Source organism: Pan troglodytes, chromosome 9, assembly GCF_028858775.2.
Source record: "Pan troglodytes isolate AG18354 chromosome 9, NHGRI_mPanTro3-v2.0_pri, whole genome shotgun sequence".
In the NCBI taxonomy this organism is placed as follows: domain Eukaryota; kingdom Metazoa; phylum Chordata; class Mammalia; order Primates; family Hominidae; genus Pan; species Pan troglodytes.
Genome location: NC_072407.2, coordinates 124,817,338 through 124,918,399, shown reverse-complemented (window position 1 = coordinate 124,918,399; position 101,062 = coordinate 124,817,338). Strand labels below are relative to the sequence as shown.

The window sequence follows — 101,062 nt, the reverse complement described above, 5'->3', positions numbered from 1 at the left end:
GCCCTTTCTCCTCACTTCCTCCCTTCTTTTTTTGCCACCAAAATTATGGAAACTCTTAAAACCCAGGCCTAAATGCCTGAATAAGTGCTTTATCCATATTGCTTTGGGGCCCTTTTAGTGCCTTCTCCTCTGTAAAGAGGAGTTTGCCGGACAACAGAGACTTTTTCCTTTTAGCTTTCTTTTAAAAACGACTGGGAACAAAGCAGCCCCTGCAGTGACGGGGCAGAAATTGAGGTCGAGAAACCTGGTAGGAACAAGAACCCTGCGGGCTCTGTTGTTCCCAGGCTCGGCCGGTGGTGTTCAGCACCGCGGACAGCTCCCCGCCCCGCCCCGAGCCTCCCGCACCCTCCCCTCTGCCTCTGGCAGCCTCGTCATTGGCTCTCCCGGCCCCCCTCTCCAAGCTGCCAATTCTCCAACACAGAGACCCAACCTACCCAGGAGCTTGTCTTCTTGCCTCTCCAGCGCCCGGGGTAGCCCAGGCCCGGGAGAGAGCAGCGGAGATTCGAGCCTCGGAGGGTGGTTGCCGGCTTTCGAGCAGGCTTGGAGACTCTGCCTGCGTCCTCCACTTCGTCCCGGCCCTTGTCCTGTGGCAGGTGCTCCGCTCAAGATGAATCTCAACTTCACCTCTCCTCTACACCCGGCGTCTTCTCAGAGGCCCACATCCTTCTTCATCGAGGACATCCTGCTGCACAAGCCCAAGCCGCTGAGAGAGGTGGCCCCAGACCATTTCGCCAGCTCTCTGGCCTCTCGGGTGCCTCTGCTAGACTATGGCTACCCCCTCATGCCCACACCCACCCTCTTGGCTCCTCACGCCCATCACCCTCTGCATAAGGGAGACCACCACCATCCTTATTTCCTCACCACCTCGGGTAAGTAACAGGAACCTCAAGGTATGGGCAGTGAGAGAGCAGGGCTTCTAGCACAGACCCTAAGCCTGTGATGGAGTCAAGGAAAGGCCAGACTGGCTCGGCCTGGCTTGGTGGCCTCTTTCCCTAAGTGACAGTGGAAGGCTGAGGATATTGCTGAGGCCATGCAGAGCTCCCTAGAGGCATGCCAACCCACGGGGATAATTCGTGATCCCTCCGCACTCTTCATAGCGGAGGATAGGTGCCTGGTCAAGAGGCAGCGTATAGGGTTTGACGATACTCTTGGTAGGCAGTGCTCAGTGTCCCTGCTCGTGATCTTCCTGGCCACTTTGGTCCATCTCTCAATCCTGATTCTCCGCCTCTGCCCACTCAGAGGGAGACCCTTGACCATCCCACCCCATGGACACAACTTTTTCTGCACAGAAACTCAAAACACTCTGTCCAGGCCAGATCTCTTTTTTCCAGGCACTGAGCATTTGCAGATACCGCTGGGGGCATAGAAGTGAATGAAGGTTTGGGCTAGCCTGAATAAGACAGAAAGGGTGAGAAAAAAGGGGGGTAGGGGGAGATGCAGCTCTTTAACCCTCCGCATCCTCAACAGCTAACATTTAACTCACAATCTTAGTCTGGGCTACCCTCCTCTGCCCCAGCTGCCAGCATTGCTGGAGCCGGGTGCTAAAGTATTTTGATTTCTCTGGTCTGACAAAAAGCAAGGGCTAGCAAAGTCTGTTTGGGACAGGAGGATGTGGGGAAATACTCAGATTTTTTTCTGTCTCCCTCTGAAAGGCCACATCCATGGTTTTTTCTCTGGCGTTTTCAATCTAGCCAGAATAGAATAATTCGTTGAGTCCAGACTCATAGCTCAGAGGCGGCAACAACCATGGTCGGTGGAGGGGCTGGGGGCAAGACAGGAGGCAGTTTGTGCGCGCTGGAATCCAGAACAAAGCTAAAAGTGTTTGTAAATCCAGGTCCGCATCTCTGCACTGGCTTCACCACCCGCCGGTGACAATCTATTCTCAGCTGCGCCGGTGGTCCTCCCATACAGCAGTGGCCAAAGCCCTAAGTACCCGCACTGGTTGTTGTTATGTTTGTTTATTTTCTCTGGGATTGGCCGATGTTGCTTGTGGCAGCTTCTCTCTGCTTGGTGCGTCTCAGACAGAGTCAAGCCCGCGAGGGTCAGGAAAGACAAGTCTCCCCGGACCCGGCCATGGAAAAGCCCCTCAAACCCTTCTGCTTCTCTGGGCTTGGAGTGAGAGGGAAAGAATGAGAAAAAGAATGAGGACTATATTAGATAGCTGGGTCCCTAGCGCGACCCCGAAACGGACGAGGAGACGTGAGAGGCGAGAAATGCTCCTCTGTTTCGGCTCCGGGGCTTCTCCGGATAAGGCAGTTTTGCTCTCCCTTTGGCTGCAGGGGGATAGGGGTGGCTTGGGAAACAGAAAGGTATTTTTCAGTAAGGTTTGGAGGCAAGATTATATCCATGCATCTACCAGCCCCAGAACAGCAACGAGTGTCATCAGGGGTCTAGGAGGATACGGTGGGGGCTGGGGACAGGACTGCTCCTGGGCCATTTGACGTTTGCAAAAAACTTGGCCAGGCGCAACTGAAGACTCCGCGCTGGCCGACCCTACGGAAGTCTCTCCAAGAAGACATTTTTAAACAGCCTCCGGATCTATTTCCGATTTTCTTTTCTGTTTTATTTACTGTTTGTTGTTTGTATTTCTAGATGACTTTCCAGATAAAGATCTCCAAGCGCTATTCTTGCGGCTTTTTTTTTTTTCTTCCTCTGCCCTGGATTCCTGAGAGAAAGGCTTGAGGGGCTTTGGGGCGAGCAGACTGACGGAGGCAAGGGGCGGAGGAAGGCACTGGGGGCTAGGGGAGGGGAGGGGAGCGGAGCGGAGATTGCTCTCCGGCGACCCACGCTCTGCCCACTTGGTTGCTCTTCTCTCTGCAGGGATGCCAGTCCCAGCGCTGTTCCCGCACCCGCAGCACGCGGAGCTGCCGGGGAAGCACTGCCGCCGCCGCAAAGCCCGCACGGTTTTCTCTGACTCGCAGCTCTCGGGCTTGGAGAAGAGGTTCGAGATCCAGCGCTACCTGTCCACGCCAGAACGAGTGGAGCTGGCCACGGCCCTCAGCCTGTCCGAGACGCAGGTGGGCGGGAGGAGAGGGAGGCCCTGATCTCTGCTTCGTTCCTCTCTGCCTTCAAGTCTTAATACCTTCGGGACCTTGTGGAGTTCGAGTAGAAATAGACCCCGCTGACGCTTATTCTAGGCCTTTCCCAAGAGCTTTCGTAAAATTACCTATACCTGGCCGGGCGCGGTGGCTCACGCCTGTAATCCCAGCACTTTGGAAGGCCGAGGCGGGCGGATCACGAGGTCAGGAGTTCCAGACAAGCCTGACCAATATGGTGAAACCCCGTCTCTACTAAATACACAAAAACTAGTCAGGCGTGGTGGTGCGCGCCTGTAATCCCAGCTACTGGGGAGGCTGAGGCAGAAGAGTCGCTTGAACCCGGGAGGCGGAGGTTGCAGTGAGCCGAGATCGCGCCGCTGCACTCCAGCGTGGGCGACAGAGCGAGACTCCGTCTCAAAAAAAAAAAAAAAAAAAAGAAAAAGAAAAAGAAAAAAAGAAAAAAAAAAGTACCGATACCCCAACCTCATGTCATACTTACCCAAGCAAAATTTCTCGAGCGGGGCTCTGGACAGGAAGGAAACACTCCTCAGGTAATTCTGACGACCACCTCCAGGTTAAGAACTCTTATTCGTATGCCTTCCTCACTCCTCTCCGACCAGGCTGGGAACCCGGGTCAGAGGTAAATGGTAAGAGTTCAGGCGAGTTCTTGTCCTGAGAGAAGCCCACACAAGGAGATTTTTTCCCCCTTTCTCACTTCAATCTCTCTCACAGCGGCCAGTGTTCACATGCACCTCCCCTCCAACCCCAACACACACACTATGGTTTAAGTCCTCTCCCTGTTCCCCTGTCCTGAGTGGAAGAACGGGTTTTATCTTCCTCTAGGCGCTATTCACCTGCAACCTCAAAACCCCATCCTCTCTTCCCCATCTTTCATAGTCTCTACCCGGAACGCCTCTTGCTATGAAATCATTAGCTCTGCCAGGCCCGGGTCTGATTTTCTGTCCGATGAGAACCCGGAGTTTCAATTCTCATCTTCCTGTCCAGGAGTCTTGCGGATCAGGTGGTTAGATGTCTCAATCAGAGGAACATCAGCTGAGCGTAAAAGAGACTTGCCCACGCAGCACCTACTATTAGTAGTTCTAATTCATAACAATATGCATAACTGCTAACCACCCATGTTAATCCTCATCATTATTTTGGGACAGTTACTCCTGAAAGCCTCAGATGTTCGATTCTCATTCGGCTTAAGGCGATAACTTATGAGCAGTTGAGGCTATCACCGCTCTTGGATACTTCATCAACGGACTGCAGCCCATTTTCCTAAACCCCAGCGATGGCTCAGATTTGGAGGAATGACATGATTTTATTTTTATCTCCCCGAAATCAGGTGAAAACGTGGTTCCAGAACCGGCGGATGAAGCATAAAAAGCAACTGCGGAAAAGCCAAGACGAACCCAAAGCACCAGAGGGGCCAGAAAGCCCCGAGGGCAGCCCCCGCGGTTCAGAGGCCGCCACCGCCGCCGAGGCTCGGCTGAGCCTGCCCGCCGGTCCCTTCGTGCTGACCGAGCCAGAGGACGAGGTGGACATTGGAGACGAGGGGGAGCTGGGCTCAGGGCCGCACGTGCTCTGAGCCGCCAGGCTGGGGAGGGTAGTAGGCAGGGGAGGAGACTGCGGGGCCGAGCGCGGTTCCCTCCCGGACCGGAAGACTCAGACTCCAGTCTCGTGGCGGGCCTTGGAGATCCGCTCCTGGAAGACAAACAAAACCCACCTGTCCTCCAGGCCGGTGCGGAGCCAGCACGGCCCGCGGCCCGGCCTCCCGCCTCCCCTCTAGCCCTCCCGGTCCCAGCCACGGGAGACTGTGCGCCCGGGCGCCCATTTTCCTGCGTCCGTCGTCCTTGGGGTCAGGGACCAGCCCAAGCACCGCGTCCCAGACTGGAAATTCAGCTCTCGGCTCTCTGTTTTCTCCGATCATAGACCCCTTTCTCCCTCGCCTCCGAGCAACTTGCCCCTAGCTCTGTTCTTTCCTCTCCACGCCAAGTCCTTGCCCGTTCTTGGGCAGTCCGTTTGGCTGCAAAGGGACCAGGTCTCTGGGGCCTCCGCTCCGCCGAGATCCAGATAGAACCACAATCTGATCTTTAAAACGTCCAGTGTCAGGACAGACTCGTGCACTGCTCGTCACTAACCTCCCACTCGCCCCCATCCCCCATCCCCAGAGTCCCATCTCTGACTCAAATACTAAGGCGACTCCCTCCTTCTCTGGGCGGCGCTTCCATCCTCTCCCGTCCCGGTTCTCCTCTAGAGCTCGCAGTTCTGCATCCTGGCACCCTTCCTGAGTTTGTAGCCCCCAGGCGCAGACGCCCCTTACGCCCTGCCTCCCGCGTACTGCGCGGCGCCAGCGCGCGGCGGGAAACTTGGGCACAGAAAACCCCTAGAGCAATTTCTGCTTCCCGAACTTGTTGCGCTCCTGTCCCGCAACGCTTCCACGTTCCACGGGCTACTGATATTTTAAAAGTGAGTGTTCCTCGGGTTGTGTGTGGAAATATTCATTCCCAGTGCATTTTAGGAAATCAAGATGAAGGCCAAAGGGTTAAGGCTAAAGGCGTTCCGGGCGTGCACCTGTTTGGGGAATAGATGGGGCGGGGGTCTGATTGACTTTGCGCTTTACCCCTCTCCTTTTCCCCTGGGAGGTCTCTTATTCTTTTACCGGGTTTGTAGGCTCGCAGGGCAAAACTGGGAATGATCACGCGTTTCCAGGAATGGTTTGCCACCGCGTTCTCCTACGCGTACGCCCCCTCCGCTCGGCCCTAGGCAGTTTCCTAGTCCCTGTAGAAATGAACTTGCGAATAACCTTTCATTAACTGATCCCCTCCCTCTCACTCCAAATTTTCTGTTTCGAATCGTTTGATTAATGGTCTTGAGTTCCACCTAAGTGGAAAAGTGGCTCTGGTATTTTGTGGCTCTGAAATGCTGAAGAGACAGAGATGTATTGATATTTGGAGTTTGAAATTATACTACTGAATTGTGTGATGACCCTACACACTCAGTATACATATAAATATAGCAGCTGTGCCAGAGGCACTCTCACCTTCTGATTCTTTCGCTTCTGGTTGTGTGTCTAGGTAAGTGAGTCCAGGAAGGCTGGAAAAGAATTAGTAGGACTGAGTGGAATCCTGACCCTCGGGTTCTAATGATTAATAATAATTATAAAAACCACAGTGGGTGTGAGCGTGGGTTAATCTTTTTGTTTTCTTATTTCTCCAATATGGGGATGAATCCTAAAGATCATTTTAGGTCTAAGTTCTATCCTTATGTGAATGTAGCAGGAGGCCTTTTCGTTTTTCTGCAATAGGCTTGTTGGAGAAACATTATCCCAGGTAAAGATAAGTGTCAGAGTGACAGCTTATCCAAGTGCATCATTTAGGAGGCAAAATTATTAGTTTTAAAACATAAGCATTGTATAGCCTTTTGGATTTTCCAAAGTGCTCTGTAATCAATCAATGATCTTGTGAGTCTCAGATGACATATGGGTATTTTTTCCCTTTCATAGATGAGGAAATTGAGGCTTAGCAAGATTGAAGGATTTACTAATGAAATCAGGACTAGCTAACAGCCAAGGAAGGATTAAAAAATGTCTCCTCTGTCTCCTTGTTCACTTCTTTTCTCATGCAGTTTATTTATTTATTTTTCTTGGTAACAATGCATTGATTGGCATTTTGTCTCTATCACTTTATAAGAACACCTCTCTCATTTCTTTAGATTACACAACCTAAAGATTGTGGCTATTCAAAGCAAATCTATGCTCAGATTTTCCTCCTCCCTCCCTTGTTCAGATGATGGCAGTACTGTTTTAAGGCAGAATTTTTTGGCAAATGCTTTACAATATGACAAAAGACTTGGTGGAAAAAAAAGTGATTTGTGACTGAGAATGTTCTTGGTAACTTGGAAGGGAAAGTGTGTGTATCCCTTGTGTATAGAGATACTATTACACAAGATTATGGAGCCAAGGGAAAAATCGAATTCTTCTAATCCCACGAAGAACAAATGCTAAATAGGAGTTTGAAAGAATCTTTAAAGTGAGTAGAAAAACTGTATTTGGGCAAAAGTGTGTGTGTGTGTGTGTGTGTGTGTGTGTAAATTAGATGGGGAATCCAAACTCACAAGCACCAGGCATTTCTGTCTTCTGCTTTCACAATAACTTGTCAAGGGCCTGTTCTGAGTCTAACAGGAGTGGATTGGGTGTATTTCATTACCTTTTTGTCTTCAAAAAGCAGGTAAATAGGGAAGCTGTTAGTATATGCACGGTGCTGCCTGATTGGAGGCAGGATGAGTCCTGGAGCCCAGGGACTATTTGGGTCTATAATTCATGAGCATTAAACTTGGGAAGATACTCATTCCTCCTTACCCTGGTCCTCCCCTGTGGTGGTTTCTTGGTGGATTAGGTAGCAAGGGAAGAGGTGAGAACTGTGGCACCAGCCACGCCAACTATGGCACAGTTTTCTCATCAAAAAATTCCCTGAAATTGATGGCAAACAATCGAATAGCAAAGTTCTAGTTTTATTTATTTTTATATAGTGAGTGAGTGATAGTGGTAAAGGATAGGCACAATTTAGTCTCGATTTAATGTAACATGACAGCGCTTTTTGGTTTTGGCTTTCAATACTGATCAAAGCTTCCACAGGCTGAAAAAGTATTTTGTCTGAATAACCCAGGCTTTTGCTTCAACTCAGTTTCACTTGTGGTAAAGATCTGACAAAACTATGTTTATTATGATATATCTTTAAAAAGACATTCAGAGGTCTAATTTTGAAGAAGCAAAAATATCACAAAATAGCCAAGGTAGGGAAGTCATTTTAGATCTAATCCCACGTGTCATAAATAATTTGTTCTGCACTTGTTCGAATGCTGTGTTTCTGATGGACTTCATTTCATAGATTCTCAGAGAGGGATTCCTGATAATATTTCTGCTCACATGATGTGAGAATGTAAGAAATGGACAATATACCATACTGCCCGGTTTTAGCTGATGTTAGCACTAAGAAATGCTGAGCTGGAGTCCATGATACCAATTCAAAAGATAGAGGGCTGGCTTTCATCAATGTATTTGATAATTAGAGAGAGATGTGAAGGCACAGAGCAAGCAGAATGCTTTCTGGTGCTAAGAGAATTGTGCAATAAACATATTTAGTTGAAGCAGTGACTCCCTGGTCTTCCTGAATTGGGCTCAATATATGTGAAAAATAACAAGTTAATTGACGTATTTTATACATTTATATTTTTGGCATCACATTTTAAAGAGAATACAGACAAGCTAAAACTCATCCACTATGCAGGAACCTGGATAGTAAAGGGTGTGGAAAACAACAAATAAAGAAGTGTGAGCTTTAGCTTGGAGGAGCAAAGCTTTGGGGGAGAAGTGGGGAAGGAGGCTCAGCTATGGTAGTTGAATATGAATGGTTATGGGGCTATTAAGCATGAAGAGGTATATCTATTCTGCCATGCTAACCGATGATAGAACCAGAATCAATGGGTGATTCCAGGGAAGCAGATTCTGGAGCAACATTTGAAGACAGGCACTGTGTCGTACATCAATAGAACAGGATAAGTCCACAAAACATTGAGTACGTTTTCACTAGAAATCCCAGAGGCTGGAAGACAAAACATAAGGGCTTGTCTATTACAGATTTCTCCAGTAGTTGGAGATTGGGCTAGATATCCTGTACGGTTCTTTCCAACTGTTAAGATCCTAATCTATCTTTTTTATTGTAGGAAAGGGACTGCAAGTCCCAAGTTATTAAAGTTTTTATCTCACAAAGATTTCAATTTCTATACTTTAACTTAAACACATATATCCACAGCAATTAGAAGTTTTAAGGGAAACAACAAAGAGAGGAAAAGGCTATTTCTTTATTTATTAAAGAAGTTCCAACACCTCATTCTAGAAAGTCAGCGAGAACAAAGTGATGTTCCACTAAGTCAAGGACAAAGATACAGTCAGGAAGAAATTGTCAGTGTTAGAAGAGATATTTGACAAAATCTAAGCCCTTCATTTTATAAATTGGAGAAATTAAGGCCCGGATATAGTGGTGAGTACTTTGCTAACGTCACATAGACAGTGGTGGAATTAAGACTAGAAGCCAACGTTAATTATCTTACCTTACAAATAACCCATGTTGTGATAAAAGTGATTGTGGAGCTACTGTCATTGTAGCATGTGGAGGAGAAGATTTTTCATAGCAATTTTGGGTATAAGTTTTTAACATTGCAGGTAGAAATTATCTAGTAAAATCTTAGATCAACTTTTGGAAAAACTTCTGATTAAGAGCCATCTGAAAGTTGAATGGGCTTTCCTGAAGGTACTAAATTCCTTAGCCCTGTTTTCATTGAAGCCTATTTAGAAAGTAGTCCTATATACAATAGGATGAGCTAGATGATCTCTTAGCTATCTTAAATTTCTACATTTCTCTACTATAAAAATTTTGACCTGATCTCTTTTAATTACAGATGAGGCAACTGACAGTCAGAGATATTGACTTGTCTGAAATTACACAGCCTGTTATCAGGCAAGTTATGAAATTAATACATCTAACAGTCAGAGATAATTCCAATAATATTTAGGAGTGAGATGAAAATTCAGAATGGTTCTTGTGTTTTCTCTCCTATTGTATTTTCTGGTTGTAACCCCCCTCCCAATGACACATTTCTTTTCCATTTCATTTATGCCTGTTCTCTGAGAATTCCCAGTGTGTACACTGATAAACTTTCCTCCATGATTTCATTAATAAGAATTCCATGAGCCTTCTCTTATTACTCTGTTTTTTTGTTTGTTTGTTTGTTTGTTTTTTGAGACGGAGTCTTGCTCTGTTGCCCAGGCTGGTGTGCAGTGGCACGATCTTGGCTCACTGCAAGCTCTGCCTCCTGGGTTCACACCATTCTCCTGCCTCAGCCTCCAGAGTAGCTGGGACTATAGGCTCCCACCACCACGCCCGGCTAATTTATTTTTATTTTTATTTTTAGTAGAGACGGGGTTTCACCATGTTAGCCAGGATGGTCCCAATCTCCTGACCTCATGATCCGCCCACCTTGGCCTCCCAAAGTGCTGGGATTACAGGCTTGAGCCACCACGCCCGGCCATTACTCTCTTCATAGTATTGGGTAACCACATTAGATTTAGCATGATGAATGGCTTGACTTAGAGGCTTACATTCTTTTTTTTTTTTTTTTTTCTGACAGAGTCTTACTCTGTCACCCAGAATGGAGTGCAGTGGCACAATCTTGACTCACTGCAACCTCTGCCTCCTGGGTTCTGGCGATTCTCCTGCCTCAGCCTCCCAAGTAGCTGGGATTACAGGTGTGTGCCACCATGCCCAGCCTATTTTATTCTTTTAGAGACAGTCTTACTCTGTCAGCCAGGCTCACTGCAACCTCTGCTTCCCAGGTTCAAGTGATTCTCATGCCTCAGCCTCCAGAGTAGCTGGATTACAGGCACATAACACTATGCCTGGCTAATTTTTGTGTGTGTGTGTGTGTATATATATATATTTAGTAGAGACTAGGTTTCACCATGTTGGCCAGGTTGGTCTCAAACTCCTGACCTCAGGTGATCCACCCACCTCAGCCTCCCAAAGTGTTGGGATTAGAGGTGTGAGCCACCACGCCCGGCCCTAATTTTTGTATTTTTGATAGAGACAGGGTTTCAACATGTTGGCCAGGCTGGCCTCTAACTCTTGGCTTCATGTGATCTGCCTGTCTCTGCCTCCCACTGTGCTGGGATTATAGGTGTAAGCCACTGTGCCAGGCCGATGCTTAAATTCTAATTTTACTTTTAGCAATGATAACATTATTTCTGTAACTTGGCATCTGAAAAATGAGGTTAGTGCCCTATGAATCAGTTTAGAATGGTGACGGGATGAGATAAGAGCTATGAAAGTACCTGCTGTGAGGTCTTGGATGAAGAGCTAGAGGAAGATAATGAATTACAATATAGATCTGAACATATCAGTGATAAATGTGATATGTTCCAAACGTCCATAGTACTACAACTGTTACATGGTTAACTAAAAGGTATTAGTCTTGGGCCTAACCACATCATTACAAAGGAGTTATGTCTCTTTCAAAGAAATTTTATTTTCTAAAATAACTTCATCTTATTTTCTCTTTGTCTGTCATTGTTCTACCTCTTGGGCTAAGAGAAGATGTGTAAGCCCTGAATGAAATAGGATTCAGAGTCTTCATTGAGGATATTTCCATCAGAAGGGTCCTTTCCACCCCATTACTTGTCCAACACTCATCCAGCCCCAGAGTTTCTGTTATCTTATTTGGTGACAGACGTAATGCTATGTGGGGAGAGAAGTTAGAATTCAAATTCATGGGAACCCTCTTAAGTGATAAAGACTTGCCTACGATTCCAGTATGGAATCTACCAGGGAAAAGGCACGATTTCTTCTGAAGTTTTTACAGAACTTTTTAGCTTAAAAAAAGACATGATGGGCTGGGCACGGTGGCTCATGCCTGTAATCCCAGCACTTTGGGAGGCCGAGATGGGCGGATCACGAGGTCAGGATATCGAGACCATCCTGGCTAACACGGTGAAACCCCATCTCTACCAAAAATACAAAAAAATTAGCCAGGACTGGTGGCAGGCGCCTGTGGTCCCAGCTACTCGGGAAGCTGAGGCAGGAGAATGGCGTGAACCCGGAAGGCAGAGCTTGCAGTGAGCCGAGATGGCGCCACTGCACTCCAGCCTGGGAGACAGAGCGAGACTCCACCTCAAAAAAAAAAAAAAAAAAAAAAAAAGACATGATGAGCCAGGCGTGGTGGCACACGCCAGTAACCCTAGCACTTTGGGAGGCTGAGGTGGGTGGATCACTTGAGGTCAGGAGTTCGAGACCAGTCTGGCCAACATGGTGAAACCCCGTCTCTACTAAAAATACAAAAATTAGCTGGGAGTGGTGGCGCATGCCTGTAATTCCAACTACTTGGGAGGCTGAGGAGGGAGACTCGCTTGAACCCGGGAGGTGGAGGTTGCAGTGAGCCAAGATCTCACCACTGCATTCCAGCCTGGGCAACAGAGCAAGACTCTGTCTCAAAAAAAAAAAAAAAGACAAAAAAAAAAAAAAAACCCATGATGAATATCTCTTTATGACAAGAATAAGTTGTTTAACAATATTGACTAATATAAACTTTGGGAATTAGCTGAACATTTCTTTCTTTCTTTCTTTTTTTCCGAGATGGAGTCTTGCTCTGTTGCCCAGGCTGGAGTGCAGTGGCGCCATCTTGGCTCACTGTAACCTCCACCTCCTGGGTTCAAGCGATTCTTCTGCCTCAGCCTCCCAAGTAGCTGGCACTACAGGTGCATGCCACCATGCCCAGTTAATTTTTGTATTTTTAGCAGACAGGGGGATTCACAGTGTTAGCCAGGATGGTCTCGATCTCCTGATCTCGTGATCTCCTGCCTTGGCCTCCCAAAGTGCTGGGATTGCAGGCGTGAGCCACCACGCCTGCCCGTAGCTGAACATTTCTAACATCTATTGTCACCCTAGTCTCCATGGCTATAGATGATGGAGTGGCTAAGTGTAGTTGCCAAATTCTAGCTGGAAATTAAAGAATGGCTAGTTTTTATTTTTCCACAGTGCTTGACTTGAGATTGGAAATAGGCTGTGGAAAACAATGGGTATAGGATAGAAGGGTGCTCCTCATCCTGAGTTTCAGATGAGAATAATTTACATGCTATGAGCAAAAAACAAACACTGTATGCATGCTCTGCTCTTTTTCCATCTGTTTTTTTTCTCCTTCCCTGCCTAAGTTCTTTAATTTTAAAGATTAGGGTTTTATCACCATGAACATTGTTTAAAGAGTCAAATAGTTCTATGAGGGTTTTTTTTTTTTTTTTTTTTTTTTTTTTTTGAGACGGAGTCTCGCTCAGTCGCCCGGGCTAGAGTGCAGTGGCGCAATCTCGGCTCACTGCAAGCTCCGCCTCCCAGGTTCGCGCCATTCTCCTGCCTCAGCCTCCCGACTAGCTGGGACTACAAGCGCCCACCACCATGCCTGGCTAATTTTTTTGAATTTTTAGTAGAGACAGGGTTTCACCATGTTTGCCAGGCTGGTCTCGAACTCCTGACCTCAAGTAATCTGCCCGCCTTGGCCTCCCAACGTGCTGGGATTACAAGAGTGAACCACCATGCTCGGCCTAGAGCATTGTGATGATGTGTACATGCAATTCTCAGCTAAGCCAGGTAATCAATGACTTTTCTGCGAGACTTTTTGTTTTCCTTGGAATTAACACTTATTTTATTATTCTTAATTTTAATGTACTTATGACTAGTTTATTCCCAAACTCTTTGCCATTTGTCTGTATCACACTCTCAAGATATTCACAAATTCTTAACATTTCATTTTCCTCAACACACCTCTCCCAGAGCCTTCTGATCTGCTCCATTCTGGATTCTATGTAAATGGCTCTCCCTTCCCAGCATCTTGGGGATTCCTTTAATTTCATTGTATTTTACTTGTTTCTCATATCTTTTTAATTTCTTGGTTTACTCTCTCATTATGGTGGAGCACAGTTTACTACAGTTTCTTGACAGTTGGTACATGAGAGGTAAATGTTTGGAGATCTTCCTTATCTAAAAGTATCTTTATCCTAATTTCATGCTTTATTAGTAATTTGGCTGAGTATAGCATTCTAAGTTGGAAATCATTTTTGAATACTTTTGAGTGCATCACTTCACTGACTTTTGGCTTCCAATTACTATTGTGAAGTCTAAAACGACTTCGATTGTTGATTTTTTATGTGTGTCTTGTTTTATTTATTCATTTATTTTCCTTTTTGGAAGCTTGTAGGATACTTTCTTTGTAGCCAGTATACTGACATTTTACAATTATATGCCTTGCTTTAGGTTTATTTTCATCCATTGTTCCAGGTATTCAATAAACTCTTTTAAGTCTGAAAATGTATTTTTTTTTTGAGTTATGGGGAGTACTCTTGAATTCTTTAATGATTTCTATAGATCTCCTGTTATTTGGATTTTTACCCCCTGGATTTATTCTCTAAATTTCTAATCTCTTATCTCCTATTTTCTATCCCTTTGCCTTTTTTCTCTGATTTTTGGAAAAATTCCTCAATGTTGTCTTCTAACCTTATTTTTGTGTTTTTAATTTTTTGACTCTAATTCTAATTCCCAAGATCTCTTTTAATTTGCTTGTTCCTTTTTAAAATGGTCCTGTGTCATATCCTCAGATGTTTGGAAATTCTTGGTTGTCTGCTCATATTTAAGTGAGAGGCCAGAAAGCTGATAGGAAACTGAGTACATGGATGGGACTTGTTGATTGTGAGGTTTAACTGTAGGATAACAAGGTTGGGGTCTTTAGTTGGAGAACCTCTGAAGTCAGGATTTTTAGGTCTTTTTTTAGGCTGGTCAGATGCCCCAGAGAAGAACTTTCCTTCCAAATTCCTGCTTGTAGGATAAAGTCCCAACGTTCTGGGAGGCAAATGGAAGACCAGAGGTTTCTGTGTTTACAGTACACATGTTCACTATTGACTCTTTTTTCAGCACTTACTGTGCATCCTCAATAGAGTCAATTGTCCCTGACTCCAAAGACACTAGGGCAGTGTCTTTTACTGTGGCAGTGGAAGGGCTGTGCTTGGCTGCGTGGGAATTGAGGAAAGGATTTACAGGTGTAACTGCTCTGAAACTGACTTTCATGCAGTTACCCTTCATTAGCTCCCCCTGCCCCACATCTCCATTCATTCCTACTTTGAGAGGTAACTGACACCATTAATTCCTGAGCATTTTGGGTATTCCAGAATGTGAGTCAGATTGATTCTTGGCTTTCCTATTGCTAGCTTAGAATTTAGTATTTTGGAGAAATCTCATATTATATGAAAATATAAAAAGAATTTAGTGTTTTTTGAGTCTGCTAATTCTTTTAAACAACTCATATGCTTTCCAGTTTTCAAAATGTTGTTACTATTGTCCCTCCTCCTGTTCTCCCTGTTCTTATATACTTATGTCACTTAAAAACCTTTACTATTATTTTAGTAGGACTTGTCAAGGGAATGAAATAGATGTGTGTGTGTGTGTGTGTGTGTGTGTGTGTGTGTGTGTGTGTGTTCAGTATAGCATATTTATCCAGAAGTCCTATAATTTGAATTTTCTGTTTTACTTTGGCATTTACAGTGAGTGATGGAGGTGTTGATCTTTTACCTTGACATTTCTTTTATGTAACTGACTTGTTGAGCTACAGGAGAATTGCATTATCACTGGAACAGATAAGAAGGCTGATTTCCTTGCCAAAACACAGAATAGCCTATCTACTTCATATTAAGTGATGCAGTACCAACGGCTTGGGATCTGCCTGGTTGAGAGCATTGGAAGTTAGAGTTAGTTCTTAAGAATCTTTGCCTGTGGAAGTTTCTGAATAGCTCTACCAGACAGTCTTATAAATTTCAAGGTGAGGGAATTTATATTATTTAATTTTCCTTTGTCTCAGATTAGTTTAAAACCTAGGTCCCTAGCTGCCTGAGGAGAGGGGAGAAACAGAAAGGATGAGCAGAGAGAGAAAGACAAAGATACAGATACACAAATAGACATATACAGACAGATGCATATACAAGTCTCTAAAGAGAATGATGCACACAGGACAGGAAGAATTGGGAGATGATCAATTAAGACATTAAGTGTTTTGTGACACATGGATGCATCTGCATTTTGCCCTGGGAACAAGGGCCATCAGCTCATTTTCAGAGGGCTGCTGGCTTCTGCAGCTCAGTCCTCAGATCAAAGCAAAACTGTCTGCTCGCATTTTCCAATCAGAATAGGGATGCTAATTTATACTCCTTAATGTGTGATGGTAAGAGACTCCTTCAATTAACTGAATTCTATAGCCAGCAAAATAAAAGGTATACAAAGAGGCGCAGGCTGGAAGAGCTGAAATTCTCATTAAATCAAAAGGTCCAGTATTCATTACCTCATGCATCTGAGGCTAAACACTAAATATTGGGATCATCAAAGGAGGTTTAATGGGTTAAATTGAGAATATAATCTAATTAAAATATTAGGCATGGCTAAATAGGTCTTTGATATTCATCTAAAGGTTTCATTAAAAATAGATGCTTGAGGTTTTTAGCATAGGAGATTATCAATTTTAAGCAGAAACAACAGATTTGGGAACCTCATCAGCACTACTTCAAAGTGTCACCATTGTGTGGAAGCAGGGGAAATGGGAAAAGACATCACTGCCAGGTGACAGGGTGGAGATAGGATATGAGGCAGGGCCAACCAGGTTTCATGATAATGATTTTGATAGTTGTCTGGATGGTAAAAAAAATAAAATGTAAGATTGATTTGGGAGATGATTTTGCCACAGAGGAAAGAGTAAAACATAGAGATCTGAACTGGTTTTATTCAGTTTGTTCTTGACTTCCTTCCTCTGTTTAGACAGCTTCCCAAAGGACGGCTGATCATATTTTCTGGGTTTTAAATTTTGGGCAGTTATTTCCCCTACTGTGAAATTTGAACCATAGGGATATCTAGCACTAAAACCTCTCTTGCAAAAGCTTGAGACCCTAGTGACAGAGGGTGCCCTGAGTAGCCCGTTTAGCAGCCCCAGTATCAGTGCTGGTCTCTACAAGCTGCCAGTTCAGCAAAGGGTATTTATGAAATCTTATCAGAGATTTCCAAGGCTTCACTAAATACATTTGCCTGGAATGCTCACATCATTGTAAACCTCTCAACCTGTTAGAGCTATTTAATAGCGGAAGACCATTTATTCAGCTTATTGAAAATTAATTACTTACATTACCCAGGTTTGCAAGGGGAAAATGAAAAGGCAATGGAGAGGCAGCAAGGGAGATAAATCCTGTTCACCAAATTCTTTTTCCCTTTCTTCATATTTTCCAGAGCCCATATATTGAGAGGTGGAGAGAGCTGAAAATATTATTCATTTTGTATCTTATTGTATCTTGCAATGTGTTGTCTAATATTTTGGAAAAGTGTCAACTTTCCAATTATTTTACTGAGCCAAAAGTAAATAACCAAACATGAAAAGTGGGAGTGTTTCACACTAGGAAGTAATTTAGAGAGTCTGATGAACGAATGAATGAATGAAGTCTTCCATCCGAAGCCTTTTGCTTTCCATTGGCCAGGTGTTTGCTTAGGAAATTGGGATATTTTACGTTTCCTCTGTCTCTTTGTGAGAAAGATGTGTGGTTTTGCTTAATGAAGCTAGAGGGTGTGTAGAAACAAACACTGCACTTAGTCTGGAGGCAATAGGGTGGGGGGACAGTGCTGAGCATCAGATTTTCAGCTTCTGGGACCCTCCTTCAATATATTTCAAAAAGTGGAATAAACGTCTAAACGTAACTTTTTATTAGAACATATGTCCTTGCTTTTATTTTGCCTTTATAGTATGGAAAAATATTATTTTGACAATATCTTATGATCACTGATGTAGGGAGAACAAGCACAACGGATAAACAAAATCCACAGTCATTCAAAAATTTCACTTCATGCTACAGTTTTAAATCCTTTCCTGACTGGGAAAACAACTAAAGAGGCAAATGGAGTATTTCTGTATCTTCATGTCTCCCTGTTTTTACCCATTGGGAATAGCAATTGTGGAAACACAGCGTTAGGGAGGAGAATTCCTATAGTCGTCCTATGAATACTTGACTGTTAGAATGAAATGTATATTATTAAAGCCTGATTCTTACTCTAGTAGGAAAAGGTAATCTTACAAAAGGCATATTTAGGAAAGCAACCCTGATTTTTACTTAGGAACTTCACATTTTCAGATGCTACTTCTAATATAATGGTAACAGATACATTTTGAAGCACATCTTGGGACAGAATTACCGAAACTTGTCTTGATATCTGCAGACTATAACCCACATCCAATTCATTTTCTGCTATTTTTCAATAAGTAATTAAAGAAGAATCTCCCGAGTTATCTAGTCTGCTATTGTGGGCCATTTGCTATCAACTCAAAGTTCTCAATTAGCTCCAGTGTTGTTATAATTACCGGACGTGTTTTCAAACAACTCCCAGTTAATAACTGTTGGGATGAAGAGTCATTTTCTCACTATAGACTAGACTGTGCACGTTCTTGCTTGCTGTGATGTTTTGACAATGATTCATTAACCAATAATAAGGCCCCAATTGGAACCATTAAGCATCAGTGCCTTTGCTAGGCTTACCTTTTATTTTGTTCCTCAATATTGTCTTTTCCTGACTTGGTTTCTGGATAACTCCCAAGAGACTCCTTACTATACAAAACAATATCAGGAAGACAGCTGTCATTAAATTCAGCTACTTGTAAAAAAAAAAAAAAAAGCTCCCTTTAAAAGGATGCTCTTGTTGGAAACTCAAGATGGAAAAACACAATTAAAAGGAGGCTTTAATAAGAGAGAATACATGGTTTAAATGTCTTTTATTTGCACCAGTTTATAGACATTAGGCAGATTAGGTACTATGTCTTTCAATGGCATGTATATAACATCTAGTCAAATAGAGGTGCTTCATCATTACATCACTTAAGTTTGAAGTTTTTTGTTTTCTAATTGGCAGATTATTTTTTGCTTTTGAATATTTGAAACAGAAATGCTATAAATTGATCACTGATCCAACTTGGGCCTATAAAAGATCACTATTGTTGTCATTAGTACAATTTACTTTAAAACAGGAGCAAAAAACGTGTTTGTCACTCCCTGTTTTTGCAAAATCTCTCCCCTTAGTTTTATGGTAGTTTAGTGACATTCTGCTCTATTTCACTATTGTGAGATGACGTGGAGCCAAATGAAGGGCCACTTTGATCCATTCTTTGATTTCAACCCCAAACTTTCTGCAAATATGTTTTATTTCCTAGCCAAAGTTATTATAGATGCCACATGGCACTATATAAAGAATTTTAATGTTCTAGAGTCTTATGTACTGGATAGTAAAGAGTTGCCTTGGGGGTAAGAATCCTGTGAAATGTTGTTTGACGTGAACTGAATCACTTAAGCTGCTTCAGCCAAATTTGGGTTCTTGACAGTAGGTGTGAAAGTGAAGGATTTAACAACGCTTAAGCTAACAGAAAAACAGTATGGGAAGTTTTTGAAATGTTCTGGAAAAAAAAAAGAAAATAAATAGTGTCTCTTTTATTGGTCAGTTTCTAAGTTTGAGTTGCTTTATATGTGTATTCTACTTTTATCAATGTTGTAAGGAAGTTGGCAGATTGTACATGCTAAAAAACTATTAGGTACATAGTAATGCATATTTCTAAAAATTGAACTTGGTGGAAATTCAGGTCCAAAATAGAAATTCATAGCAACTATATGTTGCTCATCCACACAGAGAAACAAGGACAACCTCTTTCCATAGACAAATAAAAAGTACTATTCCTGGTGTTCAAAGATGGGAGATTCAGACCTGGCTACCCTCCCATTACTCTCAGTAGGACTGATGGACTTCTGAGTCATGTAGCCTTTCTCTTCACCTCCATTTCATCTTCTGAAAAACTGGCAGTTGAATGTGACAAACTTTCCAAGCTCTAAATTATTTTAAGATAATACAAATGGAATATTTAAAAATTTTACCCTAGCCCTTTAAATATGAATGTCTCTATATGCATTCTTTTTCTCTTCCAAATTAAGTTCGAATTTAAGGCCATTTCGGAAACAATTAATGAAGGTTATTCATTCTACCTCATATTTCTAGAAATATCTTCATGCACCCAGAAGGGCCTCTTCTCTTATAAATACATTTTAGGAGTAGTTTTGGCCTGTGATTTTCCTGTCTATTGCCTCATATATTACATTTTCCAAATCCCACTGAAACATGATTCACCAGTTTTCTGTTTATCTTCAGATACTTGTTATCTTTGCAGACTCTCAATTCTAACTGCTTTCAGTTTTAAGAGAAGGTTTCATACAGGCATCTTTTATGCTACATTTTGGTATATGTAAAATGTATACAACATAGGAGTACATTTCCAAAGCTAGTCCTTACACCACATGTATAGATAAACAGATTTTCCCCAAATTGATGTTCAAATTATCCACTTCTGGATATGCCTATCTAAAAATGTAATGTCCATCTAATATAAGGAAGGAAGTAGAAAATTAAACTCTCCAGTAATGATTTTAAGACTGGGAATTCTTGCAATATTAAAAAAGATTTAAAAACTAAAAAATATTTATTAACATTTGTATTCAGTAGTAAACTATGGAATGCTTTTGTCTTATCTATTTTTGTGTGTGTGAAAACACACATTTGACAATATTTTAAGATATTTGTGATGGCAAAATGGCCAGCAAATTTATGTACTTGGAGTAAGGAGCTTTGATAAAGTGCGTCTCTCAGAGTTGCCTGCATTAGGTGTTTCTGGACTTGTTGGAGGGTTTCCAACTGATGTCCTGATGCTCTGTTAGAACAACATTAGGATTTGTTCTATCTGAGCAGGCACAGCCAGATGTACCTTCATTTTTTTTCAACTTTATTCTTTATTTATTTGTGCTTCATTCAATTGTCACTTTATTGCAAGATGGTAGAATTAATTACAAATTTAAACTATAACCTGGTAATCTTTAGTCAGGCACCAAGATTTAACAAAGGCAAACTGCTTATTCAAAAGTGATCATAGGGCCAGGTGTAGTAGCTAACGCCTGTAATCCCAGCACTTTGGAAGGCCAAGGTGGGCGATCACCTGAGATCAGGAGTTCAAGACCAGCCTGGTCAACATGGCGAAACCCTGCCTCTACTAAAAGTATAAAAATTAGCCGGGCGTGGTAGTGCACGCCTGCAATCTCGGCTACTCGGGAGACTGAGACAGGAGAATTGCTTGAAGGGAGGCTGAGACAGGAGAATCGCTTGAATCCAGGAGGCGGAGTTTGCAGTGAACCGAGATTGTGCCACTGCACTCCAGCCTGGGTGACAGAGCGAGAGTCTGTCTAAAAACAACAACAACAGCAAAAAAAAAAACAATAAAAAAATGATCATGGAACAACTCAAATGCTGAGTAAGAAGGATGGGAAACATCTGACTGGCCAATAGATTGAGTTCTCTCAGTATAGGGAACAAATGTTTCATTTTTAGGAGATATAAACTATCTACTTCAGTAGAGGGCAATACAGAAAGATTTTGCCACATAGCCTAGTTTCCATTTAGTCAGTCAACTGTTTCTGGCTCTCTCAATTGGGATAGATACATTTACATAACTGGCTGTGCATGAGTCTTCTTTGTCAACAGCTTTAGGTCCCAAATGCACTTGGCAATTGTCTCCTTTTCCTGTTGTGCAGAGATGCTCTGCACCCAATTTATCATGTGCTCTTGTTCCTTTCAACGCATCATGTTCTGCACAGATATATGATAGTCCAGGCGATTCTTTACTTCCTTATACACTCTATGCAGTCATTCCCAGTAAGTAACCTCCACAGCCATAGCAATGTTATTCCTCTGCACATCAAAAAGGTAATGGCGCTTCTGAACCAGTGAGCGCTGCGACTTCTCCAAATCAATTGCATCCTGGATTTGTTTGATGGAAGCCTGCTCCACCTCTTCTAGTTGGGCAATGATTTGCTCATTGAGTTGATAAGCAGATTCTCCAATAGAGGCACCATATTTTTAAATTACATAGACAAGTAACCCTACTATTGATATAGTAGAAAAGGACTCTGGGGTAATCATGTATATTTCTTTGGATAAAGCATACAAGATAAGCCCAGTTTGGAGCACATAGGGTCCTGTTACACTGGTTTCAGGATAAAGAAATTGGAAGAATTCCTCAGGGATCAGCCCAAAACGAACTTTTCCTCTATAGGAAAAGGAAGGAAGAGGTGGTAGAGGGGCAAGGAGTGGCTGCCCTGTGTGAAAGGTCCTTGTTGCCTGCAATACCCCTGGACCTAAGAAAACTGCATTCTACAGAGAGGGGGCCACTGTGGCAGTGGCAGAAAGTGCCACCCGGGACAGCATGGTCAGCGAAGACCCAGGCAGCCAGCTGTCTTAACATCCCTATGACCCCGACCAGAGAATCTGTCAGGGCAGGAACCTTTTGTTGTTGTTGTTCAGACAGAGTCTTGCTCTGTTGCCCAGGCTGGAGTGCAATGGTACAATCTCAGCTCACTGTAACCTCTGCCTCCCAGGTTCAAGTGATTCTCGTGCCTCAGCCTCCTGAGTACCTGGAACTATAGACATGCGCCACCACGCCTAGCTAATTTTTGTATTTTTAGTAGAGATGGGGTTTCACCATGTTGCCCAGGCTGGTCTGAAACTCCTGGCCTCAAGCTATTCAACTGCCTCAGCTTCCCAAAGTGCTGGGATTACAGGCGTGAGCCACAGTGCCCGGCCTCAACTTTATATATATAAGCCCTTTGCCAAACTTGGAGATTTTAGTGACATTTTGAGATGTTATCACAAAATTTATGGATGACTGAGTTCATTTTAGGAGAAACTGAAGTGTTTATACTTGTTTTTCTTACTAGGAAGGTAAGAGAGAAACACAGCTACATTTATTTCTGGGTAACTTTAAGGTTTCCATTATGCTAAGGAATGGGGTAGAGATGAAGAAATCAAAAGATCAATATAAAACCAAAAGCTTTATTCTCTAGTTATTATTCAGCTCCAATTCTAACTGATTTGAAAATAAATAATTTAAAAAATTTTCTTCCTAGAAAGTAAAATATGGCACCATAATCCAATTGGGCCTCATATTTTAAATCGTGCAGAAAGCAAACATGGACGGCAGATAGATGATAATAATAGGCCATCACTCTCAACGCAGAGAAGGTGGTTGGCATTTCTTTTCTCCGCGTCCATACCTGGACCATTTTTGGTCTCCTTCCTATCAAATGTTGTCTATACGATGTGAAGGACTTTGAAAGCAGCCACAGCCTGTTTTTCCCTTTCATGTCTGTTCTGCAGTATTTCCAGCAGTGAGATTTCAGGTAAACTTTCTTCTTTCCCAGCATAGGTTGGATTTTTTTGTTCCTTTGATGCTTGATGAGTCAGATTTGATGGTTTGGGTTTGGGGATGGTCTTAGCGTATTCCAAAGCCTAAACGCATAAAGATGAAATTTTATTTGAAATGGGAAGTGAGCCTGGATTCCTTAAATTAAACCTAGGAAATGTTTATTTATAATATAAATGGAGACTATCACTATAACTTACTAAGATATTGGTGGAAATGGAGATCAAATAATGCAATATAACACACAGTTTAAACAAAATACATTAGCCACAAAACAATATATTGTGGAAAAAAAGGAGTTGAAGAATAATACATACAGTTGTGTCCTTTGGATGCTTTTGTCATAAAACTGAGTTTCCTTCAAGTGTTCCTTCTTATGTGTTTGGTCTACTTAGTTTCTGGAAGTCTTAGTAAAACCAAACTTCTATTAAGGAGATATTAATAGACCTTTCTATCCAAAGAAGACTTGTTACAGCTTGAGACCAAAGACATCACTGTAGTTTACATACACTTGAGCTCCCATCATTATACCAGCTATTCTTGTTCCTAGGATCTAGAAAGTATTTGAGGTTGAAATTTTTTTCTTTCTATAGCAATCTAGACGCTGAAAAAGGCAGTCTTTTTCTCAGTGATGTCAGTTCTGAAAGGCATTACAATAAAAATGAGATCACTAAATATGATTCCTAAACCTGCCTTTATAACAGTTTTGCATTTTAGTAAGAGGTTGTTGATAGCTGAAATACAAATGGATTGTATGCTTTCAGTCCTGCAAGGGGAAAAAAAACCCTCTAAAATGTAGAAAAGAAAAGTCTAGACTTCTCAGTGCATGTAGGCGAATGCTACAGATATTTCTAATTATAGGTTTGTTGCCTTGAAACTCTTCATGAAAAAAAAATGGATTGGAGAAAAAAGAAAAAGTAGCACCACAGAAACTCAATCAAGTGGATTGAAGTCTTCAAGGTCTGAGGAAGAAAGGCAATAAATAGAAAACATGATGGTCTGTGAAAGAGAACATGAAGTACAAATTCCTGCAGGCACCAAAGGATCTCTTGTTCCTCATGCAAAGGGTCCCGTGTCCTTACAGGGACTGGATAGATCAATTGAGGCAGAGACTTGTACTGCAAAGCTCTGTGTACATATTTCATTCACATCACAACTGATGGTTGATGCCATCTGAGAGGGAGAACATTCTGTATTCCATGAAATCATTTTTCTTCAATAGAGGAACCTATATATTACAATCCCTACGGAAAGTGTAGGGGAATAAAGTTGAGAGAAACAGTGTTTATATGTCTTTTCTTTGACATATAAGCAGCAAGAAGACAACAACTGCCTTAAAGCTTATTTAATGATACAAAATAAAATTGATGATGAAGCTTGCTCATTTAAGAAATCACATTATTATTTAATTTTTGTGTGTGACAAATTTAAAATACTATTCCTGGAAGAAAAGACATGGAGACAATAACTTCAGGAAAAACAAAGGTTAACTTTACAGCAGTGTGTGTGTGTGTGTGTATGTGTGTGTGTGTGTGACTGTGTGTGTGTCACTATTGCATTGCTATCTGTGAATGATGGGTAGCTACAGGAATGGAGTAGCTAAAACATCTCCTGTGTTCCAAAAAACATGGGAAGGTTTTTTTTTTTTTAAGTTACAAGAAAACGGGCTGGGTGTGGTGCCTCTCCCAGCACTTTGGGAGGCTTAGTTTGGAGGATAGCTTGAGCCCAGGAGCTTACGACCATCCTGGGCAAGACGGCAACACTCTGTGGCTAATTGAAAAAAAAAAAAAAGCGGTAATAAAAGTTTCCTTTTAATTCTGATTGAAAAAATAAATGCCTTGTTGAGAATTTCTTACCTTCTGCCGAGGGATAGCAGATTTCTTTTGAGTTTTTTCTGTTTGTGGTTTTGATAGAATGGATAGTGTCTTCATGTTGTACTCCTTGACTTGTTTTGCATATTCCTTTTGCTGTATTAATTTTTGCGTCTGTTCAGAGAAACAAAGTTATGATGAATCCAGGTGCTGCTAGTTCTCTCTGCTCTCTATCTAAAGCGATGCCCTGGTTTCAGTATACTGGGCGTATCTTATCAGCTGTACAGGAGCAATGGGATCACCTTGAGTAAGGTGGCAGCAGTGAAATGGTTAAGTTAATTGTTTCTCCTTGAAATAGTCTCTCTGTGAGGAGGCACATCACTGCAATAGCACGCCCGGTATTCCCTTAACAGGGGCTAAATCACATTCAGAACCTTCTTTGTTGCATTTACCCAATTTATTTTCATTTTTGCTTCCAACTTTGAACTATACTCTCTTTTTATGCCTTGAGTGCAACTGCAGTTAAAACACATTAAATGAAGATCTCCTTTCACTAGAGGAAAGAGAATAAAGTGGATGCACTTTTCAGGGGTTGGGAAACTCTTCCCCTAAGTGTCTTCTCTGTGGCCACTCTTCACAATTATCAAGATAACTCTAGTGGGAAAGACCAACAACCACATAACATACACATTTCTTTTCAGGTGCACAGGCCCCACTTCTCCGTGCAGGCCTTCAAAACTAACTGAAAGACAGACACATATAACAACACGGGCTAAATATTTTTATTTTAAGGCAAAAGGCAGGTGTCTGGGTCTCTATACCAAGATTATTTCAGAAGGTCTCTATTCAGAGTGAGACATTTGAATTAGGGTTTAATTCTGGGGGGCGTCTTCATAAAGTTTCCTAACAGACAGATGGGCTGAGTCAGGTCTGGAAACACTATGTGCATCTCACTCACTTTGTCTCTGATGGACTCAAAGTCAGGTCCGAGGCCTCCAAGCTTCACATCTCTTTTCTGATAACCTTTCAGCTTGGTGTTCTAAAAATACAACCACAGAAACAGTTTCTTTTAAGGACTTGTGTGTCCCCCGACTCCTAACACCCTGTAAGGTGTCATAGCCACATAAAGTAAGAAAGAAAATAATGAAAGCCTGTGTGCACTGTCAGAGAACGGCTGCCTTTCCTGACAATGCTTCCATTTTCATGGTAGTTATTGGTAATAGTCTCTTTGGTAATTCGTAGCTGGTTAGCTAACATGTTTTCACTTTTCCACTTCTGCAATAAAGAAACTTAAAATTCTGAAATTACAAATAAAAGTTTTCAAGCTAGTGATGTCCTGTTTTCTTACGAATGTTTTTTATTTTTTTATTTTTTGGAGATACCTGGTTTTGCTGTGTTGTCCAGGCTAGACTTGAACTCCTGGGCTTGAACTCCTGAGCTTAAGTGATCCTCCCACCTCAGCCTCTTGAGTCGCTGGGATTACAGATGTTAGCCACTTCACCTGGCCCTTGCTATTAACGTTTTTAACACAACATATATGTTATTACTTTGCCACTGTTCCTATTACCATTTTGTCCAGTCTTAGACAGTTTGCTGGGCCAAATGACTTCCCTGGAAGAAGGTATCTAAATGCATCAGATAAACACAGTGCTTCAAAAAGAGAATACCCTGTCCAATGATGTCACAGCATTACCTGTTAGAGACAATCCAGAAGAGAAGTGAAGAAGGTAGCAACCTTTCAAGTTTTGCTATTGATTATTGGGGGAAAAAGATAATTTTAAGGGAAAAACAATGATAATCTATTTATAATATTCAAAAGAAAAGTAAGTGTTTGAGAGTCTTGGCAAGACTCACTAAGAAACTCATATTGTTCAGTCAGTGTGATTTCAGATATTTTGAAGGGCACATAGAATTGAATATGACAACTCTTATTAGTATTGCCCATTTAAAAGGACAGAAAGCAAGAAAGTGAGACAACTGACTGATTAGATTATGGCACCTGAGCACAATAATAGGCAGGAAAAAACCCTAATATTCTACTGCCTATCTGTCTCCTGATAGATTAAGATATTCCCCAAACCACTGCTTTCAAAATTAAAACTGAAGCTTAGGCTGGGCGCGGTGACTCATGCCTGTAATGCCAGCACTTTGGGGGGCTGAAGTGAGCAGATCACCTGAGGTTAGGAGTTCGAGACCAGCTTGGCCAATATGGTGAAAACCCATCCCTACTAAAAATACAAAAATTAGGTGGGCGTGGTGGCAGGCACCTGTAATCCCAACTACTCGGGGGGCTGAGGCAGGAGAATCGCTTGAACCCGGGAAGCGGAGGTTGCAGTGAGCTGAGATTGCAACACTGCATTCCAGCCTGGGTGACAGAGAGAGATTCTATTTAAAACAACAACAACAACAACAACAACAACAACAAAAAACCCTGAAGTTTAGACTCGCTACTTCCCCTTACAGGGAACTCACATCCTTTTTAAATTTCAGTTTGTTAATTAATTTGGTTTCCTTTTTGGGAAGGATAGGAAAGACGATATAAAACAGGTGGTCAGATGACAGTAATCTCTTAAGGCACATGTAAGTTACTACTTAAAATGGAGAAAAATCAGCCACATTGAAGAAGCAGCTGTTGTGTACCTAACTGTGGATGTTAGTCCCTGTCTATATGTTAATGACAAAGCACAGGATTTTTATCAATTTTGAAATCTCCTGTTAATTATTCCATTTTAAAAATTTTATCTATTTATTTAGTTTGAGGCCAGGTTATGAGACTGTCTAATTTTTGTACTTTTGGTAGAGACGGGGTTTCACCATGTTGCCCAAGTTGGTTTCAAACTCCTGGCCTCAAGTGGTCCACCCACCTCGGCCTCCCAAAGTGCTGGGATTACAGGTCTGAGTCACCGCGACCAGCTGTGCTCCTGTTAAGTACTAAGTCCTAAGATATACATCTAACTTGCCCTTTTCTAAGACAGAATTTAGCAGAGGTAGTCCAGAGACTTAAAATAGGACATTTTCTCATATTAGGTACAATTATTGCATATAACTCTCCAATCTTAAAAATGAACTTGTGTAAACACACTGTATCAACCACTACAAGAACATGTCCTACTCACTGTGGTCTACTGAGTACCCAGAGTCATCCCAATTCACTTCTCCACTGCCACTTCCCACTGTAGATGTTCAAAAGACAAACATTCTCCTCAGCACTGCACTCTTGCCCATGAAGTCTAAGCAAAAGTTTGCTGGGGTACAGTGTATATTTTGGAAAGCTTTAAGGCTGTGGTAGCCCCTTCCCTTCCCTTTCTTGGTAAGGATGTGATTCCTGAAGCTGGAGCTGCAGCAGCAATTTTGCAGCCAGGAAAAAGGAGAATCACAACAATACTGGTTCTGATGTTCTGAGCTGTGGAACCACCAGTGCTAGCAATCACTTGTGGACTAATTGTATGTAAGAAGAATGAACTCATATTTCAGAAATCACTGTAAATGGTAATTGTGTTACTTGCCCACTGAAGGCAATATTCCTAACATCTCAGCACTTTTATGTTGCATTAATAATTTAAAAGGGCCAAAATGATGTGCTACATAGGCAACACTTCTACACTACAAGGATTCAAAGTTCTGTAAAATAGAATTTGCCCAATTAGAATATTAAACATTTATGGTCAATACTCTAATTCTAATTCTAAAAAGTAAAACAAGATTCTTAAGGAAGCCTTTGAACTAAAATCATTAAAAAATAAGTAACATTAAAGTATGCAGAAGACACACTGTTCATTGAAGGGTATTTCAAAATCATACATCTCCTTTAAGAAAACAGAAGTCACTACTCAGCAAAACCACGATAGCTGCTTCCTCTCCATTATATCTGTCTGTTCATACTTTCATACAATTGTCCATTCACTATGAATTCTTATTTTTTCATTTCATTTCTTTTTTTTTTTTTTGAGATGGAGTGTCACTCTGTCATCCAGGCTGGAGTACAATGGTGCGATCTCGGCTCACTGCAACCTCCACCTCCCAGTTTCAAGTGATTCTCCTGCCTCAGCCTCCCAAGTAGCTGGGATTACAGGCGCCTGCCACCATGTCTGGCTAATTTTTGTATTTTTAGTGAGGCAGGGTTTCACCATGTTGGCCAGGCTGGTCTCGAACTCCTGACCTCAGGTGATCTGCCTGCCTGGGCCTCCCAAAGTGCTGGGATTACAGGGGTGAGCCACTGTGCCCAGCCCAAATTCTTATTTTTTCTAAGCATTTTAGTACTATAGTACATTTTTTCTGTCAGTATATATATATTTTTAAATGTGAGTTTTATGCATAACATTCTATTGTCTAGTTTTGTTGGACTGTTTAGCTATTCCTCTAAATGTTGAACATTTAAGATGTCCTAGGGTAAGCATTGTTTTTCTGGGCTACTTTGATTATTTCTTTGAGATACGTTAATAGCAGTAGAATTATTGAAATAAAATGAATATGTTTAAGGCCATCAATTAATACTTCCACTAACAATGGAGCCACAAGATTGCTCTTTTTGTCCAAACCTTGATTATACTGGGTATTTTCACATTTTAAAACCTTTACCAATTTTCAATAGGTGAATGAACTCAGATAACTTATATTTCACAATTGCAAATTTGTTCTTTCTCTCACGTATGCCATCTGTATGGTTGTTTTGCAGTCACTGAATTACTATCTATTTGCCAAAGTAAACCAATGATTAAAAGGAAGGAAAAAACCCTGCTCATGTCCAAGTCATAAATCCAATTTGTCCAAAGATGATGAGAAAGAAATGATCAGTGCTCACAAATCACATCCTAAGTCTGAAGCAGCTTAACTTCTAATCATTCCACTGACTTAGAAAAGACACATTGTGAAGCATGAATAATTGCCCAGTACTCTCCAGCCACAGTTCTTACTATCAACTCCAATAAACATGTTGGCTATCACAGAAAACCAGAGCCAGGGTCTAGTATTACACCTCGATATGAAGGGACAGAGTGTGGCCTAAAGGGTGATCTCCAAGTGCTGCTGATCCCTTTACAGGATGGATGAAATGCTTATAGCAACGGGACCTTTCTCAAGGGACAGTGATGGCTCCTAACGGAGTTTGTTCTGGGTGACTGGCAATGAAAAATCTTGGATTTACTTAAGGTTGGCGCAAGTAATCTTGATTTGTTCTCAGAGGTGCAATTTTGTTTGATCTCTCTCCATCAAAAGTCTTTTTAGCAGCTTATTGAGATATAATTCACATACCACAAAATTTACCCACTTGAAGTTGTACAATACAATGGTTTTCAGTATATTCACCAAGTTGTGTAAACATCACCACATTCCAATTTTAGAACATTTTCATCACCCTGAAAAGAAATCCTGTCCCCATTAGCAGTTACTCCCTTTGCCCCCTCCGCCTCCAGCCCTAGGCAACCACTAATCTACTTTCTGGCTCTTCAAAAGTCTTTTATAGTAAAAATAATCCCCAGAATTTACTTTGATTTACCTCTCCATGGCTGTTACAAGACTAAAAGGTCATAGTAACACAATACTAAAAAAAAAAAAAAAAAAAAAAAGTAAATCAACAATGATAGTCTTGTTAAGTCTCCAAACACAAGGGGAACAAATTGGAAAATACAGGCATGCTCTCAACCAATCCCTGATGAGATTTGCTGCTAGTCTTTGTATAAGATGCACATGAGCTGGCATCTACTGACTCTGGCACCATCTGAGGATTGTTAAGGCCAGACCAGCCCCTCTGCACTGGTGTTCACACTTGATTGCTTTAGTGGACGAGGGCATAGGACTCTCCTGATGCAAGGTTTGTACCAGGAATTAACCACAGTTCTTCTCAAGACAGCAGAGTTTTTAATTGTAAACTTGGGACACAGTGTGCCCCGACTGGAAGTGACATTGACTGTTCACTGAGGACCTGTTTCAACTCTGAAAGGTGGTACCCTGCTGTGGGGGCCACTGCAGAGCTATTCTCCAGAAAATTCCTCAGATGTGTAAGTGTGAGAAAGTTACTGAAAAACACGACAAAAAACAATGCCTCAAACACTGTGGAACAGCAAGTGAAGGAAATTTGCTCTGCAGTTGCTAAACTTAATCCAAATAAACCCCTTCTTAGAAGCAGTCAAGCAGCAATGCCCAGATTGTCTGTGACAACAAACACATGAGTTAATTACTTCAGCTCAGCACGGTTAGCTGTCAGCAAACTCCTGAAGCAGTCATTTTGTGGTGGGTTGCAACAGATATTTTTATACCGTTTGCCATCCCTTGATCCCTGACTGCCTGATGTCTAGATTTCATGGCATGGACAATGCGTGGCATTCGGAACTCAGTTACAACAGAGCTGTCAGGAGAAGAGGAATGGTGCTTGGGCCTATTATCTTTACAAATCCTCCAAGTTTTAATGTGATTCAGGGCGATTCTCTTGGAAACCAAAAGATTTGACGTGACCAGCAAATGGCCATGACCTGGATAATGATCCCCTCTGTCTGGTGCCTTGACTACCTGCTGTCCTATACAAATAGCTCATTTCTAAGTCATTTTAGCTTCTGGAATAGCTTAAAGGACAAAGAGCACTTCTGTGAATTTGTCAGATGTAAGCTGAAAGTGCTGGATTGAGAAAATGGATATACAGATTGTAACATTCCTGATAGAAAGCAGGAAGGGGGATGTCCCCAGTTGGAAAGATGGCTGGGAAGGCAGCAATTGGAAATTTTCCTTCCTCTCCCCTGACCTCCCATGCGCTTAGATTTCTGGCGACACACACTGTCGTTGGAGTACTTTCCTCTACTTTTCTCAGTAAAACGTAAATTCAATTAACTAAAAGAAGGCGAAAGGAAAAGGAAACTAACATTTAGTTGATGTCTTCTTTGCTAGGGACTAAGCTGTAGTTTTAATACATTATTTCACTTAACATCACACTAAGTCTACAAAAAGAAAGAATACTTCTGATTGTGCAGATGAAGAAATGAGGGCTCAGGTGAATTAATAACTTGTCCAAGTCATAAGAGATATTGGGAACAGAGATGAGAACCTAGGAATGAATGGGTCCATGGCTTCCTCTAAATCTTGCCGAGTGAGAATTGAGCTCAAAAGCTTGCATTTTCAGCAACAACCCATCATTGGCAAGAACCCCAACCTGGAAGATTCTCGTGTGAGCTAGTGTGTTTGAGCTAAATTTAGTCCCTGGTAATCTATATGTACTGCAGTGAACAGGCTGTCCTCACCTCGAAAATGTGTTCTGAATACATGTCCTTATAGAAATAATACGGATGATGTCCAGCTTCCCAGTCAAGTCTTCAAAACCTACTTTATTCACAAAACTCTTGAAAACAGTGCTAATAGTACCTTACAGCCTAACTACCATGTAATGATGTTTCTGTGGAAAAAGAAGTTACCTGTGATTAAAAAAACACGTTTGTAGCTGGGCGCAGTGGCTCACACCTGTAATTCCGGCAATTTGGGAGGCCAAGGCAGGTGGATCATCTGAGGTCAGGAGTTCGAGACCAGCCTGGCCAACATGGTGAAACCCCATCTCTACTAAAAATACAAAAATCAGCCGGGTGTAGTGGTGTGCGCCTGTAATCCCAGATACTCCTGCTGAGGCAGGAGAATCACTTGAACTCGGGAGATGGAGGTTGCAGTGAGCCGAGATTGCTTCACTGCACACCAGCCTGGGCGATGAAGCAAGATTCTGTCTCAAAAAAAAAAAAAAAAAAAAAAAAAAGAAAAGAAAGAAAAGAAAAAAGGAACACCTTTCTCCTTACTTACAGTGGAACCGGGGATTCTCCCAGCTCCAAGTCACTAGTTGCAGATTCCACAGCGTGGGCACGGATAGGGTCCCGTCCCCAGCAGAGGGGAGGACATGAGAGCGTGAAGTTGGAATGAGGAGTTCAAAGAGCCCCCAGGTGGGGGTATGTGAAGGAGCTGGGGTAAGAACTCTAGGGTTGTGAGCTGAAGACCCGGGGTACACAGAGGGGCTCAAGATGGGAGCTGCAGGATTGGGGTGGGGTCATATCTCAGCCCCAAGACATCCTCTTTTTCTTCTCGTTAGTATCTCTTGCTGCCTGATCCAGGCCAGTTTCACTTTCTCTTTGAGGCCACCCCTTATCTTTTTCTCTAAAGGCCCCACTTGAGGATCCATGGACTTCATAATCCCATCACTTTCTGGGATGTCTTGCATCTGCCCTGCACACCATAGCCAGAGCTGCCTTTCTAAAATACGAATCCAACCAATTTAAAATTCCTCCATGATCCCCCCGTCCTACGCAATAAAGTACTTCTTTGAATGGAAAATGAGATCTTCTAAGACCTGGCCCCTATCCACCACTCCGCTCCCATCTTTCAACACTCCTTGCCTCCCAGGTTTAGTCACAAGGACCTGAAATGCTCTCATCCCCAGCATGCACCATGTTACAGCTTCAGAACCTTTGTTTGTACTGGTACTCCCGCCTGAATTGCTCTTGCAGTCTTCTTTTTTTTTTTTTGAGATGGAGTCTCACTCTGTCCCCCAGGCTGGAGTGCAGTGGCGCAATCTCGGCTCACTGCAACCTCCATCTCCCAGGTTCAAGCAATTCTCCTGCCTCAGCCTCCCGAGTAGCTGGGATTACAGGCACCTGCCACCACATCCGGTTAATTTTTGTATTTTTAGTACAGACGGGGTTTCACCATATTGGCCAGCATGGTCTCAAAATCCTGGCCTTGTGACCTGCCCACCTCAGCCTTCCAAAGTGCTGGGATTACAGGCATAAGCCACCGCGCCCGGCCTGCTCTTGCAGTCTTCTTTGCCAACTCTTCATCACCCTCTAAGACGCAGTTCTGAATTATCTTCTGAAGCTTTGCCTGACCCCAGGTCAGGATATCAGTTTTCCTTTATGTTCCTCTGTGCTCCCCATGCATGCCTACATTATTATTATTATTATTACTTTTATTATTAATTAATATCATTTTTTTTTTGCTTGCAACATTATACTGCAACATAATAAGCATTTACACGTCTGCCTTCCCAAGCTCCATGCAACTGGAAGCTTCCTCTGAGGAGGGGTCATGGCTCATCTTTACATCCCAGCATCTTCCAAGTTCCTAGTAGAAATCATTATTATTATTATTATTATTATTAAGACAGAGTTTCACTCTTGTTTCCCAGGCTGGAGTGAAATGGCGCAATCTCGACTCACTGCAACCTCCGTCTCCCAGGTTCAAGTGATTCTCCTGCCTCAGCCTCCCCAGTAGCTGAGATTACAGGCACCTGCCACCACGCCCGGCTAATTTTTGTATTTTAGTAGAGACGGAGTTTCACCATGTTGTCCAAGCTGGTCTCGAACTCCTGACCTCAGGTGATCCACACACCTCGGCCTCCCAAAGTGCTGGGATTACAGGCGTTAGCCACCGCGCCCGGCCTAGAAATTATTTAATAACAAACTGAATTCAACTTAGGAATGGTTTGCTTAATTCCTCTCAAGTTGTCTTAGCGCGGAGGCCCTTCTGTACTGAGGCACTCATTTCTCCAGACGCTGGGAGTGTTGTCTGCTGATGGCTCACAGCTGAGTTCCTCCCTAAACACTGCCTCAGCCACGTGGAGCTGCTGTGCACAAAGTCACCACCCTTCCCCAGGGGCAGTCACTATCCAATGGCAGGTTGGTGTGGGAGAACAAAAGCCTGGGTCCCTTGCCTTTGAAGGGCCACCCCAACTTTAGAACCCTCAGAACCTGGGCCAAGGCTACTGCTGTGTCTGCATCACAGCCCACCTCTGCCCAGCCCCGCTTCCCTCACTCCCTTAAAGGTACCCCAGGTTGCTCTGCTAGAGACCTCCTGCATGCAAATCTCCATTTCAGTCTAGAGACCTCCTGCATGCAAATCTCCATTTCAGTCTAGAGACCTCCTGCATGCAAATCTCCATTTCAGTCTGTTCCCTGAAAACCCAACTCACCACAGGCTTATTGCTTTCAACCAGGCCTTTCCCTGTTGCCTGTAAAACAGAATGCATTTCCAGCTTTTTTCTTATGATTTGACACTGGAAGCAAGTGACCTTTCCTGAGGGCTTTTTATTGCCAGTGACAGAAGAGAAATACACAGGACATAAAAAGTCCCCTTCCTAGGCGCCTTCATTTCTTACTGAAAACATTCTACTTTGGGTCCCCAATTTTACTTGTTAAATCATGTAGGCCCTATGAGAAAAGACTGAAGTGCGCAAAGGTGCTAGTAATGGTGATTTGAGACAAAGAACTCAGTAAAGGTCAGCTAATGTTTGAGAGGAACGTTCAATCACTGGCCAGCCCAGGTATTTTACTGCAGAAGTTGGGGTGAGATTAGGGCCAATATGAGTCCTCATAGAGGCAGATGGTGGGAAAATGCAATGGCAACAGGCGCTTTCACTCACTCAGCCCTGCTTTCTCTACTTTTTAAGATATGAGAATGACCTGGGAAGAAATGATTTAATAACCATGAAGACTCAGGTTAGCATGGGGCTTGGGGTGGAGTATGGAAGCTTTCCTGAGGAAGGGATGTTTCAGCTGGGGATGAAAGGAGGAGTTTTGCCACTCTGCAAATGGAGACCTCTCGCCAAGATGACTTGAACAGGAGGGAGAAATGGGCATCCCTGGCAGCAACAACTTCTATTAAGAAGGGGAGGGAAACCCCAGGGAGTAGCAGGGTCAGGAGTAAGAAACTCCTTAGGACTCTGGGCGACCCAGTGTGGCAGCAACTCAGTAATGACCATCCCTATTTCAGGGCTATAATTACATCAAGGTCCATCTGTATTCTCAAAATGGAAAGGTTACTTGGTAAAAATGGTGCTTTTATTACCTTACTGCTGCTTCTTTTCTTATGCTTTTTTCCCTTTTCCAGTTGAAACAGATAGCCTTCAGAATTGCTACGGCTAATTTTCACTTGGTTTCTTTGGCTTCTCTCTGAACTGAGTTGGGATTCACTTTCTACCCTTGACAGTATAGGTGGAAGTGTGACACTGGATAAGGCCCCTTCACTGGGCTGCACGTCGATCAGCTGCACCAAGGCTTGCTGATGCTGCTCCATTATCTGGGTGAGCCATGCATCTGGAGAAGCTCTAACCGTCTGGCTGTCAGAAGAAGAATGGAATTTCCTTAATGAAAAAAAAAAGGCACAAATCTGTTTATAAAATCCAAATACATAAGACATCTAGCATAAAAGTCTTTATGAACCATTAATTTGATGTATTTATCACTCTCAAATCAAATTAATGACCTTTAGCTTAATCTTTTCATGAATACATTAATTTCTTATTTATCTTAAACTCCTCCTCTTTTTCCTTTAGGACAGTCTACACTTTATTTAGAACTTTTGTTTAGTGCATTCAGAATAGAAAAAACACCATTTTGAAAAATCAAAGACCTTCCCACTGCAAAATACCTAGAAATGTTGCATTACATTAAACATCCTTTAAACACATAGTTGAATTGGTAAGATAAATAGAAATCTCTAAAGACCAAAATGAACAAAAGGAATAAAAACCAAAGCAGATTTTAGATTAGCTGAAGTTATAGCTTTCTTTACAAGAGTTTTGGGTCTACAGGCTTGAGTTTTAATAGTTAACGCTGGTATAAGATATGTAAGATCTTGGTCCTGTGTGAGGCAGGGAATCAGAACTAAGATCGTTGTAAGAAGACTATAACTTGAGGTGCTACCCCCTCAGTTAAAAGCTACATTAATTCAAAACCCACTCACCAGCCATGAGAAACAACAAGCAAGTCTGTCTGTCTTGGTCTCTGGGCTCTGAATAGAAAAACAACCCCCACTCTCTCCAAAAAACCCAACAACAACAACAAGCTCTTGTGAATATCTATAGGACAATATTTGGATTTCAAATTTACCTTACCCACATAATCACGGAAATCCAACACGAAGAAACTAATGTAACAATGATCTTGGATGAGGGATACTTCTGTAGTATCTGGCAGAAGCAAATACAAAACTTCTCTAGAGAAATACACTCCCACCCAAGCCTGCCTAGGTTTCCACGGAAAAGGTGGCTAAATGTAAGTTCACAATCCAAAGTCCTTGCCCGTAAGAGGAAATAATCTACCAAATATGAGAGTCAGCAGACACACATGCACACACATACAAATAGCAATAGTAGACTTCCAAGAACTTCAGATGATAGAGATATTAGATAACATTCATAAGGTAGTTTAAGATGAGTAAAGACTTAAGAAAAGAAGCTAAGAACCCGAGAAACATATTTAAAAATCCTGTATTTTGGAAAAAGAACAGAGAGGTTTTAATGAGAACCAAATAGAAATTCTAGACATGGAAAATACCATTATTGAAATTTAAAACTCAGTGGATACATTAAAGAGCATATATTGGACAGAGGTAAAGAGAGATTTATTACGCTGGAAAACTTATTTGAAGAAATTATTCAGAAAGAAGCACTGAGAAATAAAAGGTGTAAAATAAAAACAGTTAAAAAGGCACGAAGTCTAGAATAGACAATCTAACACACAGCTATTTGGGGTTCCTATAGGAGAAAATAGAGTAAATTTGAGAGACATAATATTCAAAGGGAACATGTGTGATAATTTTTCATTATTTATGAAAGAGATGAATCTTAAGATTTAGGAATTATAGAAGAGTCTCAGGCAGAATTAAAAATTTCATACCTAAGCATATCACAATGAAACTTCAGAACACCAAAACCAGAGGAAACACTTATAAACCAATAAGAGAAAATAAAAACAAAACAAAATAAATGTTAATTATATTGACAAAAGACTTTTCAAAGCAACGCAGAAACCAGGAGACAGAAAAGTAATGTTTTCAAAGAGTTGAATTCTTCACAATATTAAACTATAATTCAAAATAGTAAAATAAAGAAGTTTTCATGTAAGTTTACCATACTTGTTAAAAGAACTTCTAAAGGATTTACTTCAGAATAAAGGGTAACATGGAAGAAAGGATGTGAGGCAAAGACATTAATAAACAACTGGCTAAATATAATACAGTATTAACTCATAATACAGTATTAACTCTAGACAACAATAATAAAAGCAGTGACTAATTTTGAATATATAAGGTGATAGAAAAGTTGTTGAACAAAGTAATATGTATGACAGGAAAGGTGACTGGATTAAAACAATCTAATAATTTTGAACATGTTCTAGAGGAGAATGGGAATATTAATTTAATGCTAGACTAGTTAAGTACATGAGTTACAATAAAAGAATATAAAGAGAATATATATTTGCAAATCAGTAGAAGGAAAAATAAAGAAAATTCTCTCAGGTTAATAGAGGATATAAAAGATATAGAGAAGTATAGAGAAAGTAGGGTGATTCGGAAGGACAAATTAAGATGGTAGAAATAAATTCAAAGGTATCAGTGCCACAATAAATGTAAGTAGCTTTTTTGGTTGGTTTGTTTTTTGAGGCATCGTCTCAGTTTATCACCCAGGCTGGAATGCAGTGGCAAGATTTTGGCTCACTGCAACCTCTGACTTACGGGCTCAAGTGATCCTCCCACCTCAGCCTCCTGATTAGTTGTGACCACAGGTGCACCCCACCATGCCTGGCTAATTTTTGTAGAGACAGGGTTTTGCCATGTTATCCAGGCTGGTCTCAAACTCTTGGACTCAAGCAATCCTCCCTTCTCAGCCTCCCAAAGTGCTGTTATTACAGGTGTGAACCACTGCACCTGGCCTATAGTTTTAAGTCACTAGTTAAAAGTGAGTTTAAGAATGAATAAAGAAACAAAATCCAACATACTACTTAAAAGAGACTCACTTAAATCATAAGAAGACTGAAAAGTTTGAAGATGATGGAAAAAATATACCAGACTCAATGCTAAATTTAAAAAGCTGGTGTAGCTGTATTAGTATCAGAAAGCATAAACTTTAAGAAAGAAGCATTATTAGGAATAAAAATATTGATTACATCAGGATTAAAAGAAGAATTCATCAGGAAGATATATCAATTATAAATCTGCATGTCCCTAATAACATAAGTTCAAAATACATAAAGCAAAAATTAATGGAATTGTGAGGCAAAACTGACAATTCTTAAAGAGGGAGATGCCACCTCACCAGTTTCAGTAACTGATATATCAAACAGAGAAACCTAACTAGGCTATAGAAGACTTAAAAGACCTATTCAACAAGCCTACTCGTACATAGAATGTAAGTATATAGAATGATGTAATCAACAACTGCAGAAAACAAATGAGGAACATTTGGTTACATTGACCAAAACGTTAGGCCAAAAACAAGTATCAAAAAATATCAAAAACTTGGTATCATGTGAATGATGTTTTCTGACAATAATTGTTTTGTTAGATATATAACAATAAATATATCTAAAATAACTTTATATGTTTTGAAATTTATAAACATACTTCCAAATAACTGATCATCCAAGAGGCAATCATAATGGAATTAGAAAATACTTAGAACTAGCTGAGCGAGGTGGCTTGTGCCTGTAATCCCAGCAGCTCAAGGGGCTGAGGCAGGAAGATGGCTTGAGCCGAGGAGTTTAAGACCAGCCTGAGCAACATAATGAGACCCTGTCTCCAAATAAATTTTAAAAATTAGTTGGGTGTGGTGGAGCCTGTCTGTAGTCCCAGCTAGTGGGGAGCCTGAGGTGGGAGCATCACTTGAGCTCAGGAGTTGGAGACTGCAGTGAGCTAGGATCACTCCGTTGCACTCCAGCCTGGGCAACATGGTGAGACCCTGCCTCTAAAAAGAGAAGAAAATACTTAGAACTAAACAATAATAAAAATGCTACATTTTAAAACATGTGGGAAGCAATTAAAACATACTTAGAGGAACATTTATAATTTTAAATTACATTGGAAAAGGAGAAAGCCTTAGAAATAATGAGCTAAGCATTTAAAACAGAAGTTAAGGGCTGGGCACGTTGGCTCATGCCTGTAATCTGAGCACTTTGGGAGGCCAAGGCAGGTGGATCACTTGAGGTCAGGAGTTCAAGACCAGCCTGGCCAACATGGTGAAACTCCGTCTCTACTAAAAATATAAAAATTAGCTGGGCATGGTGGCGTATGCCTGTAATCCCAGCTACTTGGGAGGCTGAGGCACAATAATCGCTTGAACCCGAGAGATGGAGGTTGCAGTGAGCCAACATCATGCCAATGCACTCCAGCCTGGGCAACAGAGTGAGACTCTGTCTCAATAAATAAATAGCAGAAGTTAAGAAGTCAAAAACACTGAAGTAAATTCAAGCAATATCAAAGAAAAGAAGTAAATATATGAGAACAAAGATGGATAAAAGAGAAAGCAAAACCAAAACATAGAGGAACAGTTGTTTTTGAAATGACAGATGAAATAGACAACCCTTTTGCAAGGCTGATCAAGAAAAAGAGAGAGAAAGCACAAATAAACTATTGTGGTTTCTTCTGAGTTAGGACAGAATAAATTTCTGCTTTGAAAAAGGAATTTCTGGCCAGGTGCGGTGGCTCACGCCTGTAATCCCAGCACTGGGAGGCCGAGGTGGGTGGATCACCAGAGGTCAGGAGTTCGAGACCAGCCTAACCAACATGGCGAAACGCTGTCTCTACTAAAAATATAAAAATTAGCTGGGCGTGGTGGCACGTGCCTGTAATCCTAGCTACTTGGGAAGCTGAGACAGGAGAATCACTTGAACCTGGGAGGCAGAGGTTGCAATGAGCCGAAATTGTGCCACCACACTCCAGCCTGGGTGACAGAGCAAGACTCTGTCTAAAAATAAATAAACAAACTAAAACAAACAACAAAAAGGGAATTTCTATTTCTTGTCATGGTCCTTACCAAACAGGAGGCACACACAGTGACCTGCAGTCACACATCCTACAAGCAGTTGGTTACCATGTAATGTTTTACATATTCAAAAAATAAAATAAAATTTAAAATCAATGAGAAGAAAAGAAAATCCTAACACTGAATACAAAGCAAAACAAATGAATTTAACTGTATGTTAAACTGATTACCTCTACCAAGAGAAAAGAATTAATTTATGAAGTAATTTTGAGTCAATGTAGTTTGGTTGTACACCCTTAGAAGGATATAGAGGGAGGAAAAAGAATGGCAAAGAAATCATGAGCTTTACTTAGGCTGACTGTTTGGTAGTGGTACTGGCATTGTAATTATAAAACTATTTGTACATATACTGTAGGGAAGGGTAAATGTGTAAACATATTGATGTTTTGGTAAACTAAGGTTTTCACTGTTGGAAAAAGGAGATACAAATATGGAAAAGGAGAAGCATGAGGAAGAACCCAGAGCTGTTGGATTTGAGGTATCTGTGTGACCCCACTAGTATACAGAAATATGTATTGGCATAGGCATAATTATAGAAAGAGGTTCAGGTACAGGTATTTTCTAGCTCTAACTGCTGAGATCTTGAGTCTAGAAGCAATAATATTTCAGTAGCAATGAGAACACATAGCTCTCAAATCTTGATTTCTAAATTCCATTCCCTACTAAAAAGAATTAGGGCTTTTTGGAGAAACTGATGCTTCCGCATGAGTTCAGGGGAAGTCCAAAGGTAAACCTAGAACATATTACTATGCCAGAAAACAAAGAAGTGCTCGAAGACAAAAGATGTTACATCAAAAGGACCCAGGAACTGGAGTGAAGGGGCTCCCACTGCTCAAATCCAAGACAGTGAGAACATATACAGTATAATGATGGTAATAGACTTTAACATGTTTATAGAAAAAGATTTATGAGTCCATAAAGATACTAGAGAGAGAGGGAGAGAGAGAGAGATAAAGAAGGAAGGAAGGAAGGAAGGAGAAAAAGGAAGAGGAAAAGGTCTTATTTCAACAGCCATGTAATAAATGTATAGGTATTGATAGAATTACAAAATCACCATTTTGCAACCCCAGTGTAATGAATGATTTAGGTAAGCACTGTCAGTGGATGCTAAAAACACTGTACAAAAAGCTGTTGAAAACTAGGATATTTACACTGTCTCGAATATTAACAATTACTTATAAAGGGAAAATGTTCCTTTACAATGGGGAGATCTGGTAGTCGCTACCTTAATCAAAAGGTTTAACTTAGCATCACCAATGATATGATAGCCTGATAGTATGTATCCCCTGGTATAATGTAATAAAAAGTACACCAAATCACCTAAGTAGTATTCTTGCCTGAAATGGTCAACCAAAATATAACTATCCAAAAACAATAAATTTTTTCTAAAAAGGCATTGTTATAGAAAACAATGAAAAGTAAGCATTGGATAATTTGTTCTAGATTTTTTTTTTTTTTTGAGACAGAACCTCACTGTTGCCCAGGCTGGAGTGCAGTGGCAGGATCTCAGCTCACTGCAACCTCTGCCTCCCAGGCTGAAGAGATTCTCCTGCCTCAGCCTCCCGAGTAGCTGGGACTACAGGCGCCTGCCACCACACCCGGCAAATTTTTGTATTTTTAGTAGAGTGGGAGTTTCACCATGTTGGCCAGGCTGGTCTCGAACTCCTGACCTCAAGTGATCCACCGCCTTGGCCTCCCAAAGTGCTGGGATTACAGGTGTGAGCCACCATGCCCAGTCTGTTCTAGATTTTTTTTTTTTTAATTAAAGGAACAAAAAGTAAATGAAATGTATGAACACTGAATACTGGATCAGGAATTTTAAAAAAAAGCTGTAAAAGGCTTTTTGGAGACAAGTAATACAATTTAAAAATGTACTCATACTACATGATATTGTGTACAATAACGTTAATATTCTTAGCTGTGATAATGGTGTGATTGTTGTATAAGACAATGTCCTTATTCTTAGGGGCTGAATGTTGAAATATTTAGAGATAAAATATTGTGATTCTGAACTTGCTTTCAAATGATTCAGTAAATAGACAGAAAATGTTGCAAAATTTTAGCACTGATGAATCTAGATGAAGGACTACAGGTGTTTATTGTAGATATTTTCCCCCAAGTTTTTACTAGGTGTGAACAATTTCAAAATGAAAAGGTGGTAGAAAAAACATGGCAGAATAAGCATGCAATTTAACTCTCAAATGCAAATCAAAATTATATATAAAGAGATTTTTAAAAGACATCAACCCACGAAGATAAAGAGAACAAAATGGGGGGAAAAGAGCAAATATTTCGGAAGCAGAGAACAGATGGTTGAATGGTAACTATCTTAGCAGACTCAAAAAAGTGGAATCTAAGTTAGCAGCAGGGAAAGCAGAGAAGCCACAGTTTACACCATAGAATCCTGTAAGGCTCATGAGCTGCAAGTGGGAGTGGCGGTGGTGAAAGTCTATGTGAGAGTTACTTAAAAAAGATTTGGTTGAAAGTCTGTTTAAGAAGCAGTCAGGGTTGGGTGCGGTGGCTCACGCCTGTAATCTCAGCACTTTGGGAGGCCGAGGTGGGTGGATCATGAGGTCAAGAGATCGAGACCATCCTGGCCAACATGGTGAAACCCTGTCTCTACCAAAAATCCAAAAACTAGCCAGGTGTGGGATGGGCGCCTGTAGTCCCAGCTGCTCAGGAGGCTGAGGCAGGAGAATCGCTTGAACCCAGTAGGCAGAGGTTGCAGTGAGCTGAGATCGTGCCACTGCACTCCAGCCTGGCAACAGAGTGAGACTCCATCTCCAGAAAAAAAAAAAAAAAAAAGAAGCAGGCGGATCTCCAGATCATCTTCTCCATTTTGTGCACCTAGGCAACTGTCCCTTCCCTCTCTCCGCAGCTCACTGGAGATTTTCATTCTGAAGAAGCCAACAAGTCTTCTGCCTGTGAAGCACTAAGCACAGATAATAAATCTGACCACCAAGAGAAAAGACCTAAAACATACAGGAAGGGCTTCCTATCACATGGCCCCCAAAGATCATTCTATAGGCACTCAAAGTCAACAAGCACTGTCACTCAGAGCTTCCAATAAGCTTTCTAGTCTCTCATACTTGATCATGAGAAGACGATCAAGAATTGCCAGACATCTGACACAAGCCCTAAGGTGGAAGGCAGCAAAATAGGAGAAGAGAAACAAACATCACTGACAAAGACCCAGAGGAAAGAGAAGCAAAGCAGGGAATTAAAAACACTTAAAAATTCAGTCACAAGGGCCCTTACACCCTATTTTGCCTTGTTGAAAATCTAAGAAGATGTTGAGAAAAAAGGATGTTGTATCCACGAACAAAAACATGAGGCTATAAAACGAGGAACATTCAGAAACCAATAACAGAAACAACAACAAAAAAATCCTGTCGGAAATTAAGAAACATGATAGCAGTAGAAAGGCTGGAAGCTAGGACTGAGAAACCCTCCCAGACAGTAGAACAAAATTACAAAGAAATGGAGAGAGAAAGAGAAAACAAAATCATAATAACAGTCCTGGAAAAACACATCTGAATCACAGGAGTTTCTAGAAAGAGCAAACAGAAAATGGTTGAAAGGAACTACCCATAAAGATGACTCAAGAAATTTTCCCAGAACTGAAGGTCACATGTTTTCAGGTTTAAAGGCCCCAGCTCAATCTATGAAAATAGACCTATACGAAGGCACAATATTATGAAATTTCACTTCAGTAGAGAAAAAGAAAAGATCCTAAAGCTTCCAGAAAACAAAAAACAAAAAACAAAAAAAAAAACAGATTATATACAAAGGATCAGGAATAAGGTGGCTTCAGATTTCTCAACAGCAACACTGGATGCAAGAAGGCAATTCTGAGGGACAATGATTTTCCATCTAGAATTCTACAATCCTCTGCCAAGCTACCAATCAGGGGCGAGGGCAGAAGAAAGATAATTTCAGCAAGATCTCAAAACATTTACCTCTCAAGCAATGGGGGATGTTCTCTATCAAAATTAGAGAGGAAACTAAGAAAGAGAACGGGGATGGAAAAAACAGGAAGGGTGACGAAGGAGAAGAGTCAAGAGGGTCTCCATGAGGGCATGGAGATTCTTAAGGATAATATGAGCACAACAACAGCGGAACGCAGTCAGAAAACAGGTGTGGCACAGGACACTGGCACGCTGAGAACTGCCCACCACCCTGTCCCCTGTCCTTGTACCACATTTTCAATCTGAAAGAAACGCCGGAAGGGGTGCTCAAACAAAATAAGGAAAATGTGAGATACTGAAAAAGAGAATCCTATCAGAAGAAAGGCAAAGGGAATCCTCAGCCGGGACAGCTGCGAAGCAAGTCTAGAAAGAGAAAGAAAGTCAAGGTGTCTACAAAGTCTGGCTCCAAGAAAGAGAGAAGAATTGAGAAATTGCCCGATGGGGTTGTCCTTATGGAAAATTATACTAAGAGGCTACTCATAAGCGTAGGATCAATTAGCTATATGTACAGAGAAAATTCAGCAAAAGAAGCCCAGGAGGTTGAGGCTGCCAAAAAAATTAAAAAAAAAAAGAAATGAAAAGAGGGACATGATTATAGATATAATAAAGGTGGAATAATATTAAAGTTATTTAAATACTACAAAAAGCTTTATGACAGTACATTTTAAGACAGCCTAAAAGGAAAATTTTTCCTAGAAAAATATAATGTATTAAACTGACTAAAATGAAAATGAAAAGACTGCAAAGTCTTATAATGATTATAGTAAATGCATCAGGAGTTTAAAATCTGCTCACAAACAACAACAAAAAGCCAAACAAAACCCACCAATGGCCCAATAGTTTTAGAGGAAAATTCTATCAAACCTTCAAGTAACAGGTAAGGCCAATTGTATATAAAGTGTCCCAGAGGATGCAAAATGAGGAAATAGTCCTCGACTCATTTTATAAGGCTGGTATTTTCTTGATAATCCACCCAGTCAAGGCCAGTGGCAGATAGGAAAATTATAAGCCAATTTCACTTCATGTATATGAAAATGTTAAATCTTAAAACAAAGTGTTAACACATCAAATCAAGCAACTTATTAAAAATGCAGTATGACAAATTGGGTTAACCCTAGGAATAAAAGGGTTATCAGAAAAATCAGTGCATCATCAGAAAAATCTGTTAACATATTTCATCACACTAAAGGATTAATGGAGAAATGTTTCAATTAATGCAGAAAAAGTATTTGATAAAATCAAATACTCGTTTATGATAGAAGTTATTTGCAAAGAGGAATAGGAGGAAATTTCCTATCTATCATCTATCTATCTACCAAAAACTAAATATTATTTTTAATGGTAAAAGTGTTAGAAACCATCTTTCTAAAATCAGGAAAAAAAAAAAGACAAAGATGCCTGCTATTTATCATTATCTCTTCTAGGAAGTTAACTTTAAATCTTATTAAATCTACATTCCATATCACCAAGTGTGGCACTTAAATGTTCTTTGATCAACTCACGAGGGAGTAATTGTCTCCCTACTTTGAAAGTCAAGTTCCTTGAAGGTGCCTCACACACCATACTTCTTTTGTACCTTGTAGAGCATTTAGCACTGTAGCATTATATTCAGCATGTTAGGTATGTAGAAAGGACGTTTGATCGAAGAACACCAAGAAATGGTACCTGAAGTAATTTTTAAAATAACTTTCATTTTCCTGTTTATAGAAGTTATACGTCTACATTGTAGGGAACTTGAACTGTTCTGAAAATTTAAAGAATAAATTTTTAAAATCCCAATCCCTCTTGCTAGAGATAACCACTATTGACATTTTGGTGAATTTATCTTCTGTGCATATTTTAACACAGTAGAACTCATACTCCTTAGATGTACTTTTCCTTCTACCCGTGTCATTCAACCCAAGGTGTAATTTTGTACCTTACTATTTTCTTCCTATAGAAGCATTTCCTCATAACCATAATTTTTAGTGGTTCCATGATACTAAATATCATAATTTACCTAAACATTCCCTATTGTTGGATTTTTAGGTCACCTCTATAAATGATGATTTTTTTGTATGTGCACATTTTTCTGTATTTTAGATTATTTTCTCAGGATAGGCCATGATAATGTTGGAGATCATTTGTTTCCTCCAAACATTACTTGCAACCCCCAAAACACACTGATGTTTTTTGACTGGGTCCCTCTGTCCTCCTCTCCCTTCAACTTCTAGTTTAACTACAGTGGAAAAATAGCAGAGACAGGGAAGAGGAAAAGAAATCCATCAAAAGTAGACTCTTGGCTGGGTGCGGTGGCTCACACCTGTAATCTCAGCACTTTGGGAGGCCAAGGCGGGTGGATCACTTGAGGTCAGGAGTTCGAGACCAGCCTGGCCAACATGCTGAAACTCTGCCTCTACTAAAAATACAAAAATTAGCCCGGTGTGGTGGTGAACGCCTGTAATCCCTGCTACTTGGGAGGCTGAGGCAGGAGAATTGCTTGAACTCGGGAGGCGGAGGTTGCAATGAGCCAAGATCTCACCACTGCACTCCAGCCTGGGCAACAGAGTGAGAATCTGTCTAAAAAAAAAAAAAAGTGGACTCTTTGAGGCAGGAATCAGAGCTAAGGAAGTTGTTAGGTGAACTCTTCTTCTCACCTAGCCACCTTATGGATTCCCCTTCCCCTTCTTCCTCTCCCGTCTTTCTGCAGCAGTCTCTCCTTTCTCCTCTAGAAAACCACTTGAGAAAAGGGAATTCTTACCATAACATTTCTAAGTTCCTGTATTTTGTCTCTGTATAAGGCTGTTTGAGTTGTTTCTTATTTTCGGTTGATCCATGAGTATTTATGTGATAAACAAACTGAGAGCCTTTCTGGCTCAGAAGCACGTGTCTCTTAGAAAGTTCATTAAGGTTGTTCAAATCCATGTCACAAAGGGTGTGTAGCTGCTGATATGAAAATCTTTTCTCTTCTTGGTCTTTGTGTCCTCTTTCTTTATTAACATTCAGCCCAGAGTCACATCCAGTAGAGTTTTTAGATAAGACCTTGTCAAAAGCCTGTTTTGGTGGAGCAAATGTATTGGAGGTTTCTTTGAGACTGTGGCTTCTAAGTGCCCTTGAGGCTTGTACATCATTGTTAGAGGCATGCATAATCACAATCGATTCAGGCTTTGTTGAAGTATCAAGAGGCTTATTTTGGTTTTGTTGCTGTCTGGGAGGGTTATTCTGGTTCCCCTGACTGGCAGTCACCTCTTCTGTTGTGGAAGACTTCAGGCCATTCTGGTGTTTACGCTGCTTTCGAATCTTGAGCTTGGCTGGTCTTCTGGAAGGTTGATGGTCATTCACCATGTCAGAAGGTTGCCCTCGTGGTACATTGCTTGATTTTGTACTTTCATATTGAGACCAGTGTTCCTGGTAATTCTAAAGAGATATTTTTGGTTAATGTAAAATTAGAAGACTGGCACTCTTCACAAATTTTATTTTATTATTTATTTATTTGAGACGGAGTCTCACTGTCTCCCAGGCTGGAGTGCAGTGGCGCGATCTCGGCTCACTGCAAGCTCCGCCTCCCAGGTTCACACCATTCTCCTGCCTCAGTCCACAAATTTTAAATTAGTGTTTTCCAAATTGGGGGTTGAGACTTCTAGGAAGATGATCATAGAACTGAAAGCAGATAAAGAAAAAGTAGAGGATTTTTTCCCTAATTTCAGGGAATTGGAGAGTTAATAACTGAGTGATTCCTACTGGAAATTTAGGATTATAAGCCTAGAAAGAAATAGAAAGCTTAGAATGGGCTTTATATTAAGGACAAGTCTTTGGCTTCAAAGTTTAAGTTTTAGAAGTTAAGTCTTTGACTTAAAAGTGTTGCCAACTTGGGGGATGAGGTGGGGAAGCTTTACTTCGAGAGATACGGAGAAAGTACAAATGCAAATCTACATTACAATATACAAGCTTATTTTAAGTAACATGAATATTTTTAAAAATCTTAACCAGAAAACACTAATAATTTGCTTTACAAACCAAGTACAAATCTAATATTAAATACAATTCAGATGATCAGATCTTTTTACTCAGGCTGGTCAGAAGCTAGAAATGACCTCTTCACCAGATGAAACAAATTAGATTTTATTCAGAGGATTATAAAAGAGCCTGTGCTGTGATAGGACATCTGTGAAGCCACAAGGGCTGTTTTGCTTCTGTTCCTTAATATAGCCTGCGCTTAGGCAATCAAACATCTGGGGGAAATATTTCAATTTCAGAACAGTCTTTATGCTTTTCAAAGTCTCCTAACAACAAAATGTACTCCTGGTATAATAGATACACTATGTAACTATATTGTGCTATTGCCATTTAGAAATATCTTCCAAGGAATAAAGCACTCATTACTTTGTGGAAAACTAGCTGAGTTAAGAGGCCTTTGCAAAGAATGATTAAATGCTTATTGAAAACAGTAGGATGACCATATGCATCAGTGTGTTATATAACTGCAACATATTTCTTCCCTTCTGAACACATATACTAAAAAATCTCTTTAGCTTATATCTATAAAACATTAACTGAAAAATGCAACAGTTGGATGAATGATTATTTTAGCTTGCTAGAAAGAATGATCAAATTACTGTGATGAGTTCAGCTTTGATTTCTCTTTTCTGATACATTCTGATACAACCACTAAGACTCATCCTATTCCTGTATAATATTAAGCAGTGTTCTATTTCTAGTGAAATCATGTTATAATGATAATGTTGAGATTGTTAAATTTAAAACAGTAATACACAATGTTACTTATCATATCATATTTTAAAGAAATAACGACTTCTAATTTGAAATTTAGAAGCTGTTCTTTTGAGAATTTGAGCTTTCTGGAGGATTGGCCAGGCTCTGATTAGCTCCTACTTACTTTAAATTTTTACCTGTGGTGCTCCCAAAAAAGGGAAAACTTCTTTTCTGTATTCCAGGTAAATTCTAGGTATTCCTTCCATGCAGTAAATTGAGCTGCATGGGGAAATGCGGGCAGGAAGGCTCTGCAAATACATAGCTCCAAGAAAATCCTTTCTTGTAATGGATCCAGAAAATAATTGCTATATTACAATATTATAGGTGTGGTCGTGGAATATAGCAGCTCTTTTTATGGCTGGCAGCACTATTCGTGAAGGTCAAAAATGCCCCCCTTGACTGTGACCTAAAAGTATTAATTGATGCTGATAATGTCATACTTTTCAATATTTGTTCAGCCTTTAACTCGCTAGAGAAGTAACCAGGATGCTGCCATCTAAATGTACTTTTCCTAGTTTTCTCTCTTAATTTTCACCAAAAAAGAAAATACTTACTTCTCAGAAATTTATTGGGTACTAGATGTGAAATCCTGGGTTACCACTTGATCTTAATCATGTTATTACCTTTGCTGCTGACAATCCTGTTCACAGGGCGCTCTGACAACAAGGCCAAGGACTCATCATTTTATGAAACTTCAATTGTCTCAAGTGTTAAATCTGCTATTCACATACATATAAGTGCCCAGAGATGGCATTTCAGTCCCCAGAAAGGAAGCCATTTATGGGCTTGATACGATTTTTCTCACCTTCCAAGCAGCCTACTTGAGATCTGTGGTTTACTGAAGATTTATTACCCTACAATTGGGGCATCAGGTGTCACTCTTTAGGTGGCAAGACCTGAGTTCCCTGAAGTTAATATACAAAGCCATTCTCAGACGATTTAATCTCCATCAGCACTGAAATCCTCTATTCCATTCTGCTCTCACTGGGGTTCTTTTGTTACCAACACCTGCAGTCGCTGCATACTCCATGCACTTAGAATAACTGCTTAATGGCAGTAGGTTTTTGCGTCACACATGGAGTGTTAGCATGGGGGAATCCTGATGCCTAATGCTGGGATGATAATTTCTTGGTGGGACTCATCCTTAGTTATTAATTAATGCTCATTCATACTGTGCCACCCAAGAGAAGTTTGTCCCCGACCCTGTGAAAGCCAGCACCTTGTTGTTTCTCTTTTACGGCTTTCCTTTTCACATGTCATCAGCAGACGGGACAATGCCTGCTCTGATCTCAACCAGAAAGTTCATCTGTTTCAACACAAAAGCCACTCCTGCTCTTAGTTAACCTGACTCAACCGTGGAGTCCTGAGAGTTGTGCCTGGGCTCTGAGATCGGCTCTAAAGTGAAGACATGTCTGTTGTGTTCCGCTTTTCTGCTGTGTTTATGAACAATAAAACATGAGTACTTTAAGCCCGAGATACAAATTCCATCTGATAATATTAAGAGAATCTCAAGCAAAAATATTAATTGGCTCTGATTTTCTCTGTGGGTAAGGAAGAACTCTGTGTTCAGATGAATAGAAGAAGCATAGATCTATTGATAGTGTTGGAGGCAAAACCAAATTAACAGCTTTTTGGAAAGGTTAATCAGGATTTGATTACAAGGGCTTTCATATTAATAAGTAAAAGGTCCTACATATCTTTAATACTATCATTACCTTTTCTTTGCCTGGAAAGCTAAGAGTTATTTTAGAGGGGTAAGAAAGAAAACATCCTATTTATCCTTTTGAAACATTACTTAATTGGGGAACTTTTAATTTTTTTCTACTGACATGTTTCTTGCCTGGTGCCATGGTTTGAATGTTTGTGTCTTCCCTAAACTCGTACGTTAAATCCTAACCCCCAAGGTAATGCTATTTAAAAGTGAGGTCTTTTCGGGTGACTAGGTCAGCAGGACGGAGCCCTCCTTCGTGGGATTGATGTCCCTATAAAATAGGCTCAAGGAAGCTCAATCCCCCCCTCCATTGTGTGAGGACACAGTGAGAAAGCATCACCAATGAACCAGGAAGCAGATCCTCACCAGACATAGAAACTGCCAGTGTCCTGACCTTGGACTTCCAGCTTCCAAAACTGTGAAAAAAATAAACCTCTGTTGTTTCTAAGCCACCTGATCTATGGTATTTTGTTATAGCAGCACAAACAGACTAAGATACCTGGGAAAGATCTTCTGCCAGTGGGAATGTGCCCCTCACACTGCCCAGCAAGAATCCTGAGCCTTAAACATACTGCATTCAGTCTGGGCACACAACCTAAGCAGGATGTGGAAAACCTGTGAAGATTCACAGGCAAGTGCGAAGCGATTCAGGACGCTAAGGCCTATGTGGCAAGGTTAAATGAAGAGAGATGACTTGGCTTCAAGTGATGGATCTAGGCATGGATAAGACTCTTACATAGAATATGATGATGACTTGGCTTCAAGTGATGGATCTAGGCATGGATAAGACTCTTACATAGAATATGATGATGACTTGGCTTCAAGTGATGGATCTAGGCATGGATAAGACTCTTACATAGAATATGATGATGACCATCATTCTCAGTATTTTTAAAGTAAAAATACATAGGCTGAAATGGTCTCAGGCATATCTTCTCTCTTTTCTCGCCCTTTCTCTGGTTTCTCGTTCTTTCTAGCATGTAAATGTATTTAAGTCTCTCCTATGAAAAGAAGGAAAAAAACATTCACTTGAATACATCCTCTGGTTAAATCCTATCTCTTTCTTGGCTGGGCACAGTGGCTCATGCCTGTAATCCGAGCACTTTGGGAGGTAGAGGCGGGTGGATCACTTGAGGTCAGGAGTTGAGACCAGCTTGACAAACATGGTGAAACCCCGTCTCTACTAAAAATACAAAAATTAGCTGGGCGTGTTGGCCTGCACCTGTAATCCCAGCTACTCGGGATGCTGAGGCAGGAGAATCGCTTGCACCTGGGAGGCAGAGGTTGCAGTGAGCCAAAATCATGATACTGTACTCCATCCTGGGTGATAGAGCAAGACCCTTTCTCAAAAAACAAAAGCAAAGAAAAATCTATCTCTTTCTCAGTTCACAGCCGGGCATCTTGATGGTGTAGACTGCACTGGTCTCTGCTCCCCATCTCTCATGCTGACCTCTGTCCCCTGCCATAGAGCGTTCCTTCTCCCCATCCCGCTGAAATTGCTCTGTTCAGGCCACCAATAAACTTTTAGTCACCAAATCCTGTGGGCACTTTTTTCTTGACCTTTTTATTTTCAAGTTATTTCAAACTTACAGAAAAATTGCTAGTATGGACAACTCTAAAGGATTCTTATCCAGATTGAACAGTTTTAAACATTTGGTCACATTTCATCATTTTCTCTGTCACTCCACACATAAACAAACAAATATACATCTATCTACATATATGTAATTATTATTGTTTGTATTTTTGGTATTTAGTCTTTTCAAGCCATGGAGCCTTCCATATATATGAGTTGCATGTGTAATGTCCCTTGCACGGCACCTCACTGCTGGGTACCTGCTTAGATTGCGAACAATCTCTTCTCCAGTCTGAGTCCTGGGATGCGTGAGGCAGACAGCAGCCCTTACCAACTATGTCAACTTTTCCCTCCCTAGACCACGCAAATAGCAGCCAGAGCTGTCATGGTTCCTCGTTCCTCCTCCCACTTTCACACCTTTGCCCGCATTTGTCCTTCTAGGGGCAGCCGAGATACTGACTCCTATGGGGGTTATTTCTCCGTCTTCTTAGGGCAGAATTAGTTGCTCTTTTAGTTCCACTGCATTTTGTACCCAGGTCCATATTACTGCATTATAATGATTACATAATGATTCCCACTAAAGTGTTGAACTCCTAGAGGGGAGGTACTGCTTAAAAAAAAAAACAAAAAAATAACCTTGGCCAGGCGTGGTGGCTCACACCTGTAATCCCAGCACTTTGGGAGGCCAAGGCGGGCAGATCACCTGAGGTCAGGAGTTTGAGGCCAGCCTGACCAACATGAAGAAACCCCATCTCTACTGAAAATACAAAATTAGCCAGGCGTGGTGGCACATGCCTGTAATCCCAGCTACTTGGGAGGCTTGAACCTGGTAGGCAGAGGTTGTGGTGAGCTGAAATTGTGCCATTGCACTCCAGCCTGGGTAACGAGAGTGAAACTCCGCCTTAAAAAGAAAAAACGGGCCAGGCGTGTTGGCTCACACCTGTAATCCCGGCACTTTGGGAGGCCGAGGCGGGCGGATCACGAGGTCAGGAGATAGAGACCATCCTGGCTAACATGGTGAAACCCCGTCTCTACTAAAAATACAAAAAATTAGCCGGGCGTGGTGGCGGGTGCCTGTAGTCCCAGCTACTCAGGAAGCTGAGGCAGGAGAATGGCTTGAACCCGGGAGACGGAGCTTGCAGTGAGCTGAGATTGTGCCACTGCACTCCAGCCTGGGCAACAGAGTGAGACTCGGTCTCAAAAACAACAACAACAACAAAAAAAACCAACAACTACAAAAAACAACCTTTCTTCAAGTTTTGTTTATTGTTTTAAAGAATTTTTGTTGTTGTTTGTTTGCTTGTTTTTTTTTTTTCCCCCCATATCTTTTGGGCCAGGCACCTAATCTGCAGTGCCTGGAATGCAGTAGATACTCAATAAATATTTGTTGTGTGAAATATTTTGATTTTGCACAAAGATATTTCACATTAGTGAAGGTTATTATTGTTAGGGTAGGTTTATGAAACTTTGAAAGTCATTTTTCAAGAAAAACTTTTCAAATGAGGTCCATTTTCTCCTGGAGATACACTAAATAATCTTTTTATCTGCATTTTGTATTTTTTAGAGACAGGGTCTTGCTCTATTGCCCAGGCTGGAGTACTGTGGCACCTGTAACATCGAATTCCTGGCCTCTAGCAATCCTCCCTCCTTGGCCTCCGAAAAAGCAAGAGGATTATAGGCATGAGCCACTGTGCCTGGCCCATGATCTTTAAATGTTTCTTTAATCAGTCAGTAAATATTTACTGAGCATCAGTCTTGGGCAAAGCATTGTGGTAGGGGATGTAGAGAAAAATACAATCGGTACCTTAAAAGATCTTGTAGTGTAGTGGGTACAAAAGAAACACAGGCACAGTGGCTCACGCCTGTAATCCTAGCACTTTGGGAGGCCCAGGCGGGCAGATCACCTGAGGTCAGGAGTTCGAGACCAGCCTGGCCAACATGGTGAAACCCCGTCTCTACTAAAAATACAAAAATTAGCTGGGCGTGGTGGTGGGTGCCTGTAATCCCAGCTACTCAGGAGGCTGAGACAGGCGAATCGCTTGAACCCAGGAGGCGGAGGTTACAGTGAGCCAAGATCCTACCATTGCACTCCAGCCTAGGCAACAAGAACAAAACTCCGTCTCAAAAAAAAAAAAAGAAAAGAAAAAGAAACACAGGCAGCAGTTAATGAGACACGGCCCAATATGGCAGGCCCTGAGCCAGTGGCCCAGACTACAGACACAGCAGGAGCTGAGGGCAGAGGAGCAGGGTGGGAGAGGCTGGGAATCTCCATGCAGAGGTGGCCCTTGAGGAGGCACTAAAAAGAAGGCATTGGACTTGGGTAGTTGAAGAGGAAAAAGAAAGGCAGCCTAAAGTGTCTGTGTCCCAGAGTGCTGGGCTGGTGTGTAGCACGCAGTGGGCAGTCCACAAATCCTTTCCACCTAAAGAATGGGAAACATCCCTTAGGCCATTTGTGGTTATTGTCATTTTAGGTCAATAACACTTTTTAGATGTTTTGCTCCACAATTTCTTCATTCAGGAATGGGTTATAAGCGCATTAATTACAGTACACGCAGGGAATAAAAAGCATTCTTTTGGTTTTCTTCTGATTTTCTTCCATACAAAAGTTTTACTGCTTCTGTCAAAGGTCATGCCATAAATCAAGCACTGTGATTTTACCTTGATTATTATCATTTTTTCTTCAGTCTCCATAGAGACTATCCAAAATTGCCAATGCCGACTATATTTCAAGTCATCATGGTGGGTATTAGGAAAAGTTTTCAGTTAGCAATAATTGCATCCTGTATAAACCTCACTGGTTATGATGTTGCCACTGGGCAAAGCTTTTTACCTCGATCATTTTATCATTAGCTGAGAATCCTATGGTTTTCCTTAGTGACAATTATGAAAGCTACAGGTTGCGATAATCTTACATGCTTCAAATGTATTTTTCTATAATAATTTAAATAACTAGAAATACATGGTCATAGAATTCTAGCATTTTGCAGCTGAGATGGACCTTGAAGGTCATTTAGACTAACCCTTCATTTAATAAAGAAGAAATTTAAGGTTTTGAAAAAGCTGAGATTTGCCCAGTCATGCATCAAGTAAATGGCAGGCTGAGGCCCAGAAATTCATCTCTCGTGACCCAGTCCATTACCCATAATGCATGGCAAATCTTAAGGTATTTCCTTTGTCCCTGGTTCCTGTTGACCAAGCTCCCCTGGCTCTCTATCACATCTGGTAGTGGATCCTGTCCTCCACATCCCACAGCCATGAGACATTTCAGTCCCCATCCTCTCAACTTCTAGGTATGGCCTCACTGGCATCAACTTTCAGGAAGCTCTGGGTGAATGACTTTTTATTTCTTTTTTTGCAACTCTTAAGAGAGGCCTGGAGGCCACTGGAAAGGAAAAGAGATGATTCGGGCTGTCCCTTCTTTCTAACCTCTCTGAAGCTCAGGTAAAACTTATTATTATTTTTACGATGTTTATCACTGTATATAGTTTTAACTGATGTCAACAGGCTCTATAGGTTCAGTAATTTTCAAAGGACTCATCTCTTCTTAGGCAGCGATAAAGCCTGGTCCAAGGGTGGCTCCACACACACGGGTCAAGAAAAACCTGAGCTTCTAGTGCTTTTTCTATTTTTTTTTTCTTTTTCTTTCTTTTTTTTTTTTTGAGATGGAGTCTTGCTCTGTCACCTAGGCTGCAGTGCAGTGGCACAATCTTGGCTCACCGCAACTTCCACCTCCCAGGTTCAAGGAAATCTCCTGCCTCAGCTTCCCTAGTAGCTGGGACTACAGGTGAGCACCATCATGCCTGGCAAATCTTTTTTTTTTTTTCTTTTTTGATACGGAGTCTTGCTCTGTCACCCAGGCTGGAACGCAGTGGCATGATCTTGGCTCACTGCAACCTTCGCCTTCCAGGTTCAAGTGATTCTCCTGCCTCAGCCTCCTGAATAGCTGGAACTATAGGCGCCTGCCACCACACCCAGCTAATTTTTGTAATTTTTAGTAGAGATGGGGTTTCACCATATTGGCCGGGCTGGTCTCGAACTCCTGACCTTGTGATTCACCCACCTCGGCCTCCCAAAATGCTGGGATGACAGGCATGAGCCAACGGGCCTGACCTAATCTTTGTATTTTTAGTAGAGACAGGGTTTCACTATGTTGGCCAAGCTGGTCTCAAACTCCTGACCTCAGGTGATCCACCCATCTTGGTCTCCCAAATTGCTGGGATTACAGGTGTGAGCCATTGTGTCTGACCTTTTTCTGTTTCTTCTAGAAAAACAGTGTGGAGAATTTCAGAAAAATCTTCCCTGAAATCACATTTATGATTTCAAAGTAGTAAACCCAAGGCCAGAAAGGATGTCATCACGCTAAATGACCAGTTGGTAAGCTTTTATATTCTGAAAATGAGGGTTGGGTGAGGCTCTGGGAATTCCCATCCAGTTTTCAGGAATAGTGTCCCCATTGTCTAGGAATAATAAGTAACTGCCAACTCCAAAAGGAATCAGATTTGGGAGCAGCACAGAGTTGGACAATTCTCTGGAACTGTGATTTTTCCTGCATGTCTTTCCATGCCTTCCTTCTGTGTGGGGTTCTAACTCAGTATGTTGGAAGTGTGATATGATTATTTTCTTCCAGCAAACAGAACCCCTGGAAAAACAGGTAGGGTTGGCTGGCTGAGCAGGCAATGGCTCCTCTGAGCAGAAGCCAGTCTTACCCATAGGAAAGTGGGTAATTATTCTCAGGCATGAAAATAAACCCTTAAGTGATAAGAACTCAGTCACGATCATTACTTATATTCAGCAGTATCGCTTGAAACACACTTAAAATGCAATCTAGCAGGTAACCTTTAGCTGTTGTGCTCTTTGATGCCATTTGTCTTCAGGATCGATGGCAGCATTTTCCATTTCCTTGGCATTCTGAATAGACGTCTTGTCTGTTACTCTGACGGGGTAGGAGATATAGGTAGGTAAAACACATACAGCATGTTAACTGGATTCATTTTAGTCTTAGAGCCGTGGGACTCAAGTCTGTGCACTCTAGAAAACGGTCCTGCTGGGCTAGGTTTTATTTTCAGTTAATTTCAAGGATTCATCTCATCAGTCCTCAGGGACCTGATTGTTCTTAAGGAGAATGGGAATAAACAATGTTTTCTCTTGCAGACACGAAGAGAAAACTGGTGCGTTAAGGTCAAACTATTACTTACTTTACATGCTCAGTACATACTCAGGGGACCCAATTTTAGAACAGTTATCTGAACTGGATGCAGCAAGTAATGTTTGATCACACCAATAGAAACACTATGAAATAACACTATACGCCAAGATGATGACGACAACAGAAATAACAATGTTTTCTACACATGGAATGCTCGTGGTGTGCCAGCATCTGTCCTAGGCCCTTAGTTCTCAGGTAATCCTCACAACCACCTTATTAGGTATGCATATGTTATTACCCCCTTTTTGCAAATGAGAAAACAAAGGTACAGAGAGGTTAAGTAATTTGCCCAGGATCAACAGCTAGTAAGTAGTAGAGCTGGGTGGTCTATCTCCGGAGCCTGCACATGCAACAATGTTGCTAACTCACTTATTAGAAATATCCTAGACCTGCACAATTAGTAGTTTTGGTACTCAGAGAATTTGAATAATGTAAAGTCAGTGGTTCTCAACTTTAGTTAGATCTTAGAAAAACTGAGGAAATTAAAAAAAATACTAATGCCCTGATCCCACCTCAAAACCATTAAATCATAAGCTCTGGGGGTGGCCCCAGATATCAATATATTTTAAAAGTTCCCTATATACTATTTAAAAAAATTTTTAAAGTCCAGGCGCGGTGGCTCACACCTATAATCCTGGCACTTTGGGAAGCCAAGGTGGGTGGATCACGAGGGCAGGAGTTCAAGACTAGCCTGGCCAAGATGGCGAAACCCCGTCTCTACTAAAAATACAAAAAAAAAAAAAATTAGCCAGGCGTGGTGGCTGGGGCCTGTAATCCCAGCTACTTGGGAGGCTGAGGCAGAGAACTGCTTAAACCTGGGAGGCGGAGGTTGCTGTGAACTGAGATCATGCCACTGCACTCCAGCCTGGGCGACAGAGTGAGCCTCCGTCTCAAAATAAATAAATAAATAAATAAATATAAAAAGATAAATAAATAAATAAAAAGCTCCCCAGGTGGGTCTAATCTGCAGCCAGGTTTGGGAACCATGAATGAAGGCAGCGATGCAGGATTTAGGTTCCTAAGTTATTTAAGGGCCCTTCATTGCCTCCATTAGTTACCTGTTTTAAATCAAGAAATTAGTGTCTGTGTCATGTGGAATTCCAGCCATCAGGATGTACTGCAGGAAGCAAACTTAAAGTTATGCAATCTTAATGCTGGAAAAGATTCTGGAGATAATCCAGTTCTCCAGTACATCCACACCATCCCTGGTAGATGTTTACTCGCTGTCTGCCTAAATTCATGCCCCATTTCCTGGCAAGACTTACCTGTTTGTCAGTATTAGTATATGTTTAAAGATCTTCTACGGGTTGAGGAGGAGAAAAGAAACCTGTTTCATGCATGATAAACATATTGCTCCCTAACTGAGCAATCTGAATGCCAGAAAGCTTTTCTTTATATGAGCAGATATATGTCTCTGTATTTTCTATCCCTCTGCCCTCTGGAATAACACAGAACAGACTAACTCCTTCTTCGGACAACAGCTCTGCGCGGGTAGAAGCTGACCCTGGTCTCCTGTGAGCCTGCTCTTATTTACAGGACTGACTGTCTCATTCCCCTGTGCTGCAGTACTCAGGTCAGCCTCCTCTGCCCACTCTCTGCTCCACTGCCTAGAAATGCTGTCAAGTCTGTCCCTTCTGAACTGGTGTAATTAGTTGTAAAATTTAGATTTAGGACTTTACATGCGTTTTGTTACATTTCCTCTGGTGGGCTGTGTAGTGGAGAAGCAGCAAGGTGTATGACTAGAAAGAACTTGGGTTTTGGGATCTGTCCTGTTTGTGTTCAGATCTCCCCTCTGCTGGTTTTTTTTTTTTTTTTTTTTTTTTTGAGACGGAGTCTTGCTCTGTTGCCCAGGCTGGAGTGCAGTGGCACAATCTCGGCTCACTGCAAGCTCCGCCTCCCGGGTTCACGCCATTCTCCTGCCTCAGCCTCCTGAGTAGCTGGGACTACAGGCACCCGCCACCACGCCCGGCTAATTTTTTGTATTTTTAGTAGAGACAGGGTTTCACCGTGTTAGCCAGGGTGGTCTCTATCTCCTGACCTCGTGATCCGCCCACCTCGGCCTCCAAAGTGCTGGGATTACAGGCGTGAGCCACCGTACCCAGCCTCCCCTCTGCTGTTTACCTTGACTTCAGACTTGTATTCAATAAGAAAGAGGTAAGATATTTGTTAAATATTAAGTGATAAGTAAATGTTTGACAATGAAGATACCCTCATTCCTGACCACTCAATGTGGCTTCCCTGGACAAAACACAACATTTTCTTTCTTTTATTTCAGGTGTAACCTTACTTCTACCTGAGCTATCTCTATTAACTTTACTAAAGTAACTATCACAATTACTGTACTTATATAGAGAGAGATAGGGCAGATAGATGGTGTGAATGTTTGAATACTTAAAGGTTGATCTGAAAGTGGGAAAAAATAAAAACTTTTTAACATTTTTGTGCTTGAATTTTCATTCCTAAAACATGAAACAAAAATGGACTGTTTGATCATGAAATTCTTCTGATTACAAATAGAAGTAATCACCAGGTTTTGAATGATTAACCTACATGGCAAATGGAAAACTTCACATCATGAAACAATTCAACTTGTGCTAAAATGAAAAGCTTACAACTATAAATGAGCTATTTCTCTTCTTTCTCTCTCTCTTTTTTTTTTTTTTTTTCCAGATCTTGCTCTGTGGTCCAGGCTGGAGCGCAGTGGCATGATCTGGGCTTACAACCTCCGCCTCCTGGGCTCGAGCGATTCTCAGCCTTCCAAGTTGCTGGGACTACAGGCATGTGCCACCACACCCAGCTAATTTTTGTATTTTTAGTGGAGACAGGGTTTCACCATGTTGCCCAGGTTGGTCTCAGACTAATGGACTCAAGTGATCGGCCTGCCTCCCAAAGTGCTGGGATTACAGGCATGAGCCACCAAGGCCAGCTATTTATCATATTTCTATCTCAGTCCCTCTCACAGTGCTAGTTCAAGATGAAACACTAGATCCTTATAAAAGTATTAGATTTCACAGCTTTTATCAACATTATAGCAAAGGTTTCAATCCCATATAACCATGATGTTCAACAGAAACATGACTCATTTAAAAGAAAAATCAACTCTATCTTGGAGGAGAAATGAAGGTCAAGAGTAAAAAAACTAACTAAGCTGACTTAGCGGGCAAGGAAATCATCCTTTTCAAACCTCAAAGTGGGGATGACTGAGAGAAACTGTCGCCTGGAGCCTGGGAAAAAAGGAAGTTGAACTCTTTCATAGATCTGCCATGAGGATGCTGATTCCCTGACTTTTGTAAGTGTCTAAGAAATAAAGGGGACTTAGTTTAGTTAATTCAGGTTATTACTGTTGATACTGTTTGATTGACAATGACGGAATCTCTTACATAGCACTGGCGAAAAGTTTACAAATTAAAAATACAGTGTCCCACGCTTCCTAGTCCAGAAAATGTAGGATATACAATATTTCCCTCCACAGGCTGTTTTGGTAGAACACAGTGGCTGAATCACCCCAGTGAGATCCCTGGGCAAGTAAAGCATACTTCTACATTATCTCTTTCAAAGTGGAATGGGACACAACCTCTGCCAGCTATTTTTTTTTTTTTTTTGTGAACCATTCTATTAATACCAATCAAATCGAGAAAATGATCAAATGAAATTGCATTTTGAGCATCATAAGCTGTGTAATGTCTATTCTGTTAAATTGGGGCCTATAATTGCTTCTCTACTGAAAAGATACAACAAAGACAGCAATCATGGCTTGTCATTATCCCAGACTAGAAAACCGGCCTTTGCAGGGAGGACTTCAAAGGCTTGTGGTTCTCGAATTGCATTTGGCTGCTATTGTTGAAGCGCAGGCAATCTTGATGAGGTGTTTACACTGAGGTAAGGCGCAGAGCAGAGCGGCTGAGTGCCTGGGTCTAGAGCCATTAAAAAATTGTACATTATGTTCCTTGCTTTGAAGTGAGGGTTTGTAGGTAGGAAAGCAACTCAGATTGAGTACAGCTGAGCTAGATTGGGCTGCTACTTCTTGCTCAAAGAAACTCATCAGGTTCTTAGAGAATCAGACAGCACTACAAAAAAAGTTGATGCTTTACCAAGAGCTGTATGTGAGTCAGTGAATCCACGTAAAGACACACTGAAACATGTTTAAATAAGGATGTTACCGTTAAGTTCTGCAATCACTGGAGGTTTTGCCTTTTTTCCTTTATATTCTGTTTTTAATACTGACCTTATGTTTAGATGTTGTGGGGAGCCCCACATTAATTTATTGGGTTGTTACTCTCATTCTTTGATAGTACTGACAGCTAGCACATATCCAAATTAAATAGAGTTGATTTATTAAGTAGTATTAGCTTACCATCATTCCAACACCTATTATTCAATTCCTTGCTTCCAGGCATAATACTGGATTCAGTGAGCATTTCTCCATTAACTTGGCTAAGGAGTGAGCTGAAGTATTTATTTCTTTACCCTATTTCTAATATACCTTGCTGTGTGTCGATTCACACCTGCTCACGCCAGCACTGCTGCCGCCTGTGTTTATACACAGCCAGCAAAAGAGGCGGAGACACAATGATAGAAATTGTCTGCCAGTCTGCCATTGTGAGGCTGCAACCCTGATATTTAGCACAGCTGTTTCAATTATCCAAAGGTTTGTATTATTCAGCTGTTTAGAGGCAAAAGACATGAAATATTTTGGCTCTGCTGTTGGCCATAGTCTCCATTCCTATAGATTACCTCATAATGTATTTAGCATGCACATGTTCAGTGAGAATTGGGTGACGCTGAAACGTTTTTTTTTTATTTTTTGTATTTGTAGTATAGACAGGGTTTCGCCATGTTAGCCAAGCTGGTCTTGAACTCCTGACCTCAGGTGATCCGCCCACCTCAGCCTCCCAAAGTGCTGGGATTACAGGCGTGAGCCACCGTGCCTGGCCACGAAACTTTTGAATATATTTTTTTCTACATTCATTTTCAGCTTAAGATACTTGAACTTTAAAAAGCCCCAAGCTAATGGTCAGTCACCTACTTAAAAACCCTTCAGTACTTTTCCATTACCCTCCATCTTCAAAGATTTATAAGGCCCTGTGGCCTCGGGTTCCTGTCTACTTCTTCAGCTGTGGCCCCTTGCTCCCTTCCTGCTGTACCTTTCAGTTTCGCTGATGCGCCAGGGGCACCATTGTCTCTAGGTCTTTGCATAGGCCATTCTTTGCCTGGAAATTCACTTGTTTAGGGAATTTCTTTGCCCCTTCACTTATTCTTTTTCTTTTCTTTTTTTTTTTTTTGAGACAGAGTCTCTCTCTGTTGCCCAGGCTGGAGTGCAATGGCATAATCTTGGCTCACTGCAACCTCCGCCTCCCAGGTTCAAGTGATTCTCCTGCCTCAGTATCCCAAGTAGCTGGGATTACAGGCGTGCACCACCATGCCTGGCTAATTTTTGTAATTTTAGTAGAGACGGGGTTTCACCCTCTTAGCCAGGCTGGTCCCGAACTCCTGACCTCAAGTGATCCGCCACCTGAGCCTTCCAAAGTGCTGGGATTACAGGCGTGACCCACTGTGCCTGGCCCACTTCACTTATTCTGACCCATCCCATCCACTGTTCAGCCTTGGCTGAAATATAACTTTTTCCAGAAAGCCTTCCCTGCCACCCCAGAGGCAGCTACAATAGCTGCATCTGAGCGCATGGCCTTAGTACTCTGTACTTTGCTTTTGTAACAAGTATCACCCTGGTAACTGCTTTTTTTCCCCCCTTCTGGACTGTAAATTCCAGGAAGGCAGGAAAAAGGACGGACCATGTGCAGGGCTGTCTTGCTGTATAGCTCTACGGGTACTACTCACCTGTGCTATGCTCTGAATGTGCCTGGCATCTAGATGGTCAATAAATACAACGGCATGAAAATATCAATCTGGGTTGCTCACTGAACTTGCATTTATATCAGAATACATATAATCGACTTGTTTATCTGGTTCGATGTGTGGTTTATTTTAAAGCCAGGTAGCCGGCTGTTGACAAAATAAGGTGGAAACTAGAACTTCACCTTCCATTCCACTCTCCCCTGTTCCCATCTTCAGTCCCTGAAATTTGCATTTGCTACTCCCTCTTCCAGAAATCCTCTTTCTCCAAATATTCGCATGGCGTGCCCTCTCACCTCCTCCATATCTTCTCAGGGAGACTCTGCCTCATGGCCCATTTAAAGTTGTGATTTCCCAACACCTCAGCAATCCTTAGCAGTTCTGCCAGCCTTATTTGTCTCCTTACCTCCTTAAAATATAAAACTTATCATGCACCAATGCACTAATTTATCTATTTTGTCTGTTGCCCATCTCCTTCCTCAGGAGGCCTGGGATTTTTGTCTGGTTTTTTTCAGGGATGTATCCCAAGCACCTATGACAATGTCTGACATATAATCATCTCTCAATAAATGTATGCTAGGCTGGACACAGTGGCTCACACCTGTAATCCCAGCAGTTTGGGAGGCTGAGGCAGGCAGATCACTTGAAACCAGGAGTTCGAGACCAGCCTGGCCAATATGGCAAAACCCTGTCTCTACTAAAAATACAAAAATTAGCTGGGTGTGGTGGCTCACGCCTGTAATCCCAGCTACTTGGGAGACTGAGGCATGACAGTCGTTTGGACCCGGGAGGCAGAGGTTGCAGTGAGCTGAGATGGCGCCACTGCATTCCAACCTGGGTGACAGAGTGAGACTGTGTCTCCAAAATAAATAAATAAGTAAAATAAAATAAATAAATATATGCTAAATGAATAATGGCCATTTTTAAGAATGTGAAAGAGATTTTTAGGAATATCTCATATAACTTATAGAAAGACTGATTATCCAGCAATCTGAACTCTCCATAACTAACTAAGAATATGTAAGTGTGACCTCTGAATGGACACATTAGAGATAAAAAGAAAAAAATCACAAAGCTCACACATTGCACTGAAATTGCTCCACTACTAAAATTCTTCAATGAATTCATATGACTTAGAGGAAAGGCCTAACATTTTAACACAGGGGTTTTAAAATTTGAGCATGTATCAAAATCACTTGGAAGGCCTGTTAAAACACAGATTGCTGGACCTCACCCCAGAGTTTCTGACTCAGGAGGTCTGGCATGGGGCCCAAGAATTTCCACTTGTGTTAAGTTCCCAGGTGATGCTGATGCTCCTGGTCCGAGGAACACAATATGAGAGCTTCTGCTTTAAAATGACATACAAGGGCCTGCATGAAAGACGTCTGCCAATTCCTCTAACCCTAAATATCCATATTCTCATCCTCACAATCTAGCCACATACAACTACAGCACTATCCACCTTCTCCTTAACTAACTCACTGGATGAAGTGACATTTTCTGGTCTTGAAGATATCCTGAGGCCATAGCTAAATGCTTACGGCTGCTAGGCTCTCTCTAGTACACCTTGGTACTTCTACTTCCACTTGTTGAGTTGTATGTTTACCAAGAGTCTTTTCCATTTGTTCCCAAACCTGTTTATTCCTATTGTACCTGTTGTTAAAATTAGGAAATGTATTTAAAGATTAGATAATCTGAAGAAATCTGAGCATGAATAGAGAGTTGTTATATTCATGAAAACTTAGTTAAATGATTTAGAATGACCCAATAAAGCAAATGGCAAAATAACATGTTGGGGGCGGGGGGAACTATAAAAGATTAGGGGAAGCATTCACAAAAACCTAGCGATTATGGCCAGGTGCAGTAGCTCATGCCTGTATCTCAGCACTTTGGGAGGCTGACGTGGGAGCATCACTTGAGGCCAGGAGTTTGAAAGCAGCCGGGCGAAACCCTATCTCTACTAAAAATACAAAATTTAGCTGGACGTCGTGGCAGGCGCCTGTAATCCCAGCTACTCGGTGGCTGAGCCATGAGAATTACTTGAACCTGGGAGGTGGAGGCTGCAGTGAGCCAAGATCATGCCACGGCGCTCTAGCCTGGTTGACAGAGGGAGACTACATCTCAAAAACAAACAACAACAACAAAAAACAAACAAACAACAAAAAACAAAAAAACAAAACACACCTAGAAATTATGTTCTTAAATTGTTTCTTAAGGTTTTTTAAGTTTGTACTTTGCTATCAAGAAATCAAAACTGCAAATCATAGATGCTCTCAAACTGATGCAAGAAAAACAATGAAACTCCAACCAATAGAATCTGCACTGCTAGAAAAGACCTTGGCCCCTTGGTAAAAAAGCTGGTGAATTAGTGTATATTTATATACGTTAAGTGAAAGTCAAGTAATTACGGTATATAGTTATCATTTTTCATATCTGCTTTAACCAATTTAAAAACAAAATTGTATTAATATATAATGTTTGTACATATTTATGGGGTATATGTGATATTTTGTTATATGTACAGAATGTGTATTGAACAAGATATGTGGGGTATCCATCACCTCGAGTATTTATCATTTCTTTGTGTTGGGAACATCTCAAATGCTCTCTGCTAGCTATTTTGAAATATACAACACATTTTTACTAACTACAGTCACCTAACTTTGCTATGGAATATTAGAATTTATTCATTCTATCTAAGTGTATGTTTTTACCAACTGACCAACCTCTCTTCATCTTCCCTACCCCTGAGACCCTTCCCAGCCTCTGGTAACTATCATTCTGCCTTTTACCTCCATGAAATCTTTGATTTAATTGACCAACTACCAGTTCTTGACCAGCAGTATAGAAGTTCTTTCTGTACTCACAGCTTTCTACTTAAATAGTGTTCTTTCACGACTTCATGCCATTGCCCCTGCCCCCTTTGCCTGAAGTGCCCTTACTACCCACTTCCACCTGTTAACTTCTTCTTTTTAGGGCTGGGTGCTGTGGCTCACACCTGTAATCCCATCACTTCGGGAGGCTGAGGCGGGTGGATCACTTGAAGTCAGGAGTTCAAGACCAGCCTGGCCAACATGGTGAAACCCCTGCCTCTATTAAAAATACAAAACTTAGCCAGGCATGGTGGCGGGTACCTCTAATCCCAGCTACTTGGGAGGCTGATGCAGGAGAATCGCTTGAACCCAGGAGGCAGAGGTTGCAGTGAACTGAGATGTTGCCACTGCACTCCAGCCTGGATGACAGGGCGAGACTCTGTCTCAAAAAACACAAACAAAAATAAAAACAAAAAAATATCCTTTTTCATTTTAAAGAATGAGTTCCATGATTGCCTCTTGTGTGAAGCCCCCTCTGACTTCCCTGGACAGTCAGGCACCTTTTCTTCTGGGTTCTTGGGGACCTTATCTGATACTAGCACAGCAGTTTTCACTTGGTATTGACTGTTTACATGTCTGCTTCCCATTCTGCCATAAGCTCCTTAAGAGCAGATACAGACAGCAGCAGAAAATGACCGCGGGCTCATAGCAGTCTGGGTCATTTAACAAAGAGGCAAAGAAGCGATCACATTCCCATAGCTTTTTACTTTACTACAGAATGGTGCAATATGACCTGTGTAAGGCAGCATAGAATTATCAGGTATGCCAGGTACATTCTGAAAACTATCCTTAAAAATGATAGAAATTTATGTTAAATTTCTGGTTTTCAAAGGGGCATGCTTTGGTTATGTGGAAAAAATTTTTTTTCTTATGGATCCCTCTTCAATAATGTCAAATTAATGAAGTGTCACTCTATAGATCATACAAATTGGTAGTTTAAGCAGCTAAGTGTTGAACAGTGCACACAAGAAAGAGGCCTTAAAAATGGCTCATATTGAAAAAAATCATAAAGTTCAACTGAAATTATGCTGTCATAAGTAAGTGCTCTTGTAGTAATAGCAGAGGGCAAGATAAGAAAATGTATCAATCGATGAACATCTATAGAGTTCCTACTCTGTAGAAGAATAATTCTTACAAGTATAATAGGATAGGTGGGACTCAAAAGCACCACCAGGCCGGGCGTGGTGGCTCACACCTGTAATCCAAGCACTTTGGGAGGCTGAAGCGGGCAGATCACGAGGTCAGGAGTTCGAGACCAGCCTGACCAACATGGTGAAACCTCATCTCTACTAAAAATAGAAAAATTAGCCGGGCGTGGTGGTAGACGCCTATAATCCCAGCTACTCAGGAGGCTGAGGCAGGAGAATCGCTTGAACCAGGGAAGCGGAAGTTGCAGTGAGCGGAGATCGCGTCACTGCACTCCAGCCTGGGCTACAGAGCGAGACTCTGTCTCAAAAAAACAAACAAAAAAGACAAACAAACAAAAAACAAAAAAACAAAACAAAAATACCACCCATCTGAAGAATCCTATAAGAAGATAATTCTATGTTTCTAACCAAATATAATTACAAAAAAATGACCATAACTTAAATAAAGGTAAAGCTTAATCTTATAGACAACCAAAAGTTTCACTAAATTTAAAAGTATGAAAAAGAGCAATATATCCTTTAGGTGGTAACCTTCCACATTAGGAGATGTAAATTTAAACCAAACATTCAATAATAAATATAACTTATATTTATATAAGGCTGTAAGATTATAAAAAGCTTTCACATTGCATATCTCATTTGATCATCTCAATAATTCTGAGTCTGTGGTATAAGGCAAACATTTGTAATTTTACTTTAATGAGGAAGAAGAAGACTCAGTAAGAGTTTGTGATTTGCCAAAATAATAAATGGCTCCAAATGGGACTCAAATCAGGTCTTTTGACTTCAAATTCCAGTGTTTAACAGCACAAGTTCTTGTTAATCCCCGCTCCGCTTTTTTTTTTTTTTTCATTTTGAAAACAATGAAATTTTGAACCAAAGAAAAAGTATTTAAAAATTACATTTCTTCATCAAATATTTAGCTAGTGCTTGCTGTATGCCAGGATCTGGGAATTCAAAGATGAACAAGTTCATGATCTTAAGGAGTAGACAGTCATCTTTACATGATGAAGACAGTGCAGTGTGGGGTTACGGGTTCTGCAGGAGATGTTCAGGAATGAGGGAGGTACTGGAAGGAGGATCTTCAGAAAGCCTTTACAAAGGCAGAGACATATGAGCTGAATCTCAAAAGGAGGATAAGGTTTTCCTAAGCAAACAAGCCAGGGCAAGAGTAGCCCATCAGCATGAACAAGGAAGGGGCTAGAGGAAATGCCGGGTCTGGGCTCTGTGAGTTCCTGGAGTATGGCCAGGCGTTTGACACAAGTAGGGATTGATGAAGGATGAGGCTACAGGAGCAGGAAGGAGCCAGGTCAGGAAGGGCCTTTCGTACCACTCAGAGTTTGAGTTTTATTTTGAAGGTAACATGGCGTCACATTAAGCAATGTTGAAAGAATTACCCTATGAAATTGTACTTCAAAACTAAAGTACCAAATACATGATCCAGAGTTATTAATAAATTCCTTATTTTAAAGTGTAAATATTTGAAACAGTATCTGAGACCACATGCAATTGTTAAATACTGTCAACTAGTTGCATACAAGATTGTAGCGTTCTGTAATCCCTAGGACAGTGTTTGATTGACTGGGGATCCTCAAGAGAGCATGGCGAGTGTGGGGTGTGCCTGGATAGGCTCCCTTTGTAGGCAGTCTTTTGAGAGTCTCCCCATCGAATGGCCTCCTAGGGCATGTGAACGTTATTGTTTTGCCTACACTTTGTTCTTAACTCTGTCTGAAGTTATATCTCTTTCATTTTGAGGCAATGCGGCCTTAAAAAAAGAGAGAGCTGGTTAGAAGGGCCTCTTCCCTGGGTGGAATCTTCTCCCTGGTGTAAGGAGTGCCTAGTGGTAACGATAGCTTCTCTTCACTGAGTGTCTGCCCCGAGTCCGTAGCTTTGTATAAATTCTTCAAATAGCCCTCCGAAGCAGAAATATATATATATGATATATATTTATATTCCTTGTTTGCTTCCTCCATATATAGATGAGGAAGGTGAGGTGAGGTTTATTTTTATTTATTCTTAATCTTAATTCTTTTCTCTTTTTTTGGGACAGAGTCTTACTCTGTTATCCAGGATGGAGTGCAGTGGTGAGATCCACTCACTGTAGCCTCGGCCTCCCGGCTCAAGTGATCCTTCTGTCTCAGCCTCTGGAGTAGCTGGGACTACAGGCGTGCCCCATCATGGCCAGCTAACTTTTGCATTTTTTGGTGGAGACGAGGTTGGGCTAATACGGGCTATGCTGAAGAGCCAGGATTTAATCCATGATTGACTCTCAAATCAGTATTTTGTTTTGGTTTTAGTTTTTCTCCAATATTTCGTTGTTCCCTAGCAAAAATGCTGCTACCAGGGATGGGGCCAACCAAAGCTCTTCCTCTAGATCTTGCATACTTTTCTCTTTCTTATCCATTCGCACCTCCACTTGAATGATACGTCCTCAGAGAGACCTTCCCCAAGCACCTGGCTAGACATCCCAGTTTAACCTTTTTTTTTTTTTTTTTTGAGATGGAGTCTCACTCTGTCACCTAGGCTGGAGTGCAGTGGCGAGATCTCGGCTCACTGCAACCTCCGCCTCCCAGGTTCAAGCGATTCTCCTGCCTCAGCCTCTTGAGTAGGTGGGATTACAGGTGCGCACCACGAGGCCCAGCTAAGTTTTGTATTTTTAGTAGAGGCAGGGGTTTCACCATGTTGTCCAGGCTGGTCTCCAACTCCTGACTTCAGGTGATCCGCCCACCCCAGCCTCCCAAAGTGCTGGGATTACAGGCATGAGCCACCATGCCCAACCCCCAGTTTACTTATTAAAGTCATCACTTTATTAAATAAAGGACTTTATTCTCTCTCATTACTTTGTTTCTTTTCTTTCTTTCTTTCTTTTTTTTTTGAGACAGAGTTTCGCTCTTCTTGCCCCGGCTGGAGTGCAATGGCACAATCTCAGTTCACCATAACCTCCACCTTCCGGGTTCAAGCGTATCTCCTGCCTCAGCCTCCTGAGTAGCTGGGATGACAGTCATGCACCACCACGCTCAGCTAATTTTGTATTTTTAGTAGAGATGGGGTTTCTCCATGTTGGTCAGGCTGGTCTCGAACTTCTGACCTCAGGTGATCTGCCTGCCTCGGCCTCCCAAAGTGCTGGGGTTATAGGAGTGAGCCACCACGCTCAGTCTCATCACTTTCTTAAATACAGTTTATTCAGTCTCTTTTGAGGTATTATCAGTATCTGAAATTATTTTGTTACATGGTTCTTATCTTTGCCGTATGACTGGAATGTAAACTCCTTCAAGATAGGTGCTCTGCCTGTCTCGTTTTCTGTTAATATCCCAGCATTGAGAAGAGTACCTAATATTTAATACACATTTGGTGCTCAATAAATATCTGTTGGCTGACTGACCTGCTGTCTCAGCAACAGCCACAAAGATGTGTTAACTGAAGGTAGGACTGTGAATTGTTTGTGACTTTATATTGTCTTGACTATAGGCCATTCAATAACCATATCACATTTGTAAACTATCTGTAATTTCTTTCCAAGAAATTACAAGGAAAAAGTCGAATAACATGTATAGAGCATTTCTAACTCTTTTCTGAACCCATACTAAATTTCACCTTCATCAGTCTTTAAAGTAACATTAGAATCAAGATAGAAAGGTAGTTCATTTTTCAAAACACAGTTTCCTTTAACGGTGATTACAAATGGACTCAAAGTGGAATGAGTTTCAGACAAATACTTTAGGCTAGTGAACAAATCATGAATAAAAGTAAGAACTGATTATTCACCAGCAAAGTTACTGCCTGACCGTGATACTTAGGTGCCCTCTAGTGTGTGTTGGTTTTTACATCGGTTCCTCGCTTCACACATCATGTGATTAAGATTTTGTCATGTATTCAAAGGTGATTTTTCCAATGTATGTTAATGTACAATCAGCAGATCTATGCAAAATGGCAAAAAGACTGCAGAACAATTGACTTTAAAAATCAATAGTTCTACCCCTAGCCATTAATTACAAGCATAAAATGCAATTTAGGGGGGTGAGCAATCAGGGGTGTGAAGTTATAAGGGTTACTACAAAATTTATACTATAAATGTCTCCTCCTATTTTTGTTGCTATTTTTCCATTTTAATTTTTAAAAGATAATACATAAGTATGGTTCAAAGTTAAGAGATTTGAAAAGGTACACAGTAAAAAGTTGTGCTCCCGCCCATTCCCCCTCCACCTCTTGCAATTAACTACTTTTGTAGCCGTCCACGATTTCTTATACGTGCCATGAAAATACAATATATATTTTTATTCCTTTCCACTGTTTTTTGTTTTTTGTTTTTTTGGAGACAAGAATCTCACTCTGTCGCCCAGGCTGGAGTGCAGTGGTGCGATCTTGGCTCACGGAAACCCTGCCTCCCGAGCTCAGACAATTCTCATGGGCTTCCCGAGTAGCTGGGATTAGAGGCACCCGTCACAATGCCCGGCTAATTTTTGTATTTTTTAGTAGAGACAGGGTTTCACATGTTGGTCAGGCGGGTCTCAAACTTGTGACCTCAAGTGATCCACCTGTCTCAGCCTCCCAAAGTCCTGGGATTACAGGCATGAGCCACCACACCTGGCCCCTCTCCACTTTTAACATACTGCACCTTGAATTTCTTTCTTAATAAGAAATCCTGGTAAGTTATCCCTCATAGTTCATGGAGAGTGTCCTTATTTTTTTTTTTTTAACAGCTGCAGTGTACTCTACCGTATGGACGTACCATAACTTATTTACTCCCCAAATGACAGATATTTGGGTGGCTTCCAATCTTTTGCTATTACAAATAAGGCTGAAATGAACAATTTTGTACAGATGTGATTTCAAAACTGCACACAAATATCTAGGATAAATTACTAGGTGCAAAATGTGTTGGGTCAAATAAAAATAATGTCAAACACTTTTATACTTATATGTATACCTATATACTTGCTATGGGCCAGTCACTGATCTTAGCACTCTCTATACATTTATTTATTTATTTAATTTATTTTTTTGAGATGGAGTCTTGCTCTGTCACCCAGGCTGGAGTGCAGTGGCACAATCTTGGCTCACTGCAACCTCTGCTTCCTGGGTTCAAACGATTCTCCTGCCTTGGCCTCCCAAGTAGCTGGGATTACAGGCACACACCACCATGCTCGGCTAATTTTTATATTTTTAATATAGATGGGTTTCACAATGTTGGCCAGACTGGTCACAAACTCCTGACCTCAAATGATCTGCCCGCTTTGGCCTCCCAAAATGCTGAGTTTACGTGGCCTAACTCATTTATTTAATCTTCTTAATAAGCCTATGAGGAAAGTCCTATTACTGTCCTCATTTTAAAGATGAGGAGACTGAGGCACAGAGAGGTTTAGTAACTTGCAGAGCGTCAGAGAGCTAGCAGGTGGCAGTGCCAACCAACCTGGCTCCAGAGTCCATACTCTTAGCCATTATGTTTTACTTTCTCAAGGAGTATATTTGTGTTTTAAGTAGATATTAACAAATTGTCCTCCGTACTGGTTATACTAATTTATGCTCTCACCAGCTTGACCGTATTTTTTGCCCACAGGGTCATTAAACTTAAAGAATTTTGATAGTTTAATTATAGTTGAAAAATAGAATCCCGTTATAGTATTAATTTGCATTTCTCTAATAGGCTGAGATTGAGTAACCTCTTATATGTGTAATAGCCATATATATTAACTTTTCTTTGTTAACTTTTATTAACAAGGAAAAATACACAAAAAGTATAAATGAACAATCTGTGAATAAGCAAGGATAATAAAGAAAGCTCTGGAAATTAAGAGTAATGAGAGGAACAATCTGTGAATTGTTCATTTATACTTTTTGTGTATTTTTCCTTGGAATTTGGTCTTTTTCTTACTGATTTCTAGGATTTCCTGAAATCTCTACTGAAAAATACAAAAATTAGCCAGGCATGGTGGCGGGTGCCTGTAATCCCAGCTGCTCTGGAGGCTGAGGCAGGAGAATCGCTTGAACCTGGGAGGCGGAGGCTGCAATGAGCTGAGATAGTGCCACTGCACTTCAGCCTGGGCGACAGAGTGAGACCCTGTCTCAAACAAAAACCAAAACAAAACAAAACAAACCAAGAGCCTCCACACTTGGTACCCAAGCTTCCCGCCTCCTACCCACAAATCAACTGAATAATCCTATCAGCCATGGAAAACATCAATGCTCTGTAGATAATGACTTACTCAACTCTGACTTTTAGATTTTGATAAAACCTTTGTGTTCTCTGTTCTAGCCCCTTGCTCATCAAAGTGAGGTCCATGGACCACCAGCCTTGCATCTCCTGGGAACTTGTCAGAAATGCACACTCTGCATCTCACCCCAGACCTACTGGATCACAATCTGTATTTTCACAAGCGTCTAAAGTGGTTCATAAGCACTTTAAATTGTGAGAAGGAAAAGATCAGTGGTTCTCAAAGTGTAGGCCTGATAGCAGCAGCAGTAACACCTTGGGCCATGCAGAAAATTCAGATCCCTGGGTCCCACCCTACACCTGCTGAATCAGAAATTTGGGGGGATGAGGTCCATCAAGCTTTTTAAATAAGCCCTCCAGATGATTCTGGTGCACTCTAATGCTTAGGAACCACTGCTCTAGATCGGTGATTCTCAATCTTGGCTAAATATTAGAATCACCTGGGGAGTGTGGCGGACTCCCCATATTTAGAGTGCAACCCAGATGAGCTGAACTGGAATTTCAGTGGTTCATCCAGGGAATCAATACTTTTTAAATTCTCCAGTTGATTCCAATGTGAAACCAAGGCTGAGAACCACTGCTCTAGTCTGGAACAATGCTTCTCAAACCTGGCTTCACATTAGAAATACTCAAGGAGTTTTATAAAAAAAACAAAAAAGAAAAACTGTTGCTCAGGTTCTCAGAGATTTAAATTGGTCTGAGTGAAGCAAAAAAAAAAAAATCACCTTTTTTTTTTTTTTTTTGAGATGGAGTTTCACTCTTGTTGCCCAGGCTGGAGTGCAATGGTGCAATCTTGGCTCACCGCCCTGGGTTCAAGTGATTCTCCTGCCTCAGCCTCCTGAGTAGCTGGGATTACAGGCATGCTCCACCATGCCAGGCTAATTTCGTATTTTTAGTAGAGACGGGTTTTCTCCATGATGGTCAGGCTGGTCTCGAACTCCCAACTTCAGGTGATCTGCCCGCCTTGGCCTCCCAAAGTGCTAGGATTACAGGCGTGAGCCACCGCACCTGGTCAAAAAAATCACTTTTAAAAATTCTCAGGTGATTCTGATATCTAGCCAGGTTAGCAAACTACTGCTCTAGAAATGCCATTCCCCCCATATAAACTTCAAGTTATAATAAAGAGTAGACAGTTTGGAGGTGATGGAAGAGATACATTTTTAATTTCCCTTATGTTTACTCAGCCTTTTCAGTGTATTAGGCTACTGGCTATGAAGATTAAAAATGAGCACAAACCCTAGCTCCTACCCATAGGGAACATATAATCTGTATCGGGAGGAGAGACACACACACGTCTACATATGAATAACGGTTCAAAAAAAAAAAACACATCAGTTTATGCTACTGACTAGAATTCACTAAGTTACACATATCATTATGTCACTGTTAGGTCAAACTCATCTCTATTCTTTTTAAAGTAATAGGAAGCCAGGTCAGTGATGCACACCTATAGTCCCAGTCACTCAGACTCAGGTGTCTAAGGCAAGAGGATCACTTGAGCCCAGGAGTTCAAGGCTGCAGTGTGCGATGATCGAATCCTGCATAGCAACTACACTCCAGCAACATAGCAAGATCCCGTCTCAAAAAAATAATGAGTCATCTCTTAAAAAAATAATAGGAGCAAGAAGAAGTACATATATATTGGAAAATGGTAAAGGAACAATTTTAAATACAATTAGCCTTTAGATATTTGAACTTGGAGAAAGTGGTGGGAAAAGTCAATGGCCCCTTCAGAGAGTAATATAAGAGCTTAAAGAAAGTTTCCTCCATGGCACAAAGAAAAGAAAATTCAGCTGTGGAATCACTGACAATAAATACACCCTAAAATTGTTTAGTAAATTAACTTATAACTACTAACAAAAATAGCGATTAATAAATCAACAATTAAAGAGTTCATAATAAATATTTTTCCCTTTTATTACTGGAAATAAAACTATTTCTTTTGACCTCAGACTAAAAAGAGAGTTTCTGAATGAAGAAAGCCCCCAAATGTTCTCCTTCCGGATCAGCTTCTTTTGAGAACACTTTTTAATAATGAAAAATATTGTCCTAGTTTGAGATAAATTACTGGCTATAAACATTTTTCAGGCTGGGCATGGTGGCTCATGCCTGTAATCCCAACACTTTGGGAGCCAAGGTAGAAGGATCATTTGAGCCCAGGAGTTTGAGGTCAGCCTGGGCAACATGATGAGACCCCCATCTCTATAAAGACATTTAAAAACAAATTTAGCTAGATGTGGTGGTGCATGCCTGTGTTCCCAGCTACTCGCCGAGGCTGAGGCAGGAGGATTGCTTGAGCCCAGGAGGTCGAGGTTATAGTGAGCTATGATCGTGCGATTGCATTCCAGCTTGGGTGAAAGGCCAGACCCTGTCTCAAAAGAAATTTTTTTTCAAAGATACTGGACTGTTGAATTTATTTACATTTTTAAATGAGCAATCAAGCAAAATTCAAAATTTCATGTAAGTTTTATGGAACAAGAGTATACTAACATCTAAAATTGGGTAAAAATACTAAAAACTGCTTGAATTCACCTAGTTTTTTTAACTACTTCAGCTAGATATACTACACCTATTTCATTTAATTATTAGTTACAGTGGCAAAGATGTGACATAATTCTTTTTTTGAATTTTATTTATTTTTATTTTTAAATTAAAATATTTTTAGGCCCAAATCTCACCAGACATCATTTATTTTTATTTTTATTTATTTATTTTGAGACAGAGTCTCACTCTATAACCCAGGCTGGAGTGTAGTGGTGCCATCTCGGCTCACTGCAACCTCTGCCTCCCGTGTTCAAGCGATTCTTGTGCCTCAGCCTCCCGAGTAGCTGGGATTACAGGTGTGCATCACCACACCCGGCTAATTTTTGTATTTTTGGTATAGATGGGTTTCACCATGTTGGCCAGGCTGGTCTTGAACTCGTGGCCTCAAGTGATCCTCCCACCTCGACCTCCCAAAGTGCTGGGATTACAGGCATGAGCCAACGTGCCACCAGACGTAATTCTTTAAGACAAAAAAGGGAGTCTCTGAAGAAAAGCCACAAATGTTCATCCACCTCATCTATTTTGTTCCATTAGAAAATGCTTAGAGGTTAGAACAGGTTAGGATATGTTAAAAAAAAAATACCAATTGGGATTTGGAATAGGTCTAAGGGCAACCACATTTAACATAATAACCTCTCCTTTGTATTTGAAAATGACCTCACATTAGCAGGTGATAAATCTCAAGCTCTTTCCAGTAAGAGTGGTGGACTCTACCATTCTAACCCCACTCTTGTCCTGTATCCCTGGACATGCCCATAGGAGGTGGGCAGAGAAGGTCTTTATGTGCACCTGTGAAATGGAACTAAGTTTACTGGCTCCAAAAGGTTTTGAATCCATCATGTGGGAGAGAATTTACTCTCAAAATGACCTGATGAGGAAGAGAAGGCATTTATTACTGTCCCAATTTTACAAATAAAGAGACTAATGTTTAATCATATCATATCATTTACACAGGACAATAACAAATGATGTGATTTTCAATGGGGTTTATAGAAACAGCTGAAGATTGAAAAAAAAATAACCCACCTTATGTTGTACCCTACCGCCTCCCCGACCGCCCAATATGTATACAGAATCTGAGTTGAGAATCGCTCCTGTATGTGAGCTGGGGCATGTTCCATGTCACCCACAACGTGCTGGGGCATACAGGGTTGAAAACCTCTGCTATGGTGGTAACAAAGGTAATCAACACAGGGAATCAAATGCTTAAGTTCTATATTTTATCGTTTGGAAAACACAGTTTTAAAAAGTTCCAGATTTCTTTGAATGGAGAATTTCGGATATAATAACTGACATAACAATGGACTTATAATTACTTATAGCAATTATAGCAATTTTGGATATAATAATTGACTTATAGCAATAATCGACTTGTAGCAATTACACTGTAAACCATTGGTGGCTTTTATTTTGGTCATAAGAATTTATGGAATAAACATAAACATACAGGATAGCCTATGGAAGCGTTTGTTTCACCCAGCTAGGTGGCTGCTATGACATCGTCATCCTAAAGGAAGTGATATCTGGACACTGCAAACAAACGCAAATTCTGGTTTAATGTTTCAGAAGACATTTTAAAATAGCCACTACGTACCTGTTCTGGATGAGATTCCCCTCTTTTTTTATTGTGAAGTTGAAGATAAGAGTCCGTTTTCGGGGTGGGTAATCCCAAAGTGAGCTTGTTTTTTTCCACAAAATGTTGTTTGGATTTCCTTGGCCGAGGGCCACGTGATCCCGGCAGGAAAACCTCGTTATGTGAACTTGAGCTCTTCACGTAGGGAGAAAGGCCGCTCGACTTCTCCTCCAGGTCACTGTCGCTCAGCTCTGAAAACGGCTTGCTGCGACGGGCACCATGCTCATAGTTTGGGCTTAAAAATTCACTACCAAGTAAAGAAGCTGCACTCTGTGGACTCTCTTTCTGCTCGCCTTTTCCCCCGGAGAGTTCCACTGACGTCTCCTGGGAAGGGTAGAGGGGAGCCAAAGGCAGATTTTCTAAAGAGCTGTCCGTGGACTCCGGCAACGCTTCCACAGACAGCAGCTGCCCTTCCTCCTTCTTACTCTTCCAGTTCGGGTCATAGCGGAGGTCTGAATATTTGTCTTCTATTGGTTGTTGCCTGCCCAAAGCAGAAGAGAAATGCCAAGTCCTTAGTTGAAATAAATTCACTTATTATAGTCAGTTGAACATTTTATTTGAAATCAATCTCAGTCTTTTTCCTATAGTTTTCCTTTTATTATCTGTATGTTAAACACAAATCCCAGCAGGGTGCAGTAGCTCATACCTGTAATCCCAACACTTTGGGAAGCCGAGGCAGGAGGATCGCTTGAAGCAAGGAGTTCAAAACCAGCCTGGGCAACACAGCGAGACTCCATCTTTACAACAAATTTTTTTTAAAAATTAGCTGGGTATGGTGTCGTACCTGTAGTCCCAGCTACTCAGGAGGCTGAGGTGGGAGGATTGCTTGAGCTAAGGAGTTAGAGGCTACAGTGAGCTATAATCACGACACTGCACTCCAGCCTGGGAGACAGCGTGAGACCCTGTCTCTTAAAATAAATAAATTAATTAATTAATAAACATAAAGACAGATCGCAGGGCCAAATTAGACCCACACACTACACATAAGGGCGAAAGGCCTTAATTATCCAAGTTCATTGAAATATGGAATAAAAATGGGGGATAATTAATTTCTAAGTGTCAGAAGACAACTGAAAAACAAATATCTATAATGTTAAACAAATAATCACTGTGGTTCAATGAATGCGATTACTTACGTACACCAACAATGACTCAGTATTTCAGCTGGTGAAGATAAAACTATGTTTCACACTTTGGCTGGTAATACATTTCATACACTGACTAACAATGTTCTGGTCAAGGACAAGCCGCATATACGACTGAGGTCCTACGATATTGTAATGGAGCTGAAAAATTCCTGTCACCTAGTGACGCTGTAGCCCTTGGAATATCATAGTACAATGTGTTGCTCATATGTTTGTGGTGCTGCTGGTATAAACGAACCTACTGCACTGCCAGTCCTATAAAAGTATAGCACATACAATTATATACAGCACATAATCCTTGATAATGATAATCAACAACTATGTTACTGACTTTTGTATTTACTGTATGCAATGGTTTGGATCTGTGTCCCCACCCAAATCTCATGTCGAACTGTAATCCCCGATGTTGGAGGTAGGGCCTGGTGGGAGGTGACTGGATCATGGGGACAGAGTTCTCATGAATGGCTTAGCAAGCACCATCCACCCTTGGTTCTGAGTAGTGAGTGACTTATGGTGAGATCTGGTTGTTCAAGAGTGCATAGCAGCTCCCCACCCTCTCTCTTGGTCCTGCTCTGCTGTAAGAGGCCTGCTCCCCCTTTGCCTTTGCCATGATTGTAAGTTTCCCGAGGTTTCCTTAGAAACCAAGCAGATGCCAGAATCATACTTCCTGTAGAGCCTGTGGAACTGTGAGCCAGTTACACTTCTTTTTTTAAATAAATTACCCAGTCTCACTCAGGTATTTCTTTGCAGCAATGCAAGAACAGGCTAATACACTATACTATACTTTTTTTTTTTTTTGAGACAAGTCTTGCTCTATCACTCAGGCTGGAGTGCAGTGGTGTGATCTTGGCTCACTGCAACCTCTGCCTCCCAGGTTCAAGTGATTCTCGTGCCTCAGCCTCCTGAGTACCTGGGATTACAAGTGTGTTTTAACATGTCGGGCTAATTTTTTTTTTTTTTTTAATTTTTAGTAGAGACAGGGTTTTGCCATGTTGGCCAGGCTGATCTTGACCTCCTGGCCTCCTGTGATCCACTCGCCTCAGCCTACCAAAGTTTCGGGATTACAGGTGCAAGCCACCGTCCCCAGCCACTACACTATATTTTTTTATCATTATTTTAGAGTGCACTCCTACTTATTTTTTAAAAAGTTAACTGTGAAACAGCCTCAGGCAGGTCCTTCAGGAGGGATTCCAGAAGAAGGCCTTGTTATCCTAGGAGATGACAGCTCCGTATGTGTTACTGCCCCTGAAGACCTTCCAGTGAGACACGGTATGGACATGGAAGACAGTGATATTGATGATTCGAACCCTGTGTGGGCCTAGACTAATGTGTGTGTTTGTGTCTCAGTTTTTAACAAAAAAGTTTAAAAAATAAAAAAAAATTTTTTTTTTTTGAGACAGAGTCTCGCTCTTTCGCCCAGGCTGGAGTGCAGTGGCGCTATCTTGGTTAACTGCAAGCTCTGCCTCCCGGGTTCACGCCATTCTCCTGCCTCAGCCTCCCGAGTAGCTGGGACTACAGGCACCTGCCACCGCGCCTGGCTAATTTTTTGTATTTTTAGTAGAGACAGGGTTTCACCGTGTTAGCCAGGATGGTCTCGATCTCCTGACCTCGTGATCTGCCTGCTTCAGCCTCCAAAAGTGCTGGGATTACAGGCGTGAGCCACCGCGCCCAGCCAAAAAAAATTTTTTAATAGAAAAAAGCTTACTTACAGAATAAGGATATAAAGAATTTTTATACAGCTGTACAATGTATTTGTGTTTTAAGCTGTGTTATTACAAAAGAGTTAAAAAGTAAAAAAAAATTAAAAGTATATAAAGTAAAAAAGTTACAGTAGCTAAGGTCAATTTATTAATGAAGAAATATTTTTAAAAATAAATTTAGAGGAGTCTAAGTGTACAGTGTTTCTGAAGTCCACAGTAGCTTACAGTAATGTCCTAGGCCTTGAAATTTGCTCCTGCTCACGCACTGCCTCACCCAGAGAAACGTACAGTCCTACAACCTCCATTCATGGTGAGTGCCTATATAGGTGTACCATTTAAAAAACTTTTATGCTGTATTTTTACTGTACCTTTTCTATGTTTAGATGCACAAATACTTACCAAGGTATTATAATTCCCTACAGTGTTTAGTATAGTAACACATTGCACAAATTGTGTGTAGTAGGCTGTACTATCTAGGTTTGTGTAAGTGCACTCTATGATGTTCCCACAATGATGAAATCACCTAACCAAAAATCTCTCAGACCGTACCCCTGTCATCAGGCAATGCATGACTGTATAGACATCTGCTGTTTAGAAAGAGAACTGTGAATTGTTGCCTAGACAACATTTGCTTCAGACTGCTCCTTTTTGGAGGAAAGCACGGTTTTATCTTGACTGCATACCTACGTAGATTCATTCTTCTTTTCAGTGATTTTGCTTTTCACTTCATTTTGTCTTTGTAGCGTGTATCTAATGTACTACAGAAAGATCCCCGAGGCTTCAAATTGGACCAGATCACGGCTCACTGAAAGGTTCATAGCCTCTTGGCTGTCAGCTATGCACACGAAGCTCAGTCGATAGGTCAGAATGTACTTGACACTGCAGGAGGGGCCTATTTGAATAAAAGGTTAAGCATACGGTCCTGCCTGAGAAAAACGAACTAGCCTATAATCAGTTCATGTGACCCAAAATAAAGTCTCCCTTTTCCCCATGACAATCTCAATTTGTAAAGCACCCCCAGTCTTAACAAAAAAAAAAAAAAAAAAAAAAAAGCTGGTAGTATGGCATATTTAATGGCCTCTTTGATCTTCAAAAGCTAAATGGGAGAGATTTTCCTTCCTTGAGTACAGTAGATGCAACCCTCTAATCAAAAAGAAAATGTAAATCACCCGGGCTTTTTATGCTATTTGATATTCCCGTTTACAGAGGACATAATTGTATGCTGGGTAAACAAACTAATGGTCCCCCTAATGTCAATTTACTTTCCTTAATGTGGACCCAGGTTTCTTTGATTTGATGTAAAGCAACAACTGGAGCAAAAAGCCAAAACTGTCACGCCTTGCTGAATTGTCATTTTGAATTTTTTAGTTCACATATTATGATGAGGAACTTCTTGAAATAAGTGGCACCTCCTTTTCCAACAAGAGAAGAGAGATGCTCCTCTTCTTCAGCAAAATGGGAATGGTCCACATTTGTTAGAAAATGGGATGCCTAAAACCTCGCTGCACTGCAGGGTCACCTGCCTCTGGGGCTTTGACGGGGAGGTTTCTCCCAAGTGATGCACTGTCCTAGGAACTCACAGTGTTTCCTGTCCCTGCCTTTCACTTGACCCTGAAGCATCATGGGGCAGGGATATGGGACATGGGTGGTCCAGCAGTGTCCGGCAGGGCACAGACCTGGGCTCAGGTTCTCCATCTGTCACTACCTGTTCTGCATTGGTTGGCAAATCAGTCATCTCTGATTCAGTTTTTCTCATCTATAAATCGGGATAAATTCTATTTGTTTTATTTCTCAGGACTGAATGAGGATCAACATGAGAGAATGTGTCTTAAAGTGCTCTATGTTTGTGCTTACTTAATTTTTCACTGTGGTAATCTTGTCTCCTCACTAGACAAATTCCCAGGCAGCGGGGACTGCAGGTGATCTTTCGTTTCCTAACTTCTGCCCTAGTACGCTGCACTGTGCTATGGATAGAAGAGTCAATAAATACTTCTTGAATAAATAACTCCTTTTCTAAAAATAGTCTAGTCAACACAAATACAGCATAAATATTTATTTTTAAAAATCAATAGTAATAAATTCGAATCTAAACATGTAAAGGCTTCTTGCATTAGACCAAATTAGGGAATGATTTTTAGGGCTTATCTTGTGCTGAATTAAACATAAGTTTCAACTGTGGTTGTTCAGGTGGGGAAGAAAGCTCAATTATTATCTTCAAGTAAATACAGATTTTTTTTTTGTAAAGAAAGGTGCTATTTTCCCATATTTATGCTGTGATGAAAGAAAAAAAAACTGAATTTAACTTTCTTAATTCATTTGCTCATTCATTGATTCAGCAGGTATTTATTTATCGAGCCCTTACGAAGCTACAGGAATAGTGGTAGATGGTGAAGCAGCGGACGCACAGCCTAGTAGGGGATACAGACCAGGAAACAGTAATTGACACTTTGGAGTGATCTGTGCTCTGATGAGGAGCACCGGGCCATAGGGACACAGAGGGACATCCAGTCCTATCTTGGGAGGTCAGGGAAAGCCTTCTGGAGGAAGTGCTGGCGTGGCTCAGAGCTAAGGCTGAGAAGGGCAGGAAGTCTATGCCAGGCTGAGGGAACAGCATGTAAAAAGGAGTGGAGGCAGAGACCATGTGGTGCTTTCACAGAACAAATTCTGTGTGGACAAAATGGAGGGTGAGAGGAGGGCAGGTCGAGGAGCACAGCTCAAGGGCAAGCAAAGGTCAGATCTCGAGGGACGTTGCAAACACTTGAAGCAGCTCGGGCTTAACAAAATTAACCAGAGAGTTAATTAGCAAGCAAAGATTTTAGTAAGATGTAAATACATTTGGACAGCCAAAGTGAGGAGTTTCTGGAAGGGATTATCTACAGAGGCTATGAAGTCCTTTTTGGAAAACTTAGAACAGGTAATCCTCTACTTTGTACTGTTTAGAGCAGGGCTGGCCACCTTTCACAGGTGACAACACTGGGGATCACTGTTCTGCTACTCACTCAGGAGTGGGATGTGGAAAGGGAGCACGTGTTACTGTTTGATGATCCAGGGAATGTTTGTCGTGAGTCTTCAGTTTTTTTTCCTTGGAACAATGTTAAGGGAAGTACTATTATTACCGCCATTTAACAGACGAGGAAACTGAGGCTTAGAGGGCTTATGTACATCTCCCAAGGTCACAGAGCCTGGCAGTCTGCTCTGGATCGGGCTCCTGCACCTCATGTTGCATTGTACCCTGCAGCTATTCCCATAGGTGACAGTGAAGAAAGTAGGTTGCAGTGTCTGCCTTATGTGAATCAGCGAATGGATCAGTCGGTCAACAGATAAGCATGGAACACCTCCCTACATACAGGCAGAATCTTAGGCACAGAAGATACAGCAGCAAGGAAAACAGAAGCAGGCTGCTGGATCTTACCCTTCAATGAGGAGGACAGGCTTTATGCACCAACAGTAATACAGTAATCAACTAATGAATTCGATGTGTAAAGAAATACAGGATGTTATGGGTATTTAAAACAGGAGGATGTGACTTATCACAAAAATAAGTTAGCCTCTTATTTCCACATTCAATTGCTAGATGATATCGCAAAGTCCATTCCAACTCCACTGTTCTATGATCCTATGATAGATTCATGAAAGAATGAATAACTGAGTAATGCCCACTATTTTTAAAAATTAGGTAGTCTTCAGTTTAAGGAAATAGATTTTCTGGTTTCCATCTCTGCAGTTATGCCAAGAAAACTGGTGCACTCATACTGGTCGTGGTATTTAACCAGCATCAGCTGATAAGGGCATAGTTTCTACAGTCATGACTACAGACCTCCTTCTGTCACATGTAATATTGCGGTGCTTTGTTTCTCTGTATGATAATATGGATTATTTTGGTTCTGAGAAATGGTACAGCAGAGCATCTAAGAACAAGGGTCCTAGACTACCTGCATTCATTTCCTGGTGCCACCAGATTATGTGAATGTGGGCAAGTTATTTAACTTCTGTGCTTCAGTTTCCTCATCAATAAAATGGGGATAATAATAGTACTGGCCAGGTGTGGTAGCTCATGCTTGTAGTCCCAGAATTTTGAGAGGTCCAGGCAAGGGGATCACTTGAGGCCAAGAGTTTGAGAGCAGCCTGAGCAACACAGAGAAACCCCCCGTCTCTACAAAAAACAAAGCAAAACCAATCAGCCAGGTACTGTGGCATGCGCCTGTAGTCCCAGCTACTCAGGAGGCTGGGGCAGGAGGATGGCTTAGCCCAGGAGGTCAAACCTTCAGTGAGCCATGACTGTGCCACTGCACTCCAGCTTGGGCAACACAGCGACACCCTATCTCAATAAAAATAAAAAAGTTAAAAAAATAATAATAGTACCTACCTCATCGTGTTACTGAGAGGACTATGCAAACTAATACATCTAAATTTGGCCAGGTGCGGTGGCTCACGCCTGTAATCCCAGCACTTTGGGAGGCCGAGGCGGGTGGATCATGAGGTCAGGAGTTTGAGATCAGCACGGCCAACATGGTGAAACCCCGTCTCTACTAAAAATACAAAAATTAGCCGGGCATGGTGGCACGTGCCTGTAATCCCAGCTACTCAGGAGGCTGAGGCAGGAGAATTGCTTGAGCCCGGGAGGCAGAGGGTGCAGTGTGCCGAGATCATGCCATTGCACTCCAGCCTGGGCAATAGAGTGAGACTCTGTCTCAAAAAACAAACAAACAAACAAACCATCTAAATGCATAGAACTGTGTCCCTGGCACACAGTAAGGGTTCCATGAGGACTACCTGTGGAAGCACGTGTCAGAGAGCTCCAGCACTAGCCTTGCTTGCTGTACGTCACATTCAGTCCCCGTGACATAACACCGTTGTTGTGTATTGTGCTTCTGGTGATGGATCTCAAGGGATTCTTCTCTCCCCAGGGCTTATCTTATTTCCAGGGCACAAAGTTGTCTTGTGATACACTAAGTGGTTCCCTAATGGCCTGAAAGAATTAACACCCATCTTTAAAAATCCAGCTTTTAATCACGACTTAGGCACGGTGGAGAATGGCCAAACCACAATTTAGGGAATGGGATTAAGAAACGTAAGTACTTTCACATGATGAAACATTTTAACAATTGCTGAAAGATGATGAATAAGGTAAAACTCCAAGAATTAAATTATTTTAGACCTTCTGAAAAAGCTGTAATTTCTAGCCTCGCAAATTTCCTTTTTTTTTTTTTTTTTTTTTTGAGACAGAGTCTTCCTCTGTCGCCCAGGCTGGAGTGCAGTGGTGCGATCTCAGCTCACTGCAACCTCAGCCACCTGGGTTCAAGCCAAATTTCCATTCTTAAATGGCTGTAGAAGCAATATCACCCACTACAGAAAAGATTGATGTTTTAAGTGGAACCTAGAAAATACAAAGGGTTTAGAAACACGCCAGACTAAATGAGTTGCTCTGGCTGAGAAAAATGTTTTTGAATCAGAGAAACTCTCAGAATGTGTATATATAAGGGTAGAGCCTGAAGATGTGGCTCTTACAAGAGTTTTAATTACGTTGCACCATTTACACCTGAAAAGACTATCTTAAAACATCCCCTTTCTCCCCTTTCTGGATGGAAAACATATGTGGAGACAAATAGGAGGTTATGTTTTGCAAAATCATGAGCCTAGAAAGCTGTAATACTTCACAGGAACAAATCTAATGGTCAAAATAGAACATGATACTGAAGAACCCCATTGTACTGAGCTTGTGTGCTTGGAAGCTCCATTGTGTTTTGTGGTCCAGGTCAACACTGGGACAAAATGAGTGTGAAGTGCCCTTTCATTAGTCATCATCTGCACACAAAACACGCACCTCTTTTCCTCCCCATCTGATAGAAAGGTTACACAGAAAATGAGTACACAACTCTTTTGTTACTGTTCAGACAGCAGATGCAGGGTCTGCTCTTCAGATGCCTAGGTTAGAAACGGAGGCAGAGAGGAAGGGAGTGGGGGACGGTTTCACATGCATATGCCATGATATTTGCTGGCTTTAATGGACCATATTTGAGTACTTACTGTGATAACTTCAAACCAAATAAAATAAAGTCTCCATTTAATGAAGAGCCTCATATTCAATATTGTATTCAATCAAAAAATTACTAAAATTAGAGCATGTTTCTAGTACAATTAACATCCTTTGCACTCACAATAAAATATTCAATAACTGGCCATTTTGCCTGTTGAGGAGGTGAATAAAAGCATTGCTATTAAGCATTTAGCTGTTATTTATTTGTCACTTCATTTTAAGTAGGCAGTTAAATTGAAACTGCACATGTTATTATTGATTTAGGTTTAATTTAATCCTTTTAAACAGAATAATTATTCCCAATTTATATGCCATTAAATCTTTTATGCATATGAACAGCAAATTCAATTTTTGTTTAAGTGTAAAGTTTTTAATGCTTCTTTAAGGAACTATAAAACTGATCATTGTTTCCAAGGATTTCTGAATTCTATGCTCACCTTAATCTTCTTATCAATAGCTTTTAAGTAAATAAAATGAAATAAATCCGAAAGATTAAAAATTCACTTCTGTAAATATGAAATAAAATGGTTCCACAAATATGCTGAAATGCTTTGTGAAGGTTATTTGCAATCCAGAAAATTTTATTTAATGCAGGCATTTATTCTGCTAAAAATTTAAGCATTTTAATAGAAAAAAGGATGCTTTAATGAAATGAAGGTCAAAGACTGTCTATAGGAACACACTAAAGAGGCCGGATTGTTATTTAGTGAATTTTATTTATAAAAATACATAATTTGGATAATTCCAACCAAAGTCCTTTTTTTTTTCTTTGATAACAGATTTGTGACTGCAGAATACCAGATATTTCTCCTGGGTTCTTAATAGTACCAGTCTTGATTCAAGAACAATCTGTGAGTTAAATGAAAATTATCTAAAGAAGACATGTTTGTAATTGCAATGTAAAATTCTAGTACCTCACTTCTATTAAGATTATGTCATGTGAAACCAAGGCTGCATCTTCACAAGGGAAATGCTGTATGACACAGTATTTAGAAACATAATTCCTCTCATTCAGCAACAGCTTACAGTGCTAATGCCAGGCATTTTCCAAGGAAGGCTCGAGTGTTTTTTTCATTCTCCAAAATAATAGCTAAGAGACAGAGACCTAGATTTATAAAATGTGCACAGGTGCTTACACTTTCTTTAGGTAGAGTTTCTTCTTCTTCTTTTACGTGGCTTTTTGTTTTTGTTTTTGTTTTTGTTTGCTTTTTTTTTGTTTTGTTTTTTGAGATGGAGTCTTGCTCTGTCCCCAGGCTGGAGTGCAACGGCGTGATCTTGGCTCACTGCAACTTCCGCCTCCTGGGTTCAAGCGATTCCCGTGCCTAAGCCTCCTGAATAGCTGGGATTATGGGCCCGGCTAATTTTTGTATTTTTAGTAGAGACGGGGTTTCACTATGTTGGCCAGGCTGGTCTCGAACTCCTGACCTCAAATGATCCTCCCACCTCAGCCTCCCAAAGTGCTGGGATTATAAACGTAAGCCACCACGCCTGGCCAAGTTTCTTATATTTTAAGTGCCAGATTTAGCAGCATTAAAATTGCAAGGCAGCTGTGATATCATAAGGAGGCAATGGAGTGGTCTTGACACCTGGGTTCTAGTCCAAGCACTAACCAGCCATGTGAGCTTGGGCAAGTCTTTCCACCACTCTAGGTCTTGGGTTCCTCCTCTGTACAATAAATAAAGGGAATGGGCTGACCTTTGACAGCCCTAACAGCTCTAATAATCCATTACTTTATTAGTTGGATTGGGCCTATCAGGCAAAACCTAGCAATATATGGAAGTGTTAGGAAAATCATTTATTTTTAATTCCATATATTAAAAAAATATATTAAAGTTTTCTATATTTTCAAACTTGTCAGGGAGTAGAAATAAATGAAGAGGCAAAGGTCATGAATTAAAGCATCCCTTTAGTCATTTCATTACGATCTTCTTGATCCTCTTGATAAACTCACAGCGTTGTAGGTCATTTAAATTTAAATAAATCACACTTTATGAGGTTTTGAACTCGCTATGTATGTACTTATTTTAACGCAATAATGCATCCCAGTTTTGAAATAACCTAGAAAGGAACTAGTGGTTGTCTCCGGGGGCAACAAGCCTCAGGAGTCACTATGGCTTTAGCATTTCTGGCGGGGACTCAGCCTTTAATAGCTACAATTCATGCCCATGCACACCCTTTACTTCCCTCTATGACTGCTCATCTGTTACGATGGCACCATGCCTGCTCTGAGGAGTGTGTCGGGGTTTAACTAAAGCATAGTTTGTGAGTAAATGAATGAACAGAAAACAGAAATGACTAATACCTGCAACAAAAAGTCACTCCTCTAATATAACTATTCTCATATGATCAGAAATAAATAAATAAATACTAGTAGCTACTCCCAGAATACTGCATGGAAACCTCTAGAACATGGCAGGTAGTGTAATGTATTGGAAGAGGTTGGCAAAACAATGGCCTTAAATTGAAAATCTAATAAAAGGCAACAGAAAACAACATGGATGAATGTTGCTAGAAATCAATGGGAATGAAAGTTGACTCCTGAAAGCTCCTAGAATGTTCTCAATAGTCCTAGCATATTAGACCTAACTTCAGATGCTTCTTTAATCTCCTAACCAGCACGAAAAAAATATCTGCACCACCTATGGAGAGACAGTAGTCTAGTCTCAGCCTAAATATTCCCGATGCATTCTACAAAACAGCCTGGGAAATTTGGGGGAAATGAAAATCCTGAGTTTTGGTCTTCCCTAAGTCTTTCTCTACCTGTGGTCTCTTTTGGTTATCCAATGTCACTCTTCAAGCCCTAGAAGTCATCATTCAATACTTCACCTGACTCGTATTATTAATCAGAAACAACACACATGAAAGCATCTGAGAGAAACAATTATATACAACAATAAAAATGCAGATTATTGGCCAGGCGCGGTGGCTCATGCCTGTAATCCCAGCACTTTGGGAGGCCGAGGTGGGCAGATCATGAGGTCAGAAGATCAAGACCATCCTGACTAACACGGTGAAACCCTGTCTCTACTAAAAATACAAAAAATTAGCCAGGCATGGTGGCATGCGCCTGTAGTCCCAGTTACTCAGGAGGCTGAGGCAGGAGAATCGCTTGAACCCAGGAGGCGGAGGTTGCAGTGAGCCAAGATCGCCTCACTGCCCTCTAGCCTGGGCGACAATGCGAGACTCCATCTCAAAAAAAAAAAAAAAAAAATGCAGATTATTATGAGTCCCTTTTTTTTTTAACTTGCAGACAATTCTGGATACTCAATTTAACTAGTAATTCCTCATGTGCCTATCTCCCTCCTATTAATTTATAATACAAGGTGGTTTCTTAGACAGAATATGGGCCCTTTTGTGGAGGCTATGGTCAGAAGTGATCAGAGAGGAAAGCACTACAGACCTCACTGCATGAAAACATTTGTTTCCCAGGACAAGTGCTGAAGAATAATGGCTACTATGACCTCCCAGCCCAAAGGAAAATATAATTCATGTCTATCTACTCTGAGGTCACAGTATCCTCTAAAAATGTTTATTACTTTCCTGAAGTTTATCATTTTACATGCATATTTACTGTGGCCTCAGTTTAATCTATATTGAAATTGTCATAGTTTTAATTTTTACTAGATAGTGAAACAGAATCCTCTATCAGCTCAATCCTTGATTACCTATCTAAATACTTGTAATTAGTGGCTCAGGCTTTGGCGTTTGGAGAGAGGTCAATTTAATTTCTGGCTCTACTATCTAGTAATTACGTATACCTATACAGCTCTCAGATCTGCAGTTCCTTATCTGCAAAATGGGGATAATAATGCCTATCCAAGAGGCTCCTGTAAGGATAAATGAGATTGTATATATAAAGCAAAGAGTTTTACAAATGGTAGCTAATTATATAAATATTCCTGTTAACAAGACCTTATTAAACACATATAAAGTACTGTATGGCTGCTCTCTGATTTTTTTTTTTAATATACAAGGTTTCAGAAGTCCCCAGGACTGAAGAGGTTGTTTCTAATGCTCTAGGAATTACACAGATCTCTTTCTTCGTGAGTGCTGAGTGTCATAAGGCCAGTTCTGGAGTGGGGTTTAAGGATTATCACGTGAAGATCCCCTCTCCACTCTTCATTTATTCACTACAGTCAATGCTGCTCCAAATTCCATTAAGTAAAAGGTTTTCTCTCATCCATATACATTGAACTGTGGCTTGACTTTGGTCAGATACAAGGGAATAATTGCTTTGAGGAGGTTCTAGTAACATCAAAACACAAGTGTAGGACTCAAGTGATTTGTCAGGCAGCTTTTAAAATTATTGATTATAAAAGCAAGAAGAAAGAAATTTTCCTTCGTTTTAAGGCAAGCTTTGACAGTTTTTTTTTTTTGAACTACAATTCCCAGAATGCCATCTACTTTACAGAAATAAAAGCCTACTTGAATTTCATATTGAGAGTCTGAGATCAATTTCCTTGTCTATTTCAGGGCTCATAAACTACTCAGATCCCAGCAAGAGTGTGCCTAGGAGAGGCTTCGAAGACTAACATGAGGCAGGGAAGGGACCAGTAATGAAATGCTTACCTGAATGATATTTTTGAGGCATTATTTGCCCAAATGCTTCAGTTCTGTTTTCCTTTTTATTGGAGAACTGGTTATCCTAATTTCAGTGTATGAAGCACTATATAGCCAAACAATGACTAGGGCTATAACCTATTCTAACCCTAGGATTTACAGTTCATCGTTAAAAAATGTCCAAGGCAAATCAATCTGAGGAAAACAGCCTTATCTGAGGATCTCTGAATGAGAAAACCAAGGATCTAACCATAATTTTGATTTTTATAAGCATTATTCTTTATTTTGAAACATATTAGATTGTATTTAAACTGTCCTTTGGCAAGAACAAGGGTTAAAGTCAGGTCCCTGAGCACTGGACATAAGGAGAAAAAAACCCAACAACTGGGAAATGAGGTCACTTAATGGATCCTTACCTTGGTTTCTTCATCTTAAAAATACAGACAAAAATACCTATCCATTGCAAAAGATGTTTCCTTTCCAGTGGCCCCATCTCTATAACTAAAACTACTCCCATTTATTACCTAGGAGACTATAAATCTCTTAGAACCAGGATAAAAACAGGGTTTGGGGCCATGGAGTCAGACTGCCTGAGTTTTCTGCTCCACCACTCACTAGACGCAATGAATGGGTATAATATAAACTTTCAAAGCTTCATTTGCATCCTTCAAAATGGGATCATGATAGTATCTACCACGGTTGCAATAAAGATTAAATGAGATAATACATGTAAAGTGTTTAGCACAGAAATGGGCTCATGATAAGCATTCTATAAATGCTAGCTGTTGTTACAGGAACCCTAATCTTTGGCTTCTCTTGTTCCTTCAATCCTCATATCTAATCTGTCACCAAACCCTGTCAATTCTTTCATTTATATATATATATAATTTCAGTTAAAGTTTCCTTGGAAAAAAAAAAAAAACAAGAAACTGGGGCCGGGAGTGGTGGTTCACGCCTGTAATCCTAGCACTTTGGGAGGCCGAGGTACACAGATTTCCTGAGCTCAGGAGTTCAAGGACAGCCTGGGCAATGTGGTAAGACCCCATCTCTACTAAAAGTAGAAAAAGTTAGCCGAGCGTTGTGGCGCACGCTACTCGGGAGGCTGAAGCGCGAGAATCATTTGAACCCGGGAGGCGCAGGTTGCAGTGAGCCAAGATCGTGCCACTTCACTCTAGCCTGGGCAACAGAGCAAGACTCTGTCTCCAAAACAAACAAACAAACTGGGAACATCCCAATGTCCACCCTTGGGTGACTGAATAAATATATAATGGCACCTCCAGATACTAGACTACTATGTACCATGTACACATGTACTATGAACATATAAGTATAATCATCGCTCAGTTACCTGTGAGGGAGTGTTTCCAGGACTCCCTGCTGATACCAAAATCCAGGGATGGGAAAGTCCCTTTTATAAATTGGGGTAATATTTGTATATAGCCCTGCATGTCCTCCTATATATTTTAAATTATCTGTAGATTATTTATAATACCTAATACAATGTAAATACTATGTAAATAGTTGTTATATTGTTCTGGAATAAAGCCAAGAAAAAAAGTCTCTGTGCATGTTTAGTACAGATTCAACCATCCATTTATTCTCCAAATATTTTTGATCTCTGTTTGGTTGGATCCACAGATGCGAAAGCCGTGGATACGGAAAGCCAACTCTATCGAAAGATACCCAAGATACACATGGGTATTTTGTTAAATGAAAATAACCAGTTGCCAAAGAGGATGTCTAAATCGATCTCATTTGGTTAAAACCATGTAAAAAGATTATCGAGCTCACAAGTTATCAGAGAAAAGTAATTTAAATCTATAATAGGACAGGATTTTATAACCCATCAAAGTGGCAAAAGTTAAAAAGACAGTAATTCTGAGGACTGGTAACTTGCAGGCACTTGTGAGTAAAGTTGAAGATGTCCAGTTGCCCATGAACCACAGTTCCACTCCTGGAGATTTATACCCTAAGGAAAGCCTTGCATGCATACCCAAGGAGGCATACGAGGACATGCACAGAGCATTGTCTGAAATAACGAAAACTGGAAAAAAACTAAATATTCATCAATATTCAACCAAGACCTTGTCTTAGTTCAAAAGCATAATTGTAAAATCCCAAAAACATAATGTTGACTGAACAAAATGGGCATCATGCATCCATATATAGATATATATTTGTTCACTAATTATAGATTACCTATGAAATAAATGAATGGAAGACTGGTGAGAAGGATGCACACTCATGTAAGAGTATGTATTGATTACCTCTAAGGGGGAAGAAAGGGGAATGAGTTTGAGAAGGGGGTACATGGAAACTTTATCTGTAATACACTATGAATTTTAAAAATAGGTCTGAAACAAATATGGCAGTAAGGGTTATACTGTATTTTTCTCTGTAATTTTCTATAGGTTAGAATTTTTGCATGATTAAAAAAAAAAACAGCATCAGTAACAAAACAAGGACATCCTCCAAGCACTATAACCTTAGACGAGTTTCTTCATCTCTGTTAGCCTCATTTTCCTTATCTGTAAAATAGGAAAAGCAGCAACTTCCCTACAGGATTGTGATGGAGAATTGAGTGAAACTAAGATAGGCTTTTAAAAAGTGATGTCATTGTTATTGTCATATCCATCCAGCAGTCTCTTTGCCCATTGTGTGTTTAGTCTCTAATTCAAAATGCACTAGCTTGCATAATAATCTTCCTTAAACGCTGCTGCATCTCACTGCTCTCCCCAAGAACCTGTATTCTCTCTGCCTGGCTTTCCCAGCCTAGTCCTATCAAGGGTGTCGGTCTCTCTGAAGCTGTCCTGCACGCCTCTTCCGCCTCTAGCACCTTGGTGACAACTCTTATCACTTTTACTGTGACATATCACTAAGACACTTATGAGATTGATTCAACTAGATAGCCCCAGTGAAAAAAAGGGAGGGGAAGACGAAAGGAAGGAAGAAGAAAGATAAGAAAGAAAGAAAAGACTCAGGACCGGGCTCTACTTCTCGCTCCCACACGAGCCCTTGCAGTGACTGTATCCCAAGGACAAATCATTTGAGTTCTGTAAGACTCAATATCCTCATCTGTGGTAGGATGGTTACACTTCAAGACCTGAAAATGTATCTTCCAATACCATAAGCACATTTTTAAGGCCCCCTTATAATCAGACCCCTACTCAGTCTATTTTTGCTACACTCAAAACAAATCCTCTGCAATCCAGCTGGGCTCCCTAATGTGCCACAAACATGTCACTCCCATTCTGTTCTGTTATCCAGATCTTAGCTTGTTTTCAAGACCCTGTCCAAGCTCTAGGCCTTCCAATAAACTTTCCTTAATATATTTCAGCCTGAATTAAAAAAAAAAAATTGGCCGGGCATAGTGGCTCACGCCTGTAATCCCAACACTTTGGGAGTCCAAGGTGGGCGGATCACAAGATCAAGAGATCGAGACCATCCTGGCCAACATGGTGAAACCCCGTCTCTACTAAAAATGCAAAAATTAGCTGGGCGTGGTGGCACATGCCTGTAGTCCCAGCTACTCGGGAGGCTGAGGCAGGAGAATCACTTGAACCTGGGAGGTGGAGGTTGCAGTGAGCTGAGATTGCGCCACTGCACTCCAGCTTGATGACAGAGCGAGACTCCTCCCCCGTCCCACACACACACAAAAATCTAACACAATATAATATATAAGGAGCCAGTCACTATTCTAAACAATTTATATGTATTTATTTTAGCCTCATAATAACTGGTTAACTATTATTATTATCCCATTTTTACTGATGAAGAAACTGAGGCACAGAAACATGATTGGACTTGGCCAAGGTTATACAGCTAGTAAGTGGCAGAGCCACTATCTGAACCCAAATGGTCTGCTTCAGACACCATGCACTTCACCACCACACTAAAACCTCCTCCTAATCAATAGCTTTTACCTTCTTCTGTACTCTGTCATATCCTCAGTGCCTCAATTGTAACAGAGTGATATCACACATTATTTCATATTCCCTTACTTTTTTTTGGTAGCTCATAGCACAAGGTTAAATCCCTTAAATTCTGGTTATTAGATTAAATCTTTATATGATCATACAAGCCCTGAGAGGTAGACCTCTACTAGCTTTGAATGGGCCAAGTAAGATTCTACCCCCAATTATTTGTACTTTATTGACATTCATAGCAATCCTGTGAGATAGGCATGTCAGGTTATTTGACAGACGAGAAAAAGTGAGCCAAAAAAAGAATTAAGTGGGTCAGGCATGGTGGCTCACGCCTGTAATCATAGCACTTTGGGAGGCTGAAGTGGAAGGATTGCTTGAGGCTAGGAGTTCAAGACCAACCTGGCCAACATAGTGAGCTCCCATCTCTATTGTAAATATTTAATACTACATAAAATTTTTAAAAAAATAAAAAAAAGAGTTAAGTGATTTATTCCAGATTATACACTAAACAGCAACGCCTGGACCAAATCAAGTCCACCTGACTCCACATCCTTTTCCATACCCGGCTTTCTGGAATTTCTCCCAGGTGAGGTCCTAGTGCGGAGACACTTGGAATATGGACAGGAAATAAATGGTATGAGAAACGCGAATTGCCCTTATTAATACCCATTGCACTTTTTAATTTAAAAAAATCTGAATATGGAAAAAACATGGTGCCCAGCTATCCTTGGCTGCTTGGAGACCTGTCTCACACACGGCGCTCATTAGGGCAGCTTGCCCTTACTCTAATTTGGAATGACGACAGTAATTATCTAATGATACATTTTAGAGCCCATTATTATCTTACACAAGCCAATTCCTTACCTGTTATTGGCGCCCTGGTCCCAGGTATGGTGGTTTTGCTCGCGAGCCATCTGAGCTGCTTTTCCACTTGCTTCCTCTTCCGTCTCGTGCAGGCTTCCCCATCGAGGGCTTTCCTCCTCGTCTAAGCTGTCGGGCTCCATACCGTTGCCCCGGATTCGATCATCAAACTCAGAATGGCACATAATCTCTTGCGTGAGGCTTTCTGAATCAGATTCCAAGGAGTCTTTTGAAATCCGATGTAAGTCTTCTTTCTTCGAAGGTGGGTGTGTGGACTGGACATTTAAGTTGGTATGAAGGACAGGAGATTGAATAGAGAGCTTGGGAATTAGTTTACTTTTACTCATGTTGAAAAATGCAAAAAATTAACAGGGGATACTCGTGTTGATAGGAGCAGCTGGCTGATATTTAAAGTTGTGGTTCACAAAAGCGTTACCTGAAAAAAATTATATTTATGTTACTCTGCGACTACTAAAATCTCAATACTGTCAACGTTAATCAAATATTTAAATGAGTAAGAGAACCTTGTTATATTATCTGCAGGCTTTTGTATGCACCCTTTTGTGTGTATAAGAAAGGTCTATTAGAAAAACAATTGTTTTTCTCTCTACAGAAACACATCTGATGTAGCGCTCATAAGCAGCCTGAGTAATCGAATGCAGTTTTATTGATGAAATAAATGGCTGCTTGGAAGTGGATTCCTATTTCTAGCTTCCAAGGGCTTGTTACAGACAAGCCTGGACTAAGACAAATGGTTAATTATGGACAGTACTTTGACAGCCTTATTTCAAATGCCCAAATAACTATGGGCAATATAAATATGGTCCGTAGTTATTCATGGATAGAGTAAAACAGGTTCAGGGGCTATGTTTTGGAAAGTAAAGTAAGAAGAAAGAAGAGTGTAGTTTTCCATAGTTGGAACTGTAAATGGGGAAGCTGTTTTGTTCCTAGACCTATATGGGCTGGCAACATCATTTGGAAAAGACTTTCTGATAGCCAGGTTGTGACTAGATAGGAACATATAATTTAGGTGGACATAAATGGAGATCAACCTCATCCAGTATTTTTTAAAACCCATAATAACGATTAAAACTGTTCAACAATCACGCCTGTAATACCAGCACTTTGGGAGGCCAAGGTGGGCAGATCGCTTAAGTCCAGGAGTTCAAGACCACCCCGGGCAACATGGCAAAACCCCATCTCTACAAAAAAAAAAAATACAAAAAATTAGTGGGCATGGTGGGATGGGCCTGTAGTCCCAGCTACTCGGGAAACTGCGGTGGGAGGAGGGTCACTCGAGCCGGGCAGGCAGAGGCTGCAGTGAGCTGAGACGGTGCCACTGCACTCCAGCCTGGGTAACAGAACGTGACCCTATCAGAAAAAATAAATAAAACTGTGCAACAAAAGATTTAGTGGCCTTGTGAATTCTGCCACTGAGCGATCCAAAGCAGAGCCTGGAGGTCTACATTACCGAATGGGATGCTATCCTGGGGAAAGTTGAGTGGGTGGGAGATTGGCCTGAATTACAGCTAGGAGTTAGCTGGAGTCCCTTCCAACTCACTTATGAGTGTGATTCAAGTGAACCTTCACTGTCTGTAAGGGTCATTATAAAGAGCCATGGAAAGGGTGCTTTGAGTTCATGTAGGACCGAACGGACATGATGTTTTTGGATTGTGCTTCCTTTCATCTCTACCTAGCATTTCTATTTTGGTCTATTTTCTATCTCACTGCCTTTATACCCATTTTTTTTTTTTCTGTGAGTCAGGTAACAGAAACCTTTACCATTAGAAATTGCTGTAAAATTTGTCTTAATGGCTTGTTCTTGTTCTTTTGGCAAATCCTAACTTTAATTAAATGACACAACCTTATTACTATTCCTAGGATTGCTTATAATGTTGACCTTGTTGCTAATGTTTGCAAGGAGCATCATCAAATCCTTGGAGGAAAGCACCTTAACAAACAACAGGCAAAAGGGAACGTTCATATGTAAATACACACGAAGTGAGTTTTCTATTGAACTCGAAGTTTGCCCTGTTGGTAGACTAACATATTATTCTCTAATATTACAGACTGGTTTGTTGTATTATTTTGTCTCTTATTTTTAAAATACATATTGCATTCTGCCTTATTATTTTAATTGTTGCTTTTTTAGGATGTGCCAAGAAAGCAGCAAATCTATCAAATACTAACACATTTTAACTAAAAGAGATTGTTTAACACCGGTTTTACTGGAGGAGCTAAGGTCACTGAATTTGAGATCCTGAAGAGCAAGCTTAAGCGTTATAGTGCAACTTAGAATTACTCTTAAAATAATTCAGTCCCTTGAACTTCTCTTCTTAAATGAAATTGGCTAAGCTTTCTTGGAATGAATAAAAAATAAAACAGTAACCACAGAAGATAATTTTGCTGATGTTAGCAGATTCCTGAAGTTTGCTAAAGTATGCAAAGAGCAAAGCCAAACGCCACAAAAGCTGGGTTTTCTGTGGAGGCCTGATCTTACCAAAACATGGGGTGGAAGAAGGAACAGCTAACAGCTTGAATAAGTTAGAAAGTGGGCGTTTAAATTTCATGAATGTGGCTCCCTCCTCCCGTCCAGTGAAAAAAAAAAAAGGTTGTGCCGCTGAAATTTCTGACCAAGAGAGGTGACTAGTCTCCTGAATAAACAAGACAGCGATAGATCCGATGGCACCTAGGGACTAAGAAGCGGCCAGCTCCCCAGGGATCCCTGCAGTGGGTCTAGTCCACTAGCATGGGACAAACGAACTTTCTCCTGGAGGGGAAAAGGAACCCTGCTTGGGCTCACCAAGATGAATCGTAAAGAAAAAGGAATGAACCCTGGTTTGAAACAGGCCGGAAGCTGCCCAGTGGAGGCGTTCGGTTTGTTTTCTACCTTTGCTTGTTCCTGAGGAACAAGGCCTGTCACAAGGGGCGTTTGGAGGTCCAGGAAGTGACAAGTCGGCGGGCCTGGTGCCCGGGACCGGTCCTAATTGACCAGGAACAGGGCTGCTCTGGGTGCCCGGGCGCCGAAGCCTCGCATGGCGGCCCCCCAGCCCCTTGTCGCGGCCTCGCCCCCTTGTCGCTCCCCACTCCGTCCCGAAGGCTCCCGCGCCGGCTCCTCCCCAGCTTGCTCGGGTGGTTTCCTGCCGTCCCCATCCCCAGTCAGCCCTTCCCGTTTCCCTCCCCGGGCGCGCCGCCCACCCCGGATCCGGGAGGCCACCGCCCGTCACCTGCCCGGCGCTCCTCCGCGGCCGCGACCCGGACGGGCCCCGCATCCTCCCGCGCCGCCGCCGCCGCCGCCGCCGCCCGGGCGCCCGCCCGCCCCGGCGCTGCCCTGGAGACCGCAGACAACACAGACGCCGGCGCCACATGGGCGGGGCAGGACCGACCTAGGATCCCGCGTCCCGAACCGCACCTCCGGCCCTGGCACGGAGGCTGCAAACGGCCGTAATAACGACATCGGGGCAGAGCCGGAGGAGCCCGAGCGCCCCGGGAGAGGCTGCCTCGCCGCCCGGACTTCCCAGCGCCGGAGGGCAGAGGCCACCCAGGGGAGGAGATCTTTGCCACAAATAAAACTACTAAAATACGCGAGGAACTGCTACAAATCAAGAAGAAAAGGAACCCAATTAAATAATGGGTAAATGGAAAGGTATTTCACAAACACACGAGAAATCTAAATGGCCAATAAATATCTGTTTATTGAAATGGTGCTTTAATTCATTAATAATCAGAAGATGGCCAATTAAAACCACAGCGGATAATACCACACTCACCATAAGTTGAGTCGAAAAGTCCAAAGTTGAAACGTCTGGCAGCGTCAGGTGCTAGGGAGGATGTAGTGCAAAGAACCCTCACCTTCTGCGGGCGGACGTGAGAACCGATGCAACCAACCATTTTGGAAAATGGTTTAACATTAGCCAGGATATGTATGCCTTGGGATCCAGCAATTTCACTTTTAGGTATTTACCCTAAGAAGTGCGTGCTCCTGTGCATGCAAACTGGAAATAACTGAACTATCCATCAAAAGAATGGTTAACTACATTATGCTATTGCCTATACTGGCATACTACACAGCACTGTAAATGAATGAAATACAACTATGTGTAACAATATGGAGGCATACTAAAAACACAGTTTTGAACAACAACAAAAACCCAGAAAAAATACATACTGTATGATTTTTGTATATAAAAAACAGGCTAAATTACACCTACAATGATTGTGGCTCCATACTTAGTGGAGGAAACTATGAAAAAAAGCAAAAAAGCAATTTTATGGGAAACACTACCCACTTAGTGATTCCCATCAAGTTAGGATTGTGGTCGGTTCTGGCAGGTAGGGAGAAGAATGTTTTTGAGACTGTATTTCCTGACCTTAATGATGGTTATATAGATGTTCATCTTGTAAAAATTCATTAAGCTGTACATTTATGTATGGGTAGAATATTTCACTATCAAAAAAGGTTTCAAAAAAGAAGAAAGGAAGCATTAGGAATTATCTTCACATTAAAACAACAAGTAGATTTGAATAACTACCTTCAGAGATTGGTTTGAGGCCAGGTGCAATGGCTCACCCTGTAATCCCAGCATTTTGGGAAACCGAGCTGGAGGATTGCTTGAGCCCAAGAGTTCAAGACCAGCCTGGGGAACATGGCAAAACCCTGTCTCTATGAAAATTATTAACAATTAGTTGAGCGTAGTGGCGCGTGCCTATAGTCCGAGCTACTTGGAAGGCTGAGGTGGGAGGATCACCTGAGCCCAGGAGGTTGAGGCTGAAGTCAGCCAATATTGTGCCACTGCACTCCAGCCTGGGTGAGAGTGAGACCTTGTCAAAAA

The 101,062-nt window shown here is 41.2% G+C and overlaps 2 protein-coding genes, 1 non-coding gene and 1 pseudogene across 14 annotated transcripts; 1 reads left to right on the top strand and 3 right to left on the bottom strand.

Annotated features, from left to right (window-relative positions):
• The first annotated feature begins 444 nt into the window (after window positions 1-444).
• Window positions 445-6,076, top strand: BSX (brain specific homeobox). The gene is made up of 3 exons (XM_522208.6): window positions 445-869; window positions 2,821-3,017; window positions 4,387-6,076. The coding sequence occupies exons 1-3, from the start codon at window positions 608-610 to the stop codon at window positions 4,627-4,629; spliced, it is 702 nt and encodes a 233-aa protein (XP_522208.3). The 5' UTR covers window positions 445-607; the 3' UTR covers window positions 4,630-6,076.
• On the bottom strand, window positions 4,346-99,762 carry JHY (junctional cadherin complex regulator). 12 transcript variants are annotated; one of them, XR_001707597.4, is made up of 10 exons: window positions 99,458-99,676; window positions 96,234-96,666; window positions 77,963-78,482; window positions 47,238-47,893; window positions 35,555-35,849; window positions 25,710-25,790; window positions 24,797-24,925; window positions 18,193-18,261; window positions 6,085-6,137; window positions 4,346-4,745 (listed from the first exon to the last, which is right to left on the bottom strand). XR_001707597.4 is itself a non-coding variant. In XM_016922182.4 (9 exons), exons 2-9 carry the CDS (start codon window positions 96,575-96,577, stop codon window positions 22,829-22,831), a joined length of 2,337 nt encoding a protein of 778 aa, XP_016777671.4. In that variant the 5' UTR covers window positions 96,578-96,666; window positions 99,458-99,676; the 3' UTR covers window positions 22,557-22,828. The 12 variants fall into 12 exon arrangements, 10 of the variants coding, with proteins under 10 accessions (XP_054518766.2, XP_016777663.4, XP_016777665.4 ...); XR_001707598.4 differs by lacking the exons at window positions 4,346-4,745; window positions 6,085-6,137 and adding an exon at window positions 8,261-8,644; XM_016922182.4 differs by lacking the exons at window positions 4,346-4,745; window positions 6,085-6,137; window positions 18,193-18,261 and adding exons at window positions 22,557-23,026; window positions 57,373-57,486.
• Window positions 21,099-22,031, bottom strand: LOC134807391 (ATP synthase F(0) complex subunit B1, mitochondrial-like; annotated as a pseudogene).
• LOC112204952 (U4 spliceosomal RNA) lies at window positions 55,221-55,360 on the bottom strand. The gene has a single exon (XR_002938683.2). It is a non-coding gene; the product is annotated as a U4 spliceosomal RNA (small nuclear RNA).
• Window positions 99,763-101,062: the final 1,300 nt, after the last annotated feature.

Coding starts and splice junctions, on each gene's coding strand:
- JHY (XM_016922182.4), bottom strand. CDS start 96,577: ATGAGTAAAAGTAAACTAATTCCCAAGCTCTCTATTCAATCTCCTGTC. Junction 47,894..57,372: donor AAAGAGCACAACAGCTAAAG/GTTACCTGCTAG, acceptor ATATCTCTTTAG/AATTACCAGGAACACTGGTC. Junction 24,926..25,709: donor TTGAGTCCATCAGAGACAAA/GTGAGTGAGATG, acceptor TTCTCTGAACAG/ACGCAAAAATTAATACAGCA.
- BSX (XM_522208.6), top strand. CDS start 608: ATGAATCTCAACTTCACCTCTCCTCTACACCCGGCGTCTTCTCAGAGG. Junction 870..2,820: donor TTATTTCCTCACCACCTCGG/GTAAGTAACAGG, acceptor TTCTCTCTGCAG/GGATGCCAGTCCCAGCGCTG. Junction 3,018..4,386: donor TCAGCCTGTCCGAGACGCAG/GTGGGCGGGAGG, acceptor CCCCGAAATCAG/GTGAAAACGTGGTTCCAGAA.